The 144,179-nt window shown below is 30.1% G+C and overlaps 2 protein-coding genes and 1 long non-coding RNA gene across 4 annotated transcripts in view; all 3 read right to left on the bottom strand.

Moving 5' to 3' along the window:
• LOC142329123 (uncharacterized) overlaps nt 1-63,270 on the bottom strand; it is a 68,924-nt gene extending 5,654 nt beyond the window's left edge. The window contains exons 1-7 of one of the 2 annotated variants that reach the window (XM_075373459.1): nt 63,051-63,270; nt 24,454-24,604; nt 18,853-19,021; nt 9,534-9,722; nt 3,966-4,210; nt 2,308-2,514; nt 1,158-1,350 (exon numbers count right to left, since the gene is read on the bottom strand). In XM_075373459.1, coding sequence (XP_075229574.1) covers nt 1,158-1,350; nt 2,308-2,514; nt 3,966-4,210; nt 9,534-9,722; nt 18,853-19,021; nt 24,454-24,604; nt 63,051-63,167 — 1,271 coding nt within the window. In that variant the 5' untranslated portion in view covers nt 63,168-63,270. Of the gene's footprint in view, nt 1-1,157; nt 1,351-2,307; nt 2,515-3,965; nt 4,211-9,533; nt 9,723-18,852; nt 19,022-24,453; nt 24,605-36,362; nt 36,465-63,050 lie in introns of those variants that run through there. The other variant, XM_075373461.1, reaches the window with a different exon arrangement.
• Nucleotides 63,271-71,067: 7,797 nt separating this feature from the next.
• On the bottom strand, nt 71,068-74,334 carry LOC142329321 (uncharacterized). The gene is made up of 2 exons (XR_012757461.1): nt 73,504-74,334; nt 71,068-71,185 (listed from the first exon to the last, which is right to left on the bottom strand). It is a non-coding gene; the product is annotated as an uncharacterized LOC142329321 (long non-coding RNA).
• Nucleotides 74,335-78,991: 4,657 nt separating this feature from the next.
• On the bottom strand, nt 78,992-137,988 carry Hn (phenylalanine hydroxylase). Its single transcript, XM_075372716.1, has 8 exons — nt 137,779-137,988; nt 106,802-106,930; nt 105,603-105,777; nt 102,754-102,916; nt 99,063-99,259; nt 89,347-89,609; nt 84,157-84,386; nt 78,992-79,452 (listed from the first exon to the last, which is right to left on the bottom strand). Exons 1-8 carry the CDS (start codon nt 137,812-137,814, stop codon nt 79,296-79,298), a joined length of 1,350 nt encoding a protein of 449 aa, XP_075228831.1. The 5' UTR covers nt 137,815-137,988; the 3' UTR covers nt 78,992-79,295.
• Between the last annotated feature and the right edge of the window lie 6,191 nt (nt 137,989-144,179).

The raw sequence follows: 144,179 nt of genomic DNA, 5'->3' as shown, positions 1-144,179 counted from the left end.
TTCTTTTGGGTAAGCCATTTTCCGACGATGTTACACTATCTTCTAATCAGGTCAAGTACATCCCAAAACTTTTCTGATTCTTTACGGTCTTTTGAAGAGTTATTTTTATTAGTCAGTGCATGGGTGTTTATTATAGTATAGATGTTATTGGTACTTTTAGGGTGAGTGTTGAGATTCTTGGGGATTATGACTTGAATTATTGTATAAATTATCATTATGAGGCTGACTAAAAAACCTGCTCCAAACTCTGTGGAATATTTTTTATCACTCTCTTCCCAGGTATACCTTTGTAGAGTCTATATCTTGAGATTCCAAGGCGTTATGGTCGGTGTTTCTTATTATCTGCAGACCCATGATGAGAATTTTATTTTTGGTTTACCAGTCTGTATAAGTGAGTTTAAAATGCGTGTGGAAATGTAGGTGATTTACTTTGGTTTGATTTTGGATTTAGTATTTTTTTTTGTTTGTGCATGTAGTGGTGGGGCATTTCAATGCTTCCAATCACATGTTATCTTGTAAGTGGCAACCCATCATATCCAAATGCTAACTTCTCTAAACTTTGGTGTTGCTTGGTTCAGCCGGTGGAGTATTTCTTAAAAGACCTTTCATGGATGATTATCAAAGGGTCACCTGTGGTGGAACTAGGTCCCGAGTTACAACTCTAGATGTGATCTAGTGAGGTGTAATTTGATGATAAATGAAGTTGAGAAGTTTGTTTAGATTCAGATCACCAAACAAATTTTTCCTATTTATTCTGGATATATCCACATTCACCTTGTGAAGGTTCAATTTGACTTTTGTTAAAGTTGTTACTTTGGAGAAAAATTAAAAATCTGATCCTAAACATTACGCTCGCATCTTTATATATATATTTGCAAATTTTTTAAATCTAGATATAAATACTCTTTTATACATAATTTTAAGATAAAAATAAGAAAAAATAGAGAGGGATAAATAGATTCAAATTTACTAAGATCTATTGATAACAATGAAATTATCAATTTAACTGCATAGAATAACTGAGTAATGTCATTCTCATCAATCATACAGCAAAAAACATCTGATTAAAATCTATACTTATACATTTAAATTTAGATTATTACTCAAAACGATAAAAATTAACAACTAATAAAGAGCGAAATTATTAATCCAATTACCTTTCAGGCCATTCAATAGACTTTTGGTCACATAAACGCATATAAAAGAACTGTGGTAAAACAAATGTAGTTAAAGTAATAGTCGATCCACCGACTAAAGCAAGTATCATTCCAAATTTTGGAATAGTCTCACCGACCACAATCATTAAAAAAACCATTAATGTTCTTATAACACATCGTTTTACACAGAATTCTGCAAAGATAAAAAAATATATAGTGAACATATTACGTACAAGTTTAAAATGATTAAAAAATTATTACACTTCATTTCAAAACATCTGAAATCTACAGATCAGCTTGAAAAAATGGTAATTGCACTTGTAAAAATCGACTCATGTTTCACAAGATCATTTTTTCACTGTTACTATAGTCTATAATGCTACCTCAGAGGTATTACAGATGGTACTGTGTTGTTACTGATCTTCTAACAGTAGTAACAAAACTTGTTTAATAAGTGATCAAATATTACACATGATCTGTGTTGAGCATTGATTTTTTAGAAAACTATTTTACCAGATTTAATGCATTTGTAAATTTTATATAGTTTGAGTAAGATTTCATAACCTTGTAAAAAATATGTAAAATTTGCATGTTGTGGTTAAATAATTGGATACTGTCCTATTTCTTGAGATGATTCACAAAGACTGATTCTGTTGTTTGTAATGTTTTTTTGTATATATAGTTGAACATATATTCAGTTTGGCAATACATTAATTAGAACAATCACTACTGAGTTCAATGTTTTTTTAATATGCAGACTTTTTTATTTTGTGTTGTGATCTTATGTATTTTAAGTACTAGTAACCTTAAATCCTTGTTCTTTACTTTTATCACAGTTTTTCTTTCAATCTCCTCTGTTCTTACTATTCTAGCAACAGGATTCTGGTACTAATTTTAAATAATAAGAAAGTTAAAGGTATACAATATAAACTTGTATACTTTAACTTTCTTAAAATGCCAAAAGTTCTAATTTCATAATTAACAAATGGTTTTCATCTATAAATGTCATATAGGTAGCATACTGATCAAATTGGTATCACGATACAATGTTAAATATAATACAAAAACAAATGTAAAACATTTTATTGGCACAATCAAGATGCGAATAACGTAGTATTTTTAACATTTTGAATAGAATAAATATATTTACCTTGAGGTACATCAAATATTTCTTCAATCTCTTGGCATACAGGATTAATGATAATAAAGAAAGCTAAAAGAAGATGAACTGCCATCAGTATATTAGCTGTAGATACTAAAATTCCACGACTTAATGACAGTAAAATGTTTGCATTAACAATATCTCCATAGACTACGTAACCACCAAATGCAACAGGTAAATATAAGCAAAGAATCACTGAAAAAGAAAAAAATACAAAAAACACATATTACATAATCTTCATACTATACAATTAATTTATATTTATGTTATCACGATTTAAATACCCTAGCTTTACAAAACTTCACATAAACAAAAAAACCTAATATTTTACTTAGCCACTGAAAAATATAGTATTTTAAATATAAAGTTTACAAAAAATACATACTATTACGAGAGTCTGAAATGTAATGGACACTGGAATGTAACAAGAGAACAAAACCTCACATAAAGGAAAAAGTCCTGCCATCTTGTAGTTTCATTCCCCTACTACTAGCATTCTAAAACTCACTGAACCACATTATCTCATTATCCATCAGTCACTGCTGTTATGGAGTCAAGTACCCCCACTATGGCAATACAACTAAAAAATGTGAAGTGGCTAATTTTTTACAGCAGGGAAAGGGAACGCTAATGACATTCATTGTTATTTAAACCATTTATGGTGAAATTGCTAATCAATGTGCTGCGAGTAGGTAATGTAAAAAATTTTATTAAAATAAAATTTAGTGTATCAAAAGCTGATAAAGTGAATATTGAGGATGAAATTAACAGAGATCGAAAAGTTTTTGTGATGAGAACCGGTCGCCACCCCCCCTGTTCAATGTTCTGTGATGACAATCACCAACCACCAAAAGGAGGTAAAAACAAACTCTTTTGGTGCTTCTCAAACACACGGTAAAACACCTTAGGAAATGTTTGACAATCCATGCAGCCGATAATTGTACAACATGAAAATGCTCGGTCACACACATTCTTGAGAACTGTTGTCAGAGGCTCTTGTGAAGATGAAATTTGAACCTATTCAATGCCTTCCAAACTCACCAGATTAGGCATCCTGTGATTTTCACTTTTGTTCTCAATTAAAGATGGATATTAAGTGTATTCATTTCAAATGGATTGAGAACTGAAGGATGAGTAAGGTTGTGTGCTGGCAGTCAAGGAAGGACTGCCAGAATTTTTCACTGATGACATGAGAAAACTGGTTCACCGTCGGGATAAATATAAAGCTCCAAATGGTGTGCATGAGAGAAAATAAATATAAGTTTTCATAGTAAATAAAATGTACTTGTACTATCTAATGCTAGTCTTATTTGGATAATCTCTTTTCATTTACAATTATGAGCGACTGTGCATTACATTTTACCTAAATATTTGTATATTAACAAATATAATATGTACAAATATATGAACATGTATCAACGTAAAAAAATTTAAATACTAAAAACTTCTTTTCCTAATTACAGTAATTTTTCTTCTGAAAAATGTAATCTTAAATATTCATACATATCATGATAAACTATAAATAAAATCAAACGTGTATGTTTAATTAATTAAATTTTTCAAATGTCTGGGGACCGACCCGATCTTTATACTTAAAGAATTTAAAGTAAGAAAATTAAATTTTATTAAAGAAACTGAATACATACCAGTAAATCCAATAACAACACTCTTTGAAAACTTTTCTCTTTCAATCATATCATTTTGAATCGTAGGAAAAGTTGAGGCACCACCATAAGCAAACAATATTACACCAAATGCAAGGAAAAATTCCATCGGCGTATGAGCTTTATGTATCGGTAATTCCACTTTATTAATTCCATCGATTACAATTTGTGCAAAAATAAGGACACATGAAATAGCTGTAGTTAATAATGCACCTATTCCTGCAAAACTGAATACAGAAAAATGTTTTACAATTCATACAAAATATTAATATTGACAAGGAGTTACAATACATGCATAAAAAATTTTAAAAGCATTACACTATATTACTGTATAACTGTGTAGTGGTTCAACTGTGTGGTTTAATTCAAATAAATTAGATAAATACCGACAGTACAACAAAAAAGTGACAATATTTTACCCTCACTCTGAAAATGTAATCTTCAAGAACATATTCATTATTATTCATAATATGTTATTCATAAATCAGTCTTACTTGTAAACAGAAAATTAGTTTAAAATTTTAAGTAAATAATATTATGTTACATTTAATAAGATTATCATCCACCACATACCTCGATTAATAAAGAAGTGAAAATTAAGACAGATTAGAAAGATAAAGAAGGCCTAACTAAATAAAAAAAGAAACAAACTTGAAAAATAATATCCAACTGTGACTATGAAGTGTCATCCTTCTTATGGAAACGAGTAATAAGGAGGGGATGTTTAGTAACATTCTGACACTACCAAACCATGATCACTTTTATGATGGCTTGAATGGTATTATCTATTATAACCATGGTGGTCTTTCTTGACAGAAAAGATAAAGAAAATGATGCGTGTTTAATTAAATGTTCAGGTGTTAAATTTTTTTGGGAAACTTTCATCAGGATATTTAAAATGTTATAATAAATTTTGGGGGAGAAACGTATGAACCATATAGAGTTTCATATTTAATTTAAAATTAGGTAAAATAACAACTAAAGATAATGAAAAATCTTAATAAACTTTTAATGTAAACTGAAAATTGAGAATGTGTATTCTATTATAAGAAAAAAATTAATACTTAAGTTCAGAAGTGGGAATTTATAAGTTTGTGTTACCTAATTTTGACAAAAAAATAAAAATGCATCATGTTGTAATAAGATGTATTACAAAGCTACTGAGTAAAAAAAAAAAAAACATATCAGTTGTATCTTTTACATTGGTCAAATAATAATTAAAGCACATTTTAGAAATATCATAAGGGATTATAAATGAGTACATGATTGCGATATGAAAAACAAAACACAATCATTACACAATATAATACAGCTGCTCCAACAAGATGATTCTTTTGTTACTAGAAGCATGTTGATAAAGTGGTCATCTTGCCAGGTTAAACAGTCAAAAAAGATTTTACTAAATCATATAATATTTGAGAGAAATATTGAGAAACAGCTAGAGGCACAGTAAATTCATGCACTGTGTTATTTATTACCATCAGTTTTGAGTAAATATGAATACCTGTTGTTTCTCAACTCCCCTATTTGCCTGTTTTTGAATTATGCAAACTCTCACTTGTACTAAAATACAATTTTTCACTGCAGTTCACTTTAGTTTTTTTTTAAACAAGGAAGCTCCTAATTAAAATAGTTTTAATAAATTCTGGCATTATTAAAGTAGAATCTCAATTATTTTTAGTACGCGGGACACCAATTACATCAAATAAAACAAACCTTTGTTTATAAAGACTTTCCTTATAAGGATTATTATTTACCGAGGTTAAATGACACTGAAATAAGAAATATTAATGCATTTCAATCCATAAATACGGAAATGAAGTAAGACATACATAAATATTACACTTATTCTGGATGAAAATGTTATTGTTTAGTAGTGTTATAAATAAAGTATCAACATACTAGTGTAAAGACAAATAAATAAAGTTCATTAAAACAGAACTTATAAAAAAAACGCACTCGAATATTCCCCTCATACTGTTTTTAGAGGAAATAACATTTATACATATATTGCTACATCTTAAGAAATCTGTAACTGTTTTCTAGAAAAGTGATGTTAAGCAGTGCATTTCTGCATGATCAACCAGTATATTAATCTGTTAGTCACAGATAATTGCTCAGACATTCAAGAGACTTGGTCAGTAGAGGGAAATCTAAAATTTCATCTGATAGCTGATAATAATGAATGTAATAGGTATCTTATATAATAGAAACCTCAATTAATATATGTAGTAATGTAGTAAAGCTACTATTATTATATGAATTTTCATAACAATGTTAACTGAATCATTATCTTGGAGAGAGATCTGCATATATCATTTCTGAAAAGTCAATGGTAATCTATTCTATTTAATGTTCTTTTAAGTTCTATAAATAATCAAACATTTAAGTTCTGTAAATACATACTACTGATGCTTCATTGGATGACCAACCCCAAAAATTTATGTAGGTTCTGTTTTGATGAAACTTTAGTTGGCTTTTTAAGTGTATCGGTAAATCAGCTTTATATATTTAAACTGCTAAGGATTATTAAAGGTACTTATTTTATGCTACTCAGAAATGTAATTTTGATTTAAATTTTTTTTTTTTATACTCAACTTGCTACAGATGTATTTTAATAAGATGAGATGAATAAAATAACAAAAGAAAAAAGTTCCAGATCTTTACTGAGAACTGAATTAAAAATTGATGTATGCTCCAACCAATTCATTCAGGTTACAAACAATTTCATGTACAACCAGAAAAAAAAATAGACTTATAATTAATTATCACTGTAATTTTTCTTTGCTATTTATTTTAGTCAAACAGAACAAATGTGAATTGTACAGTGTTGTATACAACGTACATACTTACAGCTATCACAGCTGTTACCTTAGTTTGATAGCTGCTAACAATTATGTTCATTTATTTCATTACCGTGCGTAATACTTCTCTAATAAAGAAAATAAACTTCAAACAATTTATAAACAGATTTGAACGTGAATGTACCACTTACTATATGCATTCAAATAACAACAAAAAGTCGTGATAGCTACAAAATTAAGACTTTTAAAGATCTTCTCAATCTGTATTTAACAACTGGTCTACTATTATTTTAAATAAGCACCCTCTACTTCTATTCCAGGCTAAAAAAAAACAGAAATTGTTGCACCACACAGACAACATATAATCCGATCATTTTAAAAACACACATAAAGGCAAAAAGAAATATATTTTTATTATTGTTTCTCAATAGGATTAATGAAGGCAATAAATTAAAATTAAAAAATAGCTGCAATGAATCTCTAATGCTAATATTTTAAAAAGCAAAGGACATTTATAGGCAAGAATGTAAATGCATTGCATTGCCTTACGATCAGGTAGTTATACAATATTTTGGAACATTTCAAACAAATAGCACCACAGACAATAAAATTATGTAAAGTAAAGCTAAAAGAAAATGCTATTACCTGATATATGTTACCTTTCATAATCAAACAGTAAGGAGTTGGCCACAAAAACGGCACAGACATTCACAAGAACGAAAAGCAAGGTCTCTACAGAAAGCGAGGAATAAAATGGTTTCCTATTAATGCCTTCTTCATAAAACTTAAAATATGCTGCATAAAAAGGTAAATTCACCAAGTGAAATTGGACATTTCTACCTACAAGCTTTACTATCATTCTGTTCACCAGAAGGGGTGACTACATAACGAACGTCATTATTTTCAATAAAGTGATTCTGAATAGTATCTCCTTCATCTCAGATGATTTTTACACACCTGTAAACAGACTTGGCAGGTAGTATAAAGCAACAATTAAAATACATGAAAAACTGCACTGTATACATTTTATCTACTCAAGAGGGGAACTAATTCTATATTCAGTAAATTGATGTCTATATATGCAATTGAATTTGATAATAATTGCATAGAAGGTTGAATAAAACGCATCATATATGTTAACCGATTTACTAATTAATTAATTTTGATGTGAAATATCTTTAAAATCACACTGAAACATACAGAACATAAATTTGTAGCGTAATAAAAAGGTCTACGTAGTCCTGCCTTAATAACTCCCTAACTATTAGTCTCACAGATGTAAATGCGGTGTCATTTTATAACTTACATGGTCAGCTTGCCCATGCAACTTTGAGTTTGCATCACTGGAGAGTGGGTTGGCGGGGAGGAGGCACAACACAGATCGGTCATAACTGGCGCTCTCGCTCCTTTCCATTCAGTATAGCTCACGACTTAGACGTGATAGCGTGGTAATTCATATGTTATGTTTAGAGTTTGTAGAGATAGATTGATTTAAGTAATTATAAGTGTATTTTGGACAATAATTACGTGTCAAAAATTAAAGTAAACATGTAAAAAAGTATAATTCAACATGTCAGCTTTAGCCTGCACAAAAGTTAGCTGCAAATATAAATTATGAATATCATTGGAAAGGGGAGGTTATGGGCCACGCACAGGTACCTTAATGTCCAGTGCCGAGCGAGCAAGACTGTTTTGGAAGCGTCACAAAACTGGCATGGCGTGTTCAGTGAATGATGCTGATGGCATGAGCACCTCTACCACTGTTTATTATTCCTTATCTCTTCTACTTCTCAAATCACAGACCAATGTAGAAAAAACTGTCATCGAATATTAGTCAAAATAAATATCATGTACCGTTTAGTGTCTTTTATGTTAAAATTAAATTTAATACGCAGTCAATGTCTTGTTTTTATTTCAATCCAATACACTAAAAGTGACTCGCTGACATACAGGCCGACCAAGTTATCTGTAAAGTTGGCCAAATGAAGGAACTAAAAATTTCTATTAGAGACTTTTAGTTTTGTTAAAAAAAATACAGTGGTGGCTCTCCCATTTAACTCTACAGATAAGTTGGTCGGTCTGTAGCTTAGAGGAACTTCATCCAAGGTCTGTAATGTTTCATGTTACACCAACGGCCATTTGCCCTGACACAGTCCCACCCAATTTTTCTTTTGAGCATGAGGGACCTCATTTCAATATTTTTAACCTTGGGTTACCTAATAAGCACTGTGCTTGTTTTTCAGGCTGCAGCTTATATGTGCTTACTAATGTTAATTACTGTATTTTATCTTATTTCAAATACTATTTTATTTCAAAACATAAAAGTAATTTGTTGTATTGCGATATTTTTATTAACAATTTTACCCTTTTTATACTGAACTGTAGTTACAAACTTTCATACTTATATACATTTGTGTTTATTTGTATACTACTGTTATAGTGAACACTTGTATTATTATTTTATAGTGTTTTATTTTATCTTTATTTTTTAATTTAGTAAATAAGAATAATAGTCAATTATTAAGCCAAGGTTAATAAAGGTTAAGCTTATTAAGATATATTTAATACATCAATTCTTACAGCTCAATGAAGTTAAATAACATTGTGTGGGATTTTTTCTTCAGGTGACTAAATATATAAACTTTTGATATATATATATATATATATATAATACAAATATTTTAATAATATTTTTCAATTATTAACATATAAAATTAAAATAAAAGAGAAAAAAAAATTCAGTTACCTAAAATCCTTAGGTGTTCCAAGCCACATCGGAGGAATGATCATAAGGGCAAAGAAAAGGAACCATGTACAGTAACCAAATCCAGGAACAATATATCGAAAAATATCTTGAACTATTTGTGCTGCAAGTAAAAGATAAACTACTGCGGCACCAAATAACGTAAACTGAATACACGTAGATACAAGAAGACTGAAAAAACATAAATAAATAATGTATTATTAATTTATTATAGATCTTATTTGATTAAAAACAATTTTTCCATATAAAAATAATACATCTAAAAAAAAGTTTTGACTTTTATATCATCTAGGGAAGAATATAACAACTGTGATTGATTAAAAATTTGGTAATAAAGAGTATTAATAAAAATTCATAATACTTAACCTATTAAATATCTCTGGTATCAAATATTTTACAACAGATCTTTAATTCTGATGTAAAACAAACATTATACAATTTATATAAATTTATTTATTATATTTAATAATAATAACAACAATAATAATACTTATAACACCAGATACAGTTCATTAAAAGTAAGAACACTTACCTGTTTGTCTGAAATACTTTCAGAGCATCAGCTCCATTGTCAGCAGACCTATTTTATAAAATACACATACTTACAATATGAACATTAAAAATATTACTTTTTAAAATTATATACAGTCAAAAAATATTAAAAATGTCAACATGTATATATACTGTTGTCATATTTAAAAACATCCTAAATCTACCGTGGTACAACACAGAATCTGATGATTAACAAAAATACTTGTGTATTTTATAAAGTAAGTCTGCTGATGATAGAGCGTGTTCTAAAAGTACTTCAGATGAATGGGTTAGGTGTTCTTACTTTTTATGAACAGCATTTGGCGTTATAAATATTATTATTATTATATAATAATTATTTGATACAGCGGTTGTAATATTCTATATAATAATAAAGTTATTTTACCTCGTTTTAAGTATTTTTTTTAATTTGATGCTTATGGTTATAAACCACTGAAAATGAAGTTAAAAAATAACAAAAAAGTAGACAACATATTTCAATTATCAGTACTGGATTTAACTTTCATTCAACTCAATTTCAATTAAAAGAATGGATGCATGTTCACTTAACGATTACAAGGAATTCGTAATTCAGAATAAATGGCATATAAGGACTACATATAACAAGAGATCAGCTTTTGCAAATCACCTTACTTAAACAGAAAACACACGAACATTACCGTATTTATTCAAGTACTCCCCACTCCCAAAGGTTTCGTCCATCCAACCTGATTCCTATGCTCTGATAATAACTCCATTTACTTGTACGGTAGGAAGAGTTTTTCTTTTAAAAACAATGTACGGAGGTAATTTTGATCCATCGGAAGTAATGCAAAGCATAAAATTACACCTTTGTTTATCATTACCACCAGTGCAAATCGTAACAAATTTTTCACCTTTTTTGTTTTATGTTTTGTCAAATGGCATTTCAAAATATACGGGGGTTTGATCAGTGTTTCCTGTTTGAGAAGGCAAATAGCCTTTATCTTTTCTAAGATTTATTATGTATTTGTGAAATGTAATATTTTTTGTTCATAAGCTTCTGGAAGTCGTTGAGAAATGGTCGTCTTTTGTCTTATTGGCAAATCATCGTGCAAAAAATCACGTTATCCATTAACGGCTTGCTTTAAAATCAACTTTATTCAATGATTTTAGCGATTTAACGAGCATATGATCGACACATTTCTGTCGTGACAGCATAACCGCATTTCCTTTTTTCCATAACAAAATTGTACAATTTTTTTCTATGTCTGTGTACTTTGGTTTTAAGCTACGAAAAGCTCTTTTATTACCAGTGTGTTTCACCAGAAGGTGTTTTTTCTTGCGCCAGTCTCGAATGCAACTTTCATCTACACCAAATTTTCTTCCTGCCACCTGATTTCCAATTTTTTCAGCCTCTTCTATAACGCACAGTTTTTCATTTACTGTAAAAGATCGTAGACGCTGTCCTTTTATACTCATTTTAATGCTGTAATTAAAATAAATCACCATAAACTTTACAAGATAAACTAACAGATAAAATGCACATAACTGTCCACATATACAAACAGTGCAATGAATATGGCGAATAGACAAGACGACAATGAGTAACTGATACTATAACTGTAGTGTCATTAAAATCGGATGCAGCCTATACAGAATGAATCGGTTTTATAAAAATACCGTAACTTCGTTCCTATCGATAATATGAACAGGATGTTAATAATTAAGGATGTATTCTGTATAAGCGGCATCCAGTATTGATAAATGAAATCCTGGAACTATATTTATGAGATTGAATTTAGGTATTTCTAAGAAAACGTTTACTTTACATAAATTATCCTGGCTAAAGGCTATGTTTCAAGTAAGCCCTGCACGCTTATTTTTTCTCTCCAATTCCAAGAAAAAAATTGTAGGGGGTACTCGAATAAATACGGTAATTAATTTTAACATCCAAATCTTACATGTAGCTATGATCTCAACACAGATCTTTCAACATCATAATAGCTACATCCTAGAGCAAAAAATAGTTTGGTTCAAACACATAAATCTTGGCCCGCTATCAACACTTCTGTATCTAAATTAACTTACATCGAATGACTTAATATCATTTAATCCTTCTTTTTTTTTTTTTTTACAAAACTCTACTATAAATTTCTCATTTTTCCAATTTGTTTTGAAATCTCTTCTATAATGATTTTTCATTATATTATTTATAAAACATATTTTTATTTGCATTCTAAGAGGAATTAGAGGCCTAACTTTATCTGATTTGAATTAAGAATCATTATGATTAGAGTGTAATCACCATACAGGATAGCGAATTCCTGAATCAATCCACAACCAGCCCTCCCTCTATACCATTAACTCCCAGCATCCTCAGCATGAAGGATCTAATAGGGTTAGAGATCTACTCCTTACATAATTGAAAATGGGATCATGTATAAGAAAATAGGAGGGGTGATCAGGAAGAATGATCTATTATCAAGGAAGTGCACAAAAAGCTTAACAATCCTAAAGCTTAACGGGGGTTTGGATTTTTACCCAAATGGAAACAGCAAATTATTGACCAATTTTTTTTACTGCCTAAATTAATGCCGCAATAAAAATGACTTTTCCTCCAGGAATTGAAGATGCCAAATATTGCACACTCGAGAAGAAGTACAGAGTTTCTGAAGGAACATGCCTGAAATTGTGAGGTATGTGGAAGTACTCAATTCAACTGTAAACCTTTCACCTGAATCCTTGCTAAAGGTTAACAACTCTCACTCTTAATTCCTCTTCAGAATAACAAATTTTTCATTCATCAATAATGTAATTTTCTTAGTATTCATTGTTTAAGAGAGAATAATTGTTTTAAGTGGCAGCACTCTTATGAATATATCTCAATCTAATAAATTAATAATTCTTTTCCTACCAGGTCACGGGAATGATTTGGAGACATTAAACTATTAACAATATTTTAACTATAATTCTTATTTAAGCAATTTACAGGAGTTTATGCCCCCATCTATGGTGAACAGACAGCACATCTGTTCTTTATCCAGAATGACCAGAGACTGAATCCCAGTCAGGCTTGATATTTTTTACACATTACTAAATTCACCTGTCAAAAGTAGTTGTAATTAGATATCAGCCTATGGCTGCTTAAGAAAATAAATTATAGTTGAAGATGGTTTTGGATTAACAAACTAAAACCCCTTATTCTTGAATAATACATATTATAAAAAAAATAGCAATGAAAAAATAATTAATATGTATAATTTTAAATTTATCAGATTAGGGAAATAATACATTAAAATTTATACGAAATATTTTTACGAAATATATTCAAATAAAGGTCAAAAAATAGTTTCATTATATATCAGAAGGTGTAATGGCAGAAAAATAGTTCATTTTATTTAAGCGACTTAAATAGTTAAACACACCACCATAATTTTAATAAATCTTTTAAATGGATTTACATAAAAAAATTAAATAAATAAAAGAAAATAGACATTTCAACACAGTAAGCAGAACATAAATACAGCAGCAGAATGTTTAACCTTTAATAAGAAAAACTTATTTGAAAAACTAGAAAAGAAAGAAAGAAAAATATTAAGGAAAATACTAGGACCCCAGAAAGTAAACTAATTATCATTGAATTTCATCTTAAATTACACAAAAATTTTACAAAATTTTGGAAAACCACAATCAAAATAAGAAGAATAAAATTTTATAATTATATCTACAGAATGAACAAAAACAGAATTATAAAAAACTTCCTTGGCATTTCAAAAATAGGAAAAAAAATAGTTCAAAGAAATAAGAGAAAGATTTATCTGCACTGATAATTAAAAAAGAAGTATACAACAGAGACCTTTACAGAACAAAAACAGAGAAACTGATTCCAGAATGAAACAAGTATTAAAATAAAATCGACATAGCAAAAAAGAAGAGCACACATTGAACGGATAAAAATTTACCAGGAAAAGAAAAAACAGTTCAAAGTGAATAATTTTGCTTATGTGCAGCCCACAATGGCTTATCATGCAATAAATAAATAAATATATTTAAAAAAGTAAACCTCTGCAAAGTGCTTATATCTGCAAAAGTATTTAACTGCGAAGTAAAAATCTGATGTGGACACCATATGACTTCCTTTACGCCTATTAAATTACATATACACATATTTTTAAATGAAAAGTACATAAGCTTTTATTTCATTAATAACTTCAGATATTTTTTCATATTTTTTTTTATTGTCATGATTGAAACATTATATTACAAAACTTTATTTTACAATCAGAGGTTAATAATTATTATTAATAAATTTATATATTTAAATTAAAAAAAAGTTAAAAAAATAAGGAGATGAAGTCTAATTTGAACTGATGTACCTTCCCCTGTAAGATCTGAATAATTCATTAATTAAAATTTTATTTAGCTATAATTTTGGAACCGATGAAAATTAAGTACTACTTATAAGATATAAGTAGTCTAAAAGCTCTTAATGAAGGCTTATTTTTGCAGTTAAGAAAAAGTCCAAAATCCACATTTTTTGGATTTTGGCCTTTTTTGAACACTTTTGGTTCATTCGATTGCAATAAAAAGGGGAGGTGCACAGCTAGATGTTACAACAGTCCTACATCCAAAATACCAACATTCTATCGCTAATTGTTTTTGAGTTATGCGAGATAAATATCTATGTACGTACAGACATCTTGTCGAAACTAGTCAAAATGGATTTGACAAGGTCAAAATGGATATTTCATTGAAATCTGTAAACCACAATTTTTCGCGATCACAATGCTTCCTTTACTTTGTACAAGGAAGTAAAAACAAAAACAATAAAAAGATGTAATTTTATAAATAATTATAATCTGCCATTAGAATGCAATTTACTGAAGTACTTATTTAAACATATTTTATGTTAAATATATAAGATGAGCTTTACATTAAATCGTTTAAATAACTGTTTTACATGCTTAACCAGGACCAGATTTGAACCCTGAATCATGTGGATGAAAGATGTAAAGAGAGATGCTGTTGTACAGTGTGAAGACTGGCAAATAGTAACAAAAAAACTTTATATTTTTGTTGAGCCTCTTAAGTTATACTTTACGTCACATTTTGTTTTACTTCTATTTTATTGGTAAAGTTTTAACAGACTTGAAGAAAGTAAGACTATAAATATATTAATATTTTTAATCCTGAAAAAAAAAACAAAATTTAAAAAGAAAATAACTTTAGAAACAGTTGAGACTGTCCTACACAAAATACATATTTTACTATCTCTCTATTTTTCCCCATCTGTGTGTGTATGTGCATGTGCATGTGCGCGTGCGCGCGTGTGTGTGTGTGTATATATGAGTGTTTGTGCACAGATGTGTATTGATGTAAGTGTACATGTGTTTGTGTGTTTAGTAATATAACAAAGATTAATGACAATCATAATGTAACCAAGCAAGTGACCATTCTTATCAACTGACCATTTGAACAGCCTTTAAATCACCCTTGAAAATAGGAATTAAGAAAAATAATTCATTAATATAAACTAGGTTTAACACTTTCAAGGGCTTATTAATAACTAAATAACCTTGCATACAAACGTAAATGTGAATTCATACAATAAAATAATGACGATGGAAAGTTATTTATTAGATATCATTTATCAATGCAAACACGTTACAACAAATCACACCATACGTCATACCAGTCCTTTATCATTTTATACAATGTGTGTACGGTAATGTAAAACTATGCAATGTGAATATGCATACAAGATGTCAAGAACAAGAATGTGTTATCAGACTATAATTTAATTTTTTTTCTGAATCATTTTATTAGATTTTTAACTGCTATTAAAAATAAAATTGATATTGTTGATATATTTATATAATAAATAATATTGAATAAACAACATATTTTTTTGGTTACGGACAAATAATAATGATAAAAAATATATATATAAAATATAATTCCAATCAGTTCCAGAACTAGTATTCAGATAACTTTTAATCTCAATATAAAATGGCCATGATAATCAATCCCTTTAAGACAAAAAAAAAAAAAAAATGACTAATATAAATTCCAAAAATGTGAACTCTGTATTCCAAATTACTCATAAGTAACTGTAGTCATAATTTATAAAAAAAGAATCATTCATTCCAATAAAAGTAAAAACAACAAATACCAATATTTTATGAAAAATTAAAAGGCTTTACTGGCAGGAACTTCACCAATCAAATAATTATACAATCACCAGACAAAAATAGAGTCCTTGAACATCCACCTCAAGAATAATACAACAAAGGATGCACTGATTCAAAAGGTTTAAGCACTCTCAGATGAATCTAGTTAGTTCTTAATAAAATAATATAGCAAATAACAAGCCTTAATGTAACGTACAAGGTTTGTCCAGAAAGTAATGTCACCAAGTCTTCAGGTATAAAAAAAAATCCTCCTGCATCTATACATCTTTACCAGCTGGATTTCCAATCTGTGAAGGCATCCTGGAAGAACTGTTCAGGTAGTGCGTTTAAAGCTATTTCACAAGCTGCTTTCATGTAGTCAAATGTTTTATAATGATTTCCTTTCAGGAGGAATTTCAAACGCGGAAACAAAAAGAAGTCTGTAGGAGCCAAGTCGAACTGTAGGGTGGCTGGGACAGCTTGCCATGTTAGATTTGGCCAGGTAGCTGGTCATGATGAAGGCCGTATATGTTATTATTATTAGTAAAGGCCTGTATATTATTATTTATGGTGGTTAGCAACAAATTCCCTCTTTTCATTCACAGATTTAACATCCACCATACTTTAACTGAATATCTCACAAAATAAATATCTCAGGTTAAAGAAGTTGACATGACAAATAGTTGAAAGAATTTAGTAGAAAAATATAGTGTAAACATTATAGTTTAAACTCTGAAAACAGAAAAAATAAATAAATACATGGCAAAAGAAGCAATTGCAAAGGAAGACTTCAGTAAGAAGATGACATTACTATGCAGTAAAAAAGATTGGACTTAAGAATTAAGGAAAAGGTTGGCCAAATGCTATGTACATAATAACTTGTATGGAAGTAAGGAATGATGATAAGACAAGGAAACAACGTTGCCTCATCAAATTATTTATCAAGGTTATTTATTTTAGATTAAATTATTTATTTTGTTATTTACTGAAGTATCATTTTGCAGCTTTATTATATCCCAAGAAATCATCCTCTCGAGTGGTATTTGGTCACAAATTATTCTAGAATACTTATTAAATTATCAGAACAATCGCCTCTGGGAGTAACAATTTCAATTTTGAAAAATTATTAATTAACCTTTTGAGTTGAAATTTGCACTTGTGGCCACTATATAACCAAAGATATAGGACACTAGTCTTCAAAGAAATCAAAATTTTTGTTATAATTCAATTATGAAAACTAATCAATGAAACTAAATAATATAATTTTATTTCTCTTAATGTAAATATTACACCAGGGTAATTATTTGAATCGAAAGACCGAATCAACAAAGAAACCATACAAAAATGACATGAAATACTATATTATCAATTTCAACAAATTGAACAATTCAGCTAGTTTGAGTCTGTATAATATTACTAGTAACAGTGAAATCCTCACTCCTTTTTCCATTTTTAAACTTGACTAATTATTCTCTACTCTGGAAACTAAATTACAAGATGAAGCAAAAATAGCAGTCATCATAATGGTAGGTTATCACTAAATCATAGGTAGGCAAATGCTCTTTTTTCATTGGGTTAGTTTAACGTAGCACTGTGTGCATGCTATATGTGGAGCCCAAGATTTATCCTGGTCTCCCAAGGAAGTGTCAAAATAATGTCTATAAGCAGTTTTCAGCAGATTCGATACTGGTTTTCATTGACTTTAAGTGGTGAATTCTCCGCAAACATAACAAAGAATATTTGGAGAATTTCTACAAGACTGATTTTTATTCTTTGTAAAATTGTTTATTGTTGTAAATTGTAAAATTTTTTCATTGTTTCAGTTTACTTTCATTCAATGAAAAGTAAACTGAAACATTACAGAAATACTTAATTATAAAAATACTTAATCAGTTAAAATATTTTATAAAATTGTTTCACAATGGATTGCAATAAAACACAGCGTGAAACACACACACAACTTAACAAATCTTGATATTCAATAAAATAATACCAAAAGTTGTTCTGTCATAAAAATCTTTCAATAAACTTATGGCATCACTTTTGAAACAATCTTTATAATATGTGTATGATAAAACCACTACCACAACTAAAGAACACAGCAAGTCATACAAGAGCTGAACTCATACTGGAGAAAATTTCATCAAGTTGAATTACTCATTACTTGATTCACTGACATGTTTATAAATGGCTTGACATGAAGTGATCATTTGACTGTAATGTGTCAAATACAGGTCTACACATGCATCACAATATAAATCAGATGTGAATAAGCAAACATACAGATGTACTAACTTATTTGTTGTTTGTTCCACAAATGATGGTACAAATAAATTTAAGGGGTTATAACTTAAGAACGTTACGTGGTGGGTTGTTTCAAAATACATATTCAGATTCAGCTTATAAAATACTATATAGAACATCTACTCCCTTTACAGTTCCAAATTTTATGTTGACCAGTGTTATTAGTATTATACAACATAAACCCAAATTTTGAAAGAAAATACAAGGAAAAGAGTGCACATTCAACACAAAATATAACAATAAAAATCAGAGCGTTTTGTTACCTAAACTATTAATCTTAGTAAAAATTATATAAGTTAATAACTTGTGATTACCTTCCCCATTTTCCAACTGCTCTGTAAGCAATAGTCGCATACGGATTTCGACTTGAACCTCGATATTCTGGGTAACGTTCTTCAAGAATTGCCCAACAGCGACCTAATCTTGTACCACCATAACCAGCATTTAAACAAAATACAATTACTAAAACAAGGCCTATCCAACCTGAAACAAAAAGAAAAAAAGTTATTTATAACATATCATGTACATATATCTTGTAAACACATACATTAGAGTTGTTTTAGAGATTTAAAAATATGAACTGACATAAACATTTGAATGCTTTAAAAAACATAAGATTTAAAAACTCATCACCATAATATATATACAAAAAGTTCATCACATGGTTATTTAACAAATTCTAATTTTATAAAACTATTATTTATTTTAAGGTTACGCAAATTTCTAACATCAATTAAAAAAATATTTTGTTGTTCCGTAGTTCAATGTGGAAAGATTTTTTATTCCTTTTTTGACATGCCTTTAGCAGAATACCATTCTTTCTAAAGAATACTATTCGTTTAGATTCTTTCTGTTGCAATTTTTAATTAGTAACATCTAATTTATTATCTACTTTGATTACATTATCAGTGACATAATTTGTGGTCTACAGATGATATTTTTGTGGAACAGTCAATCATATATATTTTGTGAATAAAATGTTATTATTATTACCACAACCACCCACCATTATCACCATGTTGTTGAAACTTACAACAACCTGTATCTTAAATTTAATAACTGTATTACACTATAGGGCATGTTTTACAAGAACAGTTGAAATTTGCGATATGTAAGAATTAAAATTATCCTTTATATAACCTACGTTTTCAACATCGATCATTCCATCAGTAGTGCAGTTGAGATGGAGTTCCCTATACTTCTTTAAATTTTAATCTATAATTTTTTTAACTTTATTAACATACAACATATTTTAAGAATAATACGTATGTTTTGTTTCTTAATATTATTCACAGAATGATTCACTAAAACTATATACAATCTGTACTGCCTTTAAAAGGACAGTAGAGGAGTTCAATGATACCAAACTCATAGGCATAATACTGATAAAAAAGGATAGATTAAATCTTAAAGTTTTCAAAAAAAAATTGAGAGACCTTTGCTCACAACAGGAGAATATGCTACAGCGGGGTAATGATCATGCACTTTGACTGGCTGATCAGAATCGCTGACAAACTTACAAACAAAATACAATAGTCAGTTAAGGGACAAGAGCCACATATTATTTATTTATTATTTACATATTATTTATTTATTTATTTTTTAATAGTCAGTTAAGAGAGCCACGTAGGTGATAAAGGTTAGAGAATAACAACTGAGATTTATTTTTTTGTGTTATTTCAAACAATCTAAAAACATATAAGAAAGAAGAAACTCAAAGCTGCCTTCAATATAAATGAAGAATTAGACCATCATGTAATGGAAATAATTACAAATCTGAAAGGCCCGATTGAAAGAATTTTTATATTTTGTCAAAAAATTAGTCAAAAGATTTCTTAGCCAGGAATCTATAACAATTATATGCTTGAAATACTTCACTTAAACCACCACTTTTATTGGTTTTAAGAACACTTTATTCTGCTAAACTGTGATTGGTAAAATATTTATTCTTTACAGTAATGTATTAATTAAAAAATTATTGCATTAGTTGTATATCTTCAGTAATTATTATTATTATTATTATTATTTGGAAATAGCACAACACAATTTTTTTATTTACTGTTTAAAAAGTTTAAAATTACAACACTTTCATATTAAGACTGAAATTTTTCATGCCAATAGGCAACCTATTCACATTTTAATATTATAAATTATTTTCTTTTTATTATAGAAATTATTTATCAAATAAAGATTAGTTATTGTTTATAATTTATTTACTTATTTTTAATTTAAAATGAATAAATTTAGACTATCTGATTAACTTTATCTGTGGTCTCACAATTTACTATTCGATTTGGTTATGCCTAATATTTCAAGTCATTTGTAGCTTTGTACACCACAATTTTCTGAAGGACAATTTAATTGCAATCAAACAGGTATGTAAGCGTATATCCAAAACACATTTTTTTAAATTCAAAATATCACAGAAAATTTTAAGTCAAATGAAAAGTCATTTTAAAAGATATTGATAAACATTCTCTTTCAAATATTTCCTTAAGAATATGCCAATGACATGTCAGTAGCAGATACTTAAGTAACTATTTGTATGAGAATGTTAACAAATGGAAAACTTACAACATTTTAAGCTATACATATTAGTCTCAACTTGTAATACTCATAGAAGAATCAATACAGAGAGTGATGATTAAGTTTAAAGTCAGAAAAGTATGCAAAGAAAAAAGTTACATATTTTTGATAGGCTGATCACATTATTCTTAGTCAACAATTTTGAACAACATAAATTTATTGATAGGAGAAATATTAAACTTGAAAACTAATAAAATAAAAATGAAGTAAATGTGACCGGCTGAGCATTAATAAGAAATTAAATATTAAAATAGCATAACACAATTAATACAATATTAAGGATTTAGATAGTAAAACAACAAAAGATGGATGAAGTAAAAGAGACATCAAAAGTGGAATAGCACCAGCAGAGTTTAAATGCAGAAAAGAAACCTACTGGTACCAAATACTGATCTAAAAACTAGAAAAAGATTCATAAAAATATTTGTATGTAATATAGTGGTTTATGGTAGCAAATCATGGAGGAAAAGGAGAAAGAAAAACTTGAGACTTAAAATTTGGTGTGACAGAAGGACACTGAAAATTAGATGCGATTCAAAATACAAAATGAAGAGGTCTAAAGCAAATAGAAGAGTTGAAAAATTTGTAGCAGAATGTTCTGAAGAGATGTACTAGGTTAGAGGACCATTTATACTGACAAGTTAAGTTAATTTGGATGTATACAGAACAAAAACTCTAAAAAAAGAGATAGAATGGAATATACAAGAGGCAATAGCTGATGTAGGATATAATAGTTATGTTAACTTAAAAAGATTAGCACATAACAATAAGGGAAGGATAATGCATCAAATTAACTGACAAAAAAACTTTTGCAGAACACGTTTCTGAAGAAGAGAGAAACTGATTATTTAACCCATAATTCTAGAGTTTCAACAAAAAATTAATTTTGTAACTGCTGATGGTAGCATTGTTGCGAAAACAGGCTTCTGAGTGATAAATGATTTACACAATAATTACATTATATATTTGTCAGATAATAACAGATTATAATTTTTTTAAATACATACTACCAGTAATAATTAAAAGAAAAAACACTTAAAAAATAACACCAGGCCACATCATGAAAATTACAATTATTGCAGTGAAAAAATTAATAATAAAAAAATAATTTTTATTTATTTATTTTTTATTCATTATTTTAAACTCATTTGGCAGATCAAATGTAAAATTCATAAACATATGTCACACTTATTATATATATTAAATTATGAAAATCTTTTGTACATATAGTATATAAATTATGTACACATGCCAATCTGCATGTATTTTACACAAATGAACAGATAAGAACAATGTACGGTAAGATAAGAACATATGTAGCAATGTCAGTTTTAATTTAATTGTATAGAATAATATACTCGTATATCAATGATACAATCAATCAGTTTTGATTTTTATTCTTTATAACGTTTTTCTAACTAAACAGATTAGTATACAAAAAAATATATATCTTCAAAACAAATTTCTTACAAGCATTTAAGAAGTATATAATAAATCAGTTAAAACCTAGTTATCTTTTTAATATTAACAAAGATTACAAGATCTAAAATAATAATGACTTAGGTAAAGTTTTAAATTAATTATTACAATTCTAATAATCATTAACATAATACGACTGAATTATAATGAATTTTCATAGTTTATTCTAAAAGAAAATCGAGAGATAAATCATGATGGTCTATGTAGGTTATGTGGTAATTAATCTGATTATTTTAGAGAATGCACAACCATATTGCTCTATACTGAGCTGTAATGAAATTATGACAATGACTTTGGCAGATGGTGAAATGATTAGTATGCTGGCTTTTAAATCGGCTGGTTGAGTTTCATTTCTGGTAATGGTCTGTTATTTTTTATTTCCACCAATCTTTTTATCCATCCGCATACCCAAGAACATAAAAGAAAAGAAAAAAAATGATATAAATTGAATCAGACAAGTTCTGATTTTTTAAGATTATTAACAATATAAGGTGAATAGAGAAACTGAAGAAGAGATAAAAGCTAACAAATGAAGTCAAAAATGGAGGATATTTGAAGATCAAAGATTCAGATGAAACGGTGGTGATATAAGTAATCTGCTTAATATATGGAATAAAACCAGCACATGATAATGAAATTGGAAAACATTGCAGAAAAAACTAAATATTAAGTTTGCAAGTAGTAAATCAGAATCATAACAAAGTTATGAATAAAAAATCAATTATTACATCTTTACAGTTCAACACAGGAGGCTGCAACAAAATGTTTACACAAATAATGTACGAATAAGAGTTTATTTGTTACCCAATTATTTTTCACGCGAGTATGATGCTGTATTCCCTCTCACATTGGCTTCAATGTGAATCATTGACCGACTAGCCGATTCAAGTTTTATAAAATAAACTGAATCAAGTTACAATAGTGTAGGTTTATTTTTCTACATAAGCAGAATGGTTTCAACAAAAACCATCTGATGAAGATGAATCCCTTTTATGAACTTGAGGAATCACTTGGATGAACCAGATCAATTAATAAAAATGAAAATTAATAAAAGGTCAATTAATGAAAATAAATGATTGTTCAAAGAAATTTAATGATCTACTTTAATGACTTGAATTTCCTAATAATGAATATACACATTTTTTTAATTACTGAATAATTTCCTACTTACTAGAGATCTAATCTCCTGCTTCCTCCTTCCTCGATAGAATTACACATATCCTTTACTACAAACTGATAAAATAATTTATCACAAATGGCCTTGAATAGCAGCTTATTTTTCTGTTGACAGCTTTTTGCAGACACTAATTTTTTTTGTTAATGTCAATACAAATGTGCTAAAGTTAAATCTTTATAAGTTCAATATAAAAAGAAGAAACCTATAATGCATTCTATTAGCTTATAGAATGTTATGTGCTGTATATTATTATTATAATAAGTGTTTAGAACACTAAAAAAAGGACTAGCAACATACAAACAATAAAAACTACATCCTAAATAAATAAAAAGATTATAATATAAAAATGATATGTATAAATATCATATTCAATTTTTGAACACATTAACAACAATAAAGATCCTTCAAAACCTAATTCAATCACCACATTCAGTAACCTGAATATACATAGATCTCATTTTCAACAAAAAGATTGACTTGAAGCAAAAATTATCCCAGATAAGGTAAGGTTTTTAGTCTTTCACCGTAAACAAACGTGTAAAATTTAGAAATTATTATATAAAAACAAAATTGACTTCTTAACAATGATTCCAGTGCATGCAATTAATAAACAAAATCTTATCCTTTTAAACGATTTGACTTAAAACAAATCTATGAAAATATTTATGCTTACCACAGTCAACAACAGCTTTAGGTAAAGCCAATATTCCACTACCGGCCATTTCACCAGCAACAAAAATTGCTGCATTAAAAACATTTAAACCTTTTCCATGTCTCTTATCGGAATTAAGACTTGACATCGATGAATCCATTTCCACAGTATCCTGTAAAAATAATAAAAATTGACACATATTCACATAAAATATTTATTTATTACCATCTTTACACGCACAATTCAAGTACTTTTTTGATCTACATTTTTTATCTAAAAGTAGGCGCATGATTTACATGAGGAAATGATTTCACATAGGCTCGTAATGATACTAGAATGTGATAATCTGTGAGTAATTGCTATTTAATTGACCGAATATTTTATTTTGAATATTTTTTAAAAAATATTGCTTAAAAATTCAGGTGCGTGAATTACGGTGCGGTGCGTAATTATTGGTGCGACCAATATGGTATATATTCATTCATTTAACAAAAACAGGTCCATTTTCAGTAACAAACATTTACAGATACAAACGCAAACTTACATTAATTTTTCTATGAAGAGAAATTGACTTTATGTACAAAAAATATAAACTTGACTTGAAATTTGAATTCAGAACCTTTTGGATTAAAGACACAGACAGTATTTTTTTTTAAATTTGATTTCTGCTGTTGCACAAAAAACATAGGTAACACATCACAAACATGTACAAAATTTAAATACAATACATAAAAATAAAACATAAACTAGAGAAATCAAAAAAAAATTTCAAAATACAATTATTAAACATAGATAAAAATTATAAAACACAGAGTGCTTTATCAGTAGTTTGCAAGATCAGTGATCACAGTACAGAACATCAAATCCTTTAAATCTTCTTACTAATAGTTCACATAAAATATATATCTAGGTATATATTAATATTAAGATTATTAGCAATTATGGTTGTTGATCTTGATTGACAATTACAATTGCTATTGCAGTCAAAAATTCATTTATTAAATAACTTTTCTCCTGAAAAAATCTCAACAGATGCTTTTTGAAAGTGATGGAATTAATTTTTTGATGCTTACGGAAAATTTATTATAATATTTTAAACCTGCATAACAAGGTTTTTCCAAAAACAGCAGTTCTGTCCAGTAGAAATGAAAATTCATCTCTACAATACGTAATTTAATTCTATGACTTTCAGATAAAAATATAGGTATAGATGCATTGGAGTTAAAGGGTGATATATAAACAAATACTCAAAAATGTTAATACGTTTAAATGTTTACAGCTGGGCTTGAATTAATGTCATGGATGGATGCAATTAATGATATGAACAATTTTTTTTTGAATTCTAGATACTTTCTGATCGTCAATAGATGAACCTCATAATAGTCCTACCACAGAAGGTGGGATAGTGTATTCTAAATAATACAAAGAATGCATAAATCTGGATATGAATTCTTTTACTGAGAAAGGTGGGTATACAACCTCATAATAGCACAAGAAAATACACTGTATTGAATAATACAATAAGAAGCTGAAAAATTGTTGCTTTATTTGAAGTATAGTGCTATTTCAATGCAGATGATGAATATTTGTAAACATATTTACATGTGGTACATGTAAGTTTTTTATGTATCCTAAAAGCAGTTCCACATGCACAGTTCATATAAAGACAAGACAAAATCAACTTGAAACACTTCAAAAGTTTAATCCCTATTAATAATTAATCACTGGATATGGCATACTTGTGTTAAATATACACTTAACAAAAAAAAAAAGCATTAATATTTCATACAGTCAGCGGTTTAGTTAACATTATATCACATGTTGGTATTCGTTACACATACCCTAACTGTGATACAAAATCCAACAGATATCTATAAATAAAAATCACCAAGAAGGAAAGCATCAAAGTTAAGAGAAATAATTAATCGGATGGATAAGGATTCCATCTATAGTGGGATTACAAAACACAGTAAACAAATCAGCCCTCAGGAGTACTTCAAAAGGAAGGAGGCATCCATTCTAGTCAAAATTCCCTGGAAGATCACAGTTTGCAGTGATTACAAGAGAACCATGGCTATGTAACAATCATTCAAACATACGGTACAATAAATTGCTTTTACTTCAGACAGTTAAAAGCCACCTGAGATAACAGGGTTTCTTAAGGAACACCTTCACTGATTTCCAGAATTTTGTATCACATCAAAGTATCAAATTAAACTTTGATTAATTATATTAATCAAATTAAACTACCAACCCTATGTCTTTTGATTAATGGTAGAGATGTAGGTACTGAAAAATGCAGTCGTTCATAAATAATTAATAATCTGAAATAAAAATCTTATTCAATAAAATGTTACATTATTTTGTAAAGAATAAAAATTATTTACTTTAGGCACAAAATTAGCTGACTAATCAGAGTACGGTGACAATCTTAATAATATTTTTTTTTTTTTTTTAGTTCATTAAGTTCATATTAAAACTTCTAGGTGAAAAAGATACTTGAAAAACTCATCTTCTAATCTACAACTCTTAATAAATTAAACCTCTTTGGTGGTTGTTAGCATCTTTAGAGTACCTATTAAAAGCATTATAGAATTCACATCCACCTTTTATTAATGACTGTACATACACGGGGTTGCACTACAACTAGAAAAAATATATAGGGATTCAGCAAAGCTTATGTTGAGAACAATAGAAATTTTAGTTAAACAATTATTGTACGATTACTTACTTACAGATAAAAGATTTGTTTTCTTAAGGACCTTAACATCTGAGAGTACCTAGCATCTTTAGAGTACCTATTAAAAGCATTATAGAATTCACATCCACCTTTTATTAATGACTGTACATACACGGGGTTGCACTACAACTAGAAAAAATATATAGGGATTCAGCAAAGCTTATGTTGAGAACAATAGAAATTTTAGTTAAACAATTATTGTACGATTACTTACTTACAGATAAAAGATTTGTTTTCTTAAGGACAGTCATGAATGACTAATTACAATGATAAGAATGTTTGTTTAATGCAACATAGCTAAACAAATCTGATGTGGACACAACATGACTTCCTTGTACACCTATTAAATTACATACACATTTTTAAAAGTACATAAAATTTTACTTCACTAATAACTTCTGATCTTTTTTTATTATTATTGAATTATTATTTATTGCAAAAATTTTTTTACAATCAGAAATTAATAATTATTAACTTTAATATATTATTAATAAATATAATTATTAATAAATCAATATATTTAAATTTAAAAAAAAAGGAAATGAAGTCGGATTTGAACTGATCTGCCTTCTCCTTGTAAGATGCAAATATTTCATTAATTAAAGTTTTATTTGGCTATAACTCTGGAACCAGTGAAAATAAGTACCACTTTGATATTTCACTGAAAAGCTCTCAACGAGGGTTTATTACTGCAGTTAAGAAAAAATTGAAATTCCATTTTTTTTTTATTTTTGGCTTTTTTGGACACTATTGGTACAGTCGATTGCAATCAAAAGGGGAGGTGGTACACAACGAACTGTTACAACAGTCCTAGATCCAAAATTTCAACATTCCACGGCTAATCGTTTTGAGTTATGCAATACGTATGTACGTACATATGTAAAGAAGTCACACCGAAACTAGTGAAAATGGATTCAGGGATGGTCTAAGTGGATATTTCCGTTGATACCTGAAAACCGAAATTTTTCGTGATCACACTAATTCTTTTACTTCGTACAAGGAAGAAAAAATCTAGCAAATAATGAAAACAAGACATTTAATTATTAAATTATAGAATGATTACATTACTAATGTAATAAAAAATAAATCAAATATATAAATCACACACACACACACACACACACACACACACACACACATATATATATATATATATATATATATATATATATATATATATATGTAAATCACAACAGATATTAAGCAAATGAAGATTTGATAATTTCTTGATAAATAAAATTAAACAAAAGAAAAAGAAAAATAGGGGAGGGAGTAAAAGAAATTATTTGTATCACGGCTTTGTTTTGTTTTTACTTCCTTGTATGAAGTAATGGAAGTATTGTGATCGCGAAAAATTGGTTTTCAGATTTCAATGAAAATATCCATTTTTGACTAGTTTCTGTGTGACATTTGTAAGTATCTCACATAACTCAAAAACGATTTGGCGTAGGATGTTGAAATTCTGAATTTAGAACTGTTGTAACATCTAGTTGTGCACCTCCCTTTTTCATTGCAATTGACTGAACCAAAAGTGTCCAAAAAATGCCCAAAATGCAAAAAAATTTGGATTTTGGACTTCTTCTTAACTGCAGTAATAAGCCTTCATTGAAAGCTTTTCAACGATATATCATAAGTGGGATTTTTTTCATCGGTTCCAAAGTTACAGAAAAAATGAAATTTTAATTAATGAAATATTTGGATCTTACAAGGGAAGGCACATCGGTTCGAATCAGACTTCATCTCCTTTTCTTTTTTTTAATTTAAATATATTGATTTATTAATAATTATGGTTAATCTCTGATAGTAAAAAAATTATGATAAATAATAATTCAGTAACAAAATAAAAGAAAAAAAAATGAAAAAATATCAGAAGTTATTGGTGAAATAAAATTTTATGAACTTTTCATTTAAAAAAAATGTGTATATGTAATTCAATAGGCGTACAAAGAAGTTATGGGGTGCTGATATATAATAATAATAATTTGTAAAAACAAAATAGGAGAAGTGAAATAAGTAAGTTATAATTTTTTAGCGCTTTTAAAAGGGTTTGATCACAGAAAAATAACAAAAATTAGGATGAATGAATGAAGTATTTTCCTGTTTTCCTAAAAATATTTATTAAATTCAATTTATTTTCAAGAGCATTAATTGAATGGAAGTAAAAAAGTGAAAATATGACAAAAATGTGCAAAACATTTGTTACATTCCATATCGCAAATGAGAACTGAGAATTTCTTTCAGTACAATGTCCAATAAAGGTCAAGAAAACTGCTATTATGACGTGCAAGATTATAAGTAAATAAAAAAGCACATTTTTATTATTAACTATTAAAAACACATTGCATAATTAATTACAGATAACATACATTGATATTTTTCAAAATTGCCTTAATTAAAAAAAGTTTTTACGACTATAACTTCTTCCTACCAAGTATAGATAATGTATTGTTTCATAAACAATGGGAAGGGGATATGATTGTTTATAGTGTATGTTTGTTACACTATCTACACCAGGATTCTTAGTTATGACATAATACATATCAATATGTAATGCGCATGTGGTATAAAAGGCACTAGTAGTGCTACATTCTTTAAAATTAAAACAAATGATGTTTATTACATACTAATTATCTGTGGTGCAGGGAATGAAGGAAATCTTGTAGCTGCGAATATCACTATTATTTCAGGAAGACATACAACTTCATTGATTCCACACACAAAGAAATCATTTATATACAAATAAATATATTTACTCGCACCAATAAATACATAATAAATGTATATTTATACCGATAAATATGCGGCAAATTCATTAATAAAGATCTTTAATGGCTGAATATCAAGGTTATATAATATATTAAAATGTAAGATTTTAAATTAAAAATTATATTGCTCGCTAGCATTTCGACTGCTGTATCAACACCAACCCTCACAGAACCTCCTAACTACATTCAGTATAAAACATATTCTGCTTTTATACAAGATACATTATTTTAAATATTACGATTCATTATCTATCTGATATTACAAGCAATATACAAAACTAGACAATGTAACATTTTGTCTTCTTCTATAGCAAATAAGAAATTAAAAACAGTAAATTAAAATATTTATGCGTGCTGAGTAACTGTACTTTTACATGTTATCAAAATAGGGCACCCAGCAGTTTTTCTCCCTACTGTAAGTATAAAATGTTCAATGTACACAATATAATGTACACGTATGTTGGAAGAATAATATGGTAAGAATAACCTTCATGACACAACTTTCGACATACGACATAATATTTAAAATACTTACAAAAAAACATACTCGTATAATACTTAAAAAAAGTAATAATAATCTATGACATGATGACAAACATTATTATTATTATTCTATTGGTACAGGTCTGCTCCCCTCCCACTAAAACTTCCTTGCTGAGGATACCAGAATCTATATGGTAAATCCAAGCGGTCCTTTGTGTTATCTGGTATCGGGGGACTGCCTGTGGAATGATAAGGACTCTATTTCTTGAACAATAACTGCAGAATAAGCTCAGTCACTCAAGTGTCTATCAGTTAAGTTGGACTGACTAATCCTATTCCTGAAAAACTTCACAATCGATAACAACATTTGATATTTTAAAATACACAAGTACATTTAATTATTTTAACTTAATACATATTTATAATTGCACTACCGTTTCCCACAGTTTTCCTTAATCTATTAATTTAATTTCAATTATTATTATTAAAATTGCTACTAGTACTGTTATTATCATTATTATTATTTGTACTATTATTTATTTCATTGTAGTCTATAAAGAAAATCTAATTTAAGTAGAATATTTCTGGTACAGATAAATGTGACAGTATTTTGCTATTTTTTTATCACAAAATAAGCCAAATTAACAATAACTACTAACAACTTTATTTAATGTTAACTTCTACGCTCAAAATTAAGGGAAAAATTGAGAAAAGTGTTATTTTCTAGGACGGAATTTTTTTAAAGTTTGTTTAATTTTTCATAAACATTTTGTAGCATAATGAAATGTAGAAAATATATAAATGTAATTTCACTTTACAACACCCACGATGAATAAGTCATAGACAAAAAAGCTAACCTTTGTTTTCAACAAATACAAGGTAAATTAAATAAAAAACGTTTTTCTTCAAAATTAATATATACTGAACATTAAGCCCTGATCGATCGAGACTTTCAAACCTTTAATTCAATAACGTTTTATTCTGAACGGTTGAAAAAATGTAATTTTGAATCTATTAAACAGCAAATAAAAAAAGGTTAACGATACAAAAACTAGAATTAATCGATTTCAGAATTAAAAACTGCAAGTTTTTAAGTTTACATATATTAATAAGTTTTGGAAGGAATGCTACACTGTACGTTTTATGATAATTATTTAATATGGAATTTATTATATTTTAATGAATAGCAAAAATCTGTTACAAATTTTAATAAATTTTATGCAAGAGGTGGTTAGTACTTCTAAGAACAACATTTGCTAACTATTTCACAGACGCAAAACACATATGCAACAAGAACCGACTTTGATTATTCAACAAATATACAAAAAAGAATGTTAAGAAATCTTAACATACTTGAACATTATGAAATAACTTAACACTAAAACATACACAATATATTTATAAAAAAAAAAAAAAAAAAAACTAGGGATGATCACTAATAAGTAATTTTTTTCAATGTTTTATTATATAATTTGATTTGGTGTGTCATTACTAAAAGTTTAAATTTCAAATTAATACTGTCATGGAAGAACGTACGAAATATATAAGTGATTTTTAACATTTCTGTTTACGTCAAAAGAGCTAAGAAGTAAATGCAGATATTGAAAAAATCTTCTCACTTCTTCACTACGGTGTAGTTATGAAACATGACAGACATAATTTTTTATAATTTTTATAAAAATAAGCCTTTTAACTGTACGCCTGCTGTACATTTAAAAGGATTTCCTAAAAAGATTATGAAATAAATTAAATTACACCAGGAAATAAAGGCTTACGAGTTCTTTTTATAGAAAAAAAAGTTAGAATATTTTTGGTATATAATATGACCTCCTCTATGAATCATGAGACCTTGCCGTTGGTGAGGGGGCTTGAGTGCTCAGGGATACAGAGTAGCTGGACCGAAGGTGCAACCATATCAGAGAGGTATCTGTTGAGAGCCAGACTAAGGAATGATTCCTGAAAGAGGGCAGCAGCTCTTTCAGTAGTTGTTAGGGGTGTGAGTCAGAATGACTTAAACGGCCATATCAACATCACTCAGTCCTCTGAGTACTGCGCAGCTGAAAGCAATGGAAAACTACAGCTGCTTTTTTTCAAAGAAAATGTGGCTCTCTGCATTTTCATATAGCAATGATGGAGGCGCCTTCCTTGGTAAAATATTCCGGAGGTAAACTAATACCCCGTTCGGATCTTCTCCGGATGGGGACTACTAAAGAAGGGGCTACCAGAAAATTAAAAAATAACATTCTACGAGTCGGAGCGTGGAATGTTAGAAGTTTAAAAAAGGTTGGTAGGCTAGAAAATTTAAAAAGGGAAATGGATAGGATAAATGTGGATGTAGTAGGAATTAGTGAGGTTCGGTGGGAAGAGGAAGGCGACTTTTGGTCAGGTGATTTTAGAATAATTAACTCAGCTTCAAATAATGGGCAGGCAGGAGTAGGTTTCATAATGAACAAGAAGATAGGGAAGAGAGTAAAGTATTTCAAAACGCATAGAGCTAGAATCATTGTAATAAGGATAAAATCAAAACCTAAACCGACAACGATTGTTAACGTCTATATGCCTACAAGCGCCCATGATGAAGATGAGGTAGAATGTGTATACGAAGAGATTGATGAAGCAATTAAACACGTAAAAGGAGATGAAAATTTAATAATAGTTGGATATTGGAATGTAAGCATTGGAAAAGGCAAGAAAGGAAATATAGTGGGTGAATACGGGCTGGGCAAAAGGAATGAAAGAGGGGACCGACTTATAGAGTTTTGCACGAAGTATAATTTAGTAATTGCCAACACCCAATTTAAAAATCATAATAGAAGAATATACACTTGGAAAAAGCCAGGGGATACTGCAAGGTATCAGATAGATTATATCATGGTTAAACAAAGATTTAGAAATCAACTCGTTGACTGCAAAACTTACCCTGGAGCGGACATTGATAGCGACCATAATTTGGTGATAATGAAATGTAGATTGGGGTTTAAAAATCTGAAGAAAAGGTGTCAGATGAATTGGTGGAATTTAGAGAAGCTTGAAGAAGAGGAGGAAAGAAGATTTTTGAGCAGGATATTGCAAGAGGTCTGACTAACAAAGGTAACATAGACAATATAGAAGAAGAATGGGAGAATATTAAACAGGAGATTCTTATTCGCAGAAGCAAACTTAGGTAGAACAAAGAGAACTTATAGAAAAAGGATATATTGCAGCTGATGGATGAACGTAGAAGAATGCTAGTGATGAAAAAAGTAAAAGGAACTATCGGCAATTAAGAAATGCTATAAACAGGAAGTGCAAACTGGCGAAAGAAGAGTGGATTAAAGAAAAGTGTTCAGAAGTGGAGAGAGAAATGAACATTGGTAAAATAGACGGAGCATACAGGAAAGTTAAGGAAACTTTTGGGGTACAAAAATTAAAATCTAATAATGTGTTAAACAAAGATGGTACATCAATATATAATACGAAAGGTAAAGTCGATAGATGGGTGGAATATATTGAAGAGTTATACGGAGGAAATGAATTAGAAAATGGTGTTATAGAGGAAGAAGAGGAAGTTGAGGAGGATGAAATGGGAGAAACAATACTGAGATCTGAATTTAAGAGAGCATTAAAAGATTTAAATGGCAGAAAGGCTCCTGGAATAGACGGAATACCTGTAAAATTACTGCGCAGTGCAGGTGAGGAAGCGATTGATAGATTATACAAACTGGTGTGTAATATTTATGAAAAAGGGGAATTTCCGTCAGACTTCAAAAAAAGTGTTATAGTCATGATACCAAAGAAAGCAGGGACAGCTAAATGTGAAGAATACAGAACAATTAGTTTAACTAGTCATGCATCAAAAATCTTAACTAGAATTCTATACAGAACAATTGTGAGGAGAGTGGAAGAAGTGTTAGGAGAAGACCAATTTGGTTTCAGGAAAAGTATAGGAACAAGGGAAGCAATTTTAGTTCTCAGATTAATAGTAGAAGGAAGATTAAAGAAAATAAACCAACATACTAGGCGTTTATAGACCTAGAAAAGGCATTCGATAACGTAGACTGGAATAAAATGTTCAGCATTTTAAAAAAATTAGGGTTCAAATACAGAGATAGAAGAACAATTGCTAACATGTACAGGAACCAAACAGCAACAGTAATAATTGAAGAACATAAGAAAGAAGCCGTAAGAAGAAAGGGAGTCCGACAAGGATGTTCCCTATCTCCGTTACTTTTTAATCTTTACATGGAACTAGCAGTTAATGATGTTAAAGAACAATTTAGATTCGGAGTAACAGTACAAGGTGAAAAGATAAAGATGCTACGATTTTCTGATGATATAGTAATTCTAGCCGAGAGTAAAAAGGATTTAGAAGAAACAATGAACGGCATAGATGAAGTCCTACGCAAGAACTATCGCATGAAAATAAACAAGAACAAAACAAAAGTAATGAAATGTAGAAGAAATAACAAAGATGGACCACTGAATGTGAAAATAGGAGGAGAAAAGATTATGGAGGTAGAAGAATTTTGTTATTTGGGAAATAGAATTACTAAAGATGGACGAAGCAGGAGCGATATAAAATGCCGAATAGCACAGGCGAAACGAGCCTTCAGTAAGAAATATAATTTGTTTACATCAAAAATTAATTTAAATGTCAGGAAAAGATTTTTGAAAGTATATGTTTGGAGTGTCGCTTTATATGGAAGTGAAACTTGGACGATCGGAGTATCTGAGAAGAAAAGATTAGAAGCTTTTGAAATGCGGTGCTATAGGAGAATGTTAAAAATCAGATGGGTGGATAAAGTGACAAATGAAGAGGAAAGAATGAAGAGGAAAATTTGCGGCAAATAGATGAAGAAAGAAGCATTTGGAAAAATATAGTTAAAAGAAGAGACAGACTTATAGGCCACATACTAAGGCATCCTGGAATAGTCGCTTTAATATTGGAAGGACAGGTAGAAGGAAACAATTGTGTAGGCAGGCCATGTTTGGAATATGTAAAACAAATTGTTAGGGATGTAGGATGTAGAGGGTATACTGAAATGAAACGACTAGCACTAGATAGGGAATCTTGGAGAGCTGCATCAAACCAGTCAAATGACTGAAGACAAAAAAAAAATAATATGAGAAATGGATGTCATAAACTACTAAAACTGTAAAATTCATTGGGCAGAGGTCTTAAAAGAAAACTATACTTTAAACTGATGTATTTAATGTTTCTTTTTGCTTGTTTCATAGATCCGATGCCGAGATTGTTAGTAAAGGCATTTCAAAAGTAAAAAACAACATGATTACCGGCAATTTCCATAAACATCATACAAAGAAAATTTATGCAGTAAAATGATAAAAGTACTTGTTGATAAAATGATATGCAGTATTTGCTAACTATATAATAATAAATTACATCACGCATAAAATTTAAATTTACGCTAACACATAAAATTTAAATAGCGACAAAACACTTTAGTCAATCTTAAAGATATCTCCGAAGAAAAAATATTCTTAAATTTTACGTAGGCAGAATCTATCTATCGTAAGTAAATATTATCAAATACCCAGAAGTAGTCAAGAGTTGTATGATAATCAGAAAACCCATCCAAAAATTTCAGAGACGTAATCAAATATATAAACACAATATACTCCTCTGGGAGTTTTCGGATAAAAAGTTCGGATAAATATATATATATATTATTTCTATATAATGTTGAACGGTATCGAAAAAAGCTTCACTTAATTCACACAAAAAAACAGCTGTAATAAAAATATTATTACAACCTCATGATTACACCCTTTAAAAATGTATTTCACGCGATATAATTAAAAGTAATTTTTTTAAATTTAGTTAAAAATAATGGAAAACGTAATACAAGACCCGAATAGCAGGTAATTAAATACTATCGTTTTTACAGAAAAGAATTAGATAGAGAATAGACGGACTACACAAAATAAAACGATGTACATACGTAATAAAATGAGACAATCGGAGGAAACACTACAGCGACGGAAAGACACCAAACACTGAGCTAATAATTTATCTTTCGACAAACATTATGAATAAATTTAACTTGAAACAATGTTTGACTAATAAAATCCACAAAAAACAACTGAAAAATAGAGATACAAGGCGTATATATAAAAGAATAAATAAGAAACCAGATTAAAAAAACAAACAAAAATTTAATACTAACATACAGTAGATAATACAGTAACGCATTCGAGAAAAAATATTACTCAAACAAAGATAGCGCGTATGGTACGCGCGTATTCGTACTATCAAAATTCAAGCGATACAAAAAATAATTCTGAGAATAATAAAAGTATACACGATAAATATTCAAAAAAGTAAACATTTATCATTATTTCAGTGACAAGGACCGGGTCGACATCAGCTGAATGTAATCAAACTCGGTAAGAGAAATTTTATTTTACATAATACTGACAATAATAACACCGTAAATTTCACCTAGCAAATGGTAACGGTAGACATAACCCATCAACCGGTCAGCCATTGAAGTAATGATTAGGACGCTTGGCTAGTCTGAGGTTCAATTCTCGGCAAGGATTTGGCATCTATATATATATATATATATATATATATATATACCTATCGTTCAATCCAACTCCTCTTCCTAATAAAAATATGGATAAGACGTATACAACCAGTATTTTTATATTTACAACAGTCTTTTCTTGTGATTGTGATACATTTAAAGAACATAAATAAAAATGATCTTAATCGTAGTTATTTTCTCTGAGTTTTCTATAACGATATTAATCGTACAATAAACTTCCTTAAGTAAAGGTCTCGCATTTTAGATCTGAATATAAACTTAATTTCTGAGCGGTTACCGAACAACAGTATGTTTGGCACAGTAAAGATAGGCATGGGAAACCACTATACATTTTATCTGTTTAGTTCAGAATGAGATTTGCGTTATTAGAAAAGCGATTAAATAACTCGTCGTATAACTTTTCATTACAGTAAATTTTTTTAGGTCCAAAGTTTTACGATTAACTTCCTAATAATAATTTGGATTCGTAAGCGTAAAACCACTTAAAAATAGCAAAATGAATTTTTCAATGTCATCCGACGGCTTAGGAAAGACATGTATCGTTGCAAGTTGATAGCGGTGCAACGGTGCACCAAAATTTGCGGCTGAATTATTGCGTATAATATTATGCCCTTTATTCGATTTTTTTCCCAGAGAAAAGCGGAAAGTAATTTAATGCAATTTTTGTAGTCGGATGCCCTTTCTAAAATGCTAAAATGCTAACCCGTAGAATGAAATGAAATGTACCATCAGGATACCAGACCTGGAAACTTTGTTTTATTCTTTATGAAATAATTTACGCTTATGTAGTCGGGTGTACAGGTGGACGGGTGTGAGTTCTTATGCGAGGGATGTGTTGCGAAAAGATGTCTATATACTCTAAAAATTGCTTATATTTAAATTCAAGAGGGTTGTTAATTACTAACCGCTTTATGATTAGTAATTATTTACTCGTCCGATTAAGTTTATCTTCAAGTACGATTCATACTGACGAAAACTATAATTATAGATTATTTTTATTCGTCGTTAATATTGGAAGTAAGAATTTAAAAAAAAAATTATAATTTTAATTTTAAACGTATTTTGTCGAATGAAATAAACATTTTTGTATTATTATAATTTTGGGAACCGCTGTGACATTTTTATGAGCTTCAGGTATTTTTCGCGTCAATTTGCCTACAATAATTCTTTTTATAACCTCGTATACAATGTAATGTAAAAATATTTTCAACGCGTAGAAAAATTGCATCTAATTACATCGCGCTAAAAAAGGTAATAAAAAGGATCGCAAAAAAAGGAACGATACAAGCAGAAAAACAAACAACAACGAAAAGAATTACGTTCCAGATGCGAAGAAATTCTGTAAGTTACACTAAGAAAATAAAGGGTGAAGACTAGCCGAGAAACGAACGGGAAAAGAATATTTATAAAACTCTAAAGAGAATAAAAAAGAGATTCTCTATCGCTAACAAATTACAAAACAGAACGATAAAAGATCAGATTAAGCGATAAACTTTTTTTGTTTTTTCTGTTTAGCCTCCGGGAATCACCGTCAGGTATTCATCCTTCAGAGGATGAATGACGATGATATGCATGAGCGTAAGTGAAGTGTAGTCGTGTACAATCTCAGGTCGACCGTTTCTGAGATGCGTGGGTAATTGAAATCCAACCGCCAAAGAACACCGGTATCCACGATCTAGTATTCAAACCCGTACAAAAGTAACTGCCTTTACTAGGATTTGAATCTAGAACTCTCGACTACCCATCAGCGATTTGCGAAGAAGCGTTCACCGCTAGACCAATCCGGGGGGTCAAGCGATATAGTCTTTACTGCACGAGGAATATGAAGAATACAAAAGAGAGAAAGAATCAAAGAAAACCAAGCTGTAATGGAAGTCTGAAGAATTTAAGTAATAAAATAAAAACGAAGAAAGCCAAACAAATTTTAACAATGACGCATAATTCGATAACATAAGTTAAATAGGTCAAGCAATGTACTTCAACCTTCCTAAAAAAATCACAGCAGACAATAAACCAGCGATAATAATTATAAATAAAATTAATAAAAAAACAGCAATAATAATAATAATAATAATAAATTACTATTAATTTTACAACCCAAAAAAGTTGGCATTGACAATTTTCAATAATGGGTTCAATGTAACGCAGTATCAGTTGCTCTACGATACGAAAAATACACACAAACAAACAGGATTAAATTGTAACCTTGCGCAAAAAAAAATTGTATTTAATAATTACAATGTTGTGCAAGTTCAATTATTAGTAATAGCGATAAATAACACATATCAATATTTTATAATGAATATTTTAATTATTAAACTAACGAGCGAGTACACTCGTACACTACAACTGAAAAATACATTTTCTTTTTATTGTTTATGTAAATACCCAGAGTACAATAACATCCCGCGAAATAAACCGATCAAGACAATTATGTAAATACGATGTATGACGTAAAAAGATTTTTAACATGATTTTTTCTTTTTTTTTATTAATGACCAAGAGCTAAGGTCGGTAACAGTGTGCGGTTATGCTGCCGCAAAGGAACTGTACTCTGTGTTATTTATAAATTTATATACATTCAACACCGTTCATAAATTTTTATTATTCGTTAAAACCGTGTAATTAAAAGTTTCTTTAATCGCTGGCATTTTATTCTTAATTAAATTTTATTTAAGACAATTTAAGACATTTATTTTTAAATCAGTCGGCCTCATATTCACCAATAATTTGATTCATTTATCTTGTCTACTCGATGAAACTAATCTATAAAAACAAAGGCGATCGGTAAAATAATAAGATCGATACGACCTTATTCCTCGTAAAAGTAAAATTTCACTAATATTTTGTATTAAATTTCTATGATAATAAACTAATAATAAATTCAATTCAGATTTCGTCGCCCGATTGCGAGAAATCCGTAGCGCCGTCAGTGTTAAGAGATACAACGGTAGATTCGATTTTGTTTTCTATTATCAGAATCCCAATAATTTGGTTCAGCAGAATGTTACACGATTTATAGTTTTTCCATTCCGGCTGACTCGTTTTATCGATGGCTTTAAAGAATAAATTTTTAACATCGGATATTTTAAAAGCGGTATTTTCTGACGCTACGTCACTTTTGATATGTCCCTAAAGTAACTCGATCGGATATGTCACAACGATAGGAAGGTGAGCGAAGCACGGCTTTGCCACTGGATGTTATCTCATAGATTTTATACGCATTAAAATTACTTTTAATACGCGTCACCCTTTGCAATAATCGGACCTCAAGTTCATCTACAAAAATCGCTACTTTTGAATTAAGCCGCATTTTGATACCGTTTTTTTTCCAAGACGCGGCTACAATTCTTTCCTTTTTATACGAACGACAAGGAGCGTTGTCTTAGACGATAATCGAATTATCTTCCAGATGAAGTAACGCATCGCTAAACCGTTTCTCAATAAATAAAATTCGTGTACTTTTTTACGAATAGCAAACTTTTTTTACCGAAATCGTCAACCTTTTCTTCAATTGACCTGCGGGGTTTTTTCTTAGGAGACCGTAATTCATTAGCAAAATCGTACTAGCGAATCACTTTTTACACTGAAGCAGCACAACTACCGCTTACGTTAGCGGTTTTGTTAACGTCATCCGAAATCAACGCCGTCGGATTAATATGCAATTCCCTTTTGTAAGCGTTGAAAATGATGTGTTTCTGCGGGTTTTTTCGCGGCCTTTTTTCGGAGAGGGGATATCAATAATCGTGCACTATTATCAGCCGAATCGGTATCAGACACGGTGTCAGAATAACGGTATAACTCGAGTCAGACGCAAATCTAGGAATACACTATACTCGTGTTCCAGTAAACTTAGAAAAATCGCATTACCGTATTAACTATAAATAACATTACAGTAAATAAATAAATAACAGAAACACTAAAATTGAACACGAGAACAAAAGAGTGATCGTATAAAAAGATCAAAGAGTTTTGATAGAAACGAAAATGTCTTTCATAAATTTATATTATAAATTAATAAACGTTTGATTACACGAGTTCTTTACGACTAATTAATAATACGGCGACTGATATGAGTAATGATTATTGTGTCATATATAGATACGGCCGCGTTGTGAATCGGCACCCAAATAATGGACGTGACCCGGCAAAAACATAACGAAATCAATAACACAAACTCAGCGTTTGTTTATTCTCACTCTGCAAGCTATCCGAATACAGTATAGTTAAAAATCTTAGGAGAATGTAAGACGTAAAGGAAGACCAGCAATGGAATAGTTGACGCATATGTCAAATAGATCTTATTAGGACACTAATTTAATTATTATTTCGAGTAACTTCAGGTATTATACACATTTATAGTCTCTAACCGTAAGAAATGAATATTTTAGTTGGCGAAAAATATCAAGCTTTGTATAAATGCCAAGGATTCGTTATAGAAATTCACATAGAGATGACATAAAAAAGACGGCTTTTTGAAAAGAGAACATATTTAAAATAACAAAAAGAAATAAAATTAAATATAATAAAATCGACAGCAAAAACTGATAAAACAACATGGCCGTGATTTACTCCAATTCAAAATACACAAAAAAAACTAAAACAATAATAAAAGTTACCCCAGCGAATCTAAGAGCTTGTGAAGTCACGTGCTGACATCTCATTATACTATTCTTTTCCAAAACATTATTTTGCGCGTAAATATTATTTTTATTTCATTTTTCGACTTAAAAACAATACACTTATGTTATTGTGTGTTCAGTTCTTTCCACTTGAGTTGATTACATGTATAAAAGTGCTTAATGACTCAATATTGTAAACAATAACAATTCCTTAACCGATGAATGCTGTGTTGGGTATTATGTACACACGCTTATAAAAATTTACGCATGCACTTAGAAATTATGTCTTTCGTCACGATTATATTTAGATCTGTCATTCTTAGTACACAATGTGTATAAAGAAATAAACTTTAATCCAGTTTATAGTTCAGTGAAGGTACTCGGATAGCGTTTTTGAGAGGGCATATTATTTTATAATTACTCATTGTTTTTCTCAAATTTTTTGTAATATATTATTTTTGTTCGCGTGTTAGTTAATTTAAATCCGTAGTTAAGAAAAAGAAAAACTTAGGAGTCAAGCACGTGACCCACCGGGTTGGTCTAGTGGTGAACGCGTCTTCCCAAATCAGCTGATTTGGAAGCCGAGAGTTCCAGCGTTCAAGTCCTAGTAAAGCCAGTTATTTTTAGATGGATTTGAATGCTAGATCGTGGATACCGGTGTTCTTTGGTGGTTGGGTTTCAATTAACCACACATCTCAGGAACGGTCGAACTGAGAATGTACAAGACTACACTTCATTTACACTCATACATATCATCCTCATTCATCCTCTGAAGTATTATCTAAACGGTAGTTACCGGAGGCTAAACAGGAAAAAGAAAGTAGTCGAGCACGTAAAATTATCAATAATGATTATGATTTTATGAAAAAAGAAGCTCTAACAGTAGGTAAATTAACTGACGACGAACATATAATTGGCATTGAAAAATGCGAAGAAAGAACTGCTGCTGCTTGTGGGATATCAAGAACACAGGTTCAAAAACTCAGAAGAGAAAATAAAGACGTGATTCTTCAATCAACATCCCAATCGTGTTCTTTCACCACGCCGAAAAAGTATAAACGACGTTCGAAACCTGTCAGTGAACTGGACAGTTTTGATTTAGGTGTAGTTAAAAAAACAGCAAATGAATTTCTTTCAAAGAAGAATGAATCGCTTACTTTAAAAAAATAAGGCAAGAACTTCAGTCATCTATTGATTTTAAAGGCAGTGAATCAACTTTAGCTGTTATCTTGAAAGAGTGAGGTTTTAAATGAAGTAAAACTGAAAACAGAAACGTTTAATTGAGAAATCCGACATTAGGTGGAAGAAAATTGAACGTTTGCAGACAATGACTAAATACAGACTAAGCAATGCTACAATTGTTTATTTGAATGAAGCGTACGTTTTAAGTTCGCATTGTTCGACAAAGTCGTGGTCTAATAGTATTGTTGAGGGACTTCATGTGCTGATTAATAAAGGCGATCGTTTAATAGTAATTCATGCTGGAACAGAAATCGATTTTATTCCGAACGCATTACTAACTTGGAAAGTTAGTTCTAAATGTGGCGACTACCACGACAACATGAATACAGACAATTTCATGAAACGGGCGCGTGAAAAATTTATTCCAAATTTTCCATCAACGTCAGTAGTAGTTGCTGATAACGCCTCTTATCATAATGCAAGTATTAATAAAGCGCCAAATTCTAACTCCAGAAGAAAAGGTATGACAGATTGGCTAGAGAAAACCCGTATTCCGTACAGCTAAAAAATGCTGAAACAACAGACATATGAATTAGTAAAGTTACATAAAACTAAAGTACAAAAATATCATTTAGATGAACTTTTGAAATAACACGGGCATCGTGTTGTTAGACTCCCGCCATCCTGATTTGAATCCGATCGAGACGGTATGGTCAGCCGTAAGAAGACATATGACGAATCATAACAAATTTTCTTTCACAAATGTTGAAAAATTAACTACGGAGAAAATTAATTCCACGAATGAAGATGACTGGAAATCCTGTTGTGAAAATGTAAAAAAATATTGATAAAAGAGTATGAAAAACTGGAACTACTGATAGATGAAATGACAGAACGTTATAACTCTGACAGCGAAAGGGAAAATGAAAGTGACAGTGGTAGTGATTCGTTTAGTGAGGATGGTGAACTTGCTAGAAGTTTGAATTAGATGCACGAAGAAAATTCAAGTAAGCTTTTGTTTATCATTAAAAATTAATAATTTAGTACAAATAAAGTTATAAAAGAATTAATTACGTATTTTTTATAATTAGTAAATGTAAATATAATAGTTATTATCGCGTACAATAAGATAATAAGTAATATTTCGATTTGATACGCGGAGTAGATGTTTTCAGGCCGAGTAATAATACGCAAGCTGCTCGTGACGTCAAAAACTAGTACATTGGCTGGGCCTAGTATACGTAACACTCATATAAAATAAACACTCAAAACAACATAAATTTAACGGAACTGATACTATGCGGTTACGGAAACAAAAAATCAAAACAGTCGCACACAAGGCTACAAAAATACCTAGTAAATATTAATTAAAATTGTACTTTAAATAGTTACAACTTCAAACAAAAATATATTGAATACACAACCGCATCTCACAGTTACATCAAGTAAATGTTTGGCAACAACTTCACAGAAATAAATCACTAACAGGGAAAATAAGTAAATTCACGATCAATTGATACGTATATCATGAATATTACAATTCAAAAATTATTAAAAATTAACACGACTTGCTTTTAAATTACGAGGATACTGTTTTTCCAGAGATTCTTGGAACCTAATTATTTACTTCTCTGCAGTGAAATTATCGGCATCAGTCTTAACTGTACCCGTTAACATTTTATACTAAAAAGATTAGGAAATCCCTTAAATATGTGAATAATAACTAGTACGACCGATCTACGTTGAATTTGTTTAATACGTCTTTGAAAATTTCGTACAATGTATAAAATTTACAAACATACCGGTTTTGATAAAAATATATGTAATCGGATCAAATATTTTGTTTGACTGCATACTAAAGCGTTTTCCTACATTTTTTTTTTTTAGAAGGCACAATTAACAACAGTACCTCCAATGAAAAAGAAGTTACATAATTAGCTCCAAACATCCTCAGGAAGAACAATTTCTTGCAATTTAATAGCGGTTTGTTTGTAAATTTTGACCGCATTGTAAATATGTCTTCCAAACTAAAATAAATAATGTACATATATATATAAATTATTCAATTACTTATCTTCAATAAAAGGCCCAATAAACAATAATAAAAGAATAATATATTCTACAAAACTAAGAAAAATCACGTTTTTTTACAAAAAATAAAGTCTTATTTAAAAAAATGAATATATTTAACAGAGTAACATTAAATACTGAGGCGTAGAAAAAAAACAAGACAATGTAACCGATAAATAATGGTGATTACTACCAAAACATACGTAATAAAATATTCAGTAGTATACTAAGTATTGTTATAGAGGAAGTATACCGGCAAAAACTTCACTGAAATCGCTATGAAAAAAGTTTATCACAAAGGAAGGATAGGAGTGGCTGAAAATATTACGATTAGAGTAAAAACAATTTTTTTAAAGGAGGATTGATTTGTCATTAATGGTTTTATATACAACCTTCAGTGTTGCCGATGTATCTTCTGAACCTTAAGATAGCTATCGATTGTTTCTCATGCGATAAGACATCGATAAGTTTTCCTATCAAGATGATTACAAACATACTTCGAACTATATTTAAAATTTAAAAATAAGATTAAAACGTGACGCGTTTAAAATAAAGTACTATTTATGATGCATTATTTTGCATATTTTTAATAAAAAATGTAATAAAATCAATCTTTTATTACAAATTAATTTAAAATAAAAAACTTGTAGTATAAAGAGAGTAGTAAATAAATTAATTATTAATATTATTCAAAGTAACACTCGATTGAACAAGTGAATGTGTATTATAAGAGAAACATCAAGGTCAACGTAAACCTATTACAAAGTAACTAAGCAGAGAAACTGAGGTCATAATCAGTAACTCAATCAAATTAAAAAAAAAAACAAAATGAAATCAGCAATGACACATCGACTTTTTAACTGTAAAATTTGTGATTATGTTTAATATTCTCTAAAAAATAGTTTATCGTTATATTTTCCTTCTTTAATCATAAATTATTACATAACTTTTTACGTACATATTTTTTTATATATTACGTACAAATATAATTAAATCAAATAAAAGATAACCGATTAAGATTTCAAATATATTATAGATTATAAAAAAATAAATAAACAAACAAATAAATATCAATGTGCGAATGCATTTGCATAAGTGCTTAGTGATGGTTTTTTTCCTTTATAATGGATTCTTTGTGGCAGTAGTTCTTTATCTGTAATTGCAAATAAAAAAAAATGTTTTGTACGTATTCTTCGGAAACCAAGTTCTGATGGATATACAAAACGTCCTGCGGTTTTACATCGCACTATCATTTATATAAATTACTAGGTATCTCGCAGAAAATTCAATGCAACACAAAATAAAAAATAAAAAAATCTAATGTGTACTACATTGACTTCCTTGTACGCCTATTAAATTAAATATACACATTTTTTTTTGCTGCACTCATTTAAACTTACTTCATTTGAAAGTGAGTTACGATCCTCCAGTTCTTTAATAAAGTGGACAGTTACACAGTTACTGAAATATTAGTTTTTATTAACGTCAAATATTTACGCAATTATTAATTTTACATAAAATATTAGGCTAGATTAACAGTCCCTTTATTACCTGATTAAGTCCCTTAGCTATCTGATTCTCATGAACTTTAAAAGAAAGTTCGTAATTGAGTTATTCATTTCGTGAAATATTTTTAAATATTTATCGTTCGAAAATTATGAAACAAATATTATTTTTTAAATACGTCAGGTAAATTCTTCAAATTACCGTAAAGAAAACCAAGCTCACGTAGTTGTTACGGTTTCCCTTTAGACGGCAGTAGTAGCAAACATGGTTTGAGTTAATTTGACAAAGCAATCTTTACGAGTGAATAACCAGAACTCACGTCCGTTGTGGACGTGAGTCACAGCGGACTCATTACTAGATAAGTATTATTCGTATAAATAAAGTTAATAATAATTAAACTATTCCGTTTAGTGAACTCCCGTATACCGGTTACAAATGTTAATTTCGACCTTACAATGTATGATATTCGGTTATTATTTATTACTGGATTATTTGGTAAATAATCAAAAATGAAAAAGTAACAATCATACAGGAAAAAGAAGGATAACATGAAGAAATATATCTCAAAAAAAAACGACAACAAGATGAATATGAAAAGGAAGAAAATATTAAGAACAAGGGAAGAATAAAAAAATAAGAGAATATGATAAATATAAAGAGGAAGAAAATTTTAAACCAAAGAAATAATAATAAGAAGAAATTTTGCAAAACAAAAAAAATAAGAGAGAAGATGAAGGATGTAAAGAGAGAGAAAATTTGAAAACTAGACAACGTGTACGCAAATTAAGATCAGAAGAATTGTATCAAACCAAAGAGCGATTAAATTACTGCCAACAAAAAATAAATAAACGAAATGATGATCAATCAACCTCGACTTAGAATATTGTCCGATAATGTCAGAGGAGTAATGAACTAAAAAATAAGAATTTTTTGCAATTTAAACAAGAACGGGCATAAATACCTCAATGTACATATTGTTACTATGAGGGTCTATTTTTCAGTCACTCTGTAGCTGACTTTAATGTAAATCAAATTAAACATAAAATTCCAAAATAATGAAACAAAATTAAACCAGAAAAACCAAAAATAATACGATTCTAAATTATAATTTTCAATAAATATTAAATAATCAGATATTTCACCAAATCTATTTACACATACACATTTTTAAAAGTACGTAAAATTTTATTTCACTAATAACTTCTGATTTTTTTTATTGTTATTATTGAATAATTATTTACTGAAAAGGTTTTTTTACAATCACGGGTTAAAAATTATTAATAAATCAATAGAAGTTAAAAAAGGTAAATTAAAAAAAAGGAGATGAAGTCTGATTCGAACCGATGTGCCTTCCTCTTGTAAGGTCCCAACATTTCATTAATTACACTTTTATTTGGCTATAACTCTGGAATCAATGAAAATAAGTAACACTTATGATATATCGTTAAAAAGCTCTCAATGACGACTTATTACTGCAGTTAAGAAAATAAATAGTTTGGTTTTTTTGGACACTTTGGGTTCAATCGATTGCAATCAAAAGGAGAGGTGCACAACTAGATGTTACAACAATTCTAAATACAAAATTTCAACATCCTACGGCTAATCGTTTTTGAGTTATGCGAGATACGTACATATGTACGTAGAGAGGTCACGCCGAAACTAGTCAAAATGGATACGAAGATGATCAAAATGGATATTTTCGTTGAAATCTGAAAACCGAAATTTTTCGCGATCACAATACTTCCTTTACTTCGTACAAGAAGTAAAGAAACCTTCATATTTCATATATGGTTCATTACTTTATATTTCATTACGGCTAAATCTAGCCGATTTAGCCGTTTATCTTAGTTTTGTTACTAATTTCATAAATGCCAACCGCATTTTTTAAACCGAAATCTAACGCTGTTCAACCTTGTCGATATAAGGATAGCTATTAAACATGATTTAGGCCGTTGGCATTTATCTTAATTTCACCCTTTCGATTTCCCGAATCCTATTCCCCTGACATATTCCCGATACAGTGCAATCCAAAGGTCTTTGAAGATAGGCTTTACCTTCTTACAGTATCGGTTAAATCTGATCAACCTAACCTACAGATGATATTCTTTTCCTTTCGCCTTTATAGATCAGAGTATTATTAGTGACGCATAAAGTATTGCGGTCTCGAATTTTAGGTTAATAAAAATAAAAACTATCTACCAGATTATAAGCCAAATTACATCACCTTTAAATTATTTTGTGTCGCGTTTGATGACATTAACATTTTATTTTTTTTAACATTTTAAGATGTTATCAAGGCGAGAACACAAAAAAGTACAGTTTTTTGTGCTTTTTGTTGTTCGACCTCGAATTTGATTACCTGTTACTAAAAAGGCCACCGGACCGGTCGGGTTCAAATGTTTACACAATCTAGCTCGTTCCACATATTACCTGTATTACCCTGTAGTCTATGATAAATTTAGATCGTTATCTTTCACCATTTTTGAGTTTTTATTAGATCTGTAAAACCGCATTACTTTTTGATCTGTACGACACACAAATAATACTTAAAGAAATGAAGAATTTTAAACTTTATAATGCGTTATGTACTTCCTTTTTTTAAAGAAAAATATTTACTAGGTAAAAAAAACAATCGTGAGCAAGAGTAGATTACCTAGAAGGTGAAGTCTGTAAATATAAAAGTAAATAGACAAAGTTAAACGTTTCGAGGGAATCTTACTTCTTTAAATGAAAAATCCGATGATTTATTTACTTTTCCTTACGTACTTTAACGGTATAATTCAGTCTTTTACGCCATATATTTATCAAAATGATCTGCAGTAGGATAGAAATGTTGGACTCTGCAATGTTTTGTACTATCATAATAATAATAATGTACACAGAAAATAACTAAGGATTGTTTAATAAACTTCATTAAAAAAGAGAAGGTTCTCCATCGTAATACATATTTAATTTAAGGCCTGCTAAAGGTTGATAAACGTGTTACTCATGATTGCTGATAATAAAGATTTTATTTCGCTAAATATTACTTTTATTTTGTAGGAAAGAAGCCCTTCTAGTACACCCCGTAGTAAGTTTTTGAGATAAAAAGCGGAAGTTATTTTTTGATGAAAATTAACAGTCTATACAAACGATTTGAAAATATTTTCTTTATTTATCATCGCTTCAGAGAGAAAAAAAAAACAATATTAATCAATATTTTTCAACTCTAGAATCTACCTTTTGAAGTCGTGAATTTTGTAATAATAACTTTAAATATTATTGGCAATCATTTTTGACAGACTTGAAAAATCAATTTTTTTTTAGTCGGTTTTTAAAAGTTCTATTTTTTATATTTGTTAGAGTTAATTTTATTATAAATTGTTTGTTTAAAATTTCAAAATATGTCACAAATGTAAATCTGCTGTCAAAACTGCATTAAACATTTTGTTAATTCATATTCCGTTGTGTTTTATATTACCTACGTTCTTATTTAACATTTTAAGTTATCGATTTAAATGGGATTCATTATTATATATTGACTGCGAGCACGGGTCGGTATTATAATTATTTATTCGAATAAGTTATGTACAAAGCATAAAGCGATTACGTTTGTGCTTCGTTAATTTATGCTTCTTTGGCTAAAAACAATCGATTATTCTTCGGTTAAGACAATAGAGTTTAATTTTAAGACGATTAACTAATTTATTTTTTAATAGATTTTACTTTCAAATTTAGCAAATTACAAAATAGTAAAAGAATCAAAGATGTCTTCTGAAGCTGTTTTTACCGACTTAAAAAACTAGTTTGCAATCAAAATAGCAGATCAACATTTGTAATAACGTACAAACTAAACAAATATCCCGTACAACATACATAAATTATTAAACATTAAAAAACTCTACCGCAGTAAGCGCTCAGAAGGGCAGATTTCCAGTTTTAGTTAAGAAAGAAAGGATGTCGAACTTCTATAATGATTTTTGAAATCAATATTGCTTTTGGTGTAGCCAAAATCTGATTCGGGCTACAGACTTTACGTTTTGGGACCGTTGGGAAACCAGCTCGCACCAGGTGGGTGCGACCTGCAAAAATCTAATTTTGACTTTCTTACATGTTACCCTTAAAATTACAACACAAAAACCTTGAAAACGAACCCAAAAACCCAATTTTTTCGGCTAATTCCGGTTCCTACGAACCAATTCCCTTTAAATACAATAGGCTCTATTTGTACTAGATTTACAATATCCTACAGTTTCATCAATATCGGTTACAAATTCCGCCCAGTAGAACAAAAAAAGCCGAACGTATGTACGTAAACATCTCAGAATCGTGTTCAGGAGACTCCAAAACGTATGAAATGTTGGCCCCTTCCATCCGACACTCCCTTAGAAAATCTGACCGGGCACAGTAGCGATTTCTAAATATTCTTTGTAAATTCGTTAAAAAGCTGAAAATTTATTCCAAACCCTGTTTTCCGCTCTAACTGCGATTCCTGTGAACCGATTCGTTTGGAAATTAATGGGGCTCTATTCCCGACAGTTATCACCCCACCAAGTTTCAACAAAATCCGTAAGAATTTGCAACCGGTAGAGCGGAGGAAAAAATCTTACACATGGATACGAGTAGATATGTATAAACATATACATATGTACACACATATGTATAAACATGACCGTTAAAAATCTAACGTAGTTAATTCGTTACGCGTTGAAGTCTGAATTTATTTTATTAATTGAATTAATGGATTTAACCGAATAAATTTCATTTAACTTAAATTTTTTCATAATTCCTGGAATCCATTATAAAATATTAAATTAAAATTTTGCGCTTGTAATAATCTTTAGGGAAAAACAATTTACTCCAAGTAATTACAAGCATAAACACGCAAGACGATGCGCAACAATATGCGAAGAAGAAGATTACTTTAATAAAGCTAGCGTGTGGTGAATGTAACGCAAGAATTATTAAGTGGTATTTTTGAAAGTGACTGACGTCATCTACAGGTACAGTTACGAGAGAAAACATAAATACATTTCATAGGAACAAGGTTTTACGATATCGTCTAAAATCAATGTACTTCTATTTCCTGGAAATTTTTAAACTAAAAAATGAGTAAGAATTTATAAGTATATTTCCCGTATAATTTCAAACTCAAGGGTCTGTAACGTCGCAACAAGCAGTAGCGATAGAAATTTAAATAATGCTAATATACATTAAATATTAAAAATTCTGTGTGAATGTTAGTCGCACAAGATTTCTAATATTTCTAAGAAAGAAGGTTAACGTGTCTCTATAAAAATCACGAACAAAATAAACAATATTATACACATCACACTGATAAAAAAATTATTTATTAGTTTAAAAAGATAAAGAATATTCAAAATTACAAACATACATCGGACGGTCAGGACGATTATTAAAATACGGATAAGAAAAATACAGATGTGTACTACGCAGATTCAACCTTTGTAAATCGATACGTCCAGATTTCCCATATAGGGGTAATTTTTCAAAGTTGGAATCGGAAAAGAATTACAATAAAGATCAAATAAAATATACTGTCCGACCGCAAAATAATATAATTTTCTGACTACTTCAACTCTGGCGCCATTAATACTAGCGTTCTTTCAACACCTCCGATTAAAAATTGAATAACTTCACAAAGATCTTCAGGATGTATATTAATATTTCTTATAAATTGTTTTCTTTTTAAATTTATTCTAAAATACTCATCGAACCGGTTTCAGAAGTCTGTCACATTTAACCGATTTAACAGCAATGTGATCAAATTTTAACAGAAAATGAAAATCTTAAGATAGACGGTAAGTTTAAACTTGATGGCTCTTCATACCTGAAACGTCTCATGAAACAGCAACCTGTTGAATGAAGGATCAGGAAAAATTCCATCGGTCTGTGTCATTTTTAATTAATTATTTCCGAAGATAAGGAAATATTTACGCCGCATAAGGTTGACATTATTTTAGTATGTTAATGAATATTCTAAAAAATGGCTAACGCTTAAAAACAAGGTGAAACAGATGAAAGTTTCACGAATGAAGCAGATATAGAAGAGCGTGGAAGAATGTCGAAATATAATCAAAGATGCCCACAAGTAAACAGTACACTACTAAATAATAATAACAATACATAAATGGAATTTTTAGGTGCTGCAATATTTACATCCCAATCCCGTAGGGGGAAGACACCCACCTTGTGACGTTACCGATCGCCACACCACCCCCTACGTTCCGAATCCTGAGAGCTTTACCGGAGGTCGTCTTTAGACTCTCTAACAGATTACATCTCACAGTCATCAGCCAGGCCTCGGTCGGGACGCCACCGATGTAAATGCCTCGGCAGCCATTTGCATCAGTAAAATACACATCAAATTTCGCCTTCACGTAGGCCTCAAACGGACATCTTTACATCCAACCTAACACGATTCCCTCAAACTAACTGACCGAAAACGTGGAAGTGCGAACCCCGCGCCTAGTCCAGATTTGACAGCACCGTTCGTGACTGTGAATGCCTCAGAAAACGAACGAGTTTAAAGTTAATTCAGTGCTATACTGATACCGATCAAAATTATATCTTACGCAACATAGAAATTTAGAGCTACACCCAAATAAGTCGACCAATTTAGGTCTCCTAACAAGGAGAACGTAATCTCATACCGGTCCGCACAGGAGCCGGAGACAAACCCCGCACCCGCACCCCCACCCGATCCCATCATGGTGTCTCGCTTGGCATTACCAAGTCACGATCAGGACCGCTACCGGCGAAGGAAAGCCACGCCCCGGTCGCATGGGTTACCATACCCCGGCGGCGCGGCAACCCCCACCAGCGGGAGCCCGAAATCGAACCGCAAACAATACCAATATAACCGAGACACGCCTACCTTCTACTTCCAACCAACCCAATGCCTAAGCCGGAACCCTAGCCACCCGGGATTCTACCACGATCGAGTATTGCGATTAAACTCCCTGTGGAGACCTACACACCGCAAGGGCGCGAAAAAGCCAGTGACTATAGACCACTCCTCGCGGATCATCCAGTTAATACGGAGATCCAGAAAGGAATGTACTCTGTCAAGTTCCCTAACAGCTCGTGAACGTTTGACCTCGTATCGGGGACAGATATACAGGACGTGGTCCACAGGATTGTGGGCACGTGTGCCCACAATCCGGGCATTGATTCGAATCTATCAAAGGGAACCTAGCCAAACTCGCCCGAAAGACACCATGTCCGGAGAGAAACTGTGTGATACACCGATTGGGGGAGACCCATCCAATCGCACCTAAATCAGGTACTATAGGAAATACACCATGCGTGTAGCAACCTGTGGGGGGGAATGATTCCACCTGACCTGCCGCGACGCAAGGCCCCGGTCTTCAATCTCTTGCTTTCGTTCTGACGTAAATAGGTTATTTACCTTTAACATGTAGCGTTCCTTACGCTCATTAGCCAAGATATCTATTGGTTTGACTCCAGCTATAACACAGACTGCGAGACTGTTCTATAACCGACTATAACAGCCAGCAAGAGCAGTCGCTGGGCCCGCAGAAAAATGTCCGCGCAACTCCTAAATGCCATGCGGCGAGCCCAGGCAGGGCAGCATACAGCATAATAGCTTCGCTGACACCTTTGTAAAGGATACGCATGGTACGGTATTCACATCAAGGATAGCACCCAGGTATTTTTGAGCCGTAACATACCGAATGGGGAGAACAGCCATCCGAACCCGAATTCGTCGGGAAGCAGCCAATCGCCCTTAAGCAACATCATTGTGGTTTTCTCTGGGCTGAAAATCATCTTATGTTGGAGACTCCATAGTCGGAGTGTCTCACAAGCACGAACAGCTCGGAATTCTAGCTCGTTACGCGAATCCCCTTCAATCAGTAGCAGCGCGTCGTCAGCATAAGCGACGACACGACAACCAAATGGCAACCTCAAACGCAACAAGGAATCGAATTCTATGATCCAAAGAAGGGGACTCAGAACACTGCCCTGAGGGCATCCTGTAGTTAAGGTCTTACGAACCTCCGAGCTGCCATCACGCAGGGAAGCGGTCCGATAGATGAAATAACCTGAGAGCACTTCTAAATAATTTCGTGTACACTTACGCTTCTGCAACTAAAACAGGGCAGAAGGCCACCATAAATTGGTAAATGCCCCGGATATGTCCAGAAATATTCCTAATACATACTTACATGGACTAGAGGAAGCTATAACCATCACCTTTAGTATGGCATCCTCAGTGCTCTTGCCCGGTCGGAAACCATACTGGTTGTCCATTAGCTAATTTAACATTAATACGCAAATATAGGACGTTCTCAAAAACCTTGCCGACCACAGGCAAGAGCGTCAGTGGACGGTAAGAACTAACAGTAGGATCTTTGTCGCCAACTTTGAACAACAACACCAAGTTTCCACGCTTCCAACACGCCGGAAAGTGGCCGGCGAAGAGCAACCTATTATATATTCTAATTAGAGGACCAAGGACTACTGGAAGCGTTCGGACGAGGAGCTTCACTGCGATACAATCATATCCAGCGGCCTTGTGCCGTGCTATACTACAGATCACCTGGCGCACCTCCGCCTCAGTGATCTCAGAAGATTGTAAGTCGGTCTCGAAAATCGCGACTTCCCGCCTGACACGCCGGTGGTATAAATCCCCCCCCCCCCACAGTGTCATTCGGGAGCAAATCATTCAGCAAAATATTAAGAACACGGTCCTTATCAATTACCACACCCTCGCGGGTTGATAAATCTCACAAAAGGACATCTTTCCTGCGCTTATGTCCAAGGGCTCTATACACAATTCAAGGGTCCTTATTCCCTTTATGCCAGGAATTACGCTTGGAGGACCTAATGCTATGAAAGTACCTAGCCCTCCTTATTTACAACGAAGTATTGTCTAGCTTTCGAGGTTATAAGTTAAAACCTCAGATACGTTAAAAACACGGGACAGTCTTAAAAAAGAAAAAAAATGAAAAAAGATTGAGGTATTATCATTTTTATTCATTATTTTGTTTACCGTGTTTGCTCTCGCACGATGTGCCCGAAAATAAGGGGTTAATTAAAAAAAAAATTTCCTTGAAACTTGTATAACAAAATAAAAGTTCAAATTCGCACACACGGAAAAAACACAATTATTTCTTTTCTCTGGATGGCCATTCTTGTCTTGTTTTAAAATTGTCATTCGGTATTTGAAATTCCTTTGCCGTTTCTGCTACAGACTGTCTTGAATGAGAGAGAACGACTGCTCTTGTACTTGTGGAAACGTCGGTATTCCGCTACGAAGCGCTTTTCTACTATTATCACCATTCTTAGGTTTCTTTTTTTGTTTCTCCGGTCTCTTAGATGCTAATCCGGATTGTCTCTTACGGCCTAATGCACGGTACAACTTCGCCAATAATTATTTAATTTTTCGTCGGCAGTAAACGACGTAGTAATTGCGCAGTCGATCTTTACTTGACTTAAAAGAAATGAATACTATACTTTGCTTAAACTATAAATACGGGAAATAAAGAACGGATCGATCAAAAAATGTTACCTACCGTTTCTCAATGTACGACAGAGTGAACAAGGAAAACGTAATTGATGCGTCTCGTAACTCTGTAGCGATTTGAAATCAACACAAATCGCAACACTATAACACGATTTGTAGCACTATTCTCCACTACTGGAAATCACACGCACCCATTAATTTCATGCTTTTTTTTTTAAAAAAAAAAAGAGGTTGCGTCGTAATCAATGAAGTAGAGCATTTTTCTTTTATAATCAGAAAGGATCTTTTTGCAATTTGATTTTGAAGCATATCATGTTTCCGCAAGAATTATATTTAGCCGTCTATTGACGCTGCACCCTGTTTTTAAAATGGAGTCGTCAATCAACAGCGCGTCGTAGTTCTTGATTGCATACATTATGCGGAACTACGTCGAATTTAAACCGTGAAAGACAAAGCGGGGGACGATGCATTTGCGATCGATATGTTGTGCAGTCCCATTCGTTCTTGGGAACGAATAATCTACTGGTAGCATTATATATTTGTTAGACATCTTATTTTTCATGTTCATGTAATAAGAACTCGTTTGCACTCCTTGATAATAATTGTTAATTTTGTATACCAATTTAGTATTTTCTGTAACACAACGCAAAAAATCTTAGATTTTTTTTAAAAGGCCCTAATTCTCTTCAAGTTTTTCTTCAGTTGAGAGTTTTTATTTGATTTTTCTTTTTATCAATAACCGAGTCGAGCGGTGTAATTTTTAATTATTTTTTTTCATTTAATTTTAAATTTGCGCGAGTGACACCCACGTTCACGTTTTTATTTATTTTACAAATACGTTTAGCCATTTCATTGTTAACTGTAAGACATATATTTTGCGCTACTCGTTTTCCTTGTACAAGTCTGTGTTAAATGTAACGCACAAGATGTAATAATAAACAACACAATTAATAACGAACACAGGCAGTTAATGAACTTCCTTGTTTTTTTTCAATTCAATCCGTAATAATTTTATGACTTTTTCCAAAGAAAAAGTTATTACTTATTAACACCTGCTTGCACATCAAATGAATGAAAAGTATCATATTTTATACAACCCGTGAACTAATATTAAAGTAAACAAATTTGTGCAAATTTTCATCATTTTTCTTTAGACCAATCGCTTGGGCATAAAAGTTAAGTATATCTATCATAAATTAACTCTCATAAACGGGATATAATCTTCTACGGACTATCATATTTAATATTTTATAAGTAACATGTTCATATTTCCAAAAAAAAAAGATTTTTTTTCCACGAAAAAAATATTTTTCAAAAATAATTTCCATTTTTTTAAACTTTTTTCTTTATTGTGTTAATATGTTATAAATTATCTTCAGAAAAATTTAAATAGAGCATATTTTTATACTCTACTTATAAAGGTCACTGGCCTTAGTCACGTCAATTCCTAACTTGCCGTACAACCATAATAGTTAACTTCTTTTAATCGATATAAAACTCTTTGATTATTTTTCTCAGAGATCAAAGTTTATAAAAAAATGGTGCAAAACAACTGATGAAAGAATAAACGATTCTCTAAATTTTGTATTACTTAGCTATTAAAAAAAATTGAGTGACGTGCACACCGATTTGTTATTTGTGTCTACGACATGATGGCACATACTGATTACATTGCATACGACTTTTAGTGTTGATTGTTTTTTATTTGAAAATGCATTCCGTTTCACAAATATGGAAAATTGTGCGGTTATAACAGTTTAGCTTACATATTAAAACCCACCGGGTTGGTCTAGTGGTGAAGTCATCTTCGCAAATCAGCCGATTTTGAAGTCGAGAGTTCTAATGTTCAAATCCTAGTAACGGCAATTACTTTTATACGGATTTAAATACTAGATCGTGGTTACCAGCGGTTTTTGGCGGTTGAGTTTCAATTAACCACACGTCTCAGGAACGGTCAACCTGAGAATACAAGATTACACTTCATTTACATTCATACACATCATCCTCATTAGAAATACCTTAAGGTGGTTCCGGGGGCTACACAGAAAAAAGAAAAAGTTTATTTATTCCAGGAGCATTTATTTATTTGATGTTTTATTATTTATTTGGCATTATGTTATTCGTTTAATGATTTGTTGGCAGAATTCAAATAAAAAACAAACACTCTTTCTGTAACATAAACTAAACCATCACAATCGTTCAATTTTCAATATCGGTTAAACAGGATATAGTTTCAAACAATGATACGTGAACACTAAAAGGTCCTACACAGTAGTATCTTGCCGATCATTTCACAAACACAAATCTGGCAGAATCGACAACAAACTTGAAATTTTAGACGTAAACATAAAAAACGTATTGCATCTTAAAAAAGTGAACATTATAAAACATATAAACACACAAAAACACATGATAACAACATAATCGGTAAACGTAAATAACTGAAATCCAACACACGTTTTGATCGCTTAAGTACAAGGCTGCATACATATTCGTACATATCCTGATCCCGTTCCAGCTATCGCCAGGACTGGGTGTTCACTAACGCTCCAACTTTGTCTGTCTTCCCACCACCTCACCTCTTCTACCGGCAACCAATTATATCCTCTTTTTCTACACTGTCCTTAATTCTATCTCTTCATCTTACTCTGGACCTTTTTCCATTTATTCTCGGCTCTTCCTTTCTGATCGGTAGTCTCTCTCCATTCATCCTCTTCATGTATCCATACCATCGCAAGCTCATTTTTCAATTCTTTCTTGGATACTCTCCGATCCCAAGTCATTCCTTATATCCATATTCCTCTCTCTAGTTACCGTATGATGTTCTTACTCTGCATTTCTTTAATAATATTAACATATCCTTCCTCGATATCCAATCTCATTATTTCCTTCCAAATAGCACTGCTCTTCTATCATACTCTGAATTTTTCTCCAACAGTTGCCAAGCTACAAAAATAAGGTCTACTGTGCTTCTTCCAACCTACAATCCGTGCTGTTTTTTCCTTTGTCCTTGTTCTATCTCTGATCTTATCCTGTTCAGTATAATCCTTTCAAAACGTTTTGTCATACGGCTCATCAGAGTAATCCACAATAGTTCTTACATTGCTTCTTATTACTCTTCTTAAAAAAAGGGATTATACTCTTTCCCAGTCTTCTGCAATGATCCTGTTTCTTCACCCGCAATTCAACACTATATATAACCATTGCATCCCGACTAAATCTCCAGCCTTTTATAAACTGTAACTTCATCAGGTCTTGCTGTTTATTTTACAAATTGCATCTTCTGGAGATTTCTTCTATATTCTCCAACCAACCTCCTCCTCTTCTATATTCTGCAACCTCCTCGCTTCAGATATTTTCCTCTTTATCCTTCCTATTCGATAATCAAAATAATCCATCCATACCATTTTCACCGCTTCTGGATCATCCACCGGTTTTCTCTCTTATATCTCCATTCTTACAGACACTTGTCTTCTTCTTTTTGTTCCTCATAATTTTTGCAAGGCTTCCTAATTAAAAAAAAAAACCCTCAACAGAAATATCTGCTGACACCAGTGAGAACAGTACCGCCAGTTGTTGAAAATGATTATAGAAATTACCGACAACATTTTTAAGTAAGTTACAACATTATTGCAAATATCATTATTATTATCGATACGAATTACTATTACTATTATTAAAAATTATCATCGCCGTTATTGTTAGAATAACAGTATCTTTCTATAAGTTAAAAAATTTACGAGTAAATTTTGATAAAGCCCGACATGAGTTGAGATGCAATCCTTCAATATCCCCTAAACCCTTCATCAAAGTTTCTTAACGATCAGAAAGAATAACCTAATAATATATTAATAAGCAAGGTACCAAATTTCATGAATATAGAACCGTCCATCTCCAATATAAAGATAAACAGAAGCAAACAAAAAAAAATCCACACATTCGATATACTTTTTAACTCAAATTTCATACTTTTGATGCAAGGATCTCAAAACTAGAACGAAGAGTTTATTCTTTTGCCGTTAACATTACTTTACCTCTGTTACATATTATAACAGCCAGGAAAGTGAAGCTTAAAAGAAGTAAATTCCAACCTCCACAGCACAATAGTAATTTCTGCGACTTTCATACATAAAGTTATGGGTTTGAATCCTGGTCACGCTTCTTGGTATTTTTTCATACATTACAAATTATATTTCTAATAAAAAAACAAGAGTAATTGTAATTTGGAGATCAGACTGTAACTATAAGTTTAAATAAATACACTCCAATCCATTTAAATTTGGTCAACATGAGAACAGAGTTGCGGTATGAAGCATGAGAAGGGAAGTAACAGTCCCTTCATCTACCTGTCTCTCTTACACACATGTATGTAACATCTGTCTCTCTCACATACATGATAGTAGCTTACTGCTACTGCATTTTTTAGAGTTCTTATTCTCGTGGGTGAACAGTACAATATTTAGAAAACCAAAAGAGGTTGAGTCTCGAAAAAGAAAAACATATGTAGTACATACACATTTTTGGTGATAACCAAAAGATAGTATAATTAACCAATCGTTAATTTAATTAAATTAATCTACGCTAAAAAAAAAAAATACTGGTTTAATAAACTTGGATGAATATACTATTATATTCATTTATAATGTTGGGTTTACATATTCATCAAAAATTCAATTACAAATGTTAAGTAATCGCTAAACTTCAATTTTTATTTAATGATTTCTACGTAAAGAATACATTCTTTTAAATGAATCCTTCACAATTCTGCCAATATTTAAAAAAGGATTACAAAGAGGTTAGAATGATTTCTCTTCCGCAGTAAAGATTACAAAATGATTACGTTACCTACAATTCACAACACAATTAATACTATTCAGTTTACATTTAGAACTGTTTTTGTTTATTTCTCACAACAACTAATTAGGCAAACTTTAAAAAAAAGGAAACTTCAGAAACAAAAAAGGACTTCAGAATAGGACACTAAAATTTGAAATATAACTCTTATTCTTCTTTAAATCTGGGCTTTTTGAAGATGGTACCAAATTAAAAATAAATAATTGCCAGTAACCTAGTATTAATCCTTTACTTGAAACTGATTTCAATTAGTCAAAATTTAAAGTGTAATTTTTTTTCAGAAGTACGATTTTTGAAGTTAGTTCAATTTTATTTTAAATCTTTCAGTTTTATTTAAAATTTGGAAGCATCTAAAAAGAATAGTCAAGTAAAAAAAGAAACAGAACATAAGAAACTGTATTCTTTTTCATTAAAATAAGAAAATAAATGAAGAAAAACTACAAGACAAGACTGGTAATGAAATTGGCTAAGTTACTCTAAAATGCATTGTATTTTTAACGAATTTCTGGTGAAAATATATTAAAATAAAAATGGTGACACGTTATATATAACTACGAATGAAATAATAATCCAATTCTCAGCAATAATGCATTTAAAAAATGAAAATACTTTCAAATTGATAAGAATATCAGTTTGTAACAACAAAAACATAGCTAGGAAAAGGAAGAGAATATGTTAGTTGACAATGTAATGTTAATAAATAATGCTAAAAATAACGATTACAACAAACGGAAAATTTGTACAAATGATTCATTTACATTAGAATAACAAATATGATAAACATCCTAATAATGATATGCACATTAATATACTGTATTCTATTCATTTATAATGTTGGGTCTACAAATTTATCAAAAATGCAATTATGAATATTAAGTAATTGCTAAGCTTCATTTTTTATTTAACGATATCTATGTAAAGAAGAAAACAGATATGTTCACTTGCAAAAAACAAACATGTTTATAAATTAATACACTAACAAAGGCCTACTGGTAACACCATAAAAAAACAAATTGAAGAATATTTAAAATAGGTAAACAAACTACATCAAAAATTAAACTAAAAAGTTAAAAATAAACCAATAAGAAAATAAATTTCCTTGATCTCCTCGCAAAAGTAATCGCAAAAAGTAATCGCTAAAAACACAATGTCTAAGTTTACAGAAATCAAACAATAAGACACTTATTCAGCCCCGTAAACCACCCAATCTCACAATAAAGTTTCATCTTATGAAATCATGATTCTCTGATTAGTTAAGACATCAAATCATGTGATACCTAAAATAAAATTTTATCATAACATATTAAGCAGACACTAACAGCCACAAGAATCCTTCTATACACAATAAAAAATAAAAACTTAGATACATCAAGCAAACAAACTTGGAAAGATCACTAAAACAAAACTAAAAAATTTATGCAAGGAGAATATGGAAAAAAAATCAAAACCAATGATCATGCAGAGAATAAACTCGTAATGAAAATACATTTACCTTGGAATAAATAAATTCAAATACACAAAATTTTAAGTATATAAATAGAATTTAGCTTCTAACAAAAATGCAATGAACATATATATCATTACACTTCACAAAAACAATGAGATAACATTTGCAAACCACCTTGTGGAAATAAGGTCTCAAACCTAAAAACCTACCAACCTATTCATTATATTATGAGTTAGTTACTCTGAAAAAGCAAAGATATTACACAATAAAATATTGTGAAATGCACAAAAACACATAATTTTGTGTATATACATCATTACAATACACTAACTACAATATATGCACAAAGGCAATACTAAATCAACAGATAACTTCATATTCAAAACTTTTTTCAGGTATATCAAACTTATCAACATTTAAAATGTCAAAAAACCATACTTAACTCAGTTGCTAGTTAGCTAACTATATGTTCTGTGAATACTATACTTAAAGTTAATTATACAATAATTTTAAACTCTCATGCAAAATCTAATAATCATCGTAGCTGGTCAGTAATATATAAAACAATTCTATGCCTATGTTTACTTCTCTGCTTTCTTCCATGTTTTAAAAGTTAGGTAAATATTAAAAATATATAATTAAGTAAATTGAAATATATATACATAAATTCTGTTTACAGTAAAGGTAGGGAATCCATTAAAAGTTTAAGAAACATGAATAATAATACATTCATAAGATCTTTCGAATTCACTTTTCTTTAAAACGTCACAAAATAATAACATGAGCAGCAGTTGTTTTATGAATAAAGCATAAAAGACTACTTGGTACATACAGGAATGAAAAAAGTTTTGCTTCTGAAGTAACAGATTTTTTATTACCTAAAACTATAAAATGAGGTGTATACTAGCCTTTGAACCATGACGTGAATGATTTTCTGACGGATCATCGGAAACTCTTGTCCAAATTGGCTCTCTAGAACTAGTTGACTGATAACCCAGTGCATTTTGTCTATGATCAAGACTCATTTTAAATAATAACTGAAAACTACACTGACATTAAAAATGACACAAATTAAGAAACTTAATCGAAATATCACAACACGACGTTCTTTACACGAATCAAGTTAGAAACTGTCAGTTCTCAGCTGATACACAGCTGGTTATCTATTACATAACATTAGCGAAGCAGTACCAACAAAACAAAATTTCCCTACTCTTAATATCAAAATCTGAAGAAATCTCCCTTTCATTCACAAATGTATGCCACGAGCACCGAACTTTTCAAGGAATGATCAAAGTCTCGTTTTATTAATTTCCTGATAAGCATTGAAATTTCTTAAACATAATATGTGTCACTTTTAAATTTGACGTCTGTGCGAAATGCAATGCAATGCCATGAAATTTAAATGCTTTACGTCAAATATTTTTCTCTATGCAGGGACGAATTAGTGATAATATATTTTTTTTTGTGTTTAACCTCCATGACCACTGTTAGGTATTACCACCGTTAGGTAATGATTTGTAGCGTGTGTGAAAATGCCATGCCTGACCGGGATTCAAACCCGGGACCTCCGGATGAAAGGCCGAGACGCTACCACTCGCACCACGAGGCCGGCCTGAATGGGTTCTCATCTAAATATAGTTTTCTATGCGGATAACGACGTGATTATTTTTTTTTCTTTTACATATATAATATTTTTATGGATGACACGTAAAAAGAGAAATTGCAATTGGTTTTTAATTATTTCAGAACTCATTATTACAATTATATTTCTACATCTATATCACAAATGAATTTTCATTATTCTGAAATCGAATAATATGTAACTTCCTTGCTTACATTTCTTCTGGAAATTTTTTATAAAATGCACTTCCTGATCTCAGGTAACAACTGTCCATATGTGTAAGAGGCATTCATGATTTAAATATTTACCTATTTTCAACAAACTGACCAAATATTCAGTTTTATTTCCAGTCCCTCCAGAACTTTTTCCTCCGATCTTACACTACAATACTACCACAGAACTACTACTAATACTACTATAGAACTTCTACTATAGAAAATTCAAAACTTTACTGTATTTTTGCTTAAACACTCAATTAGATTTTAATGGCTCACCTCAATTGACATTCTAAAATCTTCTAATGTACTATATACACTCTGAAATAATGGACAACAGTTCTGGACTGGGAACTTTGTGTACAGTATCATTGTAAAGAGTGTAATCTGTTTTATTTTGTAATCTTTCTTACTTTAAAACAGTAGAGATCAGATTATCTTCTTTTGGACAAACTTTAAAGTAAATAAATAAAATTAAAAAAAATCAGTTACTTTGCTTTCGCAGATAATCTAGTGCTTGCAAAATCAGAAGAAGATGCAGTTTTCCAAATTAACAATCTAAAATAATAGCAGAAGAAGCATGTTAGCAACAGAATTCAAATAGATCTCAAAGATTATCCCAGAAAATCAATAGAGACCAAGTATAGAAAAATAAATGTCACAACTCAATTTAACTATTTAGGACAGCATTTCTCAGTCTGGGGGATATAAAACATGATGATATAAAGGGGGGGGGGGGTTGTGAAATTAGCCTACAACTTTACACGTAAACAATAATGGAATCATTTTATGACAAAAAAAAATTATTGTAAACATTTTAATTATATTTATAAGTACACTAGTAAAGAAAATAAATTATTGAGATGGTTGCATTTGTTTTTTAATTTAAAACTTTCTCCATACGTGGAACTATGCTAGAAACACACAAAAGCAAATTGTTTTCAATTGATAAAAGATGACTCCTACATTTATTTTTTTATGGCGAATATAGACAAAAAACTCTTTTCACAGAGGTAAGAAGTAGTGAAAACAGATTAATATTTTCAATGCTTCTGTGACTAAATATCCATATTCACTTTGACAAACAAGCCAAAACATATCTAAATCTTCAGATGTGAATTGTAATTATAACATTTTATCGGCAGACATTTTGATGAGCTGGTCATGATTCTCAACTGGTAACTTAGCAGCTGGAACAACCTTTTCACTAAATGTATTCAATACCCAATCTTTGAGAGAAATCATTTTTATCTTCTGGGAAATACATCGCCAACTGAATTTTTAAGTTTTTAGCTTATGCAAATGCATCTTCATGCTTTCCAAACTGTGGTGAATAATAGTGTCTTCATCCAAATTTTTCTCAAAGTACTCATAATAGAAGTGAGTGAAACATCGACATTTTTGCTTTGAAGACGAATAATCCAAATCAAGCTTCTTAATGAAAGTATGAACTTTGCTTCTCATTAATAAAATGTTTTTATCACATCATTGTAAATTCACATTCCAGTTGTTTAATTGCTAAGATACATCAGCAATTTATACTTGTTATTCTGTAAAAACTTTGAGAATGTACTTTATTTATCCTGAAAAAAATTATTAATTTATCTCCCAATTCCAATAACCTGGTTAACACTTTCCCTTGTGATAAGCATCTCTGTATGTAAAATTTCTATATGGAAAAAATAATTTCTTTTCTTTTTGCTTATTTAATCGCATAGTAGTAAACCGTCTATTCTGTAATGGTTGACTTTTATTAAAATTAATCACTTTTACAGATTTACAAAGAATTTGTTTGAGATTTTCCAGCATATTTTTTGTGGCAAGAGCATCTCTGAGAAGGAAGAAGAGTGCATCCATTATGTCCTTGGTATAATACGATTTTTTAATCTTTTCAGAAATCTACTGCTTTTTAAAAGCTTTTTTTTACTGTATCATCAATCACCATATTCTGCAATACATTTTTACCAATCTACGTTACAGTTTTTAGTAGCCTCATGAAAAATATCAAAAAACATTGCCCTGTTGCTTGACCAGGTATTGATTTACAAAACAACATATTTTCTTTGACTGATCTGCCCCTATCGGATTCATGTCTCACAAAACATAAGAACTAAGAACTGTTTGTCACATCTGTTGATTCATCAAATTAAATACTAAAAAATTCAGTTGAACTCACATGCTGAATTATCTGATTGCAAACATTGGAAGCTATGACATCAATTCACCTTGATACTGTGTTGTTTGAGAGTGGAATTATTTCAATTTTTTTCTTTTTCCACGTCTACTAAAATACTAACCATATCAATTGCAGCAGTCAATATGAGGTTTTCTGCAACTGTATAGGGTTTGGATATCTTAGCTACTCTTAATGCTACCAGATAAGATTCTTCAAGTGAACTTTTATAAGTATGGGTTGATTTACAAATATGTAATTTTCTCTTCAAAAATTCCAAGGGTTTGCTTTTATGATTCTGATGTTTAATTTCCATGCGTTGAATTAATTTTGATTCATCAGAGAAGACTTGAAAGCAAACAAAGCTTACAATGTGGCTTTCTTCCAGTGAGGTAAAACCATAATTTAAATAATTGTTGTTGTACAATCTTTTCTTTTTACCAGTTGATTCACTGGATGTAGATGACTCACTTTGTTTTTTCACAAATTTATCCATTTTGCATAAGAATCTAATAGAAAAAAAAAAATAAAACAGTTACATTGTTTGACCACATACTAAAAAACTGAAAACTTAATTATTATTATTTTCAATGAAACTATGCTTTTAAAATCTTAAGTAACGGCACCAGATGCATCCTTTGCATTCAAAACTAAACTTATGTTCTGCAATCCCTTATGTCTCATTTATACTGATGAGAGCATGACATAATGAAAGTATCATATATATGAATGAACATGACTCTCACAGCAAATATTATGCAAGCACACCAAATTACAAGGAGCACATATGCATCAATTTGGAAATGAAACATCAAGTTATAAATTGCTCATGTTTGTACAATTCAAACATGCATGTTCATTTCTGTTGCCAACAATGCAGCTAAGTAGTTTTAACCAGGTTTCATTGTGTTGTGAAATATTTATTTTATATGTGTATATATATATATATATATTTTTTTTTTTTTAATTTTTGGGAGTTCATGAAGTTAAAAAGGTTGAGAATCACTGATTTAGGAGAAATAATAAAAACCCACCGGGTTGGTCTCGTGGTGAACGCGTCTTCCCAAATCAGCTGATTCGGAAGTCGAGAGTTCCAGCGTTCAAGTCCTAGTAAAGCCAGTTATTTTTACATGGGATTTGAATACTAGATGGTGGATACCAGTGTTCTTTGGTGGTTGGGTTTCAATTAACCACACATCTCAGGAATGGTCGAACTGGGAGTGTACAAGACTACACTTCATTTACACTCATACATATCATCCTCATTCATCCTCTGAAGAATTATCTAAACAGTAGTTACCGGAGGCTAAATAGTAAAGAAAGAAGAGGAGAAATAATAAAAATAAGACAAATAAAGCAGCTTTGGAAATCAAAATTAGAAAAATTAACTTTTCTAGCCAAAGGAATTTACAACAGAAAGAATCTTTCTACAAATGCATAATTGAGGCATTACAATACTGCAGTCGGACTAATCTTTTATGGAATTGAAACGATCAATTTTACTGCCTAGAGAATCTTCTCAAAATTGAAAATAAAATCCTACAGAGAATCTACAACTCAAAAAAAAACTGAAAAGGGGTACAAAATAAAATCAAATACAGACATTCATAAAAACCAGTGTATGATGGATTTTCATCATACAGTGTTGAGCAATTACATACATCTGCTTTGTAATACTTCTGACCCCTACCAAAAACTCTAAAGACACTTTAAGTTAACAGCATTCCATTCATATTGCTCTCCATTGCATGGAACTTTGACAGGAATATCACAATTAGCAATCCTTTTCCTGATCATATTCATGACGTTTTGTGCTCTCCAGATAGTAAACAATAGATAAAATTAACTTGATTTAGAAGACATACTTAGAAAAAGAAGGTGAAAATTCCTCTGACACATCACCAAAATGAATCCAAAAAAAGGAAATGAATTTCCAAAAAAATGAAACACATTTTTGAAAAACTTTGGGAACTAAAAAGTCAAACAAGCTACATAAAACAGCATGAAAGAGACCTTCAAATCATAAGAATAAAAGAGGAGAATTGTTTGGATACAATGAATTTTAAAGAAATAATTTATAATGCAAAGGTTCTTTTGAATGAAGGAAGAAAAAGTACCAAGAAAAATGGACAAAAGAAAAAAATGGGTGCACTGTGTGAAAATTAAGAGACTACGGAAAAGTAGAAAAGAAACATAGCAGAAATGATATTGGCATGGGGACCTAGTAGATCCCTTTAAAAAGAACGATTAAGATTGTTTATAACAATAACTAGATAAGTTCTGCATTAGATGGTACCACATCCCTTATAACCAGACAGTTCCACAAGCCCTACAATACGTCTACAAATAGCACCAGGAAATTGAAGTTTATGAAGTGAGGTTAAAATGTAAACAGTCAAAACAACATAAAGTAAACCAGTTCCCACAAGTCACTAAAGTTAAAAATACATTGGTGTAGGTTTGTTTCATGCTGTCAGCATTTATTAGTGTTCAATGACCGTAGTAGTCATTGTACACAAAATTAAAAAATTAGTAAGATTTTCCAACATATGGGTAAGAATTTCTTTTACAAATGCTCTAATTTACGTCATAGTTTAAGAAAACTCATAAGATATGCAACAACTTTTTGCCCTAATTTTTATTTTCGCTTCTATTATTTTAGGCAAATTCAAGAAAGACTTTTGTTTAACCAATTTTTGCACCTGTTGAAGAATACTTTATTTGCATTCGTTCATGTTCTGAAGCTTATCTCAAACATGCTATCTGGGATTCAGATCCAACCTTCTGGATGGAATGTTTATAACATTCGTATTTACTTTATCAAGTTATTGCATGATGGAATCATGAGGATCTGCATTATGCTGAAAAAATAAACTCATCCCCAGCAAACCAGATAAAGGATACGGCACGTACTGGTAGAGAGGCATTCATTTAGCTATAAGAACCTCTTCAGGCTGTGGATTTCCATCATACAGTGTTGAGCATTTATATACATGTATTTTGTAATACTTCTGATCTTTACCAAAAAATGTAAAGATGCTTTAAGTTAACAGCATTCCATTCATTTTGTTCTCTATTGCATGGAACTTTGACAGGAATATCACAATTAGCAATCGCTAATTGTGATAAAAATCACGAATATGATCAGGAAAAGGATTCTTTTCCTGATCATATTCGTGATTTTTTGTACTCTCCAGTTACAGTTAGTAAAAAATAAATAAAAGAAACTTGTATCTTTCAACTTCTTTTTAATCAAAATGAGGTTTATGTACAGTGAGCAGCTGCGATTTTACTCAGGTCTTTAATTTTTACTCTTTTCTTTAATGTTTAAAAAAATCATTTAGTTTAATATTGGTTCCGTTATTTTTGTCGTGTTTATTTTCATAATTTTAATTCTAAACTTCCAAGAATTATTTACCTAGTTCAAATCTTTTAGTTTTTAGTTTTAAAGAAAAATTTTGATTGTCTCCTACATGTGTTGTAATATCTCTACTGCAGAGTAATATGCAATGTGGTTGTCCTGGTTTTCTTGAGTAATAAATAGGCTGTTAAAATTATTTTAACATTGACTTTTTATAAAATGATTTACCTCTGATAACCAAAGGTTACTATTGGCTAGAGTCTTGATCAAGTACAATAATACACTTGGCATGCTTAACTTCAGTTATATCAATTAATAATTACATGTCTAAAGTGTGTTCAAAAGAGACAAAAATTAAAAGATACTTCTAATAAAACCTTAACATCATGTAAAAGAAAAACACATACACACATACACAAGAAGCAATCAAGGTGAGTTTCTGTTTTATTCAAAATTATAAAATCCCAAGGTATTGAATTTAATAAAATTATCCTCATACATCTCCACAGTTATTCAGTTCTGGATGCAGTTTTTCTCTGGATGGTATATGTTGTTCCCTAAGCACTTAGTAGTGTCATTTCATTATTCAATAAAAGTTGAAAAGAATATGGTAATTATTACAGTTAAATATAGGACATGTGTGTTTCATAATAGTTAAAAAGAAATGTCTGCAATCATATATAGATTTATTGGAAGGTGGCTGATTGTGGGTTTGTTAAGACATTGATAGATTTCAAATATGAGGAAATAGTTTCTCTTATTTAAATAGTATTGTTAAGAGGTGTTATTACTGCTGTTAGACAACCTAATATTCAAAAACGTCACTGGTTCTAGAATTTTTGAAAAAATCCTCTTTTAAAGACATGAACTTTCAGTGTTTTTGAAGCTATAGTATCAATTCTTTAAGCAGTGATATTTTTCAGAACAGCAGCACTAGTAGTACTACAATTTTATTATTAAAATTAGGAGCTAGACAGGTTAGTAGTTTTGAAATGATCTGTTGGAAACAAAACTGCATTAAAAAGCAAGTGGTTTTTACGTTTTTTTAAACACAGATTTCATCATGCTAATCAAAATTATTTTTTGCAGAGTTTTATATGACTCCATAATTTTATATTAGTAAAGCTCACATTATTGTAATAATTAAAGTCAAAAAAAATTTTAAATACATTTTTTCTTGATGAATGTTATTTGTAACAATAATGTATTCCAAATCAATTTATAAATTAAGATGTTAGTAGTACGGAAATAATAAGTGAAAAAAATGAAAAAAGTGAAATTAAAATAATTATAAGTGAACAAATTTGTGTGATTTCATCATTCGCAATATGTTATTGAAAGTGAATACATCGATCGCAGAGAGATCATTATCTTTTCATCTTAATTAGCAAGGTAAGTTTTAATGGGACAGTATGGTATTATCAAATAACTTTCAAACAAAAAAAAAGAAAAAGGTAAAAAATTAATTTGATAAAATAATAATAATATATAAAACATTAATACAATAGAATAATATGGAAAAAATTAATACAATAAAGTAAAGAGAAAAAAGTTCTTCCTTCAATAATATAATAAAATAAGAATAACATATAAAACATTAATACAATAGAATAATATCAAAAAAATTAATACAATAAAGTAATAAGAAAAAAATCTTCCTTCAACACCATCTGAAACACACAAATACAAAAAGGATTACCATTTAGAAAAAAAAAAACTACAATATATTTTAATTTGTTTCAGATATTACAAAAAAAAAAAAAACAGAAATGGTATCACCGGGAGTTGTCCGAGCAATAAATAACAACGTCATTCGTCTTCGATGGGACCTGTCTGACTTTGAGGAATTATACCTTCATTCAACCCTTTTACGGTATCAGACCAACATCCTGAATCGTTTGAAGGAAGAAGGCAGACGCTTTGATGGCAACATAAAATGGTAACTATTCGTTATGTGTATGACGATATTAACAATTTCTTTTGCAACTACAAAGAAACAAAAATACCAATTTATATTTTTTCTACTACATGTATGTTGCTGTAAACGTCGAATTCATGAAACAGTCGCGTCTCGAAGACGGAGTAGAAACAACATTTTCCAATTTGTACCTGCATTGAAAAACTAGAACGGTGATAAATTTGAACGACAACGCTATTGTAGTCAAGGATCAGTGGATCGAATCCGTAGAGAAGCTGACAAATTTCATTAACAACGGTAGCGGATGGGCAATGAATAAGATAATTTATATAGATTTAAATAATAACCGTTACTGTCCGTTATATGGCGCCTCTAGTTCATTTATAAAAACACCATAAAAAATTGTAAAAAGAAAGGCGATAATTAATGTAAAGAATCCGCATGATAGAAAATGTTTTCTCTGGTCTGTGCTAGCATATCTACACAATCAACCCGGACGTCACCAACGTCAGAGTTGGTATGCACTTTGAACATGAAATTAACATGAACGGGATATCATATCCAGTAAAGGTAAAAGACATTGATCGCTTCGACGCTAATTTTAGGTGGATGGGTGTCGATGAGATTGACAGTCTCGACATTAACAGCGTTGACGATCGTGGCGAAAAGGGCTACATCTTGGAAGTGGATCTTGAGTATCCGAAAGAATTGCACGATCATCACAAGGATTACCTTCTTGCACCAGAACGATTAGTATCAACCGATGATATGTTATCCCCCTATTTGAAGGACATAAAGAGATGTCCCGTAAAGAAATTAATGACAACATTGTACGAAAAACAAAAATACGTTTTACATTACAGAAATCTAAAGTTGTACACTCGACTAAGACTGAAAACCGTTCACAGAGTTCTGGAATTCTCCCAATCGCCTTGGTTGAAACCGTACATCGATTTCAATACCGAAAAGCGTGCACAAGCGCGAAACAGTTTTGAAAAGGACATTTTTAAGTTGATGAACAACGCGGTGTACGGCAAGTCCTTGGAAAACGTACGAAACAGAATAGACTTCCAACTGGTCACTAACGAACGTAAACTGGATAAGGTGATTGCAAAACCGAGAGTTAAGGCTTGGTACCTCTATAACAAGGATGTCGTCGGGGTAAGTCTGAAGAAACCGGAGATATTCCTCAATCGTCCGATTTACATCGGATTTACCGTAATGGACATTAGCAAAATGATCATGTACGAATTTCACTATGACTACATGGTGGAAAAGTACGGTCATAATATAAATCTTCTAATGACCGATACGGACAGTCTGATGTATCATATCGTGACCGATGACGTTTACAACGATACTCTTAACGATATCGATCGGTTCGATACTTCAGATTAGCCTCGCGATCACGCATGTTTTAGTAATACTAATAAGAAACGACTTGGTAAATTCAAAGACGAAATGAATGGAAAAGCTATTCGTGAATTTGTCGGTCTTCGTGCTAAGATGTATAGCATTCTAGACTTTAATAAGAAAGAGAAGAATGAAGCAAAGGGTATTCCTAGAGTATCCATTGCAAAGGGTCTTAGACACAATCTGTACAAAAAGAGTCTTTTTAATGATTCCGTTACGTACACAAGCGCGTACGGAATCATAAGCACTTTGCACAATATATTTTCTATTAACAAGTCCAAGAAATCGCTTTTACCGTACGACGACAAACGTTACATATTAGAAAACAAAACCGACACTATTCCTTACGGACATTATAGCATAAAAAAAAGAAAACTACCCGCTAATGACAACACTCCCCAAAAGAGACCGAGAACCGTAAACGATGTCCTCATAGCCCATGGTCACGACTACATAAAAAGCCAGAGAACCGAAGACCTCATAGACCACGATCATGACTATTGTTAATTTTCTTTTATCATGCGGCTATATATTGCCTTTCTTTATTGTAAGTGAAAAAAAAATTATATGTAAAAAATATGAAATAAAGTATATATCTAATAATATAAATGACTTAAAAAAAAAAAAAAAAAACACTAAAAAATTACAATTACTTACATCAATTACTATCGTCTCCCTCTCTAATGCGGCGGTAGCCCAATACATCTCGTTGACAGACGGGAGAAATTCTGCTGTACCTCGCTAATTTTCGCACACAGTCTTCGCAGTATCGATGACTGCAAATCAACAACTCGACAGTTACCGTTTCTGTTAAACAGATCGGACATCTGTCGGTTGATGAGTTTCCATCATTGACCTCAACAGACTGGCTTGAATTAGCGTCGACCTGTTGTAGAATTCTATTTTGAGTTCTACAATGTGGTCGTCGTGGTGTCGAACTAACATCCACGTCTGTGACCTCCGGACGGCGACACACTCGAACACGTCGACGTCGACATTGATGACCACGACGAACACGATGATTGGTACTACTACTCTGCCCATTATCACCATCGATAATTTCATGTATAATTTGTAATTCATTATCTGGTAATGGTGATGGTGGTGGTTGATCATCATTGTTATTGCTGTTGTTGTTCAGGTTGAAATCCGTTGCGGATCCATCGGATTCTGCATCTTTTTCTTGATGGTTAGATGGTGATGATGATGATGGTGGTGGCGGAGCATCTTGGTTGAAACGTACAACTAATCACATTGCCCGTCGTCTCGCCCTCAATATCGCATACATCAAGTCATTCGACGCGTGTTCGACTTCAGTGTGGTCATACATATTTCGCAGTATGCGATCCTTAATCTCCATTAAGTCTCGAAATGTTGACATTAACTCATTTATCTCATGCTGCACAGTATAGTATGCCATTGTGAACACTTCTTCAATATGTAATGTTGACATGTAAAATGTTGAAGTCAGAATGACTTCAACCATAAGATATATTTATATACCATAAGAAATATTAAGTTAACTGCAATCTTATCAATTTAGTTTATGTCCTGTTTTTAATTGTACTATGAGCGATAAAAAGTACGCGGTTATCAATTATTTTTTTTTATTAAATACAGTTTTAACTGCAGTGTGAGTGATAACAACTATGCGGTTTTGATAAAACTTCTTATAACAAATAAATGTAATTATTATTATCATCAAGAGAGAGGGAGAAAAATACTGCATTTCATAATAAAGAAATAATTATTGCACATAATAATTAAAAAAATTACTAAAATAAACTAAATTTTAAGAAATAATTGTTAAATAAATTAAATTTTATACAACTTATCAGCGGAAGACGCATTTAGATAAAAATAATTGGAAAATAAAACAAGTAAATTTTTATATTAATTTTTTAAGAGATAAAAAATAATATTCGAAACTTTATTCATTCTTGCGTTAACACTCAATCATAATGGAACGTTCTTTTTATGATAAAGTACATACATTTTACAGGGTTACTAGAAACGGCAACAAAATGATATATAGACCGTTATGGACGCATATGAACAATCCGTTACTTCCCCCCTGATCGTAGTTATGCATGGGTTCAGGTACGAGGGTATTGATGATATGGTCAGATGTGACTATTGTCGAATACGCTTGCGGAAGTGGGAAGAGACGGACAATCCATATGTTGAACATACACGGCGTATGCCATCTTGTCCATTTTTCGGTTAACCTTTTAAAATGTAAAACGACCCTTTATGTAAAACGGCCCTTTTCAGGGCCACCCTAAACCCCCCGAATCGATCACACGTTAAATCTTTAACCGATCTACACATGTGTAGATCGATTAATGATTTATCATTGTTATCGATACGGCCGGTGCCAAGGCCGGGATATAAGAGTGGTGAGGCGGGTAAAATAAAGAAATAAAGATCCTTTTTCTTCCTATTCCTATCCAAACACACGAAATACGGTCAGTACAACAATGAACGTCAAGGCATCAATAGCTAAAGAGCTCCATCGTCAGGCGCGTCGAAACTACCCTACAAGACGCGTTGAACTTAAAAGTATTTCAGATCTATATCAAGTTGACCTTGTTGAGATGGTACCGTATGCTAAATCGAACAAAGGCTATCGATACATATTGACGATGATAAATTGTTTTTCTAAACTAGCATTTGCCGTACCGATTAAAACCAAAACCGGTACGGAGATCGCTAAGGCTCTCAAACCCATATTGGATAAACACAAGATGCGTCATTTTCAAACCGATTTGGGTAAAGAGTTTTACAATCCGTCGGTTAAACGACTATTACATTCGTACAATATAAATCACTATTCCACACATTCGGATAAAAAGCATCGATAATCGAACGATTTAATAGAACACTGAAAACGATGATGTGGAGAAAATTTACCGAGCAAGGAACTTACAAGTGGTTAGAATTACTACCGAAATTGATCGCAAAATACAACACCAGTTATCGCACTATCGGAATGAAACCGAAAGATGTAAACAAGCGAAACCAAGCCGCTGTTTTACGGCGATTGAATACGGTACTCTATCGAAAGCTTAGTTTACCGAAATTCAATGTCGGGGATCGAATGCGTATAAGCAAATTTAAAAAGACATTCGCCAAAGGATATTTACCGAATTGGAAGAACGAAATATTTATCGTACATAAGGTACACCATAATACGCGACCGTGTACTTACACGCTGATTGATATTCGCGGAGAGGTGGTGAGTGGTAAATTTTACGCTGAAGAGCTCACTAAAATTAACGTTACAAATAATGTGTATTTAGTCGAGAAAGTCTTACGAAGAAAAGGCGATAAGCTATTTGTAAAGTGGCAAGGGTTCGACGGAAAACACAACAGTTGGATACATAAGGCGGATTTGGTGCGGTGAACTGATCAGTCACAAAGATGTGGTTGGAACGTCAACAGGCTGGTAATATTACGCTTGAAAACTTCGACGAATATATAGTGGCCGGGTGTGGAGAGGACTAAAAGGAGACAGTCATCGGCGAAAGCCTGAGCCGTGACCTCTTCTGAAAATGTCAATCCCAGAAATCTGTCGAATAACAGGTTCCACAGCAGGGGACCAAGAACCGAACCCTGTGGGCTTCCTCTGGTAACGGATTTTTCCACAACTAGGTGCGCATCCTTAAACACAGCCGTACGGTTAGACAAACAGTCACGTACCAAGACCTGCAGGGCTACCCACATTGCGACGTTCAACTCATAGAAGACAGAACTCCAACACAGGGAAGGAAATGCTGCCTCTATGTCAATAAAAATTGTCAAAACATATTTACAGTCGGCGCTTTCCACCTCGGCAAGAGCATTTAAGATGCAATCCTTGGTGGCAAGCACTTTCGTGAAGCCATAGTGGCCTCGATTTAGAAAACAGTTCACCTCATTGCTTTCCCAGAGCCGTTCCACAACCAGCCTTTCATGTAACTTGCCGATTACCGGGAAGAAGCTGATGGGTCAATAACTAGGATCCTTCCCTGGTTTTAAGAGCATCCTCACCAAAGCCACTTTCCAACATGTCGGGAAGCAGTAGGTACCCCAAGAACAGCCTGCCAAGCGGCTCTCTTATGTCAGGTAGTAGATAGAACAAAATATCCGCGTTAAGTTGGTCAATCCCCGGTGCCTTTTTCAGTGCCATTCGAGAAACCACTTGGTCTATATCTACGCGATTCACAGCCCGTGAGCCAGGGAAGGGATTGGTTTAAACCAAGTTTAAACGTGACTACCTTGACAGTAGCCCACTTAATATTGGCCGCCGACGTCTGAACTAGCGGTGGTGGATCAACCCGCTTAGGCGTAGACGTGGCAGCAACTGTGGCGAAAGACCTCCTAACCTTCCTAACCTGCTCTTCCACCCGTTGAATGGATTTCTGGAGTTCCCCAGAGCCTCACCCGTCACCGGTTTGAAACCCCAAACTCCCTCTACAGCCTGATTGACCTTCCCTGATAGTCGCAAAACTATTGAATCCAGGGCAAGTTTGGCGCCTTGGATTCCCTCGCATTTTAATGCCAGACCCACAACCATCAAGTTACATTCACTTAAAAAGCCATCGACCATCTGTCGAAACTCCACTGCCACACGCGACTCTTTCTTAGAGGAGACTGAACCATTCGGATCACATCTCCTCGATCCGCCCAATACAGTCGGATCCGGAGCTCACCTGCCTCACAGCAGGCTTCACCCCGGGGACCTCCCGCACCGAGTCGATCACCACGTCACCGGATTCCACTTTCCTCGACTTCGTGGGGAGCCGCCCTTCGTCCTTGATTTTCCCTCCACTACCGCGCACTCCCTTCACGGTTTCAGCCACAGTCTTCCCCGCACAGCTCGTAGCGGAGGTTTTGGCAGGATTTTTAGTGCAATCCGCCGGTGTACTTGGGCGCAGTACTGCTTCGAGGAGACCTACTGAGTGACCTTCTCGGCAGAAAGGGGTCGCCAGCAACCAGGTCCTTGTCTATGCCAACAAGATCCTCTAAGCATTCTCTCTCGGATTGCTCCATAGCATCTGAAAAAAAAAACACCGACTGTACTGCCAGCCACTACAGTAACAGTCTGAACGCAGATGCAGAACGCAGTTATCATCTAACACAAGGCAAGGTGAGTGTCTAGCAGTAAACTATCCCAAGCAAGGCCACCTGTTCTCATGTAGCCTTGCTCAAAACGTCAAAAGCTAAAAGCTCCTAGATCAGACCACCGGCGAGGTCGGAGCGAAAGTTGCTTCCTGAACCTGCCAGAGGACCGAAAAGATTATTGGCCTCATGAACCTAAGAACGGGGACACGATGCAACACAAAGGAAACGTCCTTACTTAGTCGACAATGGCACTCCTGCAACACACTACGCAGCTGTGTAGCCTAAATTCCACAGTAACACAGTTGTCAGCCCTGATGATGTGAATGTAGGAACGCTGCACTTGTAGAAGCAAATCGCTACCGGTAGCAGTAAACACAAGTTATACAGCACGAGGCCAGAGGCCAAGAAGTGATCCTGTTTAACTAGGTTCTGTTTATAAAAAGCATCTAGTCTGGTGTGGACATATCTGGCAGATATAAGTGTTGAAATTTTTGCTACTGGCAACCAATTTTTAGGAGAGACAATTGAAGATTGAGAAGACGATAGCAATAGTAAATTTTCTCAGGTGCAGAGGAGAGGTGACACAGGAAGTGGAATTTCAGAATCAAGGTAGATGGAGAGCAGGAAGTGAGAAATTACTGTTATAATTCTATAAATTAGTCTATAAATTAAAAAAAAAATTTCTCTTTTGATTTAAACGCAGCAATTGGGCAATATAAAAATCTCTGGAGAAATTTACAGGCCCACAAATTAGTCTCAAAAAATTGTTTATGTTATAGAAGTTTAATAGTGTTTCAGTTAAAATATATCAAATAGAAATTAAACAGTTTTTATATTACATCATGAAAACTTACAACTGCTACTTACCTATGAATATATAAAAAATATAATTTTCTGTCAAGTACTTTGCAATTAACAGAAAAACTGTTTTGTAAAATACATCTTACATCAACAAAAAACTTATTTACAATATTTTTTAACCCACAAAATGTTCTTTCTTTAAAATACATAGTTTTTTAAATAATTAAAAAAAAAGAGAAATGTTTAAGAGATTATAATTAAAACCATTAAATACAGTTAACAGTAGCAATAGTAATAATAACAATGTTAAATATAACTTTTCTTATATATTAAATTAGGCTTAAAATTATTACATCACAATATTTAGCATAACAATTTGTTTTAAGCTACAAAAGTCTACAATTGAAAGCTGTTTTATATATATATATATATAAACAGCAAACTCATTTGTAAAACAAATGCTCAGCTTAGTAATAAATATAAATATATATTATTATTGTATTTGTACTTCCTTAATCTTAAATAAACATTATAATTATTTATTACAATTTTTTAATAGCATCACTTAAAATATTCAACTGACAACTTATACCACTAATAATATTTTGTATTTGAGGTTTAGAATCGATTATTTCTACGCTTTGAGTATAAGGCTTGTAGCATACTCCAAATTGACGTGGAATGGTTTGTGAATATTTTCTGCAACAAAAGAAAAGAGAAAATATTTCAAAATGAAGAATAGCTTTTTTTAATTTCATAAATAAATAAATATTAAAGAAAATTAGAGATTTTATTTTGTATGGCTACATTAAAATTTTGATCATATAAAAATTTTGGTAATGTCTTTTTTATTACTAATGACCTTAATATTAACCTACCTTTTTATTAATCTGTTTTTAAATATTAGTACAATTTATTGTGTAAATTAATCAAGTATTGCAAGTACAATAAGTGTAGAATTACTAGTGTACAAATAATTTGTATATATATTATTGTTTATTCCTTCTATAAAAACTTTCATTCAAAATTATGATCCACTTTTTAACAAGAAAATGTTATATACTATGTTTTTTATCTTTTGTTAAGGGCTATCATTTTAATGGCTGTGTGCTACCTGACATAAATCACAAATTGTTTTGAAACATAGAATATCAATTCTCGAGAATAATAAGCATTCCAGGTTAGACTTACTAGGGGATTTGAAGAGTGAAGTGATTTAACTGAATGAAATATGTACTGTTTCAAATCAGATTGCCAAGGGTGTTGTAATGTTGAAGGTAATATAAACTATGTACAAGACACCTTACTTTGTTCACTTTACAGACTGGCTGTGTATTAAACATCAAAACTCTCAGAGAAAGTAACACAATTGGTACCTCTTGTATCTTTAAATCTGTCTTAAATGGTTCACAGTCGTTATAAAAATAAATACAGAAATCAACAAATTAATGTGTTTCTTTTGACTGTGGAACAATGCAACAAATTCACAAATTACAAATTTCAGGTAATATGAGGTAAACCTCTAACTCGGAGTGTGTCATTGTGTATTCACGGCAGCTGGATTTCTCTATTAGAACAATTGCATGAAATGATAGTTAGGAAAGAAGAGTTATTTAAAACAAGGTTGAGAGAATACAAGAATTCTAGTAAACAATTCCATTCTCATATTCATATTATCTTAAAAAAGAAGATATTTATAGCCTTATAAAATGTTTTTCCTAATTACAATTTGGCAGTCACTGATCTAGTGTCTCGATAGTACTGCAGTTAAACAGGTGTCTTTCTATGTGGAACACAATCAAATCATGATCTATCTGTACTAAAGCGTAATTCTATTGGTTCTTTTTTTTGTATTCTGATGATTACTTGGTCAGGAGGGATTTGGCAGGATTTTTATGATGAGATACTCTCCTGATGTCAGTCTATAGGATATCACCAGTGATGTAAATGTACAGTCACCTCATCCATTTATTTATCATACTTTAATTCACCTAATTTTTGTGTTAATATGGGAATTTCACAGATTAGGCTGTTGACTTGAAATCACCTCTAAAATTTAAATGTTATAAAAATATATGTATAAAAAAATCACTATAATGTGCAGCATGCTTGATGACTGCAGTAAAGGTTCTAGGTTCTGTAGGATCTGAAAATTTATAATAAGTCAGCCCCAATGTAGTTGCCATTTATTTCACAAGCTGATGAAACTTATGAGTAAAAAAAAAATAGTTTTAATGTCACTTATTCCTATTACATAAACAGTAACCATTGATTAATAACTGACAACTCTAATTTAATTAATTATGAATGATAGATATATCTAGTCGGTTTGATGAAATTAATTTAGCATGATGTACAATAATTTTAAGTTAATATTTTATTTATTTCAGGTTCACTTTCTGAAGACAAAATGTTATACAAAGCTGAACACCTTTTTTTTCAGCCTTGTAACATTTTTAAACAATTTATCAGACCTTGATAACCATGACATCTTAATTAAAAAATTCATGTTGCATCTAACAGACTCTTATTAGTGTCTGTTGTTAATGAGGGTGGTGCCTCGTTATGGTATGAGTTAGATAACATACAATGTTAAAATTGTAAACAATTAATTAAAGAAAAGCACTTACTGCTTTTTTTAAACTTCACAAATATTTTCACAGTATGCTCTGCTTCATCAGCTGAATCATATTATAAAATTAGTCAAATGTTAAAACTTTAAAGGTACTCTCAGTCAATAAGCAGTTTAAAAACCGATCAACAGTCTATAAGATCCATTATATTGCCATCTTTTTTTTTCTTTAACCTACGGGACCACTTAGATATTGCTTCAGAGGATGATATGAATGACAATTTTTGTAGCGTGTGAAAATTCCACGCCTGACCAGGATTCAAATATGGGACCTTAGGATGAAAGGCCGAGGTGCTACTATTTACACCACGGAGGCCGGCTATTATATTGCCATCTGGCAGTTATGAATTTAACTAAATTATTTAAATAAATTTTATTATTTCCCAGATCCATTCATCATTATCAAATTTTACTTGTACAATTATAATAAAATTGTATTATTATTTTTTTTTTTATTATATGTATTTTTCAAGAGGTTGGATTATTGATTATTTATCGTTTGTTTTTTAGTGTTTATACATTTTCTGATTTTGATGTGAGTTTATTTTCGTGTATGTGGTCTCCATAATTAGATTTTTGTTTTCTATATTGTAGATGTTCTTAAAATCCCTTTTTAAATGTCCTGTTTGTCATACCTATGTAAAATTTATCATAATTATCAGAACATATTATTTTACATATATCTGCTTTGTTATAAGTGCTATTTGTAATACATTTATTGTTATTAATCATTATATTTAATTTTTTATTATTTGTTCTTGATGCTATTTTGTAGAATAAGGTTGTGTTTTAATTATTATGTATGTAGTCTTATTATATGTTATGGGTATGTAGTGCGAATCATTTTTTAATTGTATTAATCTAGTGATTAGTATGGGATGGAAAACCCATACTTCTCATAATAACCATAAATAATAAATCTGTACATATTCATCACCAAAAAATTTCAACTAATAGGGTTATGATTCACAGAGTTTTAAAATATTTAGAAAATAATACTTTTAAATATTTGAATTAAACAACAAATTCATTTTAATAAAATATATCGCTGTTAATAATGGCAATAATGAAAAAAATAATCACTGACTTGAGTAAAAAACTCACATTTAAGCATAAAAACACAAATAAAAAAAACACTAGTTCTGTGAATCATAACCCAATTAGTTGAATTTATTAATATAATTTAATTAAATTCGTAACTGTCAGATGGCAATAGTAATGATCTTTAAACTTTTTCTCTTTTAACCTTCAGAACCCACCATTAGGTATTGCTTCAGAGGATGAGATGAATGACAATTTTTGTAGCATGTGATCTGCCATGCCTGACCAAAATTTGAACCCAGGACCTCTGGATGAAAGGCCGAGATGCTACCACTCGTGCCACAGAGGCTGACAGTAATGATCTTATAGACTGTTGATTGGCTTTTAAATTGCTCATTTACTGAGAATATCTCCCTAAAGTTTTAACATTAGACTAATTTTATTTTATATGGTTCAACTGATGAAGCAGTGCATACTGCAAAACCATTTGTGAAGTTTAAAAAGAAAAAAGCAGTAAATGTTTTTCTATAATTAATTAATAATTTATACTAATTTTATTGCTATGATGATGCTTATTATTCGATTCTTTAATGTTAAAATTGTATAAGAATATTTAATTGCCAGAAGGACTGAACAGATGATTAATATAGTATTTTGAAAAACAGAATATTATCAAACAAAACTTTGAATTATTTTAGTTCAGCATTAAATTTTTTTATTTAAACCTCAAATTGAACCACATTTTTGTTAAATACAGTTTAAAAAACTAACATTAGAAAGCCTTCAATCAATCCGAGAGCCTCCAGTATTGTTCTCACCCTGGTGTCAGCTGATTTTTAATGTCAGTAGTTAAACTAGTTAACTATTCAACTTTGTCTAACTAGTTAGACATGAATTTATAAAGGCGTGTTGATTTAAACTCTTGTCTGTGTGTTTAGTAATCATGTTTATGTATATTTCATAATGTTAAATACCAATTCCTGTATGTGTTATTACAAATATTTCTAATTTATATTTATTATAAAGATTTCTATATTTCTATGGTACGCAACATACCATAATAAGTGATAAAATGAGAACTTCAGGCAACCTAGAGACTGTTATAATCTTGAACTACTTGCTTTCAAATTTTGCTAATGATGCTCTCATAGTATTAATCTGTGTTATAAAAATAAGTGAAAAATCAGCCCTAACACATTGGCTGATACTTGCCACATATATCCTGTATGAGTACTTACTCTGAGGCGTCCTATTTTCTCCTTGATTTCCATTGTGTTTAATAGAGGTGCTTGGTAATTAGTAAAAAATTAAAAATGTACTGTAATTTTTACCATTTTCACCACACAGAATCGATACTTTGATAGTGTATACAGATATTCTGAACCATATTTTACAACTATTTTTTGATATTTAATTTGGTACCATGTTTTGATTCTGAACATAGAGAACTGGTACCCAAGATTGGTTACATCTTGTTTGTTTTTACAGCTCATAAAACTGCTAAATAACACAAATAATTATATCAATGACTGACAGCTAATGTTAAAAGAGATGAAAATTTACAAGATAAAAAAAGCAAAGCTTACTAGATGCATCCTCTAACACAGCAGTGAAAATACAAATACCAGAAAAAGAGGACTTGTAATGCACAAAGATTACAAGCAGTAATATAAATACTACAACTATCATATTAAATTTCATTTAAATTGGCTGTAATAAAATTTACTTACATAATTTTTTCTTTAGCGTCTTCGAAACTCTCAGCAACATAGTATATTGGTTGGTATTCAGTTATTGGATATTTCTGTAAAGCTGTTTTAGGGGGATCAAATTCTTTTAGTACAGGTTTATCACTAAGGCAGTATTCCAGTTCTCCAAATGATGATAAAAGTCCTGCACCATATGCTTTTACTTGATCACCTTGACGACAGAGTCCAAATTCAACAGTGAACCAGTAGCACTGTAACAATATAGTACAAAAAGCATTAATAAAAATGTTTTGTAAAAAAAAAAACAATAAAATAGTTGAATTAATATATAAATTTTTTTTAAAGTTAATCATTGCTGTAAAATATCTGCCTCATAGTTTGAACAAATTTTTATTTCAATTAATTTATTAAAAAATTAATATTTTTTGAAATTTTATGCTTTTTTTAAAACTTATGATATTTAGATCATGTCAACAATTTTTAGCTGTCCTCATTTTTATTAAATAATAAAAAATGAAAGATTTTGTATTCATTATTTAATTATATTAAATATAACTAAATGAGTATAACATACTCATTAAATATTCTGATAGTGGCGCCTCTAGAGTAATACCAATGGTGGCATAGCGTCTGTGAGATTCACAACCGAAAATGGATCATCTGCTCACAAATACATATATTATCTGGATAAAGGTGATAGAATATATGTGATCAAATAATATAAAATTTTTACTTGTAAAAATATAAATTTAAACATAAAAACATTTTTTCTTGAACAAATCTTGAAAAATGACTTAGGTAATTAAATAATTGTATTTAGAAAATAAAAAGTAATTTAAAAGTTATTGCAGAACACTAGAATGACCCTCACTTAATTGCACTTGATATCACCAATTTCCTTATGACTATGATTAAATTATTATGTCTCTCAGTCACTGTGTCCTCTTGGTTTTGTTGGATGTCCAAATCACAGTCATCTGAGCAAATAAAATAACAGTATTGTAGGCACAAATATTGGCTACAGAATTTGAAATTATATTTAGTTAGTCTTCTTGTCTTCAATCCCGGACAAGGGCGGCAACACTTTCTTGTGTTGAAGACACTGATTGAGGAGTTGCCGCCACCACCATTCTCGGGTTGAAGACTTGCAGGCAAAATTTCTTGAATTCTCCAGAAATTGGTCGAGGTAGGTTAGGGATCAGCAACTGTATCACCAATTGTTCGTTAATTAGTTCCCTTCCCAGCTTTCTTAGAAGTAATCGACGTCTAGACACAACATTGCCGTTTCCCAAGAAAATAACTAGGGAATTCATTCCAGCCATTTTTAACGATGAAGAGATTATTATTATCGACCATCTCCTTGTTCCTCTTTGCACAATATGAGAAGAACACATCTTCTTCATCATGTCGACTCCAATTTTATTCATTTTTTTTATGTTGTAACTTCAAGTTTTTGTTTTTCACCTGTGGTTTTATCGATTACATTATTGAAGTGCAAACCAAAGATCAATATTAAATTTTTTTAACACTCTTATTTTTTGGAACTTATGACACCATAGTTTCTTCTTTTCTGAACACAAAAATGGTTGTGAAAATATCTCTATGTTTGATTTCCTTCATTTCTTTACGGATTTGCCACTTGTTTTTCCTTATTGTTCCTACAAAAGATAAGCAAAGTTTTTTCCAATAGATTTTTTTTTCTTCTCTGGGACTACCATTAAGTAATGATTCAGAGGATGAGATGATGACAATTTTTGTAGTGTGCGAAAATGCCATGCCTGACTGGGATTCGAACCTGGGACCTCCGGATGAAAGGGCCGAGACACTACCACTCACGCCATGAGCTTTCCAATAGATCTTGAAGAAGAGATACATCACTAAACCAATTATTGACAGTCATATTACAGCCAGAGTTTTGAATAGAAACAACGAGTCACTTCACCACACCGGTATTTTTATTACTCACTTCATACGGCCCTTCCGATTGTTTACCTATGTAAATTTCAAGAGCAGAGGTAGAACATTTTGGAATCAACTTCAGCAAATAATTTTATCCAGTATTTGGCTGGCTTAGACGGAATGTATTAGATAAATGAGCATCTGCCTCTGAATGCCTCAAGCCTTTTATCTATAGTGACATTAGCGCCAACAAATTAGAATAACACGAAAGGCAATGCTTTAAAAATTTATTGAATAAGTCTCGTATGGATGCTAGATGGTCTACTTTTTTCATTGTAGTCGAGGCTCTTGGTCATCAAATCTGATTTTCAAAGTAGAAAATGGAACTTTTGAAGGCTCATTGTTAATTGGAAGATTTCAATACAAAATCCAACAGAATCCCACACATCTTCAAAGTTCAGCCTTCCTCCTTTATATAGTCCAAGTAAGTATAAAACCCCAGTAAATGCTTTTATTTCAGTGTTGTTAGTTGTTAGGAAGCCTTGTCAACAAATTATGTTTTTGCGGTTGGTGTAGGGAGCCATTTTCTAGGAAACTGATTCAATTATCTTACTCTTTTGCTTCTGGTTACAAACAAAGAAGCCCTTCTCTTCTTCATCCTCAAAACTTTCTTCTTCTCCAATATCACTTTGTTCAATATTTGAATCTTCTTCTCACTCTTCTATTTCTTGTGATGAATCTGTGTCACAATCCTCTTCTTGTAAATCATTGACTCTTTCACTACTGAATGAAGTACCTGGTGTTAGTTAGTTGTCATCAAATAACAATTCATGAATTTCTGCTACATCTTTCAGATTGTACAGGCTGAAAAATTTTTCCAAGGCCATGACATTTATGTAACAATGAAAGAGCCATTAACAAAGCATTAAAAATTTGCTTTATTGGGCAATAAACCATTAATACTCAGGGAAGATCATAATTTTAGTTGAAAAATTAAAAGTACATGTAAGTAAAAATGCGTGGATTCGAAAAATAATGCGAATGATGGCACTGGATCTGACAGATCCGGGACAACATATGGCACCAAAAAATTGTACAACAGTCAAAATGGATTCACTAAATATATACCCCTATGTATTGCAAAAATATATACCAAAATTTAAAAAATTAAAATGGTTTAAAATACTGATTTATTTGGTGGCATTGAAACTGACAGATCCACCAGCCTTTGAGTGGTACAATATGAACCTCGCGAAGGTGACTGATGGAGTGGCAGGTAAAACTCTCCCTAGTAAGAAGATAAGAGAGGAGTGGGCTCAACTACCCATAAACTTGTAGAAGGTGATAACAAAAGGTGAATGTGGATCTCTTAGATCCAGCGCTAGTAATGGAGTGTTATGACTATTAGATGAATTAAATGAATAGGGGTTTTTCACCAGAACCCCTATTTCATTATATTCAAGCTTGAATCACAATTTATGCATAAATCAAGAGATTAAAAAAGAAAAAAACAGAAAATACTTAAAAAAACACTTGCCAACAAAATGTAATTAAAATATAAAATTAGATGGCCATTATGATTGTTAAAAAAAAAAAACATCATCATTAGATACTGAGGAAATCATTCAATAAAACAACCACTGTGAGCAATCCAAGTTCAAAGTTTGTTTGCTTTAAACCTTTTTTTTAGCTAAATTTCCACTTGTTATTGATATTGTCTAAAATGATTTTTTAAACAACAGTTATTTTCATTTCATGGATAGAGATAGAAATAGCCTTTTTTTTGTAAGCATTGTCAATTTAGTTAATTATTGTCTTTAAATGTTTTTTCTTTTATTCATAAGTGTTTGGATTTAAAAAAAAATTAATTTCCTAGGATCTATTACTGATTGTTTAATAATAATAATGATGGCCACAAATAACCATTTTATATTTTTGAGTTAATTAAAATTATTTATAGAGTAATTCAACTACAACAAAATATTAGCCACTGATGAAAGTTACCATTCTCTAAATTAAAACATTTTGATGTGTGTAAAACAGGGCCCATCTCTTTTTAATCAACACTGAAGTGGTAATTTTACATAAGATTTTAGCCTGTGCAGAATTAATCTCAGTTCAAACTTTACGTGGGTTGACCTAACCTGACCTGGGACACGAGTAGATCTTAGTTATCTTGATTAACATCAAGAATTAATAAGAATAGAGGATTCTAGAAATCAAAGATGTGAAGGAAGAATAATTTTCCAATAAACCAATTCCTAAACCTCACTAAAGTTAAGGAATGCAGATTGCAGTTTCAGTAGATGCTACGGTGTTTGTTTTTTAGGTGATTAGAAATTAAAAAATATCAGAACTTTTTTGGAAATAAAATCTTATTACTACCAAGAAAAATTGTATAATTTTATTTTTCTAACCATAACAGTCAATGCCACTTCAAATTAAAAAATAAAGTAAAAAAAAAAAATTGTTTTAACTATTTGACAGAAATGTAGTTGAACTGAAGCATAATTAAACTGAACTGAACAAAAAGATGACAATCTGGGGGAAGAAATGATTATCTTCAGGTAAGACTATTTTCAAAGAATATTTGTAGAAATTGAGGAACAAATTGTGAAAGTAATAATATCTGCTACTTGTTGAATATTTTTTCACTGTATTTCAAAACTAAGTAATCATGCCAGTGATCTAGATAAATGGGGAGTTAGACAAATTTACATCATTCCATAGGTGTGAATGATTAGATGAATACAAACACTACAGAAGATAACACGCAGGAACTATTTTTCCAAATAAACAATTATTTTTAGGTCTATGAAAATTCTTTTTTTTGTACAAAGTGAACTCAGTTCAACAGTTAATGGAATAAATGCCAAAAAGTGCTCATTAATCATGCACACAAAGTAAAAGAAGGAAACTAATGCTTATTTAAACTGTTAAACAATCATCATCAGTGGTTTTAAAAGTATTAAAAAAAAATATGTATATTAAATACAAAAGCAAATATATAAAAACAAACTTGTGAAAAAAAAAAATTATCTGTATTTACAAAATAAAAAATCTACAAAAAAGTAAAAATAAATTCTCACAATAAGTAACCCAAACAGAAAGCAAAAGATTAGCAAGCAAAACAGTTTACCATTACTATTAAGTTATTTTACTAATTCCATTTTAAATGCTGAAGGTGATTGTTTAATGATTGAAATGTACATTTACTTCTTTATTTTTACTTTGTGTATAAAGTTCTTGAATTCACTCTATGTTGTTTTATGTTAAATAAAATATTATTTTTTATTAACAAACAAAACCAACCGTAGCAAGTTTTTCTACATAATCATCTGGAGCTCCTAGTGAAGCTAATCCAATTTCTTGAGAAAATTGAGCAAACTCTTGGTCAGCAAATAAAGGTACATGACCTAGAAGCTCATGACATACATCTGGTTCTGGAGTATAATACGGTGTACTAGCATGTCTTATATATTGTGTTGAATGGAATACTCTGAATGCCAGTCCAGCAAGGAAATCACGAGATGATAATAATCCAGTAACTGGTCTTAACATGAAACCAGTACTATCTGTAAAAAAAAGAAAAAGAAAAAAATAATTACTAAAACAGCAACCCACGGGTATATAAAAACACTTAGAAAACCACCTCATTCCTCACTTTCTTTAGTAAACCTGCTGTGGTTCACTAAGAAGTATGTATGTAATGGCAATGAATCAGAGACATCACAGAAACTAAATACAGTTTACTAAGTTACAATGTACAAACACAGTTTAAATACAGTGTGTAAATACAGTTTACGTGTACTAAGTTCACGTTTATCTCAGTATTTATCTCTAGACTCCATTTCCAATTTTAAGCATTAATTAATTCAATAACAGACTAATATGAATTTATCGTTTTATTTGATTCAGATAGGGATCATACGTAACCTACATTCAGATTTTAACACTCTATTTAACAACCATATGAAATAATTAATTATAATCAAGTGTGGCAGTATAGTTTACTGGCATTTCTTTCTTATTTCACTATATTAGCAAAATTAAATCATAATCACATCTAAAATAGTAGCAAATCACTTGTCTTATTTGAGTAACCTCATAAAAATTTTGGATTCAGTTGGATTATATCAGAAACTATGAGTATAACAATTACAGGTTTTTTCTATTTTTTTTTTCATGATGGAAATGAAAATTATTTAAAATAAGCTTTTTACTGAACAAACAAAACATAATTTAATACATCAGTTGATGCTGCTGCTATCAGTTTTGTTTTTTTAAGTCAGGCAGATACATTTGTTAAATCAATACCAATGTTCTTTGGTGGTTAGATTTCAATTAACCACACATCTTAGGAATGGTTACCTGAGGCTACACTTCATTTACATTCATACATACCATCCTCATTCATTCTCTGAGGTAATATCTTGTGTTCTGGACACTAAACAGACAAAGAGAGAGGTAGATACATATTTAGAATATAGACAAAAAGTGTGTTAGGATTTCCATTGTGTCTGTTCATTTAGTACTTCTTTATTGTGTTTTGTTTTGTATTTATATATTTCACAATGTTCAAAGTTAACATATATAAATATTATGAGATATGCAAACATTCAATAATGAGGTAATGAATGGTCAGACATATGTCAAATCCAACATAATTACTAACCACATTCTAAGTGCACCTTAATAAATTAAAAACTACCAGCAGAAACATAGCTGATATAATGAGAATAATGACAGGAGTCATTGAAAATTACTACAAAAGCTTCTGAAAACATTAAGACTAATTTAGCTCAAATTTTGTAAACAAAGCCAACTAACACTAACTAATGGAATTGTTGGCATGGTTGGTTATATGTGAGTAGAAGATATGGTGGAATGGAAGAGATCTAACACATTCATTGACCTTGGTTCAAGCTCATTGTCCAGGTAGTAAATGCTGATCACATTAAAGGATGTTTGGTGACTGAAATAGAAAGTGTGTACATCAATTCAGTGTTGGCTTTCAATCCTGTAAGTAATTTTATCCATCCTCGACAAACTTTCTTCAATACATACTATAGTTTTATTTATTTATTAATGTATTTATTTGTTATTGTATTTATTTATCATGAAGAGAAATAACATAGTTTCTTTAGCATTAATTGAATTATATAGATAAAGATAACTTTGTGGAATCCGACACACAATGATTAAAGAAGTAACTTGAATGGTTGACATTAGTCAATTGTTATGTCGCAATTCAACTACTCACAGGTGAAGAAGAAAAGCAAAAAGAAGAATGTAAAATGTGGGATCTGAGGCTGATGAGGGTTTATAAATCTTCTTGATCTGCTTTAAAATCAAGCTGTTCTTGATGGGAAAGTAAGACTGCAATGCAAAAATAAGTAAATCTGCACAGTATAAAATGAGAACTACTGTACAGTTTCAACACTTAATAACAAATGTCAGTGATCAATTGGCATCAAGGGGTTGAGTAAATGCATACAGTACTCCCAACACCAATTTGTTAGCAATCAGGACTTGAAATAAAGGATACTGTAGTCAATTTATAAACTGTTTACTACTTTTTAAACATAGTACAAGACTAATTAAAAAATCAGACTTTTAACATTACTTGATAAATTCTACAAGCATATAGATGAAAAGATTATAAATAATAAAGGACCTGGTCCAAATGGTGGTTTGGGTTTTGTTTGGGAGGGATAAAGCAATCAAATAATCAAATTGCATATTAAATGAACTTCATATTCAACTCGCACAATTTGTATGTTTGTATAACATAACAATTTTTAGTTTGTAAAAAAAAAATAATCTAAATTAATAGTTTTTAAGGGTTTTTAAAATTTTTATATTTTATAAGGATAATTGTGGACAATGAACCTTAGGCAAAACAAGTATTAGTTGTACCCAAATAGATATTTTAATAATGGGGGGGATTTTTCTAGCCGAACAGTTTGTAATTTGGTTTGGTACTGCAGCAAAGTTCAAGAGATGGGTTCTCACCTTTTCTTAGAACTGACCTTTCTTAAGGAAACTAAAGTCTTTTTTCAAAAAGCTGTTTAGGACTTAAAGGCAAAGCAATTCATCACAGCAGAAACTTTTGAGCTGCCTACATATAATCGGTGGTCAACAATGTGATACTCTCATCCTGGGTAAATGTACCTCAATCTCCTACAGAATTGTGGGCAGAATGGGTATCATCTTACTACTACTAATCCACTGTTTGAAAGGGCATTTAGCTCCTTTGTATTGACTTTTGTTTTTTCATGATCCTTCAGTGGATATAATGTCTCACTATCCATTTCTTCTCTTACTCTTAATCTCTGCATCTTTTTGGTGCTACGTAAGTTTAGGCTCTTTGCCTCCAAAAGATTCAGGGAACTAGAATTTAAGTTTTTAACATTTGTGCAACTTGCTTGGGCAGCTCTGTTGGCTTTATTCTTCCAAGAGACTTTGGCTAGAAAGAACAATGAGATTTGAATTGGTGCCTAGAGTCGGCCAGAAATATTTTTCTGAGCATTTTGTTGCTACTCTACACATAAATCATCAACTTTTCATCATTTGCCCTTTTTGGCTTATACTTGATCTTTTTTCGCTGAATAGTTTTTAGTAGAATTTGACTAGAAATCCATTGATTCATGAAAAGATGTGAGGTCCTCTCTTAGTTAATGTCTCCTGGTATTTATGTGGTACGACTTAGGGGGGGGATTCTGTTTCTTATTTGATACCTATATAAAAATGTAAAATATTGGGGTAAAGTGCTGATTATGATGTAAACATGGCTTTTCTTCTTAAAAGATTAGTACAGAACAGAAAGGAATGAAGAATAACTAATCAGATGCCTACAGACTAAAAAAAAAAAAAAATTGAAAAACCAGTAGAGAATATTTTCAGTGTCTAATTTTGATTCAACATTATTTAACTGTCATAAAAACTAATAACTGTAAATACAACAGAAATAATATGTTAGTACAATTATTTATAATAATTACATAATTTTTTGACTATTACAATAACAATTTTTTGTGACCTTAACAATCATGCCTAAAAAAAAAAAAATAATTTTAAAATGTCACTGTGCACTGTGATTAATATTAGATTCAATGAAACAAATAAGCTGAGGTCATAATAACGATTATTATTCATTATATTGCAATATTAATTAATTAAATAATTAGTCGTAATAATAAATTTATTATTTATTCTATTCACTTACAAAGTTTTATGATCATAATCGCTAAGTTTAATACAGAAACCAATTTAATCTGTACCAAAAGTTAAACTTTATTTATAAACAGGTGATAAACAATCCAGTTTATTAATTTCATGTTATGAAGGAAACATAAATATTGTGATTTATAAAAATAATTTGACACATAAATCAGGTCAAGTTCATAATTTAGAGCCCTGTCCATATAAATACACTATTGAATAATCTTGTTACAGATTAATATGTGGCAGTGTACATGTTCATGGATAGATGTTTTGAAATCTACATTTTTTCTGAATAGGGCAATATTTTCATCTCGGGTCATTAAAAAAAAAAACAAAAACATATTTTTTGGTTGTTACTCCTCTCTTAGTAATGCAATGACATATTTTCATTTATCAAACCACATAAAATTAAGAATTTATAAACCATGAAGTAAGTATTTAGTTCATTTAAGTAACCCTTGAAAATGTTTTAATATAATACTGAGTGATTCTTTGAGCCAAGTTCATTATGGTTCACATCATAAAAAAAAGAACTTAAGGTAGCTGTAATCGAGTTACTTGGTAACTGCAGTTACCAAGAGGTAATGAATAAATAATTTTTTACAAAAAAATATTTTTCATAATTGAGTTATCTCACTGTTGTAAATGGTTTCATCCATCATTTATTACATAAATAAAAATTGCTCATTGTAAATATGGCTCTAAATGTTGAAAGATATTTTTGTAAACTTTAATATGCTTTCAGTTTTTTTTTAAGAGAACCCTTTACTCATTTTTTTGCAATATTTATGTTTACTTACTGCTGACTTATTTTTACAATTACATTACCTTTATTCTTACATATTTTGATAGTTATTTTGAGTAATGTTAATTTTATGTTCTGTTTGTGTGATCCTTTTTTAAATCCAATGCTTAATTTTTTTTTTTTGCTGTACAATTTGTAAAAATGTTTTTATATAACCCTTTTAAAAATTTTGTGATTTTTTCATAGCTCAGTGCAGCATGGCATTTTAATTTTATTACTTTTGTTACTTGGGTAATAATAATCTGTCTGAGAACAAAAAAACCTGTTTTGTTAAAAAAAAAATAATAATAATTTTGAAAAGAAAACAAAGAAAGGTATTAAAAAATTATGTAAGGGACCACTTTAATGTAATTTTAAGAATTATTAATTAAGGTAATAATACAGTAATAATTTGAGTCATTTGGACACTTGCAGGTGTAATTACCTAATAAAATTATGTTTATAAAAGTTATACACAGAACTAGTTTTATCTTCATAACAATAAACTGAATTCATGAATTGCATGCTAAGAGTTCATGAAAGTATAATATTTTAAAAATAAAGTCATAGAGTGAAATATGAAATTTAAATATTGTGTTATTTTGTGGAACTTTTGTTTTTATTGTCGAGTTTAACATCAATTATTATATTCCAACATAATAAATATTTATTTTATTACAAGTATTACATGTTTAACATATTGTAAATACTAAATTATTTATTAGAAGCTATTTTTTTTTAGGTTTTTCATGTTTGAAAAAAGACAGGAATAATAATTTTATAAACGCAAATATTCATTTTATAAAATAATGTTTTCAATACATCATAAAAGTAATCATCAACCTTTTTTTATGAGCTTTATAAATAAACTGTTCGATGAATACTAGGCAAATGAACTGATCTTATTTCTGTTTTGTGCTAAAATTCATTCACATATCACTTTTTTAACTTCCATTTTCTAAGATATTTGTTTAACTTAAGCGATTAAATTTATTTTCATTTATTATAACAATTTAATAACACAGTGGGTGTCTGTGATACTCAGGCACTTTAATTCAAAATTAAGTACGTTCATATATTTATGTGTGCATGCTATAATAACCTATGGATCGCTAAAATATTTTCTGTGATCTGCTGTGGGATTGTTCCTTGAAGAACAACAGGAAGAAGAATTATTGCAAGGAAAGCAACTGAAGGTGCTAAGTTACAAAACTGAATATTTAGTATGAAATCATTCTCCGATGTCTATTTTTTATTAACATCATATTTTCTGTTAATTTTTTTACTAAAAATTACTTTAAAATCTATAATTTATAATAACAGTTACATTGAGAAAATTTTACCGAGAGTCCCAGGAGGTGGTGAGGACCAAATTTAAGGGACTGATTCAGGACATAAAAATAAACAAAAAAGTTCAAGTGGAAAATTTCCTATTTTGTTTCATTTTCTCTTGTCTGCTATTTTGTGTTTTTCAATAAAAATTTAAATCTTACAAATAGATTGTACCAAACTATATCTACAAAATAATAAGGTTAGTAGACAGCTGAGATAGAACTGAAACTGTTAAAGTGGATAAAAAATTTATGAATTCTGACCTTTTGTACCTGTTTTCCCTAATTGATAATAGAAATTATTATAAATTAAATTTTATATATAATTAAATTATAGTAAAATAAACTAGTTATAATTATAATGTGCTAATTATATTATGTCGATATACTATTATACATATATATATTATATTATATATATATATATATATTGTAAAGGGTAGAGGAGCTTCCAGAAAGAAGAAAGAGAGAAAAAATAAAGAAACAAGAATCTAGAAAGAACAACAAAGGGATTCTTTCTAGAAAGTGTAGAAGCACAGACAATAAAAATTATTATGGTTGAACGATCAAAAGGATGGTCAGGTACTGATACTGCAGGTCAGGTATGCCGGCCTCTGTGGCATGAGTGATAGTGTCTTGGCCTTTCATCCGGAGGTCCTGGGTTCGAATCCTGGTCAGGCATGCATATTCACATGCTACTTGTCATTCATCTCATTTTTTGAAGGTATACCTAACAGTGGTCCCGGAGGTTAAAAAAAGTAGTTAGTTTTTTCAAGTTTGAGTTTGGTGCAGTGTGTGATAAAAAGTGACTGCAAGAAGCATTTCATTACAAACAAGTAAAGAGTGCATCATGAGTATTCAATTTTGGACAGTGGTTGGAAACAAGAAGCTGTTCGGTGAGTTATTTGTGGAAAGGAGTGAAAGTGACATTATTCATTCTATTATTTATTCTATTCATTAATAAAGAGTAGAGTAGTTCTTTTGTAAACAGTAAAAGTGAATAATACTTGCTGAAAGTGAATTGTAGATTTTTCTATTGTTATCGTATTGTTAATCCAATATTAGCTTCTGTTAGTTATTTTAAAATGTTTAGTGAATCAGAACTGTATTTTGATAAGGAATATATTTGAATTACTATTTTATATATTTTAAATTATTTAAAAGTAATAAATTGTATTTATAAGAAACTTTTTCGTCTTTTAATCTCTCAATATCCTTGTTGAATTGTGGACATGCAACAATATATACATAAAGAAAGTCTTTGAATGAAATTGAAATTAAGGAATGCACCTTTTTAAAAAAAGAATACTGAGAAAGAGATAATAATTTATATATTATGATATATATAACATACATTTTTTTAAATTCTCATAAAATTTGTCATTCAGACAAAATGATTAACTAATCTTAATTTTTGTCAAACTACTAATTTATTTTTTTATTAAAATACTTTTCTATATGTGCGTTTTTTGTTTGAAAATGACAATAAACTTATGGTAATCATAACACTAATAAACTGAACAAAATCTTACTGTTCAATAATAAAGTTCATTTTGTGTATATAAAAACAGTAAAACCTCTGCTTAGGTTTCAGTTTTCACTTTATATTACATCAATGTAGTCTAGTTTCTTGGCTTATAACAAACTCATGAAAGATACATATCACACCTACATCATTTAGAAGTACCTATTGAATTTTCCTTAAGTTCATAAAATTATTAAAATGATAAAGCCCAGCAGACCTATTGAAACAAAGTAACCAATTGAAACTTATTTATACAACAAACTGAAATTAAGTAACATGTTATGCAAATTCTCATTCTTACTAGGCACAGAAGGAAATTAAGATGTTACAAATTTTGAATTCTTTATTATTTTTCTGGTTTTTTGATCTTTTAAGAATAGGTCTTAAGGTTTTGGCAAATTGAGATTTTAGAATTTTGAATACTGGAGGTTTTACATTATAGCATTACATTATTCATCTAGCCAGCTCTTTTCTTTAAGCATTTTCTCTTATGTTTAGTTCTGTATCTTAAGTAAAATTTCAATTTCTTCATAAATTCAGACCATAAATAATCTAAACAAATTGTACTAATTATTTTTGTAAGTTAAAATGAAATATTTTGTAGTAAACTAAAATATGTTTTGTAAAATATTTAAAATATTAAAAATATTTCATAAGTAATTACTGGGTTAGATAGAATTTGATGCAACATAAAAATTTGCAAGCAATGTCTCAGTCAAGAGAGGTCTGTTACAGGTGCTGCAAACTGGATACAGTGATACAACCCAGAAGGACATCTTTTTCAGATCGCAGTTCCCCGCATACCCTTCCTAGTTGTACATGTGTCTAGATGAAATAAATTTTTTTTTCTTCAATCTTCTTTGAACACTTCTTACTAACTGGAATAAGGTGATTGCTCTGTTTGCATTGCAAACATGAATATTGCTATATCAATTGTAAGAACCAAACCTCTTCCCATCCCAAGAAGATGAAGAAGACCTACAATGGACAGTGATGAATGCAGAAGAAAAGCTCAGCAGTCGCCCCACAGAAGAGAGAACAGGCGAGCACTTTTCCCTGTATTGCCCTTTTCAGGGTCATGGGATAATTTAAGGTTATAGTTTATAAATTATTTACAGCCAGTTTTTAGAGACGCAGGCTAAAGAAGAAAAAAGAACAAAGATCGACTAGCTACTACTTTTTGAACCCAGCTCTACCTGAATATGGCTGAGATGCAGTAATGAATTCAGCCCGAGTGAAGAAAGCTTCCCAACTTTGTTTCACCAACCAAACATCCACCTTTCCTGACCCTTACAACTATGTCACTCCTAGCACATGTGACTCCCTCTGGTGAGGAGAGTGCATTGCATCCTCCAACTACTGGGGTCTCCCAAAAGGCACATTTCTGCTAGGCCAGAAAATATGTGCACCGAAAGGATTTCAGGTGACAGATTAAAGGGGATTACACCAGGAGAACAAAGCATATACACAACTGGTTTCCCGAGGTCAGCCCCAGTAAATAATTCAATCTGGTTGAAAGGGTAGGAACGCAATACATAATTCCATTCATTAACAAAACAAACTAAAATGTAACTGCCAAATAAATAAATAACTGCCCAATGAAAAGAAAGACAGCAGCAAGGGAGACTTTTGTCCAGACTCTGCAATGAGTAGGGAGATACATAAATCTCCTGCTACCCTTGTTTTTGTTAAGAGAATTAACTTTCTTGGTTGAGACTTATTAACTTCTCAAACTAGTCATTTGAGGCTAATATTCACTCTTTTAGAATCATAATTTGTCAACTAACTGGTACATTAGTCATATTATTAAAATGTGCAGTAGTAGATCATGTTCTACCACTTTCCACCTAGGTTTATGATCAGAAAATATGAACCAGGTTGTTTTTTATCAGAAAATGTAACAGAAAAAAGAAAAGGTCAATTAAATAAACTTTTGTTTTTGAAGGTATTACAGAAATCAGGCTGAGCTAAATGGAATAAAAGAAAACCAATCTGTACATCCTTACGTTAAATATGGAAAAATAAAAAAGTATTAAGCAGTTTTATTAAAAAAATAGGTATGCTTGAGAAACAGAACTGACTGATGATTAATTTCAGGAAGTTATATGTCTAATAAATAACAAGAATTAAATCTAAAAAAGAATCCAATTATGTTACTAACCTTTTAAAAAGTTTGAAATGTCCTCCAGCTGAGGAATATTATCTTCACGGTATCCACAATTTTCAATAAGCAGTGGAAAAACATGATTAAACTCTTTACATGCGTGTGTTGGATATAGTTCTGTTAACTGTCTGAAGACTTTTCCCCAGGTATCTATTTCTTCTTTTGTGTAATCAATGTGTGGCAGAGGTTGACCACTATAAAAAATAATAAACTATTGATATCAGAATAATTTTGACTTTTTACTATAAAACTATTTTATTTACTAATTAACATTTTACTATATAATTTGGTATATTTATTACACTGGTCAACATAAAATTTGATACTGAAAAGGGAGTAAGTGTATTATTTTATATGCTGAATCTGAATATGTATTTTAAACAATATGTATTTGAATAAACAATACAAAAAAGTTAGTACATTTGTATGATTGCTTATTCACTGATTTATATTGTGATGTGGGCTGTAGACCTATATTTGATATGTAACAGTCAAATGATGTCATTTCATTTCAAGCCATTTATAAACATGTCAACCAATGAATTCTCAACTTCAATAGATATTAATTACATTCCAGAAAAATCAAATAACTGAACTTCACCTCATCACACAAGAAGAACTGAGCGACGACCTAATTCGTGACTTGTATTTGTCGAAAAACATGCAGAACTTCTAGGATCACATCTTATGGAATTTATTAAATAAGGATACTAGTATATAGGATTTCAGTATATAGAAACGAAACAAAAATTTACTGAAATACTTTAGAAGAAATTGTTTAATTTGTTCCTGCCATGATGTTTGGGGGCTAATATCTGAACTGGACATCGAATATGTTTTTCTTGATTGGCGTTTATTTATAGACTCATCAAAAAGAAGTTTAAAGGCAGTGTTATTGCATAACTTGAATAAGTTTTCTTCTATACTGGTAGCACATGCTATAGGAATGAATAAAACATGAAAGAAAGTCAAAAATTTTTAAAGATATTGAGTAATCCGATGAAAATTTATAGCGAATTGTTGCTGACCTGAAAGCAATAGGGGTTCTTCTTGACCTCCAGAGTGGCTTTACAAAATATATGTGTTAATTGCATTTGTGGGATAGTTGGGCTACAGATAAACACTATACAGTTAAAGACTGGCCAAAAAGAAATCAGTTTACCCCAGGGAAGGAAAATGTTGTCAATATTCCCCTTGTCGAAGCAGATTATATTATTTTATCACATCTTCACATAAAACTAGGCCTGATGAAAAATTCTGTAAAAGCAATGGATAAAGTTGGAGATGGCTTTAAATATTTAGCCAAGGTTTTTTCACAGGTTAAGTGCAGCCAAATTAAAACAGGGAATATTCATCGGGCCACAAATAAGAAAATTAATTTGTGAAAATATATTTGACAGCATACTGAATTCTAAAGAACTAACAGAATAGAAATCATTCAAAGATGTCGTTACTGGTTTTCTTTTAAACAAAAAAGCTGAAAACCATGATCGGCTTACAAATGAACTCAGTGAACTACAAAAATTTAGGCTGCAAAATGTCATTGAAAATTCACTTTTTATATTCTCATTAGGACTTTTTCCCTTTAAATTTGGGTGACATCAGCGACAAACAAAGAGAAAGGATCCACCAAGATATATTGTAGATGAAACAATGTTGTCTAGGCAGGTGGGATGAATCTCTGATGAGTGACTACTGCTGGATGAAAAACACACACACACACTTATATAAAGATGCAAATATTACTAATTTGTTATTAGTTGGAAATAATTTCATATTTGGAAGCTGCAAATACTGCAAGTTAATATTTACATTTTTTTTTTATTAGACACTTGAATAGTTTGGTGAAATTTTCATTTTCTTTCTGTTCTTGATAATAATCTAATGAAAATGCATTTACTATATGCTTCATGTCTATTATTTACTTGGGTACATTTTTCAAATCTTTGTTTTGTCTTGTGCTTTTATCTTATAAACAGTCTTCTGTTTCTAAATTAACTAACCCAGAATTAAGTTAGTTATTCAACTAATATGGTTAAAGTACATGTACTATTTGTATCTACTTTTTGTATGAATTTGCCATGCAAGCTTCTTTCATCTTAGATTCATCTTAATACCCACCAGGTTGGTCTAGTGGTGAAGCCATCTTCCCAAATCAGCTGATTTAGAAGTTGAGAGTTCCAGCGTTCAAGTCCTAGTAAAGGCAGTTACTTTTATACGGATGTGAATACTAGATCGTAGATACCAGTGTTCTTTGGTGGTTGGGTTACGTTACCTAATACGTTGGACCTAATCGCCAACAACTGATTAGGTCTCATAACCTAATAGTTGCTGGAGTCTTAACATGAATAACGAGTCACTAATGGTTATCTTATCTCCATGACTAGTTGGGCATGGAATGATTTTCATTCATTCATTCATTATGAATGATGAGTTATGGAATATGTTGAAATTAAAGGAAATAATTTTCTGTTGTCTTCTTGATTGAGACAAATATGCTTATTCAGATATCAAGTCAACTGAAATTCATGTAATATTCAATCGTATAAGTAATATCTTCATTCTGATTACCATAGGATCTGGCGATGTACCGAACAATATTATTTTCAGAGAAAGCAATTCTAACTGGTGCTTTTTATTTCTCAGGTGCTTTAAAAGCATCAAATCTTGAAGGAAAACTATGATAGAGAAAAGTAAAAAAATTAATCTACCTGTTTCTTTTGTGTATAAATTTGTTATATACCAGCACATTGACTCAAACCTCAGAAGGAAATATTTTAGAACTATATTATACATTTGTGGAAAGTAAAACATGAAACACTATTAAACAGATTCAATTATGTTTACACTTGTGTTAATTAATTTTATTTTGATAATAAAATGTGGTGCTAATGATTTCTTCAATGTGTGAAGTTGATAATTTTTAACTATTTTCTTTTTTAACTAATCATACTCTCACAACTGGATTAAATTCTTCTTTTTAATGAACTTAAGCATTTATCAAGGCAATTAATTTACTATTGTATCAGTAAATTTAGCTTTAATTGAATCTCAGCTTTCCAAAATAAAACATCACTTTTTCCATATACAATTAATTCATTTTTTCTTTTCTTTTTTGCTTGATGATTTTGCTACATAAGCTTGAAGCTTGTGTGTGGGATATGGAAATGAGATTTTGTAATGTATGAAAAAGTGAAACGCCTAACCACAATTGAAATCCAGGATCTCTGGATGAAAGGACTAGATGCTATCACTTTGCCATGGAGACTGCAATAATTTGTGATCAAATTTGATGGCATAATTACCATAATTTATTTGCTAACATTACATTACAGATGGTATGTCTTTAAGTAATTTACATTTTTATGTATTATTTCTTTAGTTTAATTTATGTAATGTTTATTGCTAAATGCAAATTCTTATTTCTTTGGTTTAACAAAAAATAAAAATAATTATTATTAATTTGATCATCCAAATTATGATTTGATACATATTTTTTATTATCATAGAACACTGGATCACTAACTGTATTATAAAGTGACTTAGTTATAATTTTTATAACTTGTAAAGTTTCTGGCTATAATCAGTTTACTGAGAAGCTTGGATTATTGTCAGTGTGGAGTAATAAAAATACATTGTAATAATATAAACACGTGACGAAGCAAAAAAATGTATAAAATAAACTTACTGCTTATAATTATAAGCTAAATCAGCTAACTGTTTTCTGCGTGCCCTATAAACAGGATCAGTGAAACCAGGATGATCAGCATCTAATTCAGATCCATAAGATAAAATATGATCAGCAAACCTATCAAGTTCACGAATCCTCCTTGGAAACCATGGTACTGTACCTAAAAGAAATGATAATTTAATTAATTTTACATTATAGAATAATTCTGTTTTTAAAAAAAAGTATTCATGATATAATAATCATGTCAGTAACTCATGTACTTCTTTGTTTTAAACTGTGCCAGTATAGCCAGTATGCCAGAGTAGTAAAGTGGTTAGTATTAGCCTTAATTTGTGGTTAGTTCATGACCTGTTGAACAGTTAAATTTTAACACAAATAGTTCTTTGATACAGGTCCCAGTCACAATTCTGTTGAATTGGGGATTGGGTTTTAGTTAACAACACACATCCTACCTTGGTGAACCATTGATGTAACAAAATACAGATGTACTCATTACATGAACAAGAGATGCAATTGTTCTCAGCCCCCAAATCAAGAAAGCTGCACTAGATCTAGAGAATTCAGGATATTCTATGAATCAATCATGCTCATGCTGTGTGTGTGTGTGTGTCTGTGGTGCTTAAGTTTTTCTGTCAATGTTACATTTATTTTTGCCAGGTTGCAAGTATGATAGCACCTCGGCCTTTCATCCGGTGGTCCTGGGTTCGAATCCTGGTCAGATATGGTATTTTCACACATGCTACAAATCATTCATCTCATCCTCAGAAGCAATACCTAATGGTGGATCATTGGAAAAAACCATTAAAAAAAAAATTATTGGTTGTAAAAATAACAGTAAATGTGAATCATAAGATATCCACTTCCTTTTAAGATTAATGACAAATGGATTAAATTATCTGATAACAATGAATGTTTTTGATTTGCAACAAAGTCAGACTGTTTATTCACTGTACAAAGAAAATCATATACTGTTTTGATTTGGAGTATCTTAATAAAATACTTAAACTTGTCATCACGTGGAATAGTTATGCTTATGTATATTCCCATCTAAGGTATCATATCATCTTTTGAGGATCCCTCAAAAATTCAAAACAAGTTTAAAAAATACAGAGATGGACTGTGAGATCATTGTAAAGCACCCATATGTATGAATCATATAGATCAATATTTAGAAAGTTAAGAATATAATTTATGCTTGTAATATATGAATCTCCAACCTTTGCTAAAAAGAATAATTTACTTATTTTTCACTTATTTTTTTAAAAACCAACATCCACCTCTATCAGATCAGACAGAACTGTTTTCACATAACTCAATGCAACACTTCAGCTTACAAAAAGTGCATTATTATATCTCCTTAGCAAATTACTGAACCAAAGGACCTTAAGATCTTTTGATCTTAATCTTTAGTTAAAATAGAATTAAACAATTTTTTTTTTTATAGAACTAATACTATTCTGTTAATGAATTATAGATTTTTATGTATATATATAAGAAATATGAATTTTCTGCAGCTCCATTCAATGGGAACATAAATATGTTCTCAATTGATATTCATTAATGTATTCTGAATTTAGTTTCTTCACAAATTTCAATATTATTTCATATTTTTGTATTTTAAATAATTAATATGGGGACTCTAACTACATTTAGTTCTTATTTTATAATTAATTGTGTATTTAGTGATATTGACCTGATAAAGATTCTGGCACAGTTTGGTTTCATTCATACAGGCACATGCTGGAGCAGTTCCTTTCTTTATCTGTGGAGTAGCATTGCTACTCTCACCCCTGATATGGACTGTATATATATATATATATATATATATATATATATATATATATATATATAAAATGTATCATTATTCTATTTGAATAAAAGATTTATTTACATTGCTAACAATAAAGTAATACTGAAAACAAAATAATAACTGAACATCAAACAAAGATAAACTTTTTGAATGCAATGTGTAAAAGATGATTATTAGTGCATGGCTTCTTGTATTTTTTATTAGTCATATCATTAAAATTGTCATTAATTCAGTATTATTAGTCTTTTAAAGATCAAATATAGTTGTCATTATTATAACAATTATTAAAAATAAGTCAATTTGATAAAAGTATAAATGTGTAATGTATGTGTATTTATACTCACAAAATAACTGGGAGCTCATCGTAATTATACACAAAGTTTATTAACCTATTCATTAAAATAATGATCTACTCATAATCAATTAACTTAGGTCATAAATAACATAAAATCTTTTCTACTGTACACATATATTATGTAACATGTAATTATAATTGGAAATCTATAATGTTTTATTCCATATTATAATGTGTAATGGTAGAAAAATATTGTTGTAATAATAATAATTTGACCAGTTAATATAAAACTTAATGATCATTTACATAACTTAGTTCAGGATTGATTGAATGAGTTTTTGCTAATTTAACAAATAGTTTTGAAAATGTTTTAAATATTTTTCTTTGAATATGGAAAATACATAAATAAAACGTCATAAGGATAAAAATAATTTCCAGTTTTATTTACTGATAGATAAATTAATTTTAAGCTCTATTCATATTCCTATAAAGTTGAGCAACATCCTGCCAGTCTTTTTTTTAACAAATTAAATTGTAATTTAATTCAATTTGAATTGAATAATATGTCGTAGTGTTTTTATAATTATAACATGTTTTTATTAGGACAAAAACTTAACACAGTAAATTAATAAAACATGGTAATTATTTTGATGATACAAAAACAAAAAAAGAAATAGCATAAACAGCCGTCTACATTCTAGAGTAAGTTCTACTGTGAGAAGTCGTTAAAAAAATAGTTACCTCTGTTATTTATGTGGTTTCTTGATATAACTGTGAAATAAGAAGCAGTCTGTTTTAATTTTTCTACGGCCTCACCTAAGTTGCCACCAGGTTCACATTCTACCATAAATTCATATTTGTTTTCTAAACGTGCTGAAGATCGTGATTCTATGTGCATTAAATTTACTCCATTCTCCTAACAAAACATAAGTAGAAGTAATAAGTATAGGTTTTGCAGATGGTGTGATTTTATTGACTTGAAATGGATCATCTATAACTGGAACTTAATAGAAGAGAATGTGGATATTCTCATTCCATTTTTAGTTCAAAGTATATGGAATAAGATTGATCAAAATTTAAGAAACTGAAAACTTAATTTAACAGGTTTCAGTTTAAATACTTACAAAATAAAAGGTGTAATTTTTTAACAACTTATTTCAAAATGTGTTAAAATTATGCTTTCAAAAGAGTTTTTAGATATAATTGCTTGATTATTTTGCCACTGGAATTAACAGTAAAAGTGTTATTAACAACAGCTACCTTAAAGTGGTTAGGAAATCCCTCAGATTAAGGGCAAACAATACTCGATCTGAAGTGTGTTTGCTTATTTACTACGTTTATATTGTCACATTAAGTGTTTTTGTCATAATGTTTAAGTCTGCTGGAATCTTTGTTTTCTGTACCGGGTGAAAAATTTTCATGTACTTAGTTTTGTGTATATGTCCTAACTCTATGAAGTGATTTTCAAAGATTATTTTTGTTACTTATAATTTATTTGTATTTGCTTGTGAATGTGTGACTAATTTGCTCAATGTCTTCATTTTATGAAGTCATTGTAGTTTAATTTTTATACTCCTGGGTTGTTATGTTTAAGAATGTGTGTTATGTTAGTTTTTCATTGATTTTGAAAGTATGAATAAATATTTCGGATTAGAAACAATGGAAGACTGGCTTTATAAATAATATATTAGAAGAAACAGTGCAGAAAACTATGAGATAATAAAGAAGAATCAAGTTTTAAATGATATAAAAGGAGAATACAAGAATATGGATATTTAACATGTTAATAAAGATGCTGCATAGCCTATTTTAAAGGAAAAGGTAGGTCAAAAAAAGAGAATTAAAGTACAAGTAGGAATAAAATTTAAGAAAACGACTTACTCTTTAACAAAAAAAAGAAAATATTTTTATGAATCTCTGAAATAATATAACAGACTTACCTTGAATAATTCAAGACAACGAGCTAGGTTACCGACACCATCTTTTTCGCTTGGGGAAAATATTAAACAAACAGATTCAGAAAAATCTTCTCCTTCTTTTATATAATTTCCTCCGGATACCAATGTAGGCTGTAAACATAAAAAAGAAAAATTAATGATTGTTTGTAAAACTTGTAAACCAAACAATTTACTCCTCCATATACATCAGTCGAATTCTAGGAGAGAAGTTCTTTTGAAAAATAAATAATATAAAAATAAGGTATTGAAATGTGATGGAAAGGAGGATAACATTAAATATTAAGACAGGAGAATATAATATACCACAAGTAAAAAGATTTTGCTATTCAGGGAGTAAAGTTGCAAAAGATGGATAAAATTAAACAAAATTTTAACCATGTTTTACATAATGTTAATTAAATTTAGTGGGCAAATTTTGTTGATATCTGATAACGTAGACATTCAAATTTTAATTAAAAATGCTATAGTACTGTTACTACAGTACTTGCAAAAAAACTATACTACTGTTTTTATTGTTGTATATTTTGTTTAACTATTGTGTAATCTTAAAGGTTAATATTTAGTAATAGAAATAATCAAAGACTGGCAGAGTGTAGATGAAATTAAATCAGAATAATGATGATACAAGAGACATGTAAAAGGAAAAGTTAATTGCTAAGCGTTACAATAAGTTTTAGGACAAAAACCATGCATGGATTACCTTTAGAACTGTGAGAATATATAAAATTAAACAAAGAGTTAACCATATTTAACATTATAGTGATAACTGAACCTCATTGGAGAAATTTTTGATTGTAATGTTGAATAATTTTTGATTGGAGCTGAATAATTAGCTATAAAATATCCTCTGGAAGAACAATTTTATTTTATTTTTAAATGAGTTGTTAACATTTTTAAATGTTACTGGTACTTTAATGTTTCTCTTTAACTTGTTTTAAAACTAAAAAAGAAATATCACTGACACCTTGTGAAATAAATTTCACAGATACAGTAACTAATAAATAACAGAATAAATTCTTCATTGATTCCCAAAATATGCTTTGCATTATTTCATTAAATTAGTAAGGATTCCTGTTTGAGATTTTTAGAAATTTCAGAATCTCTTCTTAACTAATATAAAATTTGTCTGTTTTAATAAAGCATAAATGACAAGTTTAAATTTATAAATATTTATTTGATAAAAATTTTTTAATAAACCAATGTTAACGTAAAATCATAATTAATCTTAATCGATAAGGTTTAATAATACATATTAATATTTGTCTATATAATTGAAGGTTAATTTTGATAACAATTATTATTCTTCAAGAGGTTGCAACCTAAAAAATACTTTAAATGAGTAAAAATAGACTAATATATATAAAATATTAATCAAAATTTTATGCTAATGACAATTAATAATACAGTTACATTTAACATTTTTTTTAAACAAATTGTTCTTGATCCCCTTTAAACTATAATATTTTTTAAAAACACCAAAACTTATGTATAAAAAAAATGCTGTTCTAAATATGTAAGCAGTAAAATTAAAATTAAAAAGTAGATCAAGGATTACATATAAAAAGGATATATTTATTAATTTTAAATATTTGTTAAAAAAATATACACAATAATCTGGTACAACATTAATATATTATCATTTATCAGAATTTGTTTGGCCTTGAAGACTACTATTTGTACAAAAATCATTTACATATAAAATTACCTAAATTTTTAGAGTATTACATTAATATTTTTAAAAAAATTATAAATTTATAAACCTTAAATTTAAATTCTCTGAATAAGATAATATTTTTTAATTTTTTAATTTTTCTCTAGTTGTAATACGTTTTAGTTTATTACGAATTTTATTTATGACGTACCACTTAAAAAGAATGTTTTTTATTTACAATTATTATATTAAAGCCATTTCTTTATAAAAATCATATAAGAATGATGGTACTGATTTCTCATGAACAGTTTTGTAAAATATTCATCTATCAATCCAAGCACCATTTTATGAATAAATATTAAAATCTACAGTGTATCATGAAGTTCTTTTGCAACTTTTGTAATCTATTCTGCTCCTGAAAATAATGGAAAATGTTCATATAAACGTATGTCTTAAAATTATTCGTTTGCGAGTTACGGCTAACAAATGATTTCGCTCGGATTTCAGCTAACCCGGTAAATTGAGGTCGTACTGAAATTTTTAGAACGAACAGAATTAGTGATTTCTTATGGTTTTTTACCTGGAAATCGAATAAAATAGGCCCCAAAACCATATCTGCGGTAGGTTTTAGAAATCTGGGGTGAAAACCAATAAATTGGGGTAAAAAACCTTGTTTTTTTATTTCCTTGTAGGAATTAAAGAAAATATTGTAATCGCGAAATTTTCGGGTTTCAGATTTCAACGGAAATATCCATTTTGACTAGTTTCGGCTTGACGTCTGTACGTACGTACCTATTTATCTCTCATATCTCAAAAACGATTAGCCGTAGAATTTTGAAATTTTGGATTTAGGACTGTTGTAACATCTAGTTTATGTCTGATGTAAAATACCTTAATTAAATGGATGATATACTCGTACAACTTTTAAACAAAACTTGTAGAGAATTTAATTCTAAACAAAATCGTGTAAGATAAATTGAATAAAACAAAGATAAGTTAGAAAAATTCGAATTTTATCATTACAAAATTTGTCAGAAAAGTACTTATGGACTGCAAACAAAAGCCAAATTACTTTTTGGTGATGTGAAAAAATTGTAAAAACCAAATTTGCTGTTAAAAACTGATATTAAAAAATTGTAAAAAACTAGAAGTTACGCAAGTGGAAAATAAAAATACATAAATAAAAATTACTTAGATATTTTTTTTTATAAATGACTGAAATACAATAAATTATTTGAAATATTATTATTCCAAAGTTGACAATAAAATAATAACAGCTGATCAACAATGCACCACAATACTGTATTAGTGTTCAAATCATTCTGTAAAGTACATTAAGGATATGGAGTATTGTGAACTGTGCTGTCGTTAGCAAGTGTTTTGTGAATTTTAGTTTGTATGTGATCGGTTTGCCACTGAAGTATGCCATACTTATTTACAACATAGTAATACACTGATATGGTATTCATTTAGTGTGTGTAATGGTAATGTTGCAGTAGAATATGAAATTCGTTTTTCGAATCGCAGGATTCCAGATCCCAAAGCAATTAGCACGACTCCTCGCAATCTTCGGGAAGACGTTCACTACTTAGTATTCTTACTAGCTAAAACAACGATCTGTCCAACACGATGCTTAATTGATGAAATTATTATTGATGCAGTTCAGTACCGTCCAGGCGTCTGTAAAATCTCATTATTAAATGAGAACGGTGGAATGAAACGGTGGAAGGCAATTTTTAACACCGATTTAGGGTCAATGTATGGGACAACCTTGACAATCAGCTGTTTAGACCGTTCATAATATATACTTTGCTGAGACGCAAAGTATACTTCCAGCACGATGGCGCCCTCCACGCTTATTTCGTGCCGTTTACACTCACTTAGATCATCAGTTCCCTGAAAAATGAGGTCTACATTCCTGGCCACCAAGATCACCTGAAATAACTCCTTTAAATTTTCGCGTCTGGGGATGGATGAAAAATATTACATTACAAAACAAAATACATTTTTGTGAGGAATTAATTGTCCGCATTATGGATGTAACTGAACAACTTAAGGACAGGGCTGAAAAACTAAAAAGAGCAACAAAGGCATACAGAAGCGTGCCAAGAAATGTGTTGAAAATGGCGGACTAATTTTTGAACATTTATTATAAACTTGTATGTATAATGAATGCACTGTGGTCTAGTGTAGTTTCTAAATAAAATTATAATTTTTCAAACATTTCTTAGTTTTATTCAACTTCCACCATTTTGTTCAAAATTAAATTCTCTACAATTTTTATTTAAAAGGTTTATGTGTTTGTTTATTACCCATTTAACAAATTTATTGTACATTAAACAGGGTCTTTTACCCCAATTTATTAGTTTTCACCTCAGATTTCTCAAAAGCTACTACAAATAGGGCTCTGGAACCTACTTTATTCAATTTTTAGGTAAAAAATCATAAGAAATCACTAATTCACATGTTAATTAACATCCTAACAATCAGTATGACCTCATTTCACTGAGGTAGCTAAAATCCTAGTGAAATGTTTTACTAGCCCTAACTCACAAACGAAGCACTTAGAACAAATGTATATATGAATGTTTTCCATCATTTTCAGTAGTAGAATGGGTATAACTTTCTAAATGCTGCTCCTATTATTGTGTTCTTTGAATTAAAGAATGTTTTTTGTAAAAAAAAAAAAAAAAACATAAATTGAACCAAACTGATGCAGTATCATTTTATGTAAGATATTAATAAACTTCTGTGATAAATATTACATAATAACATCTAACTTACACAATTACATTTTTAATTCATTATATTCAATATTTGTGGTTAGTAATTAATTAAGATTATTTATTAGGTTGTATTATGCATGAACTGATTGTGCGTGATTAATTTGGCAGTGATAAGATGGAAATATATAATAATACATTATTACTTATGTAATAAAACATTAAAAATTTGATTGAATAATCATACGTTAATTATGTTCATAATGATTATTATATGCTAATTTATTAATAAAGTTATAAAATAGATTTATTATCAAAATTATCCCATTCTTATCTTAATATATTTCTAAAAAATTGTTAAAATGACATACCAAATTTGCATAATTAAAGCTATAGATTTCGTCATAACATTACCATGCTATTTTAATAGTTGTGTTAAAATAAATGTGACTTTATAAATTTTAATAGTAAGTGAAGCCAACAAGAAAATAATGTTAATATCAAGATAGATAAGTAGCTGTCAACAATAATGGAATTCTTAGGAATAATGAATGATTGGTAATAACCTCTGTTAGTATGATCACATGGGACACATTTGAAAAAAATAAGCTCAAATGTTTTTTTTTCTAGGTTTAATATCTACTAATATATAGCAGGCTTGATGATGATAAATTGATGAGAGCAGAGTTTACAAAGTGACAATCGTTCATATGCAAATAGAAAAAAGACACGAAAATCTTACATGGTTTATGTTTTATTAATTACACATGATTTTGTTAAATGATTTTGCCCATTGTAAATAAATAACGTTCATGAATTTAGTGTACTAATAACAACAAAAAATTTTACAACAAAATGTTATTTTTTAACTAAAAAAGTTATTTTTTATTTTTATAATATTATACATTCGATTCTTTCGAATCATTCAGTTCAAACCCAGCTAACACAGTGATAGAAGCTCACAGTTCATTAATTCAATTCATTAAATTTGTGCTTCAATCGGCAATAAAAATGTGAGCACCTACACCAAACAAACAAATGTACCATATTTCTTCATCTGGTTGACATTCAATTTTGGTTTAGGAATTATTTAAACAAAATTTAGACGTTTTTAGGTTATAGAAGAAATCCAGTAGGTGGCTTAGAATTAAGGAATTATGAAAATAGTTTTTTAAAAATCTGTAGTTAATTCTTCGTTATTTGTTTATAAAGTAGTAATATTAATAGTGAGGAGACTAATTTTAAAGAAAGTTAAGACATTCATAATTATAACACAAAAAATGGAACAAGTAGTTTGTGGAAGTCCATAAAAGAACATTATTAGTAAGCCATCTTATTTTCAGGAAAGAATTACGATATAACTTTGATATTTGTGATGATAAAACAATTTATATAAAATGCCTAAAACAGTTTTTGGTGAAGAATATTTTTGGTTCATTGAAAAATTCCATTCTTTCCCTAAAATGACTGTAGGTTGCAGGTTTATGGAGAGCTGAAAGCCCCAGAAGGGGGGCTAGCTAGGTGGACAGAGCTGCTGCCAGGACACTCCAAGGTGACTGTGTTTTGCTTAATGGTGAGGACTGATTGCCTTGGGGTTGTTAAAAAAAAGGAAGAAGAAAAAAGAAGTTTATGGAGAGTGAGAGTCTTTGTTGTTTATTGTAAATGAATAACCATAATAAATGGGGACAATGCCTTTGATGTATAGTAAATCTTATGGTTTTTTTACAGTTTACTGTTTAATTTTTGCAGTTTTATTGTTTAATTTCTAATTGGTGAACTGTAACACTAATATTTGTATATTAGTGTTCTTATTTTCTGGTAGTTGCATTCTAAAAAAAAATATTTATAAATATTATAAATATTTATTTTTTATTTTTATATATTTATTTTTATAATATTTATTATATTATAAATTTATATTTATAAATTTTCTAGAATATTCCTACTTCTGTCATGCATGTATGTTATTAGTCTTGGTCATTTCTCCAATTAACAGTTATTCAAAACTTGGTAAGAAGCACTCACTGGTCCTAAGCCTAGGATTATAAGACAATAACTTGTTTTTTATTCTCTTAGAAGTATAATCAACTAAATGACCATCAATTGTTACCCAAATAAAATTAATAATACTCTACCTCATAAAAAATAGCTATTATCAGTCAATTAGCAATGTTACCTAAAGAACTTTGATCGTTAAAGAATTACAACATAAAACATCATTTAAGTATTTGCTCAAAGGTGACCATAATATTTTTTAGCCAAGATTAATGAGAATCTGCAAAAGAACTCTAATGATTCTTAATATAGGAAATTTTTATTTAAAACGTATTTACTGGACAAAATTCATTGAAATTTCTTCTTCAGATTTGGTTATTTTATGAGGGATGTAAATTCATCCCTGTCATTACACCCTTAGGAAGTAATTAAAAAACCTTTGTGGTTGGCATGACATCATTTTCTGTTTAGTAAGCTCAGAAGATAGTATAGGACTTAGCATGCTGTTTCTTGGGTTCAGTTTTTAAATTGTCTTTTATTATTATTCATTTGATCATATCATCAAAAAAGACCAGCCTTCATTGATTAAATAAATGAATTAGTAGATTAATAATATCTTGCTCAATAGAAAAAAAAAAATTATTAAAACAGCCAGACATGACTTCCTCCTTGTTTTACTTGGAAATCTATATATTAAAAAAAAATTGATAAACAAATTAAAAAAAACTTAGTTTTTCTGCAATTAATCAGTAACTAATCTAGTTACAGACTTCATTGTAGCCTTAAAACAGTCATTACATCAGGCCACAGAATTTGTATGGGTCTTAAAACACTCACCATGCCAAGCGCCATCAAATGAACCACACTGACTTCAATCACTCAATTTCTAAAACCGTTTTGAGGAAACATACACATTTCCGCACTATTAAAAACACACTAAAAGCGTTGTACCTCAGCAACTAATTTGTTATAGAATTTGTTTGCGTCTTAAAACACTCATCACCTCAAGCCCTGTCAAATAAGCCCACACACTTTGATCACTCAATCCCTAAAAAAATTGAGGGAACATTAAATTAAATTATCAATAACAAGGAAGACTGTATTAAGAACTATCTGACTGTAAGTAAATTATCTATTATAACTTAAGTTAATTTATTTTCTGATACTGTGGAGCAGCACATTTAATTGATTTTTAAAATTTATTTTGCTGAAATGGTAAATTGAAGGTAAAAGTTATTTTAACAAAACATTATTTTGTGATTAAATATTGATATTTTCTTTTCTGATCCTACTTATATTATTTGGTGTATTGAACTTGAACTTGATTCATTTTGACTTTAATGAAAGAAGACAGGTTCCATACTTTGGTGAACTAGATTAGATGGTTCACAGTAGATCAATGCACTCTATTATAGTGTTATATTGACATACAGAGTTATGTGTGTGTGTGTGTGTGTGTGTGTGTGTGTGTGTGTATACACCATCATATGTTAACAGTTTTAAGTGCAACTGTTTTTAACTGATTCAGGGTCACTAAAACTCATAAATCACTCTAAGTCAATCCAGAGAATGTTCAAGATAAAAATACTGTACTTTGTTCTAAAGAAGAAAATCAATTGTTTTGAAATCAATTTTACTTTTACATTTTATTTTTATAAGCTGTGACAGATTGATGGTATACCTTGCATTATCAGCCGATCTTTATATAAAATTTCTGCCAATATCAGTATATCAATTAGTATATTCAATCACTTAAAATCTTTTTTTTACTATTATTGATTTTATTTTATTATCAATACTATAATTTATTTAATTTAGAAGTTCTTTCACAATAATACTATCAATAGAGTCTACCTATATTATTTGATTCTATTTTTTAAAATTTTTCTCTATTCTCTTTGTTATACACTCACATTTAAGATATGATGTGCTGTATTCATAAAACATTTGTCTTAGTCAATTTAATTTTTGCGGTTATTGCCTAATGATTGACCACAGGAATTATAAAAGAAATCCTGGTCAGTATTCAAAAAAATATTTATGAGTACGGCTGTTTAATATGATGTTCACATGAGGCATGGGCCTTGTGTAAGTAATGAAATAAGGATGAAATTTTATGATAATATTACATTAATATATGAACTTCGAACCTATTAATCTAAATGTTAATATTTGAAACACTAGACTAATTCGTTAAGTTTTTTCTTTAAAATAATTTGTTTAATATTCATACATATGAGTAAGTAAATAAAAGAAACAAAAGCAATTTATGGGGGGGGGGGGGTTTAGCCAACCGGACTGTACTAGTGGTTAACTTGTAATCACAAATCAGTTGTTTAACAGCTGATTTTTGAAGTCAGAGGTTCTGAGATTTAAATTTTAATAAACATTAGTTGCTTTATATGGATTTGAATACTAACAGTGGATGTTGGTGTCTTTTGGTGGTTGGAGTTCAATTAACCACACACCTCAGGAATGGTCAACCTGAGTCTGTATAAGACTTCACCTCACTTACGTGTCATACATATCATCCTGATCTAATTGGACCATGAGAGAGGATTGCTTATTGTTCACTGTTTAAATTGATTGCAACATACACATTGGAAGGAAAAGAAATAAAATAATTTAATAATATCCTGATATTTTAAGACGATAAAAACTATTTACTTCTGGGAATTAGTTATTTTTTTATCATCCAGACAGGAGCTTCCGGTTGAAATACTAAAAAATGAATCCTAAATCAGTAATTTATTATCTAAACTTTTACTCTAATCTTTTTAATTTAAAATGCAACTTGAGTGTTAAAATCATACATAGTTAATTCAGTCAGAGCCCGGTTAAGAATTACAAAAAATATTTCCTATAAATTGGTGAATTTTTTTAAATGTGGATTGTTAATTAAATTTAAAAAAAAATTAAGCGGACTCATTTTTGAAATATATGAAACAACATTTACAGATCTTTTTAGAGCTTACATCGATGAAGGAGCAGAAAAGTAACTTTTTCTGGTTCAGAAGGTAAATGCTGGCTAAAAGCGGTTTTTAGAATTAAAACATTCATTTGGACATAAGCTTTTGTCAATTAAATATGTACTTGTTTTTGAAAAGGCATTGAGGTTTTGGTGAGCTGCACACGTTGCAGTTACTCGATCAATCCAACAGGAAATTATATCTGTATTATTAGTTATAATTCAGATATAATGATGTACGGATGATATAAATAACATTAGATTAAAAAACAGGAGATAAAAAAAAATTACATCATGATAGTTATATGAATCTAAGCTATGTCAGTTTAATTTTTTTCTCAATGTCACAACCTCAACTACCTCTTTCATTTTCCTGGAACTTTCAATTAAAAAGAATAATTATTTAAAAATGTTCTATCTATGTTAAATGTCACAATCATAAAGGCTGCAGCAATTTAACGTAAGACAAAATTACTCCAAGAAATGACACAGCCATTTTCAATAAAGAATAATGATATTTCACACCAAACTTACTAAGAAGAGTGGGGGAATGAAGCGGTTTCCTCTTACTTTCTTCACAAACCCAAATATATTGTGTATCAGAGTACCAAGCCTGAATAATCTAACGAAAAGGAACTTTGACTGGTTCCTCTTATACACCCTATCTTGCATATTAGTGTAACTTAATAAAGACTGAGCCAAATAGTGTAAAATTATAAAAAATAATGGACCCCATTTTGTTGCTATATAATGCATTTTGTTTCAACTCGCAATAATTCTTAGAAAATATACTACAGAATATGATCATGGATTTTTGTATTAGTAAAAAAATTTTAAGAAATTAGAAGAATTGAAAAAATAATAATAATAAACTTACTTTACCGTAATCTGAATTTTGAATCATTTTGCAGAGACGAATAAAAATTTAACACTACAACGAGTAGAACATTCATGAACAATCTATGTACATAAATAAAATAAGATATTTTTATTTAAATTAGTATTTAATTTATTGTAAAGATTAAAAAATAAATTTATTAATTTTTCAACCAATCGTATTCGTTATACGAGTATTTATTTTATTCGTTAACAAAACAAAGATAATCTTTATTTGAATAATAGGATTTTATCCGTGCTCTGACATGGGTTTAAAGTAATAATAATTGTACCTTTCACAGAAAATATAAAATTAATAAAACAAAAAGCTTTTGTTTTAAGACTTTATAAATTATATACAATTTCGGTTTGAAACATATAATGACTGAATATATCGAATACATTTTCTTAAAAAAGGAGTGCTTAAATTTTAAACAAAAAAAAAATAATATTGAGTGTAACATCTTTAATAAAGTACACAAGATTAGAGGATAATTTTCTCAAATGATCAAAGGCAGTGTTTTTTATGCGTCGATTCTCTATAAAAAGGAATGTAAAGTGATAAAAAAAGAGCTCTGATATATTTACATTATTTTAATTTCCCTCATGTAGCAGGTATAAAGGGAAGTGTAAAATTGAGATCGGTCTAAAACTTCAACGTCGGGTTTTTTCAAATGTCGATGTTTCACGGCCCCCTTAATCCAAAAAAAATTTTTAGAAATTTCCGGAAGATGTTTGTACGTATGTGCTTGGGGTATTTTGATTAATACTTCCGGACCGCTCAACAAAGATTCTTTGAAAATGGCTCAAAAAACGTTCTACGGTGCATTGAAGGCATTAAATTTGGACAAAATTAAAAAAAGGGGACGGGTAGTTTTCGAAATTTTGAATTTTTTACTTTTTTATAGCGGTTGTAAAACATTGAGCTTTAGAATGATGAAAGTTCTTAATAAATTATTTAAAATTTCAAAATTTTAAGTCGGTCAGAATAAGGAGAGAAAGAAAATTGTCAAAGTTATTTTTATACAGTTTCAGCTCGTATATAGAAAACTATTGACTAAAAAAAGTTGAAATTGCAAAAATGTTTGACTGTATCCTAATTTTAGCCTGACTTTTTATCCCGTCGGACAAGGGGGTGTTATGTACCCATATCTTTTTAAGTTTTTTGTAAATTTTTTCAACAGGATACTCCAAGAGGTTTTGGACTAAAATTAAGGAACCGATTCAGGAAATCAGTGTAAACAAGAGTTCATACGAACAAATCCCTTCCTCGCCTCAAATCCCTCTCTTCGCCTATAAAAAATCTTTTTTTCCCCGGCAATAGCTATACGGGGTATCCTGGGAGGAGTAGGACAAACCATAAGAGCCTGATTCAAGGTATTAAAGTTAACAAAAAACTTAAAGATAATCGCTTTACTTACTTTCTATTCGCAATTTTGTGTTTTTTCAATAAAAAATTATATCTTAAGAACGGATTGATATATTTAAATAAAATTTGGTTTACATGTACCCGACAAAATCTTCTATAAAAGAAATAAGTTTGAAATGTTTTTTTTTGAAAATTCTAAAACGACAGTCACTTAAATTATTAAATCGTTAGTAGATTCGTAAATATTTGTTCTGTAGAATTATATTATTAGATAAATTGTTAAGCCTTTTATTTTAAACATTATGATACCTGTTTTATTCAAATCGATTGATAAACAGCTGAGATATGACTGAAATTGTTAAGTAGAACCCAAAAATTAGGCGTGAAAACAAGTATAACACTTTCAAACTGCAATATTTCCAGTCTGAAATTCTACATAATAGCGGGGTAAGATGGTATCCACGTTCACATTTATTAGTTTTCTTCTTATATCTTTAAAAAAATTTAATTAAAATGTTTCCTTATAAGGGGAATTAATTTCTACGAGTAGTTAATTTTTACATAAAGTAATATTTCTAAATTGTGTACCATCTAGTGAAATATCATCAGAACCACTAGGAGCACAGTAGAAATTGATTTCTAAAATCTTTTACAAATTTATCACGTAAAATCGATTTCCAAAATCGTTTTCTATTTGTGTTACATACTCGTAATTTATTAGTTCGATTTTTAGTGAAAATGGTGGAATCATTAATATTTATAAACCCAATGATGTATTTGAATTAAAGATCTATCGAGGTTGAAGCCGGAAGTGTTATGCAAACCTTGCCAATTTTTTTGGGCTGTAATGAATGTAAAGCAGTAAGGCTGCCTTACACGCATCTGAGGCATTGATCAGAGTTTCTTTCTCTGACAGTAATATTTTTCGATGTTTCTTTAATTAGCCGATGTTGTAGTTAACAGATTGAAGGTGTTTAATAGAGAATTTGAATATAATTTCTGTTTTGGCGAGTTTGGATGTTGATGCATACCGTTATCAGCCGGCTTACTGAAGAAGGCAGCAGGAACTCAGTTTAGTCCTTAGTTTTCTGATAGGATCCCAAAGATATCCTTTTCAAACATTTATCTTCCAAACATCATAAAATAGAAATTAAAATGACTGACTGAAAAATGCTAAATCATTTTTATTTAAAACAGAAATAATATTTGGCACTTGATTAGATTCATTTAGATGTTACTACGTCTAATTTGTTAAGTGTCACAATCTATTAATAGATTGTTGCTTGTTACATTATTCTTAAGAATAGTTTTTACCATTCTTAGAAACCACTAAAAAATGTCAATTCACACACACACACACACACACACACACACACACACATATATATATATATATATATATATATATACACACACACACAGACAGACAGACACACACAGACACACACACACACACAAATATATATATATATATATATTTGTAACATCTATATATAGATGTTACAAATATAGATATAGATTGTAACATCTATATATGTAACATATATACGAGATGTGTGAGAAAAGTAATGAGACTGACTTTTTACTTACCAAAGTTTATATTTTTTTCAAACATTATAAACATTATTATACCCTTCAAAGTAGTTCCCTTGGGCGGTTATACACCGGCGGAGTCGTTGTTCCCACTCCGGTAGCAGCGCCGGAAGGATTCAACTGGTAGAACTTTTAACTGGTCGATCACAGTCTTTTGAATGTTCTCCAGAGTTCCAAAATGGCGTCCTTTTAAGGCATGTTTCAATTTCGAGCAAAGGAAAAAGTCACAAGGACTCAAATTAGGTGAATAAGAGGATTGAGGAACCGTAGGAATGCGTTTTGTGGTCAAAAATTCCCTGATGGAAATGGCCGTGTGACACGGGGCATTGTCATGATGAAGCATTCACTTGTCTGCAACGTATGGTCTCACGCGAATCAGTCTTTTTCTGAGCCTTTCAAGGACACCTTTGTAAAATACTTGGTTGATAGTTTGTCCTGGAGGAACAAATTCTTTATGCAAGATACTCCTATTGTCAAAAAAGCAAATCAGGAGGGTTTTGATCTTTGATTTGCTCATTCGACATTTTTCCGGTCGAGAAGATAATGGAGTGTGCCACTCTTCGCTTTGCCGCTTTGTTTCAGGATCGTACTCAAATATCCAGGATTCATCACCTGTGATCACACGATTGAAGAATTGGTCGTTGTTAATCCTTTCAAGAAGATCAACGCACACGTTTCTTCGATTGTCCTTCTGTTCCGTTGTGAGGTTTTTCGGCACCGATTTCGCACAAACCTTTTGCATGTCCAAATCATCTGTCAAAATTTGATGTAAAGTGAAAGCGTTTAAGTTTAACTGTTCACTCATCATCCTTATTGTTAAACGACGGTCTGATCTCACAAGAACCCTCACACGCTCAACGTTTTCTTCAGATTTTGAAGTTGAAGGTCTCCCTGAGCGAGGTTTATCTTCAACGTGTTCTGGGCCTTCCAAAAATGATTTGTGTCGGCGGAAAACTTGTGCTCTTGATAAGCAGTAGGTCCAGTATTCCCGTAGGTCTGTTTCAATTTTTCAAAGGTCACACTCACGGATTCCCCAAGTTTAACACAAAACTTGATTGCACAACGTCGCTCTAAATTCTGATGCTCCATTTTCGTAACACACAACAAAAACATAACTTCACTGATGGTGCTGTCAAAAATAATCTATTGTCTGAACGGAGTTGAAACTCGTACTGAGCATGTGGAAGGGATGAACAAACCGGACTTGCACAGACCGGAGACACAGCGTTGCTAGATCGCTCTCAGTGTTACCAATCTCATTACTTTTCTCACACACCTCGTTTATATAACTTATAACATCTCAGGAAATAGCATCCTGAAAACTAAGAATATGAAATAAGGTAAAATGGCAACAAGCTAAGTCACGTACAATCAACTGATTCCCTTATATCGCCGAAATTAAACAACATAGGTGCAGTTTCACTATATTCTGTTTATTAACTGCCAATGATCATTACAGTTGATGCCACTTATTTAAACAAAGATTATAATTATAAATTTTAATATAAATAGTAGATATTAAAATAATAAAATTTTAAAATTAACTAACTTAAAGGGTTAAAATTAACTTGTAACTGATCAATATTGAAGAAACACGAGAGGTCAAAGTTCATGTTCGTACTGATGTTCTGATATGTAGAAAGGTCACTACCACCTCTAGTAAAAAGAGTAAGCCAACAGTCGATTCGTTGTAACAATATAAAGGAGTTAATTTATTCAACCTATATAAGGCTAGATTACAATGTTGACTTCCGATGAAATTTTTCAAGAAATATAAGCATTTTTATTAATTATTCAATAAAATATTAAGAAAAGAGAGAATTAGTAAACAAATAAATTATAAAAAAAAGTTGTTTTTCTTTCCTTATTATTATTTAAAAAAAGAAAACAAAATACATCGTTTATAAATAATAATTTATCTTTATTACATGGAATATACTCGTGTAATGTCGATTAATGAAGATAAGTTTGTTTTTTTATTTTGAATTCAATATTCAGTCAGTTTAAAATGTATGATAATTAAAAAAAAAAAAAAAAGAACTCTTGCACAGTTCTGCGCAAGAAGACCGACTTTTCGTTAATTTAATTTGGTTTTAATATATATATTTTTTTAATGCGGTTTAATATTGCTAATAATAGATACAGCAGATAAAGAAACTTCAACTGCCAACTTGACAATATTTAAAAAAAAAATTGAAGAAAATACTATTCTTTTAAATTTTTTGCGGTGTTTTTAAAGTTGGTTTTAATGTTTTCAAAGTTCATTTCATTTTTTTCTTTTAGTAATACTTAAGTACTGAAAAACATACAAAAACCTCTGACGAAATGAAAAAAAAATCCGTTCTCAAAAACTCCAAAGGCTTAAAAAAACTGGGTCTTAAGAAAAATAAGGAAGGGAATACCTGAAAAGCGATATAAAAACTACTATTGAGTATGAGCTAAGGCTATATCTAAAGTGCGGGAATAAGTATTATTTGTTTATCAAAATTATGTTTTATTTTTATTTTTACGTGAAAAAATAAATACTTTGAATATCAGGATGGTTTTATATATATTAATAAACTATAAAAAAGATACTAAGCGATGTTTATAATAAAAAGAAGAAAGTGTATTCAAAATATCTACGTAGAAAATATAATTTTTCTCTAAAAACGAGATAACTTGGCCGGCTCATACTTTATTAAAAAATCTGATATGGACATTTACATTACATATACACATTTTTTGCTGCTCTTCATTTAAACTTATTTCTTTTGAAAGTGAGATACGATCCTCCAATTCTTTAATAAAGTGGACAGATACAGAATTACTAAAATATTAGTTTTTATTAACATCAAATATTTATACAATTTTTAAATCAACAATCTTACCTGAAATATTAGGATAGAGTAAAGTCCCTTTATTACTTTTTAAATAAATGTAACTATTATATTTATGGAATGCTATGTTTTTTAAATCATTATGATGTAACCATCAACGAAACGGAAACAAAAACGAAACGGAAGGTCACCAAATTTTATAACAATATTTGTTATAAAGTAGACTGAAACAAATGCATAAATAAAAAGAAAAATGTATTTATACAGGAGAAACGGAGAACCAAGTAAGGGTTACCTATTCACGCACATCATATTTTATCATCATTATATGAGATAGAAGAAAATAACTACAGTGACCTTTTTCTATAAAAACTTAAATCGGCATAAGGCACCTAAGATCCAGATTACTGTAGCTAACAAGGGGAAGGCACGGGCATCGGGACACCGATTTCAACCATTATTATAATTTTTTTTTAACGATATTTAAAAAAAAAATACATGTATATGAAGTCGGGTTCGAACCGATGTGCCTTCCCCTTGTGAGATCCAAATATTTCATTAATTAAACTTTTATTTAGCTATAACTCTGGAACCAAAGAAAATAACTACCGCTTAATTATATATCGTTAAAGAGCTGTTAACCAGGGCTTATTACTGCAGTTAAGAAAAAGTTCAAAATCCAAATGTTCCATAATTGAAACCCCGCTTTATTTGGAAATCTGACTGTATACACATTTTTGGCCCAATCGATTGCAATCAGAAGAAGACGTGCACAACTAGATGTTACAACAGTCCTAAATACAAAATTTCAACATTCTACGGCTAATCGTTTTTGAGTTATGCGAGATACATACGTACGTTCGTAAAGACGTCACGCCGAACTAGTCAAAACGGATTCAAGGATGGGTGGTCAAAATTAATATTTCCGTTGAAAATCTGAAAACCGAAATTTTTCGTGATTACAATACTTCCTTTACTTCGTTTAAGGATGTAAAAAGACAAAAAAGTAGAAGTCGGCCATTTTCTTAGGAATAAGCCTTGAACAAATGAAACAAAAATATAAACCGGGTTGATCTAAATAATCTTTTTTTTTTGAAGTCGGTCAAAAAATTAAGGAAACATTATGAAGTTTCGAATTTTTTCAATCTGTTAATATGTCATTAGAAATTTATTATTAACTATATATTTATTTTTAGATATAATATAAAAAAAGATTTTTTGTAGGTGAATTTAGAAAAGGTGTAATGTAATGTAAGTTTCTGGTTAATAGGAAGAAAAATTTTAACGCACAAAAAATACATACCATAATGTAGAGAAATAAAATTTTTAATAACACATTAAAAAGAGAATTTTTGAATTAATATTATATCACATTTATCTTTTACCAATTAAAATTGGAGAAATGTTCAAATTCTCGTTTTTTTTTTTTTAATCGATAAGCATAATTTGACATAAATTTCGAATTATTTCCTGATTTTTGCATTTGTAGCATATAAGTGTGAAACTCGGGGCCAATAATTTTGAAACTGAGTAGCAATCGTACCTAAAATTTACCGTAATAGAATCAAGAAATATTTTTGTATTATATCTCTTCTTTATCAATATATTTTTAAAAACAAATTTTTCGAATTAACTTAATGTTCTTTAACATATACATCATCGGTAAATAAATACTTATTTTTGAATAAATATCAATATCTATTTTTTTTTATTAGTACGTAAACATATAAGCAGTAATAAACAAACTAATAAAAACAGATGGTAATGGTTTTGTCATTCCATTAAAAACTAAAAAAAATGATGATGATCGATAATGAAGATGACGTATACAGTAAATGTAATGAAGTTAAAAGATTAGTTTTAGAACATACAGAAATTAAAGAACACATTATAAAAAAAACCATTTCATCGATTAAAGTTTTAAAATTCGTTCACAAAACAGTGATTCAAAAAGAATTCGTAGTTATCGGATCAATAACTTATTTATTTAAATTTGTTAATATTATTTCACCGAATGAAAAAATATATTTTAATAAATATTTTCTCAAACCGGTATAAGATTTTTAACAAGGATTTTTTAACGAAATTTTATATTTAATTAACGTAATAGGAAAAAAAAAATTTATCGCTTTGTTTATCTGGTGAGGTATTTCACAATCTCTGAATTTTAAATATCAAGATAAAACATTTCTTTAGTTTAAAGGTTCATTTAACTTCAACATCGCCATAATTTTAAGCCGTTTACAATTTACGGAGTCGAGCGGAAGATTTTATCGTCGAATTGGTTCATTCACACAACTCCATAAACGGAGCGGCTAGTTGTTGACGGCAAATGAGTGACGGGTTTGGTATTTGAGTGGTTTTGAATCTATCTGGGTGATATTTTACTCGTAAACCAAGTTGCATAACGTAAAGATAAATAAACATTTACCGGCCGGGCCGGAAGTTTCGAAATTCTAACCGCCAGCTCTTACGTTGGCAAAGTCGTAACGAATTCTTTTATACTATTTCATTTAAATCGTTGTGGATAACGACGTAAATTATGAACTGATCATCTCCCGTTATTACGACAAAAAGTGGCGATCTTTTTGTCGGCTCACAAAGAGGTGAGGACTACCACTCACAAGTAAGAGACTTAGTTCCCTCATACCAAAATCTCACGGATCCAAATCTTCACTTTCGATCTGAACGCTCGCCGAACTTCAACCGATGGGTTTTGATTAACCGGAAAAAATCCATTAGTTGTGCAAATGAGTTTACAGGAATGATTAGTAAATATTTTTCAGTTATGTTCTACCTACACCGATGCTAATAAAATATTATTTGCCGACACGAAACTTATTATTATTATTTAAGAATTTATTAATAATTAAACTTCCCTTAGTCTGAAAATCGTTTTAAATAAAAATTGCAGGAAAATATTATATTTTGAATAATTAAAATACTAAAGACGCCTCGGTTCATCGACTGGCTATGGTGGCCCCTTCTATGATAGCTCGCAAAAATAATAATAATAATTCAAAGAGAATTCACATGATTTCTTCAAACAATATTAAAAAAAATATATTTCTACGATTTGAATTTTTATTTCCACTTTCTTCTTGCTCTTAATTAATTGTAGTATAATTTTGAGAAAGCGGGATGAAGAATTTTCTTCAAATTTCTTCCGAAATGCTCTTACTCAAAAGATACTTTTATCAGTATCCTGAAACAAAATCAAAAATGTATTTTGAATTTTTTCTAAATTTTATTCACAAACATAACTAATATATTGTATCTTCTATAGAATTCGATTTTGATTTAAAAAATAATAACTATTACTTAAAAAACACCTTTCATTGAAATCAAGGTTTTGGATAAAATATATCTATAGAATTTCTAAAATATCTATTGGAGAGTCATGTAAGAATGAAACTTTAAAATAAAACTAAACAAAATTACAAATTTTTGACGGTACATAGCAGGTACAAGAAAAAAAGTAAGTTTTTCTTTTAAGAAAGAAATTTCATTATTTTTCTGAATTAGCTTAGAGGTCAAAATATACTTATAAGCAACAACGGTAAAAAACGTTTTTTAAAAACTAAAACCAAATTAAAACAAAAAAAAATTGCGTAAATTACTAAAATAATATTTCTGTAATTTTTTACTTTTTCAATTCAGTGACAAATTATAAGCCGCTATTTACTATTTACGAATCCTTAATTTTATTACGACTTTAAAATCAAAATTGAAAATAAAAGTAACTGAAAAAAATATTATTCCGATCAGTCTATTTTAAATAAAATAATTTCCTTTCACAAAAACAATGATCAGTCAAGAAATGGGGCATGGGTTTTTTCCATTTCTTGACGTTTTATGTCCCAGAAACTCCAAAAAATCAATAAAAAGTGGAAGATAATGTTCGTATGTGTGTTAGCGCATTTGAAGCTTAATCATTTTTCATTGGATTACCAATTTTAATGAAATTTTATGTATAAAGACTCGTGCGTATGGGACAGACAATTTATCGGTAAAATTTTGAGGTCAATATCTCCATGGGGCGGAATGAATAGTTTCTTTGGGGTAAATTTTCTCAAAATTTTGCGAGCATAACCCCATTCTATATTGAGGTCAGTAGATGCGTGTATGTTTAACTTAACCTTTTTTTTTTTTTTAATTGCCCCATAATTTCTCTCCTGAAAAATCGAAAAAACGCTACCTTTTTATTTATTGCATTTTTTTTTTTATGTCTTCCTAGGGATAATACTTGCGCAAATGAGCAAAAACCTTTAGGTCAATATTGGAGGTGGAGGACTCAATAAAAGTTTAAAATATCGATTTCTGAATGTTTTAAAAATTTCGTTTTTGGTTTATTTCATATATTATTATTTTTCCAGTATGTATGAATAAATAACCAATGCCAGGAAAGGATTACAACTTTGTTACAGCTCTTTTTATTTATCATTTTACACTATGTAATACTTCTCTGATTAAGGTTTTTCCATTTAGTTTCCCTTGATCCTTCCAGGTAAATATTGGAGCGATCCGTTTTATTATCCGTAGAATAACAAACCGCTCTTGAGATAATTCGTATAATTTATTATGCTATGATGTGAATAAAGTATTTATTTTTTAACGAAGCTTTGTGGATTCAATAAATTTTTACTTTCCCGCCCTATACCTTTAGAAGCGAAAGTACGGTCCGAGTTGGGTATATGCGGTTTTCACCGGATCTTTACGTTTTGACACCTAAGGAACCCAAAAAGCCGGATGGAAATTTTCCGGATGTTCGTATATACGTGTGTGTGTATTTGAAGGTACAGCCTAAATCACCTTATACCTCCAGAACTACTTGACCGATTTTGACCAAATTTGGTCAGATTACTTTTATGGGGCATTGATGTCACCAAATTTTCAAGATAAAAGGTCAAGTGGATGAGGCTGTAGAGCAAGGTCACCCTCAGTATCTCGAGATTTTACCTAATTAAGGTCTTATTTTTCTTTGGCACATTTGTTAACAATTAAAAAATAATATTTCTTTTGCAAAATCGCACCCCACCCCAAAAAGTGATCTAAATAAACAAGTGGGTATACTGCATCATTAGTATTCCTTTTCCCTACAAGGAGCGCTAGTGTAGCATTGATGCACAGCTGCTGTAGTCGTCTGCTACTTTGTGACGTTACAGGTGACCGGTAGAATTAAATAAATTAATAATATTTAAAGCGTAAAAAGCTAATACCGCACACCCGAGCAAATGAAATACGGTATGCGCGCGCGCTTTTTTGTATATTCATTGAATGAAATAAACAAAAAAATTATATTTAAATAAAATTATAAATATTTTAAATTAAGTTGTGTGTGTGCCGTGCGTCAGAAAAAAGCCGCGTGATGGGAAATTCGTACAACTGTGTTATTAGCTTTTTTTAAAGATGGCTCGACATAAAATTTCTAATATCTTAATATTTTTGTGATTATAATGATACCATAACCTATAAAATTACAGACAAATCACTAATAACAGGTCAAAAGGTTTGTCGCAAATTCTATTTTTGCAGATTTGCTTATCAAATTATAGACAGATGATTTTTGGACTCAGAAGTTTTTTTGTCTGCAATCTATTACGTAATTAATTATTGATATTAATATTTATTAAAATTAAATGTTTAATTATCATTATTTTTTTTAATAAATAATGCTTTTCTAATTTAATTTGATTTGATCATACATAAATACAGTTCGTACATATGCACTCAGTTATATTACGTACAATGGGTGTGTCTGATAGTGTTAATAAATTACGTCCCTATTGAAACTTCACTGTTTGCGTATATCTGTTACTACTTCTTGGTACTGTAGTATTATTCTATTCAGAATCGATTAAATTAATATACAATATAATAAAGTAACTAGATATTATTTCAATTTCCTGTAGGTCATAAATTATAAACTATATTAAATAAACAACTTTTTTATTTCTTAGATAACAAAACTTAACCAAATTTTTATCTTAAAACCTAGTTAAAAAAATATAATTTGACCTTTATTATTTTTTTTAATAATATTTTGTTCGACTCTTATTCACTATTTTTTATTTTTTTTGCAGTTAACCAAATAAGCTAGAAGCTTTTGCAGAATGGAATTCCTGTAGCTTATGAAAAATGGAAAGCAGCCTTCGCATTAAATGAACCGATTTCAATGATTATCTTTTATTTTGTATTCTTCTTTGTAATCTCGGCCTTCGTCCGAGAGTCCCGGTTCGAATCCCGGTCGTAGTTTTCATACGCTGCAGAATTTCTTCATTTTCATATTCTCATGTAAAAGCTTCTGTGGTGAATTAACGAATTAATTCGTCAAGCAACAAAAAACTTCTTTTAGATAAAAAAAATTATAAGCAGATCTCTAAACAACAAAGTTTATGTAAACAGTAGTGAACGTATATGTCTGGAATATATATTTATCTTTTGTTGTTATAGTACAATGATACGTCGTACAAAATCATTATGGTATTCAAAATATTGACACAAAAACCTATGATAAATTTAGATGGAGAATCTATGATAAAAAAAAAAAACCGGAAGGCTACGTATTACTACTCCAGAGAGCAGCTATAAATCACTTCCCGTTAATAATTATTAAATGGCATTTCCTTGTATTCATCTTTTTATTTTTATAAATCTGTTTCCATTTTTTTACAAACGGAATTTATCGCGTGGATTTCGTTTTTTGTAACGCTATATGCACTTAAAAAAATCTGACAAAGTTTTGAATAACTTTCCTGGCATTTGCCTTGATAAATTTTCAAATGCGCAACAGTTTTGAGATATTAATTACTTAGTTATGCAATATTTAAAGTACAATTTTGAAAAATATCAAAATGTACATGTCCTTGACCAAACGACTTTTTTACCTTAAAAATTATGCAGTATTAAAAGTATAATTTTATTTATTTTTTATTTTTCTGTGTACGTCGCAATCTGTTCAACTAGTGAACAATAAGCAACTCCCCCACGGCCCAATGAGATAAAGATATGTATGACATGTAAATGATGTTTAGTCTTATACAGACTCATTCCTTGACCGACCATTCCGACCATTCCTTGACGATTGGTAAATTGGACCTCAAACATAAAAATACACCGGTATTCACTGTCTAGTATTCAAATCTGTGTAAAAGCAACTACCTTTTGTTAGGATTTGAACCTTCAACTTCGAAAGTCAGCTGTTTATGACTAGATAAATTCTTAGTAAACAATTTTGGTCACAGCTCATTCCCTTGACCAAATGATACTGAATTAAGAATATAATTGCTTATGAAAAAAAAAAACGGATTTACTTGATCCCTTTGCTCACAGCTCTAATATTATTCAACCAAACACAACATAAAAAACAGATTAAAGTATCCGAAATTATAAAAAAATTTTAAATTCTAAAATTGGATCCTATAGGATCCCCTTTTTACTTCCTTGTATTTATATTTTTAGATAAATCTTTCGTATAAAGAAGTACAAATCGTTCGAACGAATGAATCTTTCGTGCGCTGCGCGGCGCATCACGTGGTTCGCTCCGCGCAATAGCAGTTAAAATAAAATGTGAGCACATGCATCAAACAAACAAACCCACGCACCATCCTTTTTTATGGGAAAGGTAAAGTACTTCTTCTTTGTCGCATGCTGATGAAACAGCAGTAACGCTACAGCGAGATTAATCAAACAAACAAATTTACAATATGCCTAAAAAAATCAACTTAATAAACGCACTAAGATATAAAAATTAAAGATGTACAGTTCTACATTAAAGTATGAATTTAAAATGAAAATGTAGCTCTCTGCATTTTCATATAACAATGATGGAGGCGCCTTCCTTGGTAAAATATTCCGGAGGTAAACTAAACCCCGTTCGGATTTCCGGGTGGGTACTACTAAGAAAGAGGTCACCACAAAATTAAAAAATAACATTCTACGAGTCGGAGCGTGGAATGTTAGATGTCCAGAAAAGGTTAGTAGGTTAGAAAATTTAAAGAGGGAAATGGATAGGTTAAATGTAGATGTAGTAGGAATTAGTGAGGTTCGGTGGGAAGAGGAAAACGACTTTTGGTCAGGTGATCTTAAAATAATTAACTCAAATAATGAGCAGGCAGGAGTAGGTTTCGTAATGAACAAGAATATAGGGAAGAGAGTAGAGTATTTCAAAATATATAGCGATAAAATCATTGTAATTAGGATAAAATCGAAACCTAAACCGACAACGATTGTTAACGTCTATATGCCTACAAGCGCCCATGATGATGATGAGGCAGAGTGTGTATACGAAGAAATTGACGAAGCAATTAAATACATAAAAGAAGATGAAAATTTAATAATGGTTGGAGAATAAAATGCAAGCACTGGAAAAGGCAAGGAAGGAAATATAGTGGGTGGATACGGGCTGGGCAAAAGGATTGAAAGAGGGGACTGATTTATAGAGTTTTGCACGAAGTATAATTTAGTACAACTTAGTAAACTTTAGTACACTTTTAAAAGTATACTTTTATTTTAGTATAATTGCCAACACCCAGTTTAACAATCAGAGTAGAAGAATATACACATGGAAAAAGCCAGGTGATACTGCAAGGTATCACCTGGCTTTTTCGTTTTTAACCATGATAGATTATATCATGGTTAAGCAAAGATTTAGAAATCAACTCGTCAATTGAAAACTTACCCTGGAGCAGACATTGACAGCGACCATAATTTAGTGATAATGAAATGTAGATTGGGGTTTAAAAACCTGAAGAAAAGATGTCAGATGAATCGGTGGAATTTAGAGAAGCTTGAGGAAGAGGAGGTAAAGAAGATTTTTGAGGAGGACTTCGCAAGAGGTCTGAGTAAAAAAGATAAGGTAGAAAATGTAGAAGAAGAGTAGAAGAATGTTAAAAAGAAAATTCTTAAATCAGCAGAAGCGAACTTAGGCGGAACAAAGAGAACTGGTAGAAAACCTTGAATTTCAGACGATATATTGCAGCTGATGGATGAACGTAGAAAATATAAGAATGCTAGTGATGAAGAAAGTAAAAGGAACTATCGGCAATTAAGAAATACAATAGACAGGAAGTGCAAACTAGCGAAAGAAGAGTGGATTAAAGAAAAGTGTTCAGAAGTGGAAAGAGAAATGAACATTGGTAAAATAGATGGAACATACAGGAAAGTTAAGGAACATTTTGTGGTACACCAATTTAAAAATCTAACAATGTGTTAAACAAAGATGGTACACCGATTTATAATACGAAAGGCAAAGTCGATAGGTGGGTGGAATATATTGAAGAGTTATACGGAGGAAATGAATTAGAAAGTGGTGTTATAGAGGAAGAAGAGGAAGTCGAAGAGGATGAAAGGGGAGAAACAATACTGAGATCTGAATTTAAGAAAGCATTAAACGATTTGAATGGCTGAAAGGCTCCTGAAATAGACGGAATACCTGTAGAATTACTGCCTAGTGCAGGTGAGGAAGCAATTGATAGATTATGGAAACTGATGTGTAATATTTATGAAAAAGGGGACGTTCCGTCAGACTTCAAAAATAGTGTTATAGTCATGATACCAAAGAAAGCAGGGACAGCTAAATGTGAAGAATACAGAACAATTAGTTTAACTAGCCATGCATCAAAAATCTTAACTAGAATTCTGTACAGAAGAATTGAGAGGAGAATGGAATAAGTGTTAGGAGAAGACCAATTTGGTTTCAGGGACAAGGGAAGCAATTTTAGCGCTCAAATTAATAGTAGAAGGAAGATTAAAGAAAAACAAACCAACATGGTGAAGAACTACCACATGAAAATAAACAAGAACAAAACGAAAGTAATGAAATGTAGTAGAAATAACAAAGATGGACCATTGAATATAAAAACAGGAAGAGAAAAGGTTATGGAGGTAGAAGAATTTTACTATTTGGGAAGTAGAATTACTAAAGATGGACAATATAAAATGCCGAATAGCACAGGTGAAACGAGCCTTCAGTCAGAAATATAATTTGTTTACTTCAAAGATTAATTTAAATGTCAGGAAAATGTTTTTGAAAGTATATGTTGGGAGCGTACCTTTATATGGAAGTGAAATTTGGACGATCGGAGTACCTGAAAAGAAAAGATTAGAAGCTTTTGAAATGTGGTGTTATAGGAGAATGTTTAAGATGAGATGGGTGGATGAAGTGACAAATGAAGAGGTGTACGTACATATTTACACATATGAGATAATAAATCTTCATAAGACATATATAGAATATCGAAACAAACATTAAGGAAAATAATTATTAATATTTTACATTAAAAATTCTCTTGCTGTAAATAAATAAATAAATAATTTGAACAAGTTATAAAAAGTTACTGTTTTTCTAAACATTTTATTACATATAATAATTTATATAATAAATGATACATGATATAAAGTTCACAAAAATATTTTTTTTAATGCGTCATGGGAAAAATTAAATAAAAGAACGGTTCTCGACAGTACATGTACCCAAAAAAGCAGAAAAATAAGCCAGCAATCTTATTTCACCCACAAAATCCAATGTTTAAAAATAAATAAATTATGAATACCTAAAAAAAACTTTTCAATATTTAAAAAAAATGTTTATAATGTTAGATGCCATTACCGAATTTTAAGTAATATGACACGAAGAACAATTTTAAGCGCAACCGAAAATGTCATAGTCATACTTAATAAAACAAACATCCAATAACAACAGACTTGTTATGAATTGAGGTTTTGTCGTAGCGCCGTCTTTACAGAGTCAAAACGTTGATACCTCACTTAAGGGTACCGAGCGACAGACATATGCAGACGGTATTCGCCCCACAATTTACTTAAAATATTTACTACGCGCCACAGTCGTAAGAAAGGTTGGGACAGATAAGTAATCTCCAAATTAATTTGCAGCAAAGTTGTAGAACGTCTCAGGCGTCCATCTGAAAAATCTCGGATTCGATTTCCTAGTCATGGCATTTTTCATACGTTAAAAAATGTTCATTTTTTATCACCGTCTACAAGATTAAAAAAGGAGCTTTTGTAGTGAAAAAAATGAATGTACCCGTTTCATCTAGAAACACTGTACATTGTATTGTTTATAAAATGACTACTCGGCAGGGGAACTTATACTTTAGAGTAAGAGTGAAATTATAATATTGTAAAATAATAATTAATAATATAATTAATTATATTATAAAATAATAATAATAAATAGTAAAATTTATTATTATTTTAATATTGTAAATATAATTATAAAAATGAGCTCCCTGTTCGATATTAAGCGAATACATACACTTTTTCCTTGAGGTTTCCGACATAATCTTTCTTTTTTAAATTTCGCGGTTGACATAAAGGTGTTTGTAATCGACTATAACGATTTAGCTTACTTATTTAAGCAAAAAGTAATTTATTATTTATTTATAACTAACAGGCTAAAGCTGAATAACAATTACAGGTAATGAATTTTGTAGAATATGAAAAATGCTGTCTCTGACCAGGACTCGAAGTCGGAACCTCCGATGAAAATCAGATAAGCTGCCACTCGACCACGGAGTTTTGCGAAGTAATGATCACAAAAAAATTACCGGTTGTTTACGCAGACAAGCACTTCTTTGTTAAAAAAAATTTTAATAGTTATCTGGAAGAACTTGCAATTAGAACTACTACAAAATAAGTCATCGAAATCGGCTTATTTTAGGAGTGATAGTTGAACATAAAAATCTCGACAAACACCACTAGGAGGTGACCGTACTTCGTTACTCATTTAAAAAAAAAAATCTAATTACTTTTATTTTATTTTTTAGTCAAGCAACCGGAGGCAGGTGTAGCCAAACGCGTCGCACATACTCAAACAGTATCAGTGGCAGTATTCAGCCGCCGCGTCGTCACACCCCTTAAAAAATCGAAATTTAAGAAACCCCGAAAATATTTTTTAGTTATTTATCTGAACTTTATTTTCAAGTCCAAATCGAATATATCGTTTAGTATAGTCGGAGATGGAGAAAATTTGTAATCATTGGTAACAAATTTTACCTTTTCAAGGTCGAATTTCGAAATGTCTAGAAATTGGTTTTTAGGTACTCATATGTAGATCGAACATCAAAAATCATTTGATATCTACATTTACTATCGACAAGTTAAAAAAATAATAAATTTCATTGTTACTTCATTTTAACCCTTTAAACTCGGAATTTCAAAAAGTTCCTTTCTTAGTGGGCACTTACACCGTAACAAGAACGTGTATACAAATTTTCATAAATTTATCTTCATTAGTTTTTTCTGGGGGTTGATTATGAATCACTCACCACATATTGTTTTATATATATATATATATATATATATTAATTAAATATAATTTTAAGGAGTTTAACAATTTTTTTTTTTCATTCAACTCACCAGAAAGAACCTTATTATGCTTCCGCTGCCATTTTTAATAAATTACGGAATCATTAAAAAACATTTTCCCCCATTAAAAAAAAGTAAATACAGTTAGAAGTTTTTTAAAAAAATAATTAAATAATCAATATTTTTCTGTCGAAGAATCTTTAAATAAAAACTAATTAAAAATTAAAAAAACCCTGCGTACATAAATATGTGCTCAATAATTTTCATTAACTCCAGAATTGCGAATTATTTTTTACAAATAGTTCTACATTCTATTTACCTTAATATTATTTCAGGCGTTTGAATTTTAAATAATTTATAAGGGACTTTAACCACAATTACTTTTTAATTAATTCTGTATATTTAATGCTGCTCTGTTCAATATTTTACGCACGGTTTCCCTTGATCCATCCAGGTAAATGCTTGGGCAGTTACTTTTTTTATCCACGGAGTAGCATATATAATTCCTGACATAATCTATTTAATGTATTAGTGTGTACCGATCGGAATAAAGATTTATTTATTAAGTAAATCTCATATCTAATAACACATTTTGAAAAACGATGTATAATTGAAATAATTTATGCCGTATATGTAAAATGAATTCTTTTCTTTAACGAAAAAATATAACTTACTATTTTACTGCTATTGTTAATTTAGTCCACAGATTAAAAAAAATAATAATAATAATAAGCAGTTTAGGTTCTTTGTCAATGATATTTTAACTGAAGGTTATTTGAATTAAAAAAAAAGGTTGTTCGGACTTATAAAAAATAAATAAATAATTATACTGCAAGCTTGCTGTACTAGTACAAGTATTATTTACGTTAATAGAATGAGAGTGAAAAAACTTGTTTCAATAAAAAAAAAGATTTCTTTTTTCTAAGTGAAGAACTTAATTTATTCCTGATTTACAAACAAATCAGAAATTTTTTATTTAATAAATGTTATATTTAAAAGAAAAAATAAATAAAGTGCAGTATAACTTTTAGTAACTGAAAATTAAAAATTATTATTTTTTTGATCCTGTAATATATAATGAGAAAGTACGCTGATTATTAAAAACTAAAAGAAATTACTGCAAAACAATTAAAAACCCAAAAAATATAATAAAAAGAGTATAAAAAGCTTTGAAATAAATCTTACGATTAAAAAAAAAGGGTTTGATTATTTTAATTGTATATATACATACATGATAATTCCGTAAATAAAGATAAATTTTGACTTTTTTTTGCAGAAAGATTTGTAGATTTTCTTTGCAGATAGTTTACAATTACAATTATTTTTTTCAAATTGGTATCTACTGTTATTTACAGAATTGAGACATGAGTGAGTGTGTGACACTTGATTTAAAAAAAAAAACGGTTTTCGTTATACTTCTATAGATATACAAATTGTTAAATACGTTAATCCTCTTCAAAAATTTGGCTAAAATTACTCTTAATACTTCAACAATTTGAATTTAGGAACATTTAAACTAACGATTTAAGGCGATCTATAATACGAGATTAAAATAATTTACGAAAACGTTACAGCTATTTCCAATAATAATAAGGAGCATATGATGCGAGGTATGCTAGGGGAAATGAGGAATGAAGAAGTTTCCCGTTATCTTGTTCACTAAGTCCACATTGTTGCGTATAAAAAAAAATATTCTGAAATACATATGATCTTCAGGCCAGAATTGATAACTTCAATCAATAAACATCATTACTCTGAAAGAAAAGAAGTGTAACTATGGCTAATTTACTTCAGATAATTTATTTATGTAACATTCATTAATAAAACTATGATAAATAATTTAACGTAATAAATTAACATATCTGTTTGTTTAAGAAAAGTACATTATGTTGTTTATTCCTAGTTAATATTAAAAACATTTAAAACAGAAAATAACATTCTTTCCCTCGGTTTCGTGATATTTTCACAGACTATCCGTTAAACATAAATTAATGTAATTCTGGCGGTTTGTTATATTATTCAAATGTTAAAAAATAAAATAAAATTATAAATAAAAGGTTACCACCATAAATTGTATCTTTTGTAAGAAAAATAAAAAGTAGTATAATAAAATCTGTAGATCAGATGTTTATAAATCAGTTTTTTCCTCTTTTTTCTGTTCCTTTTTTATTTATTACTATTATTGTTATCATTCTTTTTAGGGGAGGGGAAGAAAAATTAATATTTATTTATATTGTTAACTACCGGCTGACGCCTAGTAATTAATATCCTACATTTTTAATGTAAAAGATGAATTTGAAACGGGAAAAAAATAGTAAACCTAACCGGTGTTGGAGATTAGCTCCTTCCGGATAAAAATTAGAGACCTCACTACGGAACTAAGCGATAAGAAATAATAGTTTTTTAAATTATTTTTTGCTAATAATTTTCCTATTCCTTATTCAACAGATACGGTAAATTTGGAGTAGTAATTAATATTTACAAGATTAAAAATTGTACCGTATTAAATTTAAGTAAAATAATATTTTAGTAATTCTAAATAATACGTATAAAAAAATATCGAATTATTTTTTCATCCTCGTTATCATTAATATACGTATATTAAATTATTCCATAATGTAAAATATAATATACCTACATCTTCAGCATGGGCAACACCTTCTCCGTAGCCCATAATTTATAAATATATCTTTACGTACTCGAACGAGAAAATAACGATAAAACAAATGAAAATCAGAAGTAACTTGTATAATCACAAAAATACTTTGACTAAGATTGCGGTACAAGATTATATATTGTCAACCCCCACTGCTTGATCGTCAAATCACAGTCTTTCTCACTCGCACGCGTGTATAAAATAGAATTATGTCTTTCGATAATAAAGTTTGCAATAGTCGTTTATAGTTACGTCATACTCTTATTCGATTGGACACTGGACAGAAAACTTGTTATAAGCCTATATAGACTGCAGTTACAGGAACTTTTATTTCATTTGTACGCGGTTACCTGCATTACTTTGAACAAGGTCAGCCACTTCTTTAAGACGACATCCCTTCACCCTTCCCTCCAGATTTTATACTTCCCTCAAAATGATCGTGACAGGTGAATTGAATTAATCTTAATTCTCTTCACGTAATTCTTGTATGTGTATATGTGTATGTGTTTGTATGCGATTAATATTAACGCTATCTAATCTATCTGTATAATCGATAATACTCCTTTTATCGCTTATAAAATGTTGTAAATTAAATTGTTATTTTTTAATCGATCAGATTTTCAGATAGCGTTATATTTTTTTAATATAGTATTTGTACTGGTAATACTTTAATAAATGAATTGAAACATTTAAAACGTTAAAGTATAATAGTCGCGATAATAGAATTCCCTCTTCCAAATTTTATTCGGGAGTTGGGCTTCTAGCTACTGTTTTTCACCTTTATCGGTCCAAGAATCATTTCTTCTCCGACGTTTTCATCATACCGCATCTCTTTATCATTTCTTTCTTCAATCACTACACCTTTCTTTGTTTAAATATAACATTTTGTTTTGGTCATACGTAATCTTTTATGTAATTCACGTTTAAAATTCACCACGATTTTGACATCCAATCTTTAGCAAACTATCTGACTCCAAGTATTCTCTAGTTATGTTTACCTTTTAATTTAAAATAACAATATAATGTAAACTATACATATATTAACCAAATGTCGACGCATTAACATGCAATATTGTAATTAATTTTTAATAAACGTACTATTCTTTTTTTTTAATTTTATTTACTTTATTTATGTTCTGATGACGTCTCACAATCGAAAGCGCTAAAGAGTTGGAAAAAATAGATTTCCGTAAATAGTAATTGTTTTTTAATTTAATCGTTTATTACTTGTTTAATTACACAGCAAATAATTTTACATGACAACGTTGAAAAAGTAGATTAATAAATATTACCGACTTTTAAATAAAATATCTATCATAAAAAGTAAAAAATATCTTTTCAAGTTTTTTAAAAAAAATCCTCTTTTAAGAAGACAATCCAAAATTGAAAATAAAAACAAATATTTACTTACATTTTATTTTAAGCCGATTTTAAGAAGAAAAACAAAAATTAAAAAAGAATTGAAAAATTATTAATATTTATTTGTAAGACGAATTTTTTAAGTAGATTTTTTCTTTCAAAAAGTTGGTTTTATTTTTATTTAAAATTTAGATATTCTTACAAAAATCGTTGCGTATATTAAAACAGGTTTGAAAGAGATGAAAAGGTCAGACATTTAAATTATGAAAAAAATAAGAAACTTAATGCAGAGAAACGAAATAAATAAAGGCAGCTACTTAGCATGAACTAAGATTCTAACTTGTAGAAGTAAATTTTTCCACTAATTATTTAGAATTTTTGCGCGAAAATACTTGAATATTTTTGGTTTCAAATAACATATCATTGCATTTCACATAGTTCTTAGCAATATAGTGACAAAAGAATGAAAATTATCTCAAATGTTTATTTAGACGAACCCCAAAAAAAAAAGCGGGAGTACCGTAGAAACTGATTCTATAAAATAAAAATAATATAGTCTACGATAATATGAATCAACGAATAGTTGTATTTGGTGATGCATAAGGCCGGGAAACATATTTAAAATATATAATCGATGTAAGTTAAGAACTTCTTCCTGTTTTGAAGTAACTTGAAAATGTTAATGTTAGCATCGGTTCATATTATACTCGTACAAAACTAAAACTAATTAGCTCGTTTTATTCATGTGTGTCTACTCGAACGTGAATCGAGAACGGTCCAGCGATTTAAAAATGACGAATTTATTTTATTCCTGAATGAAATCACAAGTTGTCTTAAAGTATTTTCAGCATCTTCATTCTTTTTTTTGAAAAATACTGTCCGGTATTTACTACTTTCAATATAACAAATTTATTAAGACAGAAATTTCTCATGAAATTTATTAAGAATTTTTGTTCCTTTCAAATAATTAAAAAAAAATTTAAACGGTTACCTTCCTCTTTTAGCTGAAAGGTTTTAAGGGATAAAACTAAAGAAAAAACCTTTTTTAGAAATCTTTATTAGAGTTTGATTTTTTGAATTGCGAAACTAATTTTTTTCCCGAAAATTACAGGAAATATTTTTCAAAGGTTTGATTAAGAATTTCTGTTATTAATTAAGAACTTACAGCTAGAAGAAATTTAGGTAATATAACTTATGCGAAATCATTTAATTATTTTTACTTGACATAAAATAATAAAACAAAAAAATTATTAATTTAGATTTAATAATATTAATTAGTTATGATTTATTACTAAAATTAATAATTATCAACTAAATGAATAAAAAAGAAAATAATAAAATAATTTTTTATTGATTATTAATTCCATCTTTTTGTCTGTCTGTCTGTCTGAGAGGGAATGTGTGTGTGTGTGTGTGTGTGCGCGCGCGCGCGCGCGCGTTTTCACAATCTTAACAAATTATGCCAAATGTTAAATAACGTTTAACAGTTAAAGAGTGAAATGAATGAAATTTAGCAAATTTTTGTTTCTCGAACAATTTATTTTTTGATTGGAAACCGTTCCACTCCAAGCTCTCAGAAGCCCTCATGGTGAGAAAGCTCAACAATTTTAAACAGAAATTGGAGGGTTGTAGTGTATTATTTTAAAGGACATTAAAAAAAAATTAAAGTAAATAGCTTTGGCGTACGAGAATTCTATCCAAAATTTCAGTTAATATTACTTAATATTTTTCTCAGATAGTATCAAAAGTGACAAACCGCACTTCTAATGTAATGGACTTAAACAGAAAAATATGTAGTTTGAGATAGGAGCGTTTGCAGATTTTATTTTATTTTTTTTAACTGTTTTCCTATTGAACAGTTTCTTAAAGATACTTTTGAAATTAATTAAGAAAAGTATTAAGTAGCCGACAATTTGATTTAGGTTTTCGTAATCTGTAGTTTTAAATGCCAACATTTTTACTTTTCAACGACCTTTAAAATGATCTGTTATAATTTTATCCTTTCCGTTTACATTTTTTAGTTGTCCCTCATGGAAGGCTAGTACGAAGGTATTAGGGATATGATGAAGCATTCCTGGAAAAAAAATCGTAAACATTTCATTTTTCTGTTTTACTGTAAAATATAAAACATATAATTTCATTTTTATTTATAATCTCAAAAATTTGTTTGTCTGGCATCACGCGACAATCAACCGCCAATTGCTTTCAAATTTTCAGGATATATTTATTTATTAGGAAACAAAAATTATGTTTATCACTGTAATTATATAATAATATTATGGAAACACAAAAAAATATAAACACGTGGATAAATTAGCCATTTTGATTTACTAAATATCGATTTTTATGATTCATTTTTATGGGCACCAAACAATGATCTGACAGGCCATTTCTGTATCTTGAAAACTTGTTCTGGGTTTTCAATGGAGTCCCAAAAGATGATGTTATGACATCTTATCTAAGAATTCTTTAGATGGGAGTATACGCATGATAAATATTCAATAATGAGACAAGTTTAGCGCTTGATTAAGATGCTCCAAAACAAAACAGTACGGTTCGAATTTTTTGCAAATAAGATCAATTTACTTTTCCCGATAGAATTCGTTAAATAATTATGTTTTAACCTCTTTCTTTGTAATTTATAGGTTATTTGAGTAATAACAAATTCTTATTCTATTTTTTCTTCGGTATAAGGTGTTTATCTTACGTAGCGCATCCAGTCAGTTTAAACTGAAATTGCTAAATATATTAAAAATATTGATGATGAGTTTAAATATTAGCAAATGATAGAAAGTAATGAAAAAGAGCATAAAACTAGTTAAATTTCGAACTTTTTTAATCAGAGTTAAAAAAAAAGTTGAAGTCGACTGTTTTAAATTTTATAAATAACTAGCCGCTCAACCCGGCTTCGCCGGACCTCCCAGCCAGACCTCGCTTCGCTCGGCGCTTTGGTTTTCCAGATTTCCAAAGTTCTTTTTACAACTGGAAAATTTTTGACGTTATTAACTTTACTCCAAGTTAAGAGCTTAATGTTTTTAGAAAAAATTTCATGCAATTTAGATACGTTATCTGATAACAGAAAATCCATTTTTTTTTATTTACTGACATGGGGGCTGCGCCCCCAAACCCCCCTCAAATCACAGAATTTAAAAGATTGCAGTTAAATACTTTACACACTTTAAATTAGTAACACACAATGATAAACAAAAGCAGGCATTTATTTATGTTTTTAAAGCAGCTGTAAAAAATTAAAAATGAATGAATCGTAAAAATTACATACGCATGTGCGCTAAATCTATTGAAACTTAAGAATAACTGTACGTTAAAACTTCAGTCCTTTTCAAAATTGATCAATGTTAGCTGTTAGATCAATTGTCATTTTCAAAAAATGTTAGCTAAAAATTAAATTTTTCTTGAAAATCAAAGTCATTTTGAAAATTTAAATGCAAAAATGTCAAAATTGTAAAAAATTAACTTTTTCACGTATAACTCGATAACGCCAAATCGTTAAGTGTCGTCAAAATTGGAACTCGAATCCGCATCGAATTGAAAAAAACAAACTAAAATCAATCACATGAAATTTAACATTTAAAGCGTGCGAACAAATGAATCCAATGTTGTCAAAATGGAAAAAAGTAACTTTAACGCCGATAACTCGCAACCGTTATGTCGGAGGGGTAAAAAAATTAGCCTATGTTCACCGCAGGGCTTCAAAGTGTAGGTGTACAAAATTTTAGACAAATTTGTTCGGTAGATCTCGTGTTAAGTTGGAACAGACGGACAAACAAACATTGATTTTTATATATATATGGATTAAAAATGTATATTTATTTAATGAAAATATTGTAAACGTTAAGAAACATTTTATATAATTATATTGATTATAATTGTATTGATTATCATTTTATATTGATTATAATAAAAAAAAAATATATAAAAAAGAATTAAAGTTATTTCTATTTATTATATATGGATAAATGTAATAAAACGAAAATATATTTTTAATAAATATTTCAACAATTGATTATTATTTATTGATTTGTAAATGATTACTTTTATTTCTATTTTATTTTTATGAGAACATATTGCATTATAAGTATAAGCAGGAGACTATTATCCTAATTCCGTGTTACTTGTCAACGTATTTGATTTAAGAATGGCGTGCATTTAGACTGTAAATGAAGTTTTTTTTTATGAAAAAAATTGAGTTTCACAAGGTTAATTTTATTCAATAAAACATTTGTTTCTCTCTGTTGTGTTAGTTATTATTCTTTGATCATCAATGCGATTTAAAAAAAAATAATAAAAAATAATTAAATAAGTTTTATGTGAAACTAGCAAATTATCCGTGCTTCGCCATGTGTTTTTTAGTGAATACTCATATTTAAAAGGAAATAAAAATTAAAAATACAAAACCGACTGAAAAAAAAAATCGCACCAAAAACTGAAAAATGATTTATACTTTATCATTACTTTAAGTATTTCAACTTCTAAAAATTACTGCCAGATTAAAAACACAACCCCCATCAAACACCTAATTTAGTGTGCGCTTCAAAAAGTTGGAATTTAAATAAAACTGGAAAAGTTATATATTTTTATTAACAACCTTCATGGAAGCAAATTTCTTCTCAGTTTAGTAAAGGCACTTTAAAATTTTACAGACTGGTAATGTGTTTCTGCATGTTAAGGAAATTCTGAGATTCTGCTGAGGGAAATGAACGGTGAAGATTGACAGATTGAGGAAGAAACTGATCGTTTCGTACAGTAGGTGGGTAAAAAAATGGTAGAATACACTGTATAGTATGACTATGCAAAACGTTGCATGATATTTGACGCATCATCATACGCTCTTCTTTGTGAAGCGATGGAGTACATGAAGCTGTAATAAGATCCTACGTTTACGGGACCGTCGTGGTATTAAAAAGAGTTCAATCGTGGCTAGGGAACTGAAGAATTGTTATGTTAAATGTGAAATAATACTTTTGGGCATCAGTCTGTCCACTTGAAAGTGTTTACCCTGTACG

Source organism: Lycorma delicatula, chromosome 8, assembly GCF_047948215.1.
Source record: "Lycorma delicatula isolate Av1 chromosome 8, ASM4794821v1, whole genome shotgun sequence".
NCBI lineage: Eukaryota > Metazoa > Arthropoda > Insecta > Hemiptera > Fulgoridae > Lycorma > Lycorma delicatula.
Note: the sequence above shows the minus strand (reverse complement) of the source record. Positions and strands in the feature narration are given on the sequence as shown.

Coding starts and splice junctions, on each gene's coding strand:
- Hn (XM_075372716.1), bottom strand. CDS start 137,814: ATGGGCTACGGAGAAGGTGTTGCCCATGCTGAAGAT. Junction 99,260..102,753: donor TTAGCTTATAATTATAAGCA/GTAAGTTTATTT, acceptor TATTTTTTATAG/TGGTCAACCTCTGCCACACA. Junction 79,453..84,156: donor GACGCTAAAGAAAAAATTAT/GTAAGTAAATTT, acceptor CTTTTGTTGCAG/AAAATATTCACAAACCATTC.